Source organism: Crinia signifera, chromosome 19 (genome assembly GCF_055691185.1).
Source record: "Crinia signifera chromosome 19, ASM5569118v1, whole genome shotgun sequence".
NCBI lineage: Eukaryota > Metazoa > Chordata > Amphibia > Anura > Myobatrachidae > Crinia > Crinia signifera.
The window spans coordinates 1,536,707-1,680,885 of NC_139226.1; the positions used below are offsets into that span (position 1 = coordinate 1,536,707).

The 144,179-nt window shown below is 50.2% G+C and overlaps 1 protein-coding gene across 1 annotated transcript; it reads left to right on the forward strand.

Annotated features, from left to right (window-relative positions):
- Positions 1-33,434: 33,434 nt before the first annotated feature.
- LACTBL1 (lactamase beta like 1) lies at positions 33,435-89,699 on the forward strand. Its single transcript, XM_083161425.1, has 7 exons — positions 33,435-33,494; positions 73,422-73,563; positions 78,692-78,801; positions 81,951-82,108; positions 86,729-86,976; positions 87,765-87,870; positions 88,361-89,699. The coding sequence occupies exons 1-7, from the start codon at positions 33,474-33,476 to the stop codon at positions 89,340-89,342; spliced, it is 1,767 nt and encodes a 588-aa protein (XP_083017551.1). The 5' UTR covers positions 33,435-33,473; the 3' UTR covers positions 89,343-89,699.
- The last annotated feature ends 54,480 nt before the right edge of the window (positions 89,700-144,179 follow it).

Consider the following 144,179-nt stretch of genomic DNA (forward strand, 5'->3'; position numbering starts at 1 on the left):
CTATAGCCGTACAGTCCACGTGACCAGAGGGGTGTAACTATAGCCGTACAGTCCGTGTGACCAGAGGGTTGCAACTATAGCCGTACAGTCCGTGTGAGCAGAGGGGTGCAACTATAGCCGTACAGTCCGTGTGAGCAGAGGGGTGCAACTATAGCCGTACAGTCCGTGTGACCAGAGGGGTGCAACTATAGCCGTACAGTCCGTGTGACCAGAGGGGTGCAACTATAGCCGTACAGTCCGTGTGAGCAGAGGGGTGCAACTATAGCCGTACAGTCCATGTGACCAGAGGGGTGCAACTATAGCCGTACAGTCCGTGTGACCAAAGGGGTGCAACTATAGCCGTACAGTCCGTGTGACCAGAGGGTGCAACTATAGCCGTACAGTCCGTGTGAGCAGAGGGTGCGACTATAGCCGTACAGTCAGTGTGACCAGAGGGGTGCAACTATATCCGTACAGTCCGTGTGACCAGAGGGGTGCAACTATAGCCGTACAGTCCGTGTGACTGGGGGTGCAACTATAGCCGTACAGTCCGTGTGAGCAGAGGGTGCAACTATAGCCGTACAGTCCGTGTGACCAGAGGGGTGCAACTATATCCGTACAGTCCGTGTGACCAGAGGGGTGCAACTATATCCGTACAGTCCGTGTGACTGGGGGTGCAACTATAGCCGTACAGTCCGTGTGAGCAGAGGGGTGCAACTATAGCCGTACAGTCCGTGTGACCAGAGGGGTGCAACTATAACCGTACAGTCCGTGTGACCAGAGGGGAGCAACTATAACCGTACAGTCCGTGTGACCAGAGGGGTGCAACTATAGCCGTACAGTCCGTGTGACCAGAGGGGTGCAACTATAGCCGTACAGTCCGTGTGACCAGAGGGGTGCAACTATAGCCATACAGTCCGTGTGACCAGAGGGGTGCAACTATAGCCATACAGTCCGTGTGACCAGAGGGTGCAACTATAACCGTACAGTCCGTGTGAGCAGAGGGTACAGCTATAGCCGTACAGTCCGTGTGACCAGAGGGTGCAACTATAACCGTACAGTCCGTGTGAGCAGAGGGGAGCAACTATAGCCGTACAGTCCTTGTGACCAGAGGGGAGCAACTATAGCCGTACAGTCCGTGTGACCAGAGGGGAGCAACTATATCCATACAGTCCGTGTGACCAGAGGGGTGCAACTATAGCCGTACAGTCCGTGTGACCAGAGGGGTGCAACTATAGCCGTACAGTCCGTGTGACCAGAGGGTGCAACTATAGCCGTACAGTCCATGTGAGCAGAGGGGTGCAACTATAGCCGTACAGTCCGTGTGACCAGAGGGGTGCAACTATAGCCGTACAGTCCGTGTGACCAGAGGGGAGCAACTATAGCCGTACAGTCCGTGTGACCAGAGGGGTGCAACTATAGCCGTACAGTCCGTGTGACCAGAGGAGTGCAACTATAGCCGTACAGTCCCTGTGACCAGAGGGGTGCAACTATATCCGTACAGTCCGTGTGACCAGAGGGGAGCAACTATAGCCGTACAGTCCTTGTGAGCAGAGGGTGCAACTATAGCCGTACAGTCCGTGTGACCAGAGGGGAGCAACTATAGCCATACAGTCCATGTGACCAGAGGGGTGCAACTATAGCCGTACAGTCCGTGTGACCAGAGGGGAGCAACTATAGCCGTACAGTCCGTGTGAGCAGAGGGTACAGCTATAGCCGTACAGTCCGTGTGACCAGAGGGGAGCAACTATAGCCATACAGTCCGTGTGACCAGAGGGGTGCAACTATAACCGTACAGTCCGTGTGACCAGAGGGGAGCAACTATAGCCGTACAGTCCTTGTGAGCAGAGGGTGCAACTATAGCCGTACAGTCCGTGTGACCAGAGGGGAGCAACTATAGCCATACAGTCCGTGTGACCAGAGGGGTGCAACTATAGCCGTACAGTCCGTGTGACCAGAGGGGAGCAACTATAACCGTACAGTCCATGTGAACAATATATACACAATATATACAATACAATAAACAAAACAGTGATAAAGCATGTGAAACAAATACAAGGAAGTGTAAATCTCAGGGATATTAACAGGGGAAGCACAGAATATATACACTAAATGGCACTGCAAATACAAAGAACACAATATCACAAAGATAGGTGAGCGCCCCACACCTCCATACCTCCCAACATGACCCTCTCCAGGAGGGACACAATGCTCTGTTTGTGGACTTCCATCTTAATTTATGATTGTCATCACCTGTTTTAAACAGGGTAATTGATAAGAAAGGTGTTTAAGCACAGGTGATGGTAATCCATAAATAAAGAAGAAAGTCCAGAAACAGAGCAATGTGTCCCTCCCCCCCCCCCCCATTCACGGCAACCCCACGATTAAATGGCACATGCAAAACACTGACACGGCTATGGTCGACAATGAAAAAGGTTGACATGAGTTTTTGAAGATTTATTTTTCACTTTTTCAATGTTTTCATATTCATTCTCATGTGTCGACATGGACACCAATGAAGTGCCACACTTATGTCAACATTTACATGTGTTGACCTTTCTGTGTTGATTTTTTCTTGTGGCGATTCACGGCACCCCCCGCGACCCCCCTCCCGCGATTCACAGCACCCACCCCTGGAGGGAGAATAAATTAGCGTGCCGAGCATTGCGCGCGCCCGCAAGGGGGGGCGATCCACGTCACCCCCTTGTCGGGATTTCGGCGGTCAGGATTTTGAACGCCGGGATTTCATACTGAATCCATATATTGCACACACTGTCAATGGACATGGTATCTGTACTCTAGCACCTTACCTATATATTACATAGGGCCTGTATACGCTGTGTGTATAGGACACCCCCACGCACACACGCACACACACACACACACACACCACCATCACCACTTTCCCACAGTCCCGCTTCCATCTCCCAGATCATTATGACCACTCTGCTTCCCCTGAATGGCTGTGACATCACAGGCTTGGAACCAGATTGGGACGAGGAGGCCATGGCTGAGAGCCGGCTGTGCAGGTGGCTGCATGTCACTGTCCAGGCCCGGCTGATACAAGCAGTTCAGGGTCACGGCTTCTGCAGAGCTGAAAGACCCTCATTGTCTAACGAGCCTCCAATTAACCTCCATCTGCTGCGTGTTTCTCCTTCACACCAACTGTGTGAGATCCGCCCGGGAGCCCCCCATCCCTGCACATTCCACAACACCCTCAAAAATAAAATATAAAATATAGTTGCGGCAATTACCGGTGACCGGCGAGCGGTTTCCTGTTACATTACTGTATCTCGTGATGAGCGCCGCTCGCTTTTCGCCCCCGCGCCTTTTTCCAGAGACACATTTCGGATTACTTACGCCTGGGTGGCCATATTGTCACTGCCCTCGTTCGGCTGACGGATATTATATGTGATGTTTTTCCTTATGTCCCTTTTGTAGCGGAATGTGAGAAAGGGCGATGAACTCTACGTGACTCTCTTGTATAACAACAAGCGGGGGCGGGTGGTGGTTTGGGGGCTCATAGAAAGCTAAATTTGGATGGCTTATTTTCTCGTCATATCGCCTGGGTTCGAAAGTTCAGGATGCGTCAAACTGCAGAGCGCCGCGGGAGATGGGGGCGGGGAGCTGCCATATCCAGCGTGGTGCCTTTCAATCCGAGCCCAGCGATTCTGACGTTTCTCCGAGTGAAAGCGCGAGGTATATAGAAGAACGCCAGCGGAGGATGGTGGGAAGGCAAGATGGGCCCAGGCATGTAGGTTACAGGGTTCTGCGAGAATCCAGGACGCCCCAAGCTCTATCTGGTGACCGTTGAACAACCCCGATCCTTACGTGACCTCGATAGGCACAGCCGCAGACTGGGGTGGGGGGAGGAGGGTCCGTGTTTTAGTTCACCAGACACATGTATGTACAGAATGATACAGGAAGACACCGCCAGGTCAGAGTTTTTGTGGTGTCGCAATGAGGGGAATACAGGGCCCTGTTCTATGTCCTTATATTGACAACGCCACGGAGTTTACAAATCCATTGTTCCCAAATATGGACCCAAGAACGATCTGGACGATATTTGTGTCCTAGTGTATTTTGGTGGACGCAGTAGGATGGATAATACAGGACACATCGCGGTCACACGGGACATGTTTCACCAGGAATTAACAGCACTTACACCAGCACAGCACTGTCCTAGTCAATGGCTCATTCATCTCAATGTTCTACATGCAGAAACTCCATTGAATAGAACAGGCCATTGATATCAATGGGCCAATTAACATCATTGGCGTTACATAACATTCTTCTTTATTACCCTTCTCCTCTATTAACCAAGGTTTAATAACTCTCTACTAAAGTATGATCAAATCAGTGATCCCCACAACTACAGCCAATAACACTGCGGCTAGTGTGACATACGTTGTTAGGGGAGGGAACATCTCCAGGCCCGCCCAGGTCTACGAGTACCTTCTCATTGGCTTCTGATCTTCAGTCACTCATCTTGTAATACGAGGAATGGGCCTCTACAACTGACAGCATCTGGGGGGCTATTCAGTCAGAGCCCCCCAATATTAGCTGGTCCTGCCATACGGTTGTGTGTATAGAATCATATAATGTACACTACAGTGTAACCATGTGTTAACAGATGGAGCCAATATAATATAATATTATACAGTATATACACACACAATACTGTGGACAAGCATTAATGCTGCAGAGTACTAATACTGGTACTTTCCTAGCAGGGCGCCCACTAAGCTATTCTGCATAGTGAAATCGCATCGCACATCGCACATCGCATGGCCCTTTTTTATGGCGTGAGATGTGATCTCAGTAGTTCATATGTTAAAACACCTAAAACACAACCACTCTCCACGTCACCCGAAGGTGACGTGGAGAGTGGTGGTGTTTTACCATATGAACTACTGAGATCGCATCAAACATCTCACATCTCATGCCACAAAAAGCCATGCGATGCGATGTGCGATGCGATTTCACTACGTTAGCGTACGTAGCAAATCTGGGCGCCCTGCTAGGAAACAAGTAGCATAATACTTTCCATAAGAGAAGTATCACCAAACAGGTGATAATGACCATTTTCATAAGCAGACCGGGGTTTCAGGATGTGCTGCTCAAGCCACAAAGTAAGGGGCAACATTGGGGACCATAGACCCAGTGGTCGGACAAGGTAACTTAGTGGATCAGATAAATGGCACACCCTGCTTACTTCCCTTCTGAATCAGAAGATGACCATCACGGCCAACATCTCAGGATGGGCAGACTCCAGGTACTCACATCTAATGCTTGGAGAAGTCTGGCCAGAAGTGGTCTTCATGGATGAATCGTGGCCAGAAGTGGTCTTCATGGATGAATCGTGGCCAAAAGAGTCAGACCTTCCACGTGGAAACAAGGCCAAGCACGCTCTAAACATAGGAACTGGCTACATGGCAGCAGTCTCTGGACTGATGGGACACAATGTAAGATATTTAGCAGCTTGTTCTCCGAAGGGCTGAAACACAATAATGATGTCTGCAGGTAACAGTGACACATGGCGGAGGTTCCTTGTAAATCTGGGTCTTCATTTCAGCAAATGGAGTAGGGATTTGGTCAGGACTAATGTTGTCCTCAATGCTGGGAAACACTGGCAAGTACTTATCCATCATGTGATACCATCATGGAGGCATCTGATTGGCTACACACACAGCCAATGTCTATCCTCAGCGTATTGGAGAACACGGGGTCCTGGAAGTGATGATATGACCCCCGCGGAGCCAGAAGCCTCCTGTTCGCATTAGCGAGACGTCTGAGGACACAGCCTGATGACCATTGGCTGGGATGTGCAATATGTTTGTGGACCAGAAGCTGTAGGATCCAGGGTCCTGTGTACGTAGAAGCAGACTCTGGACCTGACATGCCCCCATTGTTTAGGAATGGTGCTGGGTGCCACAACCTCTAAAATGTCTGACGGGGCCACAAGCGATGCTGCGCGATCGGTTCTGCACATGAGCATTAGGTTTCTGAATAAACAGAACAAACCTGGATTAGGCCCAGAGGTCCCGATCACCGCACTTCTCAGGGATAAGGAATCTCTACCATCACTGAGTCACCAGCACAGGGGCCCCGATGGTGGTCTGTCCAGGAGATCAGGAGGACGTGAAGCCACCATCAGGGGGTGCAGGTCCCCAGCTGACTACAATTGGCGCATAGGCAGGAGGCCATACAAAACATATTGACAGCATTTTTAAATTGACACTAACCATAAGCCAATCAGAGCTCACAGACCAGCAGCCAATCATGAGCCTCCACAAGAATGGCCCCTCCTAATATGTCAGTCCTGGCCTCTGATGGCAGCAGTGGTCATATGCAGCCCCCCTACTTCCTGCGTCATCGCCTGTCGGGCATGTGTAAGTGGCATGTACCATCAGTACCCTCCCGGGTGAGAGGGGGGATAGATAAACAGGTGGGGGGGAAACAAGGGAAAGAGATACTAGTGGCGGGGGTGAGATACAGAAAGTGGGTGTGAGAGAGGGGGGTGAATATAATAAGGGTCGGACCAGTGTTCCCTCTAAGCTGTGCGCGCGCACACAACTCGCCGAGCGTGCGCACAGACATTACAACAGAGCGCACAAAGCAGCAGTGGTCCCTTTTTGCAGTTGTGCACTCAATTAATGTGTGTTTCACCCATTAACTACATTGTGTGCTGTGTTTTGATGTTTAAATGTTTAATATCATTTTGAAGTAAAGTTAACACAAATGCTGAACGTCATTTTCCAGTTATATATAAGTGACGCACAAACATTTAAATTTCCTTTCAAAGTTGCACAGCCAAAATCTTTTGCCGCACACAGCCTTCGTAACATTAGAGGGAACATTGGGTCGGACTGAGAGGGGGTGTACTGGAGGTATGGGGTAAGAGGGAGGAAAGATATACTGGGAGCGGAAATTATGGGGAGTAGGGGCAAGAGTGGGAGACAGAGATGTTGGGGTGGGAGAGGGATATTGACACAGAGTGAGGGTAGGAAGGGGCATAGATATACCAGGGGTGGGGGGTGATGGGGGGATAGATATACCAGGGGTGGGGGTGATAGGAGGGGATAGATATACCAGGGGTGGGGGGTGATGGGGGGGATAGATATACCAGGGGTGGGGGTGATAGGAGGGGATAGATATACCAGGGTTGGGGGTGATAGGAGGGGATAGATATACCAGGGGTGGAGGTGATAGGGGGGGATAGATATACCAGGGGTGGGGGTGATAGGAGGGGATAGATATACCAGGGGTGGGGGGTGATGGGGGGGATAGATATACCAGGGGTGGGGGTGATAGGAGGGGATAGATATACCAGGGGTGGGGGGTGATGGGGGGGGGATAGATATACCAGGGGTCGGGGGGATAGATATACCAGGGGTGGAGGTGATAGGGGGGGATAGATATACCAGGCATGGGGATGATTGGGGGGGATGCCTGGTATATTACATGGAGGCTGTAATCTTCCTCCCCATGTGACTGCTGGTAGGGGAGTGCCACCTGCTGGCACCACCTGGTACTGGTGTATATAGAGGAAGCGTTGCCCATGGCGAACGCAGTGACATCATTCTGCACCATCATGCCAAACACAAACCTACACGTATGACTCATGCATATGCGCGGTGTGTGCGGTTTGGCGGAGGAGGATCCGGCACAGAATGTAACGACGCCATCCCGACACACCGTTAAGCTTTCCTCTCTCTGGGGCCTATTTACTAATGATCTGCAATGGGACAATACTGGGAATGCTTCGCATCCCCCAGGGAAACTGATCGGAGGTATCGGAGATTGCTGCTGCGGGGATAGCCAATATCTGCTTGATAAATAGGCCCCGAATACATTCTTCTCTCCCATAACCGCACACACAGACTACCATACCTCCCAACTGTCACGATTTTAGAGGGACAGTCCCGATTTTCGGGTCCTGTCCCTCTGTCCCACCCGCGGCAGGCATTGTCCCGCTGCGGGGGGTGGCAGTTGGGAGACCCCCCAATCTAGTAGAATAGACGCTGTGCGCATGCGCACAGCGTCTATTCTCGTATGAAAATGAGGTTGCGGCTAATTAGCATAAGCCGCGCCCTCATTTGCATACATCCCGCCCCCTTTTCGGCCGCGCGAGTATCCCTATTTCTTCAAGCCAAAAGTTGGGAGGTATGGACTACGCGGAGAACCAACAGGACGCAGGACGAATTCTAGCCCTTCCTCACATTCTATAGCAGACCCCAGAGTCAGGAGTCACCATAGCTGGATAACTAGGCCAATGTGGCGCCCCCATAAACCGTCTCTGTACAGTACACCTGCCTCTGACACCAATGATCACACAGCGGTGACTGTGGCTCTGTAGCGCCATCTGCTGGGGAAGGTTGGGATTCTGGCACCTCTGACACCAATGATCACACAGCGGTGACTGTGGCTCTGTAGCACCATCTGCTGGGGAAAGTTGGGATTCTGACACCAATGATCACACAGCGGTGACTGTGGCTCTGTAGCGCCATCTGCTGGGGAAGGTTGGGATTCTGGCACCAATGATCACACAGCGGTGACTGTGGCTCTGTAGCGCCATCTGCTGGGGAAGGTTGGGATTCTGGCACCTCTGACACCAATGATCACACAGCGGTGACTGTGGCTCTGTAGCGCCATCTGCTGGGGAAGGTTGGGATTCTGACACCAATGATCACACAGCGGTGACTGTGGCTCTGTAGCACCATCTGCTGGGGAAGGTTGGGATTCTGGCACCTCTGACACCAATGATCACACAGCGGTGACTGTGGCTCTGTAGCACCATCTGCTGGGGAAGGTTGGGATTCTGGTACCTCTGACACCAATGATCACACAGCGGTGACTGTGGCTCTGTAGCGCCATCTGCTGGGGAAGGTTGGGATTCTGGCACCTCTGACACCAATGATCACACAGCGGTGACTGTGGCTCTGTAGCACCATCTGCTGGGGAAGGTTGGGATTCTGACACCAATGATCACACAGCGGTGACTGTGGCTCTGTAGCGCCATCTGCTGGGGAAGGTTGGGATTCTGACACCAATGATCACACAGCGGTGACTGTGGCTCTGTAGCACCATCTGCTGGGGAAAGTTGGGATTCTGGTACCTCTGACACCAATGATCACACAGCGGTGACTGTGGCTCTGTAGCACCATCTGCTGGGGAAGGTTGGGATTCTGACACCAATGATCACACAGCGGTGACTGTGGCTCTGTAGCTCCATCTGCTGGGGAAGGTTGGGATTCTGGCACCTCTGACACCAATGATCACACAGCGGTGACTGTGGCTCTGTAGCACCATCTGCTGGGGAAGGTTGGGATTCTGGCACCTCTGACACCAATGATCACACAGCGGTGACTGTGGCTCTGTAGCGCCATCTGCTGGGGAAGGTTGGGATTCTGGCACCTCTGACACCAATGATCACACAGCGGTGACTGTAGCTCTGTAGCACCATCTGCTGGGGAAAGTTGGGATTCTGGCACCTCTGACACCAATGATCACACAGCGGTGACTGTGGCTCTGTAGCTCCATCTGCTGGGGAAGGTTGGGATTCTGACACCAATGATCACACAGCGGTGACTGTGGCTCTGTAGCGCCATCTGCTGGGGAAGGTTGGGATTCTGACACCAATGATCACACAGCGGTGACTGTGGCTCTGTAGCGCCATCTGCTGGGGAAGGTTGGGATTCTGACACCAATGATCACACAGCGGTGACTGTGGCTCTGTAGCGCCATCTGCTGGGGAAAGTTGGGATTCTGGCACCAATGATCACACAGCGGTGACTGTGGCTCTGTAGCGCCATCTGCTGGGGAAAGTTGGGATTCTGGCACCAGAAAGAAAGGTTTTCCCATTTTCTATTTGGAGGAATAAAACTCCGTCCGTCCCATGTTGTGAGGCAGGTGCGAATGGTGCCATGAATAATGGAAGCCATCGCTCCTCGCGTCACATCCATGGTGCCAGTGTGGAGAGCAGAGAATAGAGGACGAGAGTGACAGGCGCTGGTGCCAGCGGTGATAACCCAGGACCAGGAGGCCTACAGCACTGAGCATACTATGGGGCGCATCCATGTCTGCGCCTTTATAATAATGAGGCTACAGAGTGGTCCCCTGGGGTACAGCCACGTGTCCAAACATGCCGCCCACCATCAGCATCCACTGAAATACCCCCTGGTGCCTCCTCCGCCCACGCACCAAGCTCACCCATCACAGTCCTACCAGCGCCCTAGTGACTGGCACTGGGGGCACCTGTGTATAACATGTCGGCAGCAGAGTGGTGAGACTGGTATCTCGCACAGCTCCAGGATCCACACGTGTTGTATGACACAAGTCCGGGGACAGGTAACGTGCCTGTGTGATGTGTGTGCGTTGCCGGAGCGCAGCACAGAGTATCACCAGGGTAAAGGCTCTGCAGATGTGGGTCCAGCACATTGGGGTTTCCTTCAGCCAATTAAAACAGCGCCTGACCCATCTCTGACCTCTGGGCCACGCATCAATGAGTACGACATGTCCAATGCAGTAACCCGGCCTTATCCTGATGCAGGGTCTGCTGGGCTATGGACAGGGGGTCCGCTGAGGCCTTGTGGTTAGAGACCCCCTTCCCCTCTCACGGCAGCTGGCATATAGCATAATACACTATGATGGAGATAATCGTGCAAGTCATAAAACATTCCCGGGAATTTTGCTCGGTGTCACCGAGCATATGGCTAATGGGGGACCCTGTACGGCTAATGGGGGACCCTGTACGGCTAATGGGGACCCTGTACGGCTAATGGGGGACCCTGTACGGCTAATGGGGGACCCTGTACGGGTAATGGGGATCCTGTGCGGCTAATGGGGGACCCTGTACGGGTAATGGGGACCCTGTGCGGCTAATGGGGGACCCTGTACGGCTAATGGGGACCCTGTACGGCTAATGGGGATCCTGTACGGCTAATGGGGGACCCTGTGCGGCTAATGGGGACCCTGTGCGGCTAATGGGGACCCTGTGCGGCTAATGGGGGACCCTGTACGGGTAATGGGGATCCTGTGCGGCTAATGGGGGACCCTGTACAGGTAATGAGGACCCTGTACGGGTAATGAGGACCCTGTACGGGTAATGGGGATCCTGTGCGGCTAATGGGGGACCCTGTGCGGCTAATGGGGACCCTGTGCGGCTAATGGGGACCCTGTACGGCTAATGGGGGACCCTGTGCGGCTAATGGGGGACCCTGTGCGGCTAATGGGGGACCCTGTGCGGCTAATGGGGACCCTGTATGGCTAATTGGGACCCTGTACGGCTAATGGGGGACCCTGTACGGCTAATGAGGACCCTGTACGGGTAATGGGGACCCTGTATGGCTAATGGGGACCCTGTATGGCTAATGGGGACCCTGTACGGCTAATGGGGGACCCTGTACGGCTAATGGGGACCCTGTGCGGCTAATGGGGACCCTGTGCGGCTAATGCGGGACCCTGTGCGGCTAATGGGGACCCTGTGCGGCTAATGGGGGACCCTGTACGGGTAATGGGGGACCCTGTACGGCTAATGGGGGACCCTGTATGGCTAATGGGGACCCTGTACGGCTAATGGGGGACCCTGTACGGGTAATGGGGACCCTGTGCGGCTAATGGGGGACCCTGTACGGGTAATGGGGACCCTGTATGGGTAATGGGGACCCTGTATGGCTAATGGGGATCCTGTACGGCTAATGGGGACCCAGTACGGCTAATGGGGACCCTGTATGACTAATGGGGATCCTGTATGGCTAATGGGGACCCTGTACGGGTAATGGGGACTCTGTGAGGCTAATGGGGACCCTCTACTTCTAAAGGGGACCCTGTACGGATAATGGGGGACTCTGTACAGATAATGGGGGACCCTGTACGGATAATGGGGACCCTGTACGGATAATGGGGACCCTGTACAGATAATGGGGGACCCTGTACGGATAATGGGGGACCCTGTACGGGTAATGGGGAACCTGTACGGCTAATGGGGATCCTGTACGGCTAATGGGGATCCTGTACGGCTAATGAGGATCCTGTACGGGTAATGGGGACCGTGTACTTCTAAAGGGGACCCTGTATGGATAATGGGGGACCCTGTACGGATAATGGGGACCTTGTACGGATAATGGGGGACCCTGTACGGTTGAGGGACCCTGTACGGCTAATGGGGGACCCTGTATGAATAATGGGGGACCCTGTACAGAAAACGGGGGACCCTGTGCGGCTAATGGGGGACCCTGTGCGGCTAATGGGGGACCCTGTGCGGCTAATGGGGGACCCTGTGCGGCTAATGGGGGACTCTGTACAGATAATGGGGGACCCTGTACGGCTAATGAGGGACCCTGTGCGGATAATGGGGGACCCTGTACGGATAATGAGGGACCCTGTACGGGTAATGGGGGACTCTGTACAGATAATGGGGGACCCTGTACGGCTAATGAGGGACCCTGTGCGGATAATGGGGGACCCTGTACGGATAATGAGGGACCCTGTACGGCTAATGGGGGACTCTGTACAGATAATGGGGGACCCTGTACGGCTAATGAGGGACCCTGTGCGGATAATGGGGGACCCTGTGCGGCTAATGGGGATCCTGTACGGCTAATGGGGGACCCTGTGCGGCTAATGGGGATCCTGTACGGCTAATGGGGGACCCTGTGCGGCTAATGGGGATCCTGTGCGGCTAATGGGGGACCCTGTGCGGCTAATGGGGGACCCTGTGCGGCTAATGGGGACCCTGTATGGCTAATGGGGACCCTGTGCGGCTAATGGGGGACCCTGTATGGCTAATGGGGACCCTGTATGGCTAATGGGGACCCTGTACGGGTAATGGGGACCCAGTACGGCTAATGGGGACCCTGTACGACTAATGGGGATCCTGTATGGCTAATGGGGACCCTCTACTTCTAAAGGGGACCCTGTACGGATAATGGGGGACTCTGTACAGATAATGGGGGACCCTGTACGGATAATGGGGGACCCTGTACGGATAATGGGGGACCCTGTACGGATAATGGGGGACCCTGTACGGATAATGGGGGACTCTGTACGGATAATGGGGGACCCTGTACGGATAATGGGGGACCCTGTACGGATAATGGGGACCCTGTACAGATAATGGGGGACCCTGTACGGATAATGGGGACCCTGTACGGGTAATGGGGAACCTGTACGGCTAATGAGGATCCTGTACGGGTAATGGGGACCGTGTACTTCTAAAGGGGACCCTGTACGGATAATGGGGACCTTGTACGGATAATGGGGGACCCTGTACGGCTAATGGGGGACCCTGTATGAATAATGGGGGACCCTGTACAGAAAACGGGGGACCCTGTACGGATAATGGGGGACCCTGTACGGATAATGGGGGACCCTGTACGGATAATGGGGGACCCTGTATGGATAATGAGGACCCTGTACAGATAATGGGGACCCTGTAAGGATAATGTGGGACCTTGTACTGTTATTGTGGCCCTGTACGGATAATGGGGACCCGGTAGGGCTAATGGGGATCCTGTACGGCTAATGGGGGACCCTGTATGGATAATGGGGACCCTGTACAGAAAACGGGGGACCCTGTACGGTTAATGGGGGACCCTGTACGGATAATGGGGGACCCTGTATGGATAATGAGGACCCTGTACAGATAATGGGGACCCTGTAAGGATAATGGGGGACCCTGTATGGCTGAGGGACCCTGTACGGATAATGGGGGACCCTGTAGGGCTAATGGGGACCCTGTACGGCTAATGGGGACATGGCTTAGAGGTCAGACTGCAGCTATGACCTACATACAGCGCCTCATTGCTGACACAGTTGGCATTTTCACGTTCACAGATCCCATGTCATTAGGACAGAAGCTGTTGACGCTCACCGACGCGTTCTGCTATACTGAGAATAAATGCGCAGCGCGGACAGATAGAAACGTATTCCTCATTTAAAATCTGGTCTGACTGGAAGAAGAAGGATTCTCTGCCTGGGCTGGAATAGAAGAGGTCTGACCCCAGGAGGAGAAGGGAGTCTGGTATAAGGGTTGTAGCGGCCCCCTCTCTGCTGCATGAATACAGGACAGGAGGGATTACTGACTGGGAAATCTCTTCTCATTCTGTGTGTGACCTCAATAATGACAATTCTGTGCAATCACTTCCCTGCTGTCCGAGGCCGGTGTAATGGCAAGAGAGTCCTCTAGGGGGCCCATACCTCCCGACTGTCCCGTTTTTCACGGGACCATCCCAATTTTGGGGATGGTCCCGCCCTCCGCTCGGGGCCGGTGGTGGTGGGGGAAGTTGGGAGTCCCTGCAGCCTGGAGGTAATATAAGTCTATTCAGAGACACAGAGGATGGAAAACGGAGGCGTAGCCGGCAGTGCCCTCATTTGCATAGGCCCCACCCCCTTTTTGGGGCACCCAACCACCCATTGGGGATGCAGGGCATCTGTAGGGTATACTGGTGGAAGGAAACACCCCCTTCTGCCCTCCCATAGGGGACACGGGGCATCTGTAGGGTATACTGGTGTAAGGTAACACCCCCTACCCGAGAGCCCTCCCATCGGAGACACGGGGCATCTGTAGGGTATACTTGTGGAAGGTAACACCCCCTTCCCGAGAGCCCTCCCATCAGAGACACGGGCATCTGTAGGGTATACTTGTGGAAGGTAACACCCCCTTCCCGAGAGCCCTCCCATCAGAGACACGGGCATCTGTAGGGTATACTGGTGGAAGGTAACACCCCCTTCCCGAGAGCCCTCCCATCAGAGACACGGGCATCTGTAGGGTATACTGGTGGAAGGTAATACCCCCTTCCCGAGAGCCCTCCCATCAGAGACACGGGGCATCTGTAGGGTATACTTGTGGAAGGTAACACCCCCTTCCCGAGAGCCCTCCCATCAGAGACACGGGGCATCTGTAGGGTATACTGGTGGAAGGAAACACACCCTTCTGCCCTCCCATAGGGGACACGGGGCATCTGTAGGGTATACTGGTGGAAGGTAACACCATCTTTCCGAGAGCCTTCCCATCGGAGACACGGGGCATCTGTAGGGTATACTGGTGGAAAGTAACACCCCCTTCCCGAGAGCCCTCCCATCGGAGACACGGGGCATCTGTAGGGTATACTGGTGTAAGGTAACACACCCTTCTGCCCTCCCATAGGGGACACGGGGCATCTGTAGGGTATACAGGTGGAAAGTAACACCCCCTTCCCGAGAGCCTTCCCATCAGAGACACGGGGCATCTGTAGGGTATACTGGTGGAAGGTAACACCCCCTTCCCGAGAGCCCTCCCATCAGAGACACGGGGCATCTGTAGGGTATACTGGTGGAAGGTAACACCCCCTTCCCGAGAGCCCTCCCATCAGAGACACGGGCATCTGTAGTGTATACTTGTGGAAGGTAACACCCCCTTCCCGAGAGCCCTCCCATCAGAGACACGGGGCATCTGTAGTGTATACTTGTGGAAGGTAACACCCCCTTCCCGAGAGCCTTCCCATCAGAGACACGGGGCATCTGTAGTGTATACTTGTGGAAGGTAACACCCCCTTCCCGAGAGCCTTCCCATCAGAGACACGGGGCATCTGTAGGGTATACTGGTGGAAGGTAACACCCCCTTCCCGAGAGCCCTCCCATCAGAGACACGGGCATCTGTAGTGTATACTTGTGGAAGGTAACACCCCCTTCCCGAGAGCCCTCCCATCAGAGACACGGGGCATCTGTAGTGTATACTTGTGGAAGGTAACACCCCCTTCCCGAGAGCCCTCCCATCAGAGACACGGGGCATCTGTAGGGTATACTTGTGGAAGGTAACACCCCCTTCCCGAGAGCCCTCCCATCAGAGACACGGGGCATCTGTAGGGTATACTGGTGGAAGGTAACACCCCCTTCCCGAGAACCCTCCCATCAGAGACACGGGGCATCTGTAGGGTATACTGGTGGAAGGTAACACCCCCTTCCCGAGAGCCCTCCCATCAGAGACACGGGGCATCTGTAGGGTATACTGGTGGAAGGTAACACCCCCTTCCCGAGAGCCCTCCCATCAGAGACACAGGCATCTGTAGTGTATACTGGTGGAAGGTAACACCCCCTTCCCGAGAGCCCTCCCATCAGAGACACAGGCATCTGTAGTGTATACTGGTGGAAGGTCACACCTACTTCCCGAGAGCCTTCGCATCAGAGACACGGGGCATCTGTAGGGTATGCTGGTGGAAGGTAACACCCCCTTCCCGAGAGCCTTCCCATCGGAGACACGGGGCATCTGTAGGGTATGCTGGTGGAAGTTAACACCCCCTTCCCGAGAGCCTTCCCATCAGAGACACGGGGCATCTGTAGGGTATACTGGTGGAAGGTAACACCCCCTTCCCGAGAGCCTTCCCATCAGAGACACGGGGCATCTGTAGGGTATACTGGTGGAAGGTAACACCCCCTTCCCGAGAGCCCTCCCATCAGAGACACGGGGCATCTGTAGGGTATGCTGGTGGAAGGTAACACCCCTTTCCCGAGAGCCCTCCCATCAGAGACACTGGCATCTGTAGTGTATACTTGTGGAAGGTAACACCCCCTTCCCGAGAGCCCTCCCATCAGAGACACGGGGCATCTGTAGGGTATACTGGTGGAAGGTAACACCCCCTTCCCGAGAGCCTTCCCATCAGAGACACGGGGCATCTGTAGGGTATGCTGGTGGAAGGTAACACCCCCTTCCCGAGAGCCTTCCCATCAGAGACACGGGGCATCTGTAGGGTATACTGGTGGAAGGTAACACCCCCTTCCCGAGAGCCCTCCCATCAGAGACACGGGGCATCTGTAGGGTATACTGGTGGAAGGTAACACCCCTTTCCCGAGAGCCCTCCCATCAGAGACACGGGGCATCTGTAGGGTATACTGGTGGAAGGTAACACCCCCTTCCCGAGAGCCCTCCCATCAGAGACACGGGGCATCTGTAGGGTATGCTGGTGGAAGGTAACACCCCTTTCCCGAGAGCCCTCCCATCAGAGACACTGGCATCTGTAGTGTATACTTGTGGAAGGTAACACCCCCTTCCCGAGAGCCCTCCCATCAGAGACACGGGGCATCTGTAGGGTATACTGGTGGAAGGTAACACCCCCTTCCCGAGAGCCTTCCCATCAGAGACACGGGGCATCTGTAGGGTATGCTGGTGGAAGGTAACACCCCCTTCCCGAGAGCCTTCCCATCAGAGACACGGGGCATCTGTAGGGTATACTGGTGGAAGGTAACACCCCCTTCCCGAGAGCCCTCCCATCAGAGACACGGGGCATCTGTAGGGTATACTGGTGGAAGGTAACACCCCTTTCCCGAGAGCCCTCCCATCAGAGACACGGGCATCTGTAGTGTATACTTGTGGAAGGTAACACCCCCTTCCCGAGAGACCTCCCATCAGAGACACGGGGCATCTGTAGGGTATGCTGGTGGAAGGTAACACCCCCTTCCCGAGAGCCTTCCCATCAGAGACACGGGGCATCTGTAGGGTATACTGGTGGAAGGTAACACCCCCTTCCCGAGAGCCCTCCCATCAGAGACACAGGCATCTGTAGTGTATACTGGTGGAAGGTAACACCCCCTTCCCGAGAGCCCTCCCATCAGAGACACAGGCATCTGTAGTGTATACTGGTGGAAGGTCACACCTACTTCCCGAGAGCCTTCGCATCAGAGACACGGGGCATCTGTAGGGTATGCTGGTGGAAGGTAACACCCCCTTCCCGAGAGCCTTCCCATCGGAGACACGGGGCATCTGTAGGGTATGCTGGTGGAAGGTAACACCCCCTTCCCGAGAGCCTTCCCATCAGAGACACGGGGCATCTGTAGGGTATACTGGTGGAAGGTAACACCCCCTTCCCGAGAGCCTTCCCATCAGAGACACGGGGCATCTGTAGGGTATACTGGTGGAAGGTAACACCCCCTTCCCGAGAGCCCTCCCATCAGAGACACGGGGCATCTGTAGGGTATGCTGGTGGAAGGTAACACCCCTTTCCCGAGAGCCCTCCCATCAGAGACACGGGCATCTGTAGTGTATACTTGTGGAAGGTAACACCCCCTTCCCGAGAGCCCTCCCATCAGAGACACGGGGCATCTGTAGGGTATACTGGTGGAAGGTAACACCCCCTTCCCGAGAGCCTTCCCATCAGAGACACGGGGCATCTGTAGGGTATGCTGGTGGAAGGTAACACCCCCTTCCCGAGAGCCTTCCCATCAGAGACACGGGGCATCTGTAGGGTATACTGGTGGAAGGTAACACCCCCTTCCCGAGAGCCCTCCCATCAGAGACACGGGGCATCTGTAGGGTATACTGGTGGAAGGTAACACCCCTTTCCCGAGAGCCCTCCCATCAGAGACACGGGCATCTGTAGTGTATACTTGTGGAAGGTAACACCCCCTTCCCGAGAGACCTCCCATCAGAGACACGGGGCATCTGTAGGGTATGCTGGTGGAAGGTAACACCCCCTTCCCGAGAGCCTTCCCATCAGAGACACGGGGCATCTGTAGGGTATACTGGTGGAAGGTAACACCCCCTTCCCGAGAGCCCTCCCATCAGAGACACGGGGCATCTGTAGGGTATACTGGTGGAAGGTAACACCCCTTTCCCGAGAGCCCTCCCATCAGAGACACGGGCATCTGTAGTGTATACTTGTGGAAGGTAACACCCCCTTCCCGAGAGACCTCCCATCAGAGACACGGGCATCTGTAGGGTATACTGGTGGAAGGTAACACCCCCTTCCCGAGAGCCCTCCCATCAGAGACACGGGGCATCTGTAGGGTATACTGGTGGAAGGTAACAATCCCTTCCCGAGAGCCTTCCCATCAGAGACACGGGGCATCTGTAGTGTATACTGGTGGAAGGTAACACCCCTTTCTTGAGAGCCCTCCCATCGGAGACACGGGGCATCTGTAGGGTATACTGGTGGAAGGTAACACCCCCTTCCCGAGAGCCTTCACATCAGAGACACGGGGCATCTGTAGTGTATACTTGTGGAAGGTAACACCCCCTTCCCGAGAGCCTTCCCATCAGAGACACAGGGCATCTGTAGGGTATACTGGTGGAAGGTAACACCCCCTTCCCGAGAGCCCTCCCATCAGAGACACGGGCATCTGTAGGGTATACTGGTGGAAGGTAACACCCCCTACCCGAGAGCCCTCCCATCAGAGACACGGGCATCTGTAGGGTATACTGGTGGAAGGTAACACCCCCTTCCCGAGAGCCCTCCCATCAGAGACACGGGGCATCTGTAGGGTATACTGGTGGAAGGTAACACCCCCTTCCCGAGAGCCTTCCCATCAGAGACACGGGGCATCTGTAGGGTATACTGGTGGAAGGTAACACCCACAAATGCTTAGGTCCATTACAAACAAATAGCTCTCCCCCGGCCCAACTCATCCCAATGAGCAGTACTCACCACTGTGCAACCTTCATCTTTATAAAACTGTGGCAACAGCAATACATGTAGGTGGTATGCTAAGTGTGGTGAATGTGCCCAGCAGCACCCTGATAAGAACTTTGGGGAAAAAGTGCCAGATCCAGCCCCAAATATTGGAATACAGCAGGATCTCACTTTGGTTCTTCATTCTCAAGGGACCTCACCTTGTATGGCCTATTCATCTAGGGAGGAACCTTTACTGTATATTTGGATTGACCACCCGCTTATCTTTGCTGCTGCTTGGCGGAGAAGCTCATACTGAGTGCCAAACTAGTTATCTTCTTTGCTGCTGTGCAACCTTCTGCATGTGTAAATATGACGCACACTTCCACAGCCGGCGGCTAGTGCATGCAGCAGTCCTCTACCTGGCGGCTAGTGCATGCAGCAGTCCTCTACCTGGCGGCTAGTGCATGCAGCAGTCCTCTACCTGGCGGCTAGTGCATGCAGCAGTCCTCTACCTGGCGGCTAGTGCATGCAGCAGTCCTCTAGCTGGCGGCTAGTGCATGCAGCAGTCCTCTAGCTGGCGGCTAGTGCATGCAGCAGTCCTCTAGCTGGCGGCTAGTGCATGCAGCAGTCCTCTACCTGGTGGCTAGTGCATGCAGCAGTCCTCTACCTGGCGGCTAGTGCATGCAGCAGTCCTCTACCTGGCGGCTAGTGCATGCAGCAGTCCTCTACCTGGCGGCTAGTGCATGCAGCAGTCCTCTACCTGGCGGCTAGTGCATGCAGCAGTCCTCTACCTGGCGGCTAGTGCATGCAGCAGTCCTCTACCTGGCGGCTAGTGCATGCAGCAGTCCTCTACCTGGCGGCTAGTGCATGCAGCAGTCCTCTACCTGGTGGCTAGTGCATGCAGCAGTCCTCTACCTGGTGGCTAGTGCATGCAGCAGTCCTCATACCCGGCAGCTAGTGTGTTCAGCAGACCTCTATATCTGAATGATTAGTGTGTACAGCAGTCCTCCATGTCTGGCGCCTCTTATATAATCCAGACCAATATATTGGGTGGTTAGTGTATACGGCAGACCTCTGTATCCGGTGGTTAGTGTATGCGGCAGACATCTGTATCTGGTGGTTAGTGTATACGGCAGACCTCTGTATCCGGTGGTTAGTGTATACGGCAGACCTCTGTATCCGGTGGTTAGTGTATACGGCAGACCTCTGTATCCGGTGGTTAGTGTATACGGCAGACCTCTGTATCCGGTGGTTAGTGTATACGGCAGACCTCTGTATCCGGTGGTTAGTGTATACGGCAGACCTCTGTATCCGGTGGTAAGTGTATGCGGCAGACATCTGTATCTGGTGGTTAGTGTATACGGCAGACCTCTGTATCCGGTGGTTAGTGTATACGGCAGACCTCTGTATCCGGTGGTTAGTGTATACGGCAGACCTCTGTATCCGGTGGTAAGTGTATGCGGCAGACATCTGTATCTGGTGGTTAGTGTATGCGGCAGACCTCTGTATCTGGTGGTTAGTGTATACGGCAGACCTCTGTATCTGGTGGTTAGTGTATGCGGCAGACCTCTGTATCTGGTGGTTAGTGTATGCGGCAGACCTCTGTATCCGGTGGTTAGTGTATACGGCAGACCTCTGTATCCGGTGGTTAGTGTATACGGCAGACCTCTGTATCCGGTGGTTAGTGTATACGGCAGACCTCTGTATCCGGTGGTTAGTGTATGCGGCAGACCTCTGTATCCGGTGGTTAGTGTATACGGCAGACCTCTGTATCCGGTGGTTAGTGTATACGGCAGACCTCTGTATCCGGTGGTTAGTGTATACGGCAGACCTCTGTATCCGGTGGTTAGTGTATACGGCAGACCTCTGTATCCGGTGGTTAGTGTATACGGCAGACCTCTGTATCTGGTGGTTAGTGTATACGGCAGACCTCTGTATCCGGTGGTTAGTGTATGCGGCAGACCTCTGTATCCGGTGGTTAGTGTATACGGCAGACCTCTGTATCCGGTGGTTAGTGTATACAGCAGACCTCTATATCTGGTGGTTAGTGTATACGGCAGACCTCTGTATCCGGTGGTTAGTGTATACGGCAGACCTCTGTATCCGGTGGTTAGTGTATACGGCAGACCTCTGTATCCGGTGGTTAGTGTATACGGCAGACCTCTGTATCCGGTGGTTAGTGTATACGGCAGACCTCTGTATCCGGTGGTTAGTGTATACGGCAGACCTCTGTATCTGGTGGTTAGGGTATACGGCAGACCTCTGTATCTGGTGGTTAGGGTATACGGCAGACCTCTGTATCTGGTGGTTAGGGTATACGGCAGACCTCTGTATCTGGTGGTTAGTGTATACAGCAGACCTCTATCTGGTGGTTAGTGTATACAGCAGATCTCTATATCTGGTGGTTAGTGTATACAGCAGACCTCTGTATCTGGTGGTTAGTGTATACAGCAGACCTCTGTATCTGGTGGTTAGTGTATACGGCAGACCTCTGTATCTGGTGGTTAGTGTATACGGCAGACCTCTGTATCCGGTGGTTAGTGTATACAGCAGACCTCTGTATCCGGTGGTTAGTGTATACAGCAGACCTCTATCTGGTGGTTAGTGTATACAGCAGATCTCTATATCTGGTGGTTAGTGCATGCAGCAGTCCTCTGTATCCGGTGGTTAATATCCTGAAATCCCAAGGCATTCCCTTCTGATTGTTACAAGAGGTTGTGAGCGAATCAGCACTTTTACAACTGAGTGCAGGGTTCCCAGTGGCTGCAGGCTTTACACGCGTACTCCTGTTTTAAGTCACTACAAGGGTCCTGGAGAGGGAGAGTGCCTCTGGAAACGTATCTGCACTTCCTCGCCTCCGACTCGGTAACAGGGCATTGTGGGGGTTTGGTTAATTGCACCCCGCCTGGTGCTCCTGTGTATCATGAAGTGAGATGTTATGCAAGGGAAACCCCAGTTACCTCTCCCACACAAAGCAAGTGCATGAACCCACAGCCAGGGAAGCCTTCTCAGCACCCTATCCACCTTTCAGCAGCTTCCCTTTTATTATAACATAGGAAGAGGGACCATTCACCATTTACATTTGTATATATAATATACAGTATGAGGTTCTCGGCATAGTATTGGCCAATAGTAGGAGCCTGCCCACCACTTGTCAAGGTGGCCACGTCGGACAGATCCCTAACATTGTGGGGGTTCACCCCCAAACCACCCCATCCAGACCACCCCAGGGCACCACACAAATAAAAAGATAAAGTGGAGTATCAGAGTGTAAAGGGTGAGCTCTCAGAGTGTTGTTATAAAAAAGAGAAGTGAAGAAGTGCAGTATCAGTGCTAAGAAAGTGAAAAAATGTAAATAAATGGCTGTGTCCCGGACCCACCGGTCACTCCTCCAGGTACGTCAATCTGAGCAGCACCAGCCGTGACTGGGGTTTACTTTAGACACACGGGTCCTCTATATACGGTCACAGCCACCAATGCACATTTTGAAAGAGCGCTTACATACGCCTGGATACACAATACAAAGAGGCTTCTAGCGAAAAGCCGCCCTCTAAGAAACACAAAGTCAGAACCGGAAATATGAATTATTTATTCTAAGAATACTTCAGAGCTTAGTTATAAAAATGGTTACAAAGATTTCTAAAGTATACACAGTATGAAACATGGGAAAAGATCCACAAAGCCTTATACCTAAGATAGGTTGAGTAAGTGTATTTCTGTCTGTAGGAGACCATCACAGAGGTATGTCAGTACAATAGTGAGATATCAGAGTGTCAGTACAATAGTGAGGTACCAGAGTGTCAGTATAATAGTGAGGTACCAGAGTGTCAGTATAATAAGGAGGCACCAGAGTGTCAGTATAATAAGGAGGCACCAGAGCGTCAGTATAATAATGTCAGTATCAGTGTCGGAACTTACAAGTGGTTGGCCCAGGTGCAAAACTAAATTTTTGGGCCCTCCTCTTCCACTACAAACCAAGTTCACAATATGCCACATAGTAGTGGGTGGCAGAAGTGGGCCCCTTAGTCTTTAGGGGCCCCGGTGCAATGCACCTGCTGCACCAATGGTAGTTCTGCCTCTGGTCAGTATAATAGTGTCAGTATAATAGTGAGGTATCAGAGTGTCAGTATAATAGTGTCAGTATAATAGTGAGGTACCAGAGTGTCAGTATAATAGTGTCAGTATAATAGTGAGGTACCAGAGTATCAGTATAATAGTGTCAGTATAATAGTGAGGTATCAGAGTGTTAGTATAATAAGGAGGTATGAGAGTGTTTGATACCTCACTATTATACTAACAGTCTGATACCTCACTATTATACTGAGTGTCGGTATAATAGCGAGGTATCAGAGAGTCAGTATAATAGTGATATATCAGCTTGTCAGTATAATAGTGTCAGTATAATAGTGAGGTATCAGAGAGTCAGTGTAAGAGATATCAGTGTCAGTATAATAGTGAGGTATCAGAGTGTCAGTATAATAGTGAGGTATCAGAGTGTCAGTATAATAGTGTCAGTATAATAGTGAGGTATCAGTGTCAGTATAATAGTGTCAGTATAATAGTGAGGTATCAGAGTGTCAGTAGAATAGTGAGGTATCAGAGTGTCAGTATAATAGTGAGATATCAGAGTGTCAGTATAATAGTGAGATATCAGAGTGTCAGTATAATAGTGAGATATCAGAGTGTCAGTATAATAGTGAGGTATCAGAGTGTCAGTAGAATAGTGAGGTATCAGAGTGTCAGTAGAATAGTGAGGTATCCGAGTGTCAGTAGAATAGTGAGGTATCAGAGTGTCAGTATAATAGTGATATATCAGCTTGTCAGTATAATAGTGTCAGTATAATAGTGAGGTATCAGAGAGTCAGTGTAAGAGATATCAGTGTCAGTATAATAGTGAGGTATCAGAGTGTCAGTATAATAGTGAGGTATCAGAGTGTCAGTATAATAGAGTCAGTATAATAGTGAGGTATCAGAGTGTCAGTAAAATAGTGAGATATCACAGTGTCAGTATAATAGTGTCAGTATAATAGTGAGGTATCAGAGAGTCAGTGTAAGAGATATCAGTGTCAGTATAATAGTGAGATATCAGAGTGTCTGTATAATAGTGAGATATCAGTGTCAGTATAATAGTGAGGTATCAGAGTGTCAGTATAATAGTGAGGTATCAGAGTGTCAGTATAATAGTGAGGTATCAGAGTGTCAGTATAATAGTGAGGTATCAGAGTGTCAGTATAATAGTGAGGTATCAGAGTGTCAGTATAATAGTGAGATATCAGAGTGTCAGTATAATAGTGAGATATCAGAGTGTCAGTATAATAGTGAGATATCAGAGTGTCAGTATAATAGTGAGATATCAGAGTGTCAGTATAATAATGAGATATCAGAGTGTCAGTATAAAAGTGAGATTCAGAGTGTCAGTATAATAGTGAGATATCAGAGTGTCAGTATAGTAGTGAGGTATCAGTGTCAGTATAATAGTGAGATATCAGAGTGTCAGTATAATAGTGAGGTATCAGAGTGTCAGTATAATAGTGAGGTATCAGAGTGTCAGTATAATAGTGAGGTATCAGAGTGTCAGTATAATAGTGAGGTATCAGAGTGTCAGTATAATAGTGAGGTATCAGAGTTTCAGTATAATAGTGAGGTATCAGAGTGTCAGTATAATAGTGAGGTATCAGAGTGTCAGTATAATAGTGAGGTATCAGAGTGTCAGTATAATAGTGAGATATCAGAGTGTCAGTATAATAGTGAGATATCAGAGTGTCAGTATAATAGTGAGATATCAGAGTGTCAGTATAATTTATATCAGTGTCAGTATAATAGTGAGATATCAGAGTGTCAGTATAATAGTGAGGTATCAGTGTCAGTATAATAGTGAGGTATCAGAGTGTCAGTATAATAGAGTCAGTATAATAGTGAGGTATCAGTGTCAGTATAATAGTGTCAGTATAATAGTGAGATATCAGAGTGTCAGTATAATAATGAGATATCAGAGTGTCAGTATAATAGTGAGATATCAGAGTGTCAGTATAAGAATGAGATATCAGAGTGTCAGTATAAAAGTGAGATATCAGTGTCAGTATAACAGTGAGATATCAGAGTGTCAGTATAACAGTGAGATATCAGAGTGTCAGTATAATAGTGAGGTATCAGAGTGTCAGTATAATAGTGAGGTATCAGAGTGTCAGTATAATAGTGAGATATCAGAGTGTCAGTATAATAGTGAGATATCAGAGTGTCAGTATAATAGTGAGATATCAGAGTGTCAGTATAATTTATATCAGTGTCAGTATAATAGTGAGATATCAGAGTGTCAGTATAATAGTGAGATATCAGAGTGTCAGTATAATAGTGAGATATCAGAGTGTCAGTATAATAGTGAGGTATCAGAGTGTCAGTATAATAGTGAGATATCAGAGTGTCAGTATAGTAGTGAGGTATCAGTGTCAGTATAATAGTGAGATATCAGAGTGTCAGTATAATAGTGAGGTATCAGAGTGTCAGTATAATAGTGAGATATCAGTGTCAGTATAATAGTGAGGTATCAGAGTGTCAGTATAATAGTGAGGTATCAGAGTGTCAGTATAACAGTGAGGTATCAGAGTGTCAGTATAACAGTGAGTTATCAGAGTGTCAGTATAACAGTGAGATATCAGAGTGTCAGTATAACAGTGAGATATCAGAGTGTCAGTATAACAGTGAGATATCAGAGTGTCAGTATAATAGTGAGGTATCAGAGTGTCAGTATAATAGTGAGGTATCAGAGTGTCAGTTTAATAGTGAGATATCAGAGTGTCAGTATAACAGTGAGGTATCAGAGTGTCAGTATAACAGTGAGGTATCAGAGTGTCAGTATAACAGTGAGGTATCAGAGTGTCAGTATAACAGTGAGATATCAGAGTGTCAGTATAACAGTGAGATATCAGAGTGTCAGTATAACAGTGAGATATCAGAGTGTCAGTATAACAGTGAGATATCAGAGTGTCAGTATAACAGTGAGGTATCAGAGTGTCAGTATAACAGTGAGATATCAGAGTGTCAGTATAATAGTGAGATATCAGAGTGTCAGTATAATAGTGAGGTATCAGAGTGTCAGTATAATAGTGAGGTATCAGAGTGTCAGTATAATAGTGAGATATCAGAGTGTCAGTATAATAGTGAGGTATCAGAGTGTCAGTATAATAGTGAGATATCAGAGTGTCAGTATAATAGTGAGGTATCAGAGTGTCAGTACAACAGTGAGGTATCAGAGTGTCAGTATAACAGTGAGATATCAGAGTGTCAGTAAATAGTGAGGTATCAGAGTGTCAGTATAATAGTGAGATATCAGAGTGTCAGTAAATAGTGAGGTATCAGAGTGTCAGTATAACAGTGAGATATCAGAGTGTCAGTATAACAGTAAGATATCAGAGTGTCAGTACAATAGTGAGATATCAGAGTGTCAGTACAATAGTGAGATATCAGAGTGTCAGTATAACAGTGAGGTATCAGAGTGTCAGTATAACAGTGAGGTATCAGAGTGTCAGTATAATAGTGAGATATCAGAGTGTCAGTATAACAGTGAGGTATCAGAGTGTCAGTATAATAGTGAGGTATCAGAGTGTCAGTATAATAGTGAGGTATCAGAGTGTCAGTATAATAGTGAGGTATCAGATTGTCAGTATAATAGTGAGGTATCAGAGTGTCAGTAGAATAGTGAGATATCAGAGTGTCAGTATAATAGTGAGGTATCAGAGTGTCAGTATAATAGTGAGATATCAGAGTGTCAGTATAATAGTGAGATATCAGAGTGTCAGTATAATAGTGAGATATCAGAGTGTCAGTATAACGGTGAGGTATCAGAGTGTCAGTATAATAGTGAGATATCAGAGTGTCAGTATAATAGTGAGGTATCAGAGTGTCAGTATAACAGTGAGATATCAGAGTGTCAGTACAATAGTGAGGTATCAGAGTGTCAGTAAATAGTGAGGTATCAGAGTGTCAGTAAATAGTGAGGTATCAGAGTGTCAGTATAATAGTGAGATATCAGAGTGTCAGTAAATAGTGAGGTATCAGAGTGTCAGTATAACAGTGAGATATCAGAGTGTCAGTATAACAGTAAGATATCAGAGTGTCAGTACAATAGTGAGATATCAGAGTGTCAGTACAATAGTGAGATATCAGAGTGTCAGTATAACAGTAAGATATCAGAGTGTCAGTACAATAGTGAGATATCAGAGTGTCAGTACAATAGTGAGATATCAGAGTGTCAGTATAACAGTGAGGTATCAGAGTGTCAGTATAATAGTGAGATATCAGAGTGTCAGTATAATAGTGAGGTATCAGAGTGTCAGTATAATAGTGAGGTATCAGAGTGTCAGTATAATAGTGAGGTATCAGAGTGTCAGTATAATAGTGAGGTATCAGATTGTCAGTAGAATAGTGAGATATCAGAGTGTCAGTATAATAGTGAGATATCAGAGTGTCAGTATAATAGTGAGGTATCAGAGTGTCAGTATAATAGTGAGGTATCAGAGTGTCAGTATAATAGTGAGATATCAGAGTGTCAGTATAATAGTGTGAGTTATCAGATCTCATTTACACTAATTACAATAACTATGTAACACAGTGTGGATCTCAGGATTGGCGGGTACACATGATAGTGTGGACTCGGCGCCCTGACATAAGCACTTTTAAATTCATCATAAATTGTTTAAGTAACAGTATAGACACCAATTATAGAGTACAGAGCACAAGTTATTTTAAAGCTAGTTCAAGTATTGTACGTTATATGTAGTCGAGAATACAAGATCTGACAGTGTATGAGATTATCATCCAGCTCACAGGAGATTGATAGTACTGTCAGCGCCACCTAGTGATCACTGGTTAAATACTAGCCGAGCAGGCTAGACACATTGAATAAATAAGCACATCATCACGTTTTTTAGAATAATAATCATCAGAAGATATCATAAGCACTGTTTTTAGATATAAATGTTGATGTGTGGAGATTTCCGAACTAATGTTATGTATACACGTTTTTTGCAGTGTTGTCAGTCAAAGCATCGTGACCCCGGACGGTGCCGCGTCACCTCCGGTGGGAGGATCCGGAAGGGAGACAGAGAGCACGCCGGTGGGCGGATGTGAGAGCAGACAGCACCGGGATGGGTAAGTTGCATACCTCCCAACTTCCGTCCGGAGGAAATAGGGACACTCGCGCGGCTTTGCCGCTCGAGCGCCCGAAAAGGGGGTGGGGCATATGCAAATGAGGGCGCGGCTTATGCTAATTAGCCGCAACCTCATTTTCATACGAGAATAGACGCTGTGCGCATGCGCACAGCGTCTATTCTACTAGATTGGGGGGTCTCCCAACTGCCACCCCCCGCAGCGGGACAATGCCTGCCGCGGGTGGGACGTCGGGACAGGACCCGAAAATCGGGACTGTCCCGACGGAATCGTGACAGTTGGGAGGTATGAAGTTGCATTTATGTATAAATATGTCACATATTGTATATGTGAACTGATTATGTCCTGAAGACGGGCTAGGCCCGAAACGCCGTAGGCATAAGTAAACGACCTGGAGTGACATCGTTTCTTACATTGTATGCAAGTGGAACCGCTTTCACCCTCGATGGGCACCCGGGCCAGCTGATTACTGCAAAAGGAGAGGGGCAGTGCCGGACTTGATAAGCAGTATATATATATTTACCTCTGCTGCTGCATCCCATTGTCCCAAGTGCCAGTCCCGTGCTCGCTATATATATATATATATATATATATATATATATATATATATATATATATATATATATATATATATATATATATATATATATATATATATATATATATATATATATATATATACAAAGAATTATGTAATGTTAAATGGGTGAACCCCCAAAATGTGAGTAAGCCCACACACTGTATTGGGTAACAGGTCTGTAAGGCTCAGCCCTGCTATCTGTGTTCGGTACTTGTTTAGTTTCACGGCGGCAGTATGGCCGTATGCAGTATGGCGGCAGTATGGCCGTATGCAGTATGGCGGCAGTATGGCCGTATGCAGTATGGCGGCAGTATGGCCGTATGCAGTATGGCGGCAGTATGGCCGTATGCAGTATGGCGGCAGTATGGCCGCCGTGAACTTCCGGCTGCTGCGCTTACTAAACTATCAAAAATAAGGTAAATGAACTCTATGCCAATGAAGATAGTTCATACCCCTACTATCCACGTTGGCATAGAGTTAATTTTCGATAGCGCGGCGAACGTAGCGAGCCAACGAGCCCGCAGCGTGGGCGAGCGAAGCGCAAGGGGACTCAGACGCACGGCTGCTGCCGCCGTGTAAATAAACAAGTACCGTGTGTACTATAGTTATGGTCTGTGGATGACAATTCCACTACATAGATTTGTGCATCTGGGAAAGTTCCAGGGTGATCTCCTATGTACTATTGTCAGTGGCGGGTTTTACCTATGGGCTGCATCCCCCCCCCCCCAGGTAAAATCTGCCACTGTAGTGAAGCCAGATGCAGTCTGTGAGACTGTGACTGGCAGTGACCTCCAATTGGAAGTCCGACCTGCCAGTCACCGAGGCAGGCCCATTGGGAGGTGTTCCCTCCCTCCGGGACGCATTTCTGCGGCTGCTGGGCAAACTCAGTAATTGCGCATGTTCACTACCTACATCTGTACTGCGCACACGCTGTCTCCCGGTGCCTGTAACTTACATTGTACAGGGGCCGGGACCAAGATTGCTTCTATGGGCTGTTGCCGAAGCTGGCTGCATGCACAGTACAGATGTTTGTACTGCGCATACAACAGTCCCGGCGCCCGCAATCGTTGGACAGGTGCCGGGGATGGGAGGAGAGTGGCGGCAACAGGGGGAGGGGGGTTCCTGCAGCCATAGGCAGCCCCCCTCCCCCAAAAAGGTAGGAGCCGCCACTGACTATTGTGTGTAACTGTAGGTTCAATCCATGAACCTTATAGATCACGTTATAATATAGAATATAGATGAATGCAGCACACAGACAGAGCATGCTGAGCTTTGTGGTGCATATTCTGTGTAACATCAGGGCATAGTACCAGCCGAGACCAGAGACATTATTCCTCAGTATTCCTCTGCACAGCATCTGGCCGCTGGGATCAACAGGACTCTATTAACTATTTCATGTCAGGGTTAATCCCCTTCACTTAAATCCTCTGTTACCCCTGCCAGGGAGAGGATCACAGTATATTTACATCTCTCATTTCCTAAAGTGAATCATCATCACGGAGTATATAGGGTATATCGAGTATATAGGGAACGGGAATCTGGGGAATACAACCTTTGTGATGATTATACTGGGATTCTCATCTGATGTTACTGGTGTGCAAATCCCTGCACTGGCCAATGGAGGGGGCCGAGGAGAGCAATAATCTGCAGTCAGAAGTTAGGAATTAAGCCGAACGCTTCCATTCAGATCAACATGTAGATGGCACAGGAAGATCTCCATCATTCACCATAGAGGACCACACACATCCAAACATAGAAAGGTAAGTCCGCTGGTCTAGGTATCGGAGGGTGGCAGCTACATCACACCCAGGGTATCCGCTGGTCTAGGTGACGGGGGGGGGGGGGGGGCAGGTACATCACACCCAGGGTATCCGCTGGTCTAGGTGTCGGGGGAGCAGGTACGTCACAGCCAGGGTATCCGCTGGTCTAGGTGTCGGAGGGTGGCAGCTACATCACAGCCAGGGTATCCACTGGTCTAGGTGTCGGAGGGTGGCAGCTACGTCACAGCCAGGGTATCCGCTGGTCTAGGTGTCGGAGGGTGGCAGGTACATCACAGCCAGGGTATCCGGTGGTCTAGGTGTCGGAGGGTGGCAGCTACATCACAGCCAGGGTATCCGCTGGTCTAGGTGTCAGAGGGTGGCAGGTACATCACAGCCAGGGTATCCGGTGGTCTAGGTGACGGGGGAGCAGGTACGTCACAGCCAGGGTATCCGGTGGTCTAGGTGTCGGAGGGTGGCAGGTACATCACAGCCAGGGTATCCGCTGGTCTAGGTGTCAGAGGGTGGCAGCTACGTCACAGCCAGGGTATCCGCTGGTCTAGGTGTCGGAGGGTGGCAGGTACATCACAGCCAGGGTATCCGGTGGTCTAGGTGTCGGAGGGTGGCAGCTACATCACAGCCAGGGTATCCGCTGGTCTAGGTGTCAGAGGGTGGCAGGTACATCACAGCCAGGGTATCCGGTGGTCTAGGTGACGGGGGAGCAGGTACGTCACAGCCAGGGTATCCGGTGGTCTAGGTGTCGGAGGGTGGCAGGTACATCACAGCCAGGGTATCCGGTGGTCTAGGTGACGGGGGGGCGGGGAGCAGGTACATTACAGCCAGGGTATCCGGTGGTCTAGGTGACGGGGGGGGGGCAGGTACATCACAGCCAGGGTATCCGCAGGTCTAGGTGTCGGAGGGTGGCAGCTACGTCACAGCCAGGGTATCCGGTGGTCTAGGTGACGGGGAGTGGGTACATCACAGCCAGGGTATCCGGTGGTCTAGGTGACGGGGGGAGCAGGTACATCACAGCCAGGGTATCCACTGGTCTAGGTGTCGGAGGGTGGCAGGTACATCACAGCCAGGGTATCCGGTGGTCTAGGTGTCAGAGGGTGGCAGGTACATCACAGCCAGGGTATCCGGTGGTCTAGGTGACGGGGGAGGGGGGGAGCAGGTACGTCACAGCCAGGGTATCCGGTGGTCTAGGTGACGGGGGAGCAGGTACGTCACAGCCAGGGTATCCGGTGGTCTAGGTGACGGGGGGAGCAGATACATCACAGCCATGGTATCCGGTGGTCTAGGTGACGGGGGGAGCGGATACATCACAGCCAGGGTATCCGGTGGTCTAGGTGACTGGGGGAGCAGGTATATCATAGCCTGGGTATCCGGTGGTCTAGGCGACGGACTTACGGAAGAGGAGCAGTCACTTTAAAGCCAGGGTATCCGCTGGTCTTGGTGACGGGGGGGGGGGGGAGCAGGTACATTACAGCCAGGGTATCCACTGGTCTAGGTGACGGGGGGGAGCAGGTACATCACAGCCAGGGTATCCACTGGTCTAGGTGACGGGGGGAGCAGGTACGTTACAGCCAGGGTATCCGGTGGTCTAGGTGACGGGGGGGGGGGAGCAGGTACATCACAGCCAGGGTATCCGGTGGTCTTGGTGATGGGGGGGCAGGTACGTCACAGCCAGGGTATCCGGTGGTCTAGGTGACGGGGGGAGCAGGTACGTCACAGCCAGGGTATCCACTGGTCTAGGTGACGGGGGAGCAGGTACGTTACAGCCAGGGTATCCGGTGGTCTAGGTGACGGGGGGGGGGAGCAGGTACATCACAGCCAGGGTATCCGGTGGTCTTGGTGATGGGGGGGCAGGTACGTCACAGCCAGGGTATCCGGTGGTCTAGGTGACGGGGGGGGGGGGGGGGGGGAGCAGGTACATCACAGCCAGGGTATCCGGTGGTCTAGGGGACCGGGGGGGGGGAGCAGGTACATCACAGCCAGGGTATCCGGTGGTCTTGGTGATGGGGGGGGGGGCAGGTACGTCACAGCCAGGGTATCCGGTGGTCTAGGTGACGGGGGGGGGGATCAGGTACATCACAGCCAGGGTATCCGGTGGTCTAGGTGACGGAGGGAGCAGGTACATTACAGCCAGGGTATCCACTGGTCTAGGTGACGGGGGGAGCAGGTACGTTACAGCCAGGGTATCCGGTGGTCTAGGGGACCGGGGTGGGGGGAGCAGGTACATCACAGCCAGGGTATCCGGTGGTCTAGGTGACGGGGGGGGGGGGGGGAGCAGGTACGTCACAGCGAGGGTATCCGGTGGTCTAGGTGACGGGGGAGCAGGTACGTCACAGCCAGGGTATCCGGTGGTCTACCATGGTACCATGCGAGGGGATGTGGTACACGGTAACCTATGTCAATATAGACACCAAAAATCAACATATGTCGACAATTTTAAATGTCAGCATTTTGACCATTTCGGGAAATCCTACTGAAGCCGATATATGATCACATCGGACTGGTTGGGTAATGTGTCTCTGGAGCGCTGTCATGGTACAGTCCGGCCTCACCGTGTAATACGTTCCTCTCTCTAGGACCTGGAGGAATGCTGATCTGTAGCCGCTAGCCAGGATGGATGGATTGCCGATCCAGGTGAGTCGCTGTTACTATACTCCATACTAGCAGACATGTGTACACCTGATCACTAGCAGATATCCCCACCCTCACTGCATGATCATATAGATTGCAAGCCCTTTGCTCGAGTAACTGTGTGCGGGTAGTGCTGTATTTATATATAACCAGGCAAATCATGTTCCCTGATACGAGTATGTTTGTTTGCGCGCTCCCGTTTTTAGCCCCCTTATGATCTCCTGCGACCAGCTGACTCCCCCGGCAGCTCCCCCGGCAGAGGTTCCCTTTCATCAGCAACATCTCTGCAGCAATATATCGCCCCGTGTGTACACAGCTTCATAGAGGAAATGTAAAACATGGGAAGAACGTACAAACTCCATACAGTGCTTCTCTGAAACGTACATGGAGGCAGAAATGTCAAACACTGTGCCAGCCCCATGCATATGCCGCTAACCACTGCATCAGCCCCATGCATGAACTGCTAACCACTGCACCAGCCCCACGCATGCACTACTAACCACTGCGCCAGCCCCACGCATGCACTACTAACCACTGCGCCAGCCCCACGCATGCACTGCTAACCACTACGAGTCCCACGCATGTGCTGCTAACCACTGCACCAGCCCCACGCATGCACTGCTAACCACTGCACCAGCCCCACGCATGCACTGCTAACCACTGCGCCAGCCCCACGCATGCACTGCTAACCACTACGAGTCCCACGCATGTGCTGCTAACCACTGCACCAGCCCCACGCATGCACTGCTAACCACTGCACCAGCCCCACACATGTGCTGCTAACCACTACCAGTCCCATGCATGCACTGCTAACCACTACCAGCCCCACGCATGCACTGTGAAACACTGCAACAGTCCCACGTATGCACTACTAACCACTGCGCCAGCCCCACGCATGCACTGCTAACCACTGCGCCAGCCCCACGCATGCACTACTAACCACTACCAGTCCCACGCATGCACTGCTAACCACTACTAGCCCCACGCATGCACTGCTAACCACTGCACCAGCCCCACGCATGCACTGTGAAACACTGCAACAGTCCCACGCATGCACTGCTAACCACTGCGCCAGCCCCACGCATGCACTGCTAACCACTGCGCCAGCCCCACGCATGCACTGCTAACCACTGCGCCAGCCCCACGCATGCACTGCTAACCACTGCGCCAGCCCCACGCATGCACTGCTAACCACTGTGCCAGCCCCACACAAGCACTGCTAACCACTGCCAGCCCCATGCAAGCACTGCTAACCCCTACCAGCCCCACGCAAGCACTGCTAACCCCTGCAAGCACTGCTAACCAGTTCCAGACCCACGCAAGCACTACTAACCACTGAACTAGCCCCAGGCATGCACTGCTAACCACTGCGCCAGCCCCACGCATGCACTGCTAACCACTTAGCCAGCCCCACGCATTGGCTGAAATCCACAACGCTACCCTACAAGAGATGTAAGATCTGTTCTACGTCCTCCAGGCTTCCTGCAGTGTTAGGGTTAATCTGCCGCGAGCTGCTCAGCCTGGTAAATCCACGGAGTGAATGAGGTCTGAGGATTAGGGATTACACTGAGCAAATCCCTGCAGTGGGCACAGGAAAGTGGTGTGTGAGCGGCTGCAGTCACCAGAAGGACCCACACTACAGCTGGGAGGAGCCAATCAGACGCTGGCCCTGTGCTCGTACCCATTATACTGCCCTGGGAGTCACTGTATCAGCGCTATAATGAGGGAGACCAGTAGCGCACGCAGGGGGGGTTTCTGGGTACCCAGAAACCCCCCCAGGAGTCTAAGGGCCCTAGACTGAAAGCTGAGGGTCCCCTCTTTCCATGGGTATAAGAATTTTAAAAATCGGCCCTTGGGAACTGGAGATATCTGACTTCAAAGCAGTGGTCCCCATCCAAGCCTGTTAATTGCTCTTCCCAGTCAGATATTTCAGGTTCTGTCTGACTTAGAGTTTTTCTGAGGGTATATTCTAAAAGCTGGGACTCTCCCCCATTGGTGGACACTAGTAGCTTGTCTCTACTATTCCCAGAACCAGAGATATCAGCCTTCCAGCAGCTGGTTACTGCTCCAGCTCCACACACCTGGTATGTAGTTTTATATCCTCGTTGGCAGATTGCTCTGCCTCCTGAACTCTGATCCCCTAGTCCCCAATACCATTTGGTAGGTGGGATTCTCTAGTTTTTAATTCCATTAAGAGCTAAGAAATCTAGTTCCGGGAACTGGAGATATCAGCAGTCAAGCAAGCTGTCCTCCCACCAGAAAATTATGAATAATAAGCCCACTCCACTATACACCCCTCCTCTGCGTATTAAACATCCTCTATCACCCTGGAAGTTATGTATCAGGGCCCCTTCATTCAGCCCAATGCCCCCTTCTCCCACCATCTGTGCAGTAAAGGGGTAATTAATGGAAATTACTGATCCAGGCCCTACATGCTGAGCGGGTGATATAATACCCCCTACCACCCGCGGGGACATCAAAGCTTCCCCCACCCCTACCGCTGGAGGATCAGTAGTGGCCCCAATACATTGCTATGCCCAGGGGTCTACACTGCTGTTGACGCCCCTATATATGTATGTATATATATATATATATATATATATATATATATATATATATATATATATATATATATATATATATATATATATATATATATATATATATGTCTTCAGGAAAGAAGAGACTGGCACTCGAGGGTCTTTGTAAAACAGCAGTGTATTCACAGGAAAAACATCCAATGTTTCGGGGCTACGCCCCTTTGTCAAGGTGTGTGTGGTAACAACACACACCTTGACAAAGGGGCGTAGCCCCTGAAACGTTGGATGTTTTTCCTGTGAATACACTGCTGTTTTACAAAGACCCTCGAGTGCCAGTCTCTTCTTTCCTGTATCCCATTGTTTGTATGGGCACCGGGGCAGCTGACTATTCGGAGTGAGTGCCGGACCGTATCACCCTATATATTGGTCTATCTATAATACTTTAATTGACCCGGCATATACTGGGTCACCTAAGTGTCCATCTCTGTGCTTTGCTCCGCCCCTCTGGAAACCCCCTTCTGAAAATCCTGCGTTTGCCACTGGAGACATATGTATTACACAGGTTCCGGGGCTGTCTGGCTGGATCAGGGTGTAATGCAGGCGCTGGCCCTGTGCTCGTACTCAGTACACATACCCCATTATACTGCCCCAGCCATCGCCCCCTGGGAGTCACTGTAACAGCGCTATAATGAGGGAGACATATGTATTATACAGGTTCCGGGGCTGTCTGGCTGGGTCAGGGTGTAATGCAGGCGCTGGCCCTGTGCTCGTACTCAGTACACATACCCCATTATACTGCCCCAGCCATCGCCCCCTGGGAGTCACTGTAACAACGCTATAATGAGGGAGACATATGTATTACACAGGTTCCGGGGCTGTATGACTGGGTCAGGGTGTAATGCAGGCACTGGCCCTGTGCTCGTACCCAGTACACATAGCCCATTATACTGCCCCAGCCATCGCCCCCTGGGAGTCACTGTAACAGCGCTATAATGAGGGAGACATATGTATTACACAGGTTCCGGGACTGTCTGGCTGGATCAGGGGGTAATGCAGGCGCTGGCCCTGTGCTCGTACCCAGTACACATAACCCATTATACTGCCCCAGCCATCACCCCCTGGGAGTCACTGTAACAACGCTATAATGAGGGAGACATATGTATTACACAGGTTCCGGGGCTGTATGACTGGGTCAGGGTGTAATGCAGGTGCTGGCCCTGTGCCCGTACCCAGTACACATAGCCCATTATACTGCCCCAGCCATCACCCCCTGGGAGTCACTGTAACAGCGCTATAATGAGGGAGACATATGTATTACACAGGTTCCGGGACTGTCTGGCTGGATCAGGGTGTAATGCAGGCACTGGCCCTGTGCTCGTACCCAGTACACATACCCCATTATACTGCCCCAGCCATCGCCCCCTGGGAGTCACTGTAACAGCACTATAATGAGGGAGACATATGTATTACACAGGTTCCGGGACTGTCTGGCTGGATCAGGGTGTAATGCAGGCACTGGCCCTGTGCTCGTACCCAGTACACATAGCCCATTATACTGCCCCAGCCATCACCCCCTGGGAGTCACTGTAACAGCACTATAATGAGGGAGACATATGTATTACACAGGTTCCGGGGCTTCCTGGCTGGATCAGGGTGTAATGCAGGCACTGGCCCTGTGCTCGTACCCAGTACACATACCCCATTATACTGCCCCAGCCATCGCCCCCTGGGAGTCACTGTAACAATGCTATAATGAGGGAGACATATGTATTACACAGGTTCCAGGGCTGTCTGGCTGGGTCAGGGTGTAATGCAGGCACTGGCCCTGTGCTCGTACCCAGTACACATACCCCATTATACTGCCCCAGCCATCGCCCCCTGGGAGTCACTGTAACAACGCTATAATGAGGGAGACATATGAATTACACAGGTTCCGGGGCTATCTGGCTTGGTCAGGGTGTAATGCAGGCACTGGCCCTGTGCTCGTACCCAGTACACATACCCCATTATACTGCCCCAGCCATCGCCCCCTGGGAGTCACTGTAACAATGCTATAATGAGGGAGACATATGTATTACACAGGTTCCAGGGCTGTATGACTGGGTCAGGGTGTAATGCAGGCGCTGGCCCTGTGCTCGTACCCAGTACACATTGCCCATTATACTGCCCCAGCCATCACCCCCTGGGAGTCACTGTAACAGCGCTATAATGAGGGAGACATATGCATTACACAGGTTCCGGGGCTGTCTGGCTGGATCAGGGTGTAATGCAGGTGCTGGCCCTGTGCTCGTACCCAGTACACATACCCCATTATACTGCCCCAGCCATCACCCCCTGGGAGTCACTGTAACAGCGCTATAATGAGGGAGACATATGAATTACACAGGTTCCGGGGCTATCTGGCTGGGTCAGGGTGTAATGCAGGCACTGGCCCTGTGCTCGTACCCAGTACACATACCCCATTATACTGCCCCAGCCATCGCCCCCTGGGAGTCACTGTAACAGCGCTATAATGAGGGAGACATATGAATTACACAGGTTCCGGGGCTATCTGGCTTGGTCAGGGTGTAATGCAGGCACTGGCCCTGTGCTCGTACCCAGTACACATAGCCCATTATACTGCCCCAGCCATCGCCCCCTGGGAGTCACTGTAACAGCACTATAATGAGGGAGACATATTAATTACACAGGTTCCGGGGCTGACTGGGTCAGGGTGTAATACAGGCACTGGCCCTGTGCTCGTACCCAGTACACATAGCCCATTATACTGCCCCAGCCATCGCCCCCTGGGAGTCACTGTAACAACGCTATAATGAGGGAGACATATGTATTACACAGGTTCCGGGGCTGGCTGGCTGGATCAGGGTGTAATGCAGGCGCTGGCCCTGTGCTCGTACCCACTACACATAGCCCATTATACTGCCCCAGCCATCACCCCCTGGGAGTCACTGTAACAACGCTATAATGAGGGAGACATATGTATTACACAGGTTCCGGGGCTGTCTGGCTGGATCAGGGGGTAATGCAGGCGCTGGCCCTGTGCTCGTACCCAGTACACATAGCCCATTATACTGCCCCAGCCATCGCCCCCTGGGAGTCACTGTAACAGCGCTATAATGAGGGAGACATATGTATTACACAGGTTCCGGGGCTGTATGACTGGGTCAGGGTGTAATGCAGGCACTGGCCCTGTGCTCGTACCCAGTACACATACCCCATTATACTGCCCCAGCCATCGCCCCCTGGGAGTCACTGTAACAACGCTATAATGAGGGAGACATATGAATTACACAGGTTCCGGGGCTGTCTGGCTGGATCAGGGTGTAATGCAGGCGCTGGCCCTGTGCTCGTACCCAGTACACATAGCCCATTATACTGCCCCAGCCATCGCCCCCTGGGAGTCACTGTAACAGCACTATAATGAGAGAGACATATGTATTACACAGGTTCCGGGGCTGCCTGGCTGGATCAGGGGGTAATGCAGGCACTGGCCCTGTGCTCGTACCCAGTACACATAGCCCATTATACTGCCCCAGCCGTCACTGTAACAGCACTATAATGAGGGAGACATATGTATTACACAGGTTCCGGGGCTGTCTGGCTGGATTAGGATGTAATGCAGGCACTGGCCCTGTGCTCGTACCCAGTACACATAGCCCATTATACTGCCCCAGCCATCACCCCCTGGGAGTCTCTGTACCAGCGCTATAATGAGGGAGACATATGTATTACACAGGTTCCGGGGCTGTCTGGCTGGATCAGGGTGTAATGCAGGCACTGGCCCTGTGCTCGTACCCAGTACACATAGCCCATTATACTGCCCCTGCCATCACCCCCTGGGAGTCACTGTAACAGCACTATAATGAGGGAGACATATGTATTACACAGGTTCCGGGGCTGTCTGGCTGGATCAGGGTGTAATACAGGCGCTGGCCCTGTGCTCGTACCCAGTACACATAGCCCATTATACTGCCCCAGCCATCGCCCCCTGGGAGTCACTGTAACAGCACTATAATGAGGGAGACATATGTATTACACAGGTTCCGGGACTGTCTGGCTGGATCAGGGTGTAATGCAGGCACTGGCCCTGTGCTCGTACCCAGTACACATACCCCATTATACTGCCCCAGCCATCGCCCCCTGGGAGTCACTGTAACAACGCTATAATGAGGGAGACATATGAATTACACAGGTTCCGGGGCTGTCTGGCTGGATCAGGGTGTAATGCAGGCACTGGCCCTGTGCTCGTACACACTACACATAGCCCATTATACTGCCCCAGCCATCACCCCCTGGGAGTCACTGTAACAACGCTATAATGAGGGAGACATACGTATTACACAGGTTCCGGGGCTGTCTGGCTGGATCAGGGGGTAATGCAGGCGCTGGCCCTGTGCTCGTACCCAGTACACATTGCCCATTATACTGCCCCAGCCATCACCCCCTGGGAGTCACTGTAACAGCACTATAATGAGGGAGACATATGTATTACACAGGTTCCGGGGCTGTCTGGCTGGGTCAGGGTGTAATACAGGCGCTGGCCCTGTGCTCGTACCCAGTACACATACCCCATTATACTGCCCCAGCCATCGCCCCCTGGGAGTCACTGTAACAGCGCTATAATGAGGGAGACATATGTATTACACAGGTTCCGGGGCTGTCTGGCTGGATCAGGGTGTAATACAGGTGCTGGCCCTGTGCTCGTACCCAGTACACATAGCCCATTATACTGCCCCAGCCATCGCCCCCTGGGAGTCACTGGAACAGCACTATAATGAGGGAGACATATGAATTACACAGGTTCCGGGGCTATCTGGCTTGGTCAGGGTGTAATGCAGGCACTGGCCCTGTGCTCGTACCCAGTACACATAGCCCATTATACTGCCCCAGCCATCGCCCCCTGGGAGTCACTGTAACAGCGCTATAATGAGGGAGACATATGTATTACACAGGTTCCGGGGCTGTCTGGCTGGATCAGGGTGTAATACAGGTGCTGGCCCTGTGCTCGTACCCAGTACACATAGCCCATTATACTGCCCCAGCCATCGCCCCCTGGGAGTCACTGGAACAGCACTATAATGAGGGAGACATATGAATTACACAGGTTCCGGGGCTGTCTGGCTGGGTCAGGGTGTAATACAGGCGCTGGCCCTGTGCTCGTACCCAGTACACATACCCCATTATACTGCCCCAGCCATCGCCCCCTGGGAGTCACTGTAACAGCGCTATAATGAGGGAGACATATGTATTACACAGGTTCCGGGGCTGTCTGGCTGGATCAGGGTGTAATACAGGTGCTGGCCCTGTGCTCGTACCCAGTACACATAGCCCATTATACTGCCCCAGCCATCGCCCCCTGGGAGTCACTGGAACAGCACTATAATGAGGGAGAAATATGAATTACACAGGTTCCGGGGCTATCTGGCTTGGTCAGGGTGTAATGCAGGCACTGGCCCTGTGCTCGTACCCAGTACACATAGCCCATTATACTGCCCCAGCCATCGCCCCCTGGGAGTCACTGTAACAGCGCTATAATGAGGGAGACATATGTATTACACAGGTTCCGGGGCTGTCTGGCTGTATCAGGGTGTAATGCAGGCACTGGCCCTGTGCTCGTACCCAGTACACATAGCCCATTATACTGCCCCAGTCATCACCCCCTGGGAGTCACTGTTACAGCGCTATAATGAGGGAGACATATGTATTACACAGGTTCCGGGGCTGTATGACTGGGTCAGGGTGTAATGCAGGTGCTGGCCCTGTGCCCGTACCCAGTACACATAGCCCATTATACTGCCCCAGCCATCACCCCCTGGGAGTCACTGTAACAGCGCTATAATGAGGGAGACATATGTATTACACAGGTTCCGGGGCTGTCTGGCTGGATCAGGGTGTAATACAGGTGCTGGCCCTGTGCTCGTACCCAGTACACATACCCCATTATACTGCCCCAGCCATCGCCCCCTGGGAGTCACTGTAACAGCGCTATAATGAGGGAGACATATGTATTACACAGGTTCCGGGGCTGTCTGGCTGGATCAGGGTGTAATACAGGTGCTGGCCCTGTGCTCGTACCCAGTACACATAGCCCATTATACTGCCCCAGCCATCGCCCCCTGGGAGTCACTGGAACAGCACTATAATGAGGGAGACATATGAATTACACAGGTTCCGGGGCTATCTGGCTTGGTCAGGGTGTAATGCAGGCACTGGCCCTGTGCTCGTACCCAGTACACATAGCCCATTATACTGCCCCAGCCATCGCCCCCTGGGAGTCACTGTAACAGCGCTATAATGAGGGAGACATATGTATTACACAGGTTCCGGGGCTGTCTGGCAGGATCAGGGTGTAATGCAGGCACTGGCCCTGTGCTCGTACCCAGTACACATAGCCCATTATACTGCCCCAGCCATCGCCCCCTGGGAGTCACTGTAACAGCGCTATAATGAGGGAGACATATGTATTACACAGGTTCCGGGGCTGTCTGGCTGGGTCAGGGTGTAATGCAGGCGCTGGCCCTGTGCTCGTACCCAGTACACATAGCCCATTATACTGCCCCAGTCATCACCCCCTGGGAGTCACTGTTACAGCGCTATAATGAGGGAGACATATGTATTACACAGGTTCCGGGGCTGTATGACTGGGTCAGGGTGTAATGCAGGTGCTGGCCCTGTGCCCGTCCCCAGTACACATAGCCAATTATACTGCCCCAGCCATCACCCCCTGGGAGTCACTGTAACAGCGCTATAATGAGGGAGACATATGTATTACACAGGTTCCGGGGCTGTCTGGCTGGATCAGGGTGTAATACAGGTGCTGGCCCTGTGCTCGTACCCAGTACACATAGCCCATTATACTGCCCCAGCCATCGCCCCCTGGGAGTCACTAACAGCGCTATAATGAGGGAGACATATGTATTACACAGGTTCCGGGGCTGTCTGGCTGGATCAGGGTGTAATGCAGGCACTGACCCTGTGCTCGTACCCAGTACACATAGCCCATTATACTGCCCCAGTCATCACCCCCTGGGAGTCACTGTTACAGCGCTATAATGAGGGAGACATATGTATTACACAGGTTCCGGGGCTGTATGACTGGGTCAGGGTGTAATGCAGGTGCTGGCCCTGTGCCCGTACCCAGTACACATAGCCCATTATACTGCCCCAGCCATCACCCCCTGGGAGTCACTGTAACAGCGCTATAATGAGGGAGACATATGTATTACACAGGTTCCGGGGCTGTATGACTGGGTCAGGGTGTAATGCAGGTGCTGGCCCTGTGCTCGTACCCAGTACACATACCCCATTATACTGCCCCAGCCGTCACTGTAACAGCACTATAATGAGGGAGACATATGAATTACACAGGTTCCGGGGCTGTCTTGCTGGGTCAGGGTGTAATGCAGGCACTGGCCCTGTGCTCGTACCCAGTACACATAGCCCATTATACTGCCCCAGCCGTCACTGTAACAGCACTATAATGAGGGAGACATATGAATTACACAGGTTCCGGGGCTGTCTGGCTGGATTAGGATGTAATGCAGGCACTGGCCCTGTGCTCGTACCCAGTACACATAGCCCATTATACTGCCCCAGCCATCGCCCCCTGGGAGTCACTGTAACAGCGCTATAATGAGGGAGACATATGTATTACACAGGTTCCGGGGCTGTCTGGCTGGGTCAGGGTATAATGCAGGCGCTGGCCCTGTGCTCGTACCCAGTACACATAGCCCATTATACCGCCCCAGCCATCACCCCCTGGGAGTCACTGTAACAGCACTATAATGAGGGAGACATATGAATTACACAGGTTCCGGGGCTGTCTGGCTGGATCACGGTGTAATACAGGCGCTGGCCCTGTGCTCGTACCCAGTACACATAGCCCATTATACTGCCCCAGCCATCACCCCCTGGGAGTCACTGTAACAGCGTTATAATGAGGGAGACATATGTATTACACAGGTTCCGGGGCTGTCTGGCTGGGTCAGGGGGTAATGCAGGCACTGGCCCTGTGCTCGTACCCACTACACATAGCCCATTATACTGCCCCAGCCATCACCCCCTGGGAGTCACTGTAACAGCGTTATAATGAGGGAGACATATGTATTACACAGGTTGCGGGGCTGTCTGGCTGGGTCAGGGTGTAATGCAGGCACTGGCCCTGTGCTCGTACCCACTACACATACCCCATTATACTGCCCCAGCCATCGCCCCCTGGGAGTCACTGTAACAGCGCTATAATGAGGGAGACATATGAATTACACAGGTTCCGGGGCTGCCTGGCTGGGTCAGGGGGTAATGCAGGCACTGGCTCTGTGCTCGTACCCAGTACACATAGCCCATTATACTGCCCCAGCCATCACCCCCTGGGAGTCACTGTAACAGAGCTATAATGAGGGAGACATATGTATTACACAGGTTCCGGGGCTGTCTGGCTGGGTCAGGGTGTAATGCAGGCGCTGGCCCTGTGCTCGTACCCAGTACACATAACCCATTATACTGCCCCAGCCATCGCCCCCTGGGAGTCACTGTAACAGCGCTATAATGAGGGAGACATATGTATTACACAGGTTCCGGGGCTGTATGACTGGGTCAGGATGTAATGCAGGTGCTGGCCCTGTGCTCGTACCCAGTACACATACCCCATTATACTGCCCCAGCCATCTCCCCCTGGGAGTCACTGTAACAGCACTATAATGAGGGAGACATATGTATTACACAGGTTCCGGGGCTGTCTGGCTGGATCAGGGTGTAATGCAGGCACTGGTCCTGTGCTCGTACCCAGTACACATACCCCATTATACTGCCCCAGCCATCACCCCCTGGGAGTCACTGTAACAGCGCTATAATGAGGGAGACATATGTATTACACAGGTTCCGGGGCTGTATGACTGGGTCAGGATGTAATGCAGGTGCTGGCCCTGTGCTCGTACCCAGTACACATACCCCATTATACTGCCCCAGCCATCACCCCCTGGGAGTCACTGTAACAGCACTATAATGAGGGAGACATATGAATTACACAGGTTCCGGGGCTGTCTGGCTGGGTCAGGGTGTAATGCAGGCGCTGGCCCTGTGCTCGTACCCAGTACACATACCCCATTATACTGCCCCAGCCATCGCCCCCTGGGAGTCACTGTAACAGCACTATAATGGAGACATATGTATTATACAGGTTCCGGGGCTGTCTGGCTGGGTCAGGGTGTAATGCAGGCACTGGCCCTGTGCTCGTACCCAGTACACATAGCCCATTATACTGCCCCAGCCATCACCCCCTGGGAGTCACTGTAAAAACGCTATAATGAGGGAGACATATGTATTACACAGGTTCCGGGGCTGTATGACTGGATCAGGGTGTAATGCAGGCACTGGCCCTGTGCTCGTACCCAGTACACATAGCCCATTATACTGCCCCAGCGCTATAATGAGGGAGACATATGAATTACACAGGTTCCGGGGCTGTCTGGCTGGATCAGGGGGTAATGCAGGCACTGGCCCTGTGCTCGTACCCAGTACACATAGCCCATTATACTGCCCCAGCCATCACCCCCTGGGAGTCACTGTAACAACGCTATAATGAGGGAGACATATGTATTACACAGGTTCCGGGGCTGTCTGGCTGGATCAGGGTGTAATACAGGCGCTGGCCCTGTGCTCGTACCCAGTACACATAGCCCATTATACTGCCCCAGCCATCACCCCCTGGGAGTCACTGTAACAACGCTATAATGAGGGAGACATATGAATTACACAGGTTCCGGGGCTGTCTGGCTGGATCAGGGTGTAATGCAGGCACTGGCCCTGTGCTCGTACACACTACACATAGCCCATTATACTGCCCCAGCCATCACCCCCTGGGAGTCACTGTAACAACGCTATAATGAGGGAGACATATGTATTACACAGGTTCCGGGGCTGTCTGGCTGGGTCAGGGTGTAATGCAGGCACTGGCCCTGTGCTCGTACCCAGTACACATAGCCCATTATACTGCCCCAGCCATCACCCCCTGGGAGTCACTGTAACAGCGCTACAATGAGGGAGACATATGTATTACACAGGTTCCGGGGCTGTCTGGCTGGATCAGGGTGTAATACAGGCGCTGGCCCTGTGCTCGTACCCAGTACACATAGCCCATTATACTGCCCCAGCCATCACCCCCTGGGAGTCACTGTAACAGCGCTATAATGAGGGAGACATATGTATTACACAGGTTCCGGGGCTGTATGACTGGGTCAGGGTGTAATGCAGGTGCTGGCCCTGTGCTCGTACCCAGTACACATACCCCATTATACTGCCCCAGCCGTCACTGTAACAGCACTATAATGAGGGAGACATATGAATTACACAGGTTCCGGGGCTGTCTTGCTGGGTCAGGGTGTAATGCAGGCACTGGCCCTGTGCTCGTACCCAGTACACATAGCCCATTATACTGCCCCAGCCGTCACTGTAACAGCACTATAATGAGGGAGACATATGAATTACACAGGTTCCGGGGCTGTCTGGCTGGATTAGGATGTAATGCAGGCACTGGCCCTGTGCTCGTACCCAGTACACATAGCCCATTATACTGCCCCAGCCATCGCCCCCTGGGAGTCACTGTAACAGCGCTATAATGAGGGAGACATATGTATTACACAGGTTCCGGGGCTGTCTGGCTGGGTCAGGGTATAATGCAGGCGCTGGCCCTGTGCTCGTACCCAGTACACATAGCCCATTATACCGCCCCAGCCATCACCCCCTGGGAGTCACTGTAACAGCACTATAATGAGGGAGACATATGTATTACACAGGTTCTGGGGCTGTCTGGCTGGATCAGGGTGTAATACAGGCGCTGGCCCTGTGCTCGTACCCAGTACACATACCCCATTATACTGCCCCAGCCATCACCCCCTGGGAGTCACTGTAACAGCACTATAATGAGGGAGACATATGTATTACACAGGTTCCGGGGCTGTCTGGCTGGATCAGGGTGTAATGCAGGCGCTGGCCCTGTGCTTGTACCCACTACACATAGCCCATTATACCGCCCCAGCCATCACCTCCTGGGAGTCACTGTAACAGCACTATAATGAGGGAGACATATGTATTACACAGGTTCCGGGGCTGTCTGGCTGGATCAGGGTGTAATGCAGGCACTGGCCCTGTGCTCGTACCCAGTACACATAGCCCATTATACTGCCCCTGCCATCACCCCCTGGGAGTCACTGTAACAGCACTATAATGAGGGAGACATATGTATTACACAGGTTCCGGGGCTGTCTGGCTGGATCAGGGTGTAATACAGGCGCTGGCCCTGTGCTCGTACCCAGTACACATAGCCCATTATACTGCCCCAGCCATCACCCCCTGGGAGTCTCTGTAACAGCGCTATAATGAGGGAGACTTATGTATTACACAGGTTCCGGGGCTGTCTGGCTGGGTCAGGGTGTAATGCAGGTGCTGGCCCTGTGCTCGTACCCAGTACACATAGCCCATTATACTGCCCCAGCAATCACCCCCTGGGAGTCACTGTAACAGCGCTATAATGAGGGAGACTTATGTATTACACAGGTTCCGGGGCTGTCTGGCTGGATCAGGGTGTAATGCAGGTGCTGGCCCTGTGCTCGTACCCAGTACACATAGCCCATTATACTGCCCCAGCCATCACCCCCTGGGAGTCACTGTAAAAACGCTATAATGAGGGAGACATATGTATTACACAGGTTCCGGGGCTGTATGACTGGATCAGGGTGTAATGCAGGCACTGGCCCTGTGCTCGTACCCAGTACACATAGCCCATTATACTGCCCCAGCCATCACCCCCTGGGAGTCACTGTAACAGCGCTATAATGAGGGAGACATATGTATTACACAGGTTCCGGGGCTGTCTGGCTGGATCAGGGTGTAATGCAGGTGCTGGCCCTGTGCTCATACCCGGTACACATTGCCCATTATACTGCCCCAGCCATCACCCCCTGGGAGTCACTGTAACAGCGCTATAATGAGGGAGACATATGTATTACACAGGTTCCGGGGCTGTCTGGCTGGATCAGGGTGTAATGCAGGCACTGGCCCTGTGCTCGTACCCACTACACATAGCCCATTATACTGCCCCAGCCATCACCCCCTAGGAGTCACTGTAAAAACGCTATAATGAGGGAGACATATGTATTACACAGGTTCCGGGGCTGTATGACTGAATCAGGGTGTAATGCAGGCACTGGCCCTGTGCTCGTACCCAGTACACATAGCCCATTATACTGCCCCAGCCGTCACTGTAACAGCACTATAATAAGGGAGACATATGTATTACACAGGTTCCGGGGCTGTCTGGCTGGGTCAGGGTGTAATGCAGGCACTGGCCCTGTGCTCGTACCCAGTACACATACCCCATTATACTGCCCCAGCCATCGCCCCCTGGGAGTCACTGTAACAACGCTATAATGAGGGAGACGTATGTATTACACAGGTTCCGGGGCTGTCTGGCTTGGTCAGGGTGTAATGCAGGCACTGGCCCTGTGCTCGTACCCAGTACACATAGCCCATTATACTGCCCCAGCCATCACCCCCTGGGAGTCTCTGTAACAGCGCTATAATGAGGGAGACTTATGTATTACACAGGTTCCGGGGCTGTCTGGCTGGGTCAGGGTGTAATGCAGGTGCTGGCCCTGTGCTCGTACCCAGTACACATAGCCCATTATACTGCCCCAGCAATCACCCCCTGGGAGTCACTGTAACAGCGCTATAATGAGGGAGACTTATGTATTACACAGGTTCCGGGGCTGTCTGGCTGGATCAGGGTGTAATGCAGGTGCTGGCCCTGTGCTCGTACCCAGTACACATACCCCATTATACTGCCCCAGCCATCACCCCCTGGGAGTCACTGTAACAGCACTATAATGAGGGAGACATATGTATTACACAGGTTCCGGGGCTGTCTGGCTGGATCAGGGTGTAATGCAGGCGCTGGCCCTGTGCTTGTACCCACTACACATAGCCCATTATACCGCCCCAGCCATCACCTCCTGGGAGTCACTGTAACAGCACTATAATGAGGGAGACATATGTATTACACAGGTTCCGGGGCTGTCTGGCTGGATCAGGGTGTAATGCAGGCACTGGCCCTGTGCTCGTACCCAGTACACATAGCCCATTATACTGCCCCAGCCATCACCCCCTGGGAGTCTCTGTAACAGCGCTATAATGAGGGAGACTTATGTATTACACAGGTTCCGGGGCTGTCTGGCTGGGTCAGGGTGTAATGCAGGTGCTGGCCCTGTGCTCGTACCCAGTACACATAGCCCATTATACTGCCCCAGCAATCACCCCCTGGGAGTCACTGTAACAGCGCTATAATGAGGGAGACTTATGTATTACACAGGTTCCGGGGCTGTCTGGCTGGATCAGGGTGTAATGCAGGTGCTGGCCCTGTGCTCGTACCCAGTACACATAGCCCATTATACTGCCCCAGCCATCACCCCCTGGGAGTCACTGTAAAAACGCTATAATGAGGGAGACATATGTATTACACAGGTTCCGGGGCTGTATGACTGGATCAGGGTGTAATGCAGGCACTGGCCCTGTGCTCGTACCCAGTACACATAGCCCATTATACTGCCCCAGCCATCACCCCCTGGGAGTCACTGTAACAGCGCTATAATGAGGGAGACATATGTATTACACAGGTTCCGGGGCTGTCTGGCTGGATCAGGGTGTAATGCAGGTGCTGGCCCTGTGCTCATACCCGGTACACATTGCCCATTATACTGCCCCAGCCATCACCCCCTGGGAGTCACTGTAACAGCGCTATAATGAGGGAGACATATGTATTACACAGGTTCCGGGGCTGTCTGGCTGGATCAGGGTGTAATGCAGGCACTGGCCCTGTGCTCGTACCCACTACACATAGCCCATTATACTGCCCCAGCCATCACCCCCTAGGAGTCACTGTAAAAACGCTATAATGAGGGAGACATATGTATTACACAGGTTCCGGGGCTGTATGACTGGATCAGGGTGTAATGCAGGCACTGGCCCTGTGCTCGTACCCAGTACACATAGCCCATTATACTGCCCCAGCCGTCACTGTAACAGCACTATAATGAGGGAGACATATGTATTACACAGGTTCCGGGGCTGTCTGGCTGGGTCAGGGTGTAATGCAGGCACTGGCCCTGTGCTCGTACCCAGTACACATACCCCATTATACTGCCCCAGCCATCGCCCCCTGGGAGTCACTGTAACAACGCTATAATGAGGGAGACGTATGTATTACACAGGTTCCGGGGCTGTCTGGCTTGGTCAGGGTGTAATGCAGGCACTGGCCCTGTGCTCGTACCCACTACACATTGCCCATTATACTGCCCCAGCCATCACCCCCTGGGAGTCACTGTAACAACGCTATAATGAGGGAGACATATGTATTACACAGGTTCCGGGGCTGTCTGGCTGGATCAGGGTGTAATGCAGGCACTGGCCCTGTGCTCGTACCCACTACACATAGCCCATTATACTGCCCCAGCCATCACCCCCTGGGAGTCACTGTAACAGCGCTATAATGAGGGAGACATATGTATTACACAGGTTCCGGGGCTGTCTGGCTGGATCAGGGTGTAATGCAGGCACTGGCCCTGTGCTCGTACCCACTACACATACCCCATTATACTGCCCCAGCCATCACCCCCTGGGAGTCACTGTAACAGCACTATAATGAGGGAGACATATGTATAACACAGGTTCCGGGGCTGTCTGGCTGGATCAGGGTGTAATACAGGTGCTGGCCCTGTGCTCGTACACACTACACATAGCCCATTATACTGCCCCAGCCATCGCCCCCTGGGAGTCACTGTAACAGCACTATAATGAGGGAGACATATGTATTACACAGGTTCCGGGGCTGCCTGGCTGGGTCAGGGGGTAATGCAGGCACTGGCCCTGTGCTCGTACCCAGTACACATAGCCCATTATACCGCCCCAGCCATCACCCCCTGGGAGTCACTGTAACACAGCTATAATGAGGGAGACATATGTATTACACAGGTTCCGGGGCTGTCTGGCTGGATCAGGATGTAATGCAGGCACTGGCCCTGTGCTCATACCCAGTACACATACCCCATTATACTGCCCCAGCCATCACCCCCTGGGAGTCACTGTAACAGCACTATAATGAGGGAGACATATGTATAACACAGGTTCCGGGGCTGTCTGGCTGGATCAGGGTGTAATACAAGTGCTGGCCCTGTGCTCGTACCCAGTACACATACCCCATTATACTGCCCCAGCCATCACCCCCTGGGAGTCACTGTAACAGCGCTATAATGAGGGAGACATATGTATTACACAGGTTCCGGGGCTGTCTGGCTGGGTCAGGGTGTAATGCAGGCGCTGGCCCTGTGCTCGTACCCAGTACACATAGCCCATTATACTGCCCCAGCCATCGCCCCCTGGGTGTCACTGTAACAGCACTATAATGAGGGAGACATATGTATTACACAGGTTCCGGGTCTGTATGACTGGGTCAGGATGTAATGCAGGTGCTGGCCCTGTGCTCGTACCCAGTACACATAGCCCATTATACTGCCCCAGCCATCTCCCCCTGGGAGTCACTGTAACAGCACTATAATGAGGGAGACATATGTATTACACAGGTTCCGGGGCTGTCTGGCTGGATCAGGGTGTAATGCAGGCACTGGTCCTGTGCTCGTACCCAGTACACATACCCCATTATACTGCCCCAGCCATCACCCCCTGGGAGTCACTGTAACAGCGCTATAATGAGGGAGACATATGTATTACACAGGTTCCGGGGCTGTATGACTGGGTCAGGATGTAATGCAGGTGCTGGCCCTGTGCTCGTACCCAGTACACATACCCCATTATACTGCCCCAGCCATCACCCCCTGGGAGTCACTGTAACAGCACTATAATGAGGGAGACATATGAATTACACAGGTTCCGGGGCTGTCTGGCTGGGTCAGAGTGTAATGCAGGCGCTGGCCCTGTGCTCGTACCCAGTACACATACCCCATTATACTGCCCCAGCCATCGCCCCCTGGGAGTCACTGTAACAGCACTATAATGGAGACATATGTATTATACAGGTTCCGGGGCTGTCTGGCTGGGTCAGGGTGTAATGCAGGCACTGGCCCTGTGCTCGTACCCAGTACACATAGCCCATTATACTGCCCCAGCCATCACCCCCTGGGAGTCACTGTAAAAACGCTATAATGAGGGAGACATATGTATTACACAGGTTCCGGGGCTGTATGACTGGATCAGGGTGTAATGCAGGCACTGGCCCTGTGCTCGTACCCAGTACACATAGCCCATTATACTGCCCCAGCCATCGCCCCCTGGGAGTCACTGTACCAGCGCTATAATGAGGGAGACATATGAATTACACAGGTTCCGGGGCTGTCTGGCTGGATCAGGGGGTAATGCAGGCACTGGCCCTGTGCTCGTACCCAGTACACATAGCCCATTATACTGCCCCAGCCATCACCCCCTGGGAGTCACTGTAACAACGCTATAATGAGGGAGACATATGTATTACACAGGTTCCGGGGCTGTCTGGCTGGATCAGGGTGTAATACAGGCGCTGGCCCTGTGCTCGTACCCAGTACACATAGCCCATTATACTGCCCCAGCCATCACCCCCTGGGAGTCACTGTAACAACGCTATAATGAGGGAGACATATGAATTACACAGGTTCCGGGGCTGTCTGGCTGGATCAGGGTGTAATGCAGGCACTGGCCCTGTGCTCGTACACACTACACATAGCCCATTATACTGCCCCAGCCATCACCCCCTGGGAGTCACTGTAACAACGCTATAATGAGGGAGACATATGTATTACACAGGTTCCGGGGCTGTCTGGCTGGGTCAGGGTGTAATGCAGGCACTGGCCCTGTGCTCGTACCCAGTACACATAGCCCATTATACTGCCCCAGCCATCACCCCCTGGGAGTCACTGTAACAGCGCTACAATGAGGGAGACATATGTATTACACAGGTTCCGGGGCTGTCTGGCTGGATCAGGGTGTAATACAGGCGCTGGCCCTGTGCTCGTACCCAGTACACATAGCCCATTATACTGCCCCAGCCATCACCCCCTGGGAGTCACTGTAACAGCACTATAATGAGGGAGACATATGTATTACACAGGTTCTGGGGCTGTCTGGCTGGATCAGGGTGTAATACAGGCGCTGGCCCTGTGCTCGTACCCAGTACACATACCCCATTATACTGCCCCAGCCATCACCCCCTGGGAGTCACTGTAACAGCACTATAATGAGGGAGACATATGTATTACACAGGTTCCGGGGCTGTCTGGCTGGATCAGGGTGTAATGCAGGCGCTGGCCCTGTGCTTGTACCCACTACACATAGCCCATTATACCGCCCCAGCCATCACCTCCTGGGAGTCACTGTAACAGCACTATAATGAGGGAGACATATGTATTACACAGGTTCCGGGGCTGTCTGGCTGGATCAGGGTGTAATGCAGGCACTGGCCCTGTGCTCGTACCCAGTACACATAGCCCATTATACTGCCCCTGCCATCACCCCCTGGGAGTCACTGTAACAGCACTATAATGAGGGAGACATATGTATTACACAGGTTCCGGGGCTGTCTGGCTGGATCAGGGTGTAATACAGGCGCTGGCCCTGTGCTCGTACCCAGTACACATAGCCCATTATACTGCCCCAGCCATCACCCCCTGGGAGTCTCTGTAACAGCGCTATAATGAGGGAGACTTATGTATTACACAGGTTCCGGGGCTGTCTGGCTGGGTCAGGGTGTAATGCAGGTGCTGGCCCTGTGCTCGTACCCAGTACACATAGCCCATTATACTGCCCCAGCAATCACCCCCTGGGAGTCACTGTAACAGCGCTATAATGAGGGAGACTTATGTATTACACAGGTTCCGGGGCTGTCTGGCTGGATCAGGGTGTAATGCAGGTGCTGGCCCTGTGCTCGTACCCAGTACACATAGCCCATTATACTGCCCCAGCCATCACCCCCTGGGAGTCACTGTAAAAACGCTATAATGAGGGAGACATATGTATTACACAGGTTCCGGGGCTGTATGACTGGATCAGGATGTAATGCAGGCACTGGCCCTGTGCTCGTACCCAGTACACATAGCCCATTATACTGCCCCAGCCATCACCCCCTGGGAGTCACTGTAACAGCGCTATAATGAGGGAGACATATGTATTACACAGGTTCCGGGGCTGTCTGGCTGGATCAGGGTGTAATGCAGGTGCTGGCCCTGTGCTCATACCCGGTACACATTGCCCATTATACTGCCCCAGCCATCACCCCCTGGGAGTCACTGTAACAGCGCTATAATGAGGGAGACATATGTATTACACAGGTTCCGGGGCTGTCTGGCTGGATCAGGGTGTAATGCAGGCACTGGCCCTGTGCTCGTACCCACTACACATAGCCCATTATACTGCCCCAGCCATCACCCCCTAGGAGTCACTGTAAAAACGCTATAATGAGGGAGACATATGTATTACACAGGTTCCGGGGCTGTATGACTGGATCAGGGTGTAATGCAGGCACTGGCCCTGTGCTCGTACCCAGTACACATAGCCCATTATACTGCCCCAGCCGTCACTGTAACAGCACTATAATGAGGGAGACATATGTATTACACAGGTTCCGGGGCTGTCTGGCTGGGTCAGGGTGTAATGCAGGCACTGGCCCTGTGCTCGTACCCAGTACACATACCCCATTATACTGCCCCAGCCATCGCCCCCTGGGAGTCACTGTAACAACGCTATAATGAGGGAGACGTATGTATTACACAGGTTCCGGGGCTGTCTGGCTTGGTCAGGGTGTAATGCAGGCACTGGCCCTGTGCTCGTACCCACTACACATTGCCCATTATACTGCCCCAGCCATCACCCCCTGGGAGTCACTGTAACAACGCTATAATGAGGGAGACATATGTATTACACAGGTTCCGGGGCTGTCTGGCTGGATCAGGGTGTAATGCAGGCACTGGCCCTGTGCTCGTACCCACTACACATAGCCCATTATACTGCCCCAGCCATCACCCCCTGGGAGTCACTGTAACAGCGCTATAATGAGGGAGACATATGTATTACACAGGTTCCGGGGCTGTCTGGCTGGATCAGGGTGTAATGCAGGCACTGGCCCTGTGCTCGTACCCACTACACATACCCCATTATACTGCCCCAGCCATCACCCCCTGGGAGTCACTGTAACAGCACTATAATGAGGGAGACATATGTATTACACAGGTTCTGGGGCTGTCTGGCTGGGTCAGGGGGTAATGCAGGCACTGGCCCTGTGCTCGTACCCAGTACACATACCCCATTATACTGCCCCAGCCATCACCCCCTGGGAGTCACTGTAACAGCGCTATAATGAGGGAGACATATGTATAACACAGGTTCCGGGGCTGTCTGGCTGGATCAGGGTGTAATACAGGTGCTGGCCCTGTGCTCGTACACACTACACATAGCCCATTATACTGCCCCAGCCATCGCCCCCTGGGAGTCACTGTAACAGCACTATAATGAGGGAGACATATGTATTACACAGGTTCCGGGGCTGCCTGGCTGGGTCAGGGGGTAATGCAGGCACTGGCCCTGTGCTCGTACCCAGTACACATAGCCCATTATACCGCCCCAGCCATCACCCCCTGGGAGTCACTGTAACACAGCTATAATGAGGGAGACATATGTATTACACAGGTTCCGGGGCTGTCTGGCTGGATCAGGATGTAATGCAGGCACTGGCCCTGTGCTCATACCCAGTACACATACCCCATTATACTGCCCCAGCCATCACCCCCTGGGAGTCACTGTAACAGCACTATAATGAGGGAGACATATGTATAACACAGGTTCCGGGGCTGTCTGGCTGGATCAGGGTGTAATACAAGTGCTGGCCCTGTGCTCGTACCCAGTACACATACCCCATTATACTGCCCCAGCCATCACCCCCTGGGAGTCACTGTAACAGCGCTATAATGAGGGAGACATATGTATTACACAGGTTCCGGGGCTGTCTGGCTGGGTCAGGGTGTAATGCAGGCGCTGGCCCTGTGCTCGTACCCAGTACACATAGCCCATTATACTGCCCCAGCCATCGCCCCCTGGGAGTCACTGTAACAGCACTATAATGAGGGAGACATATGTATTACACAGGTTCCGGGGCTGTCTGGCTGGATCAGGGTGTAATGCAGGTGCTGGCCCTGTGCTCGTACCCAGTACACATAGCCCATTATACTGCCCCAGCCATCACCCCCTGGGAGTCACTGTAACAGCGCTATAATGAGGGAGACATATGTATTACACAGGTTCCGGGGCTGTCTGGCTGGGTCAGGGTGTAATGCAGGCGCTGGCCCTGTGCTCGTACACACTACACATAGCCCATTATACCGCCCCAGCCATCACCCCCTGGGAGTCACTGTAACAGCGCTATAATGAGGGAGACATATGTATTACACAGGTTCCGGGGCTGTCTGGCTGGATCAGGGTGTAATGCAGGCGCTGGCCCTGTGCTCGTACCCACTACACATAGCCCATTATACTGCCCCAGCCATCACCCCCTGGGAGTCACTGTAACAGCACTATAATGAGGGAGACATATGTATAACACAGGTTCCGGGGCTGTCTGGCTGGATCAGGGTGTAATACAGGTGCTGGCCCTGTGCTCGTACACACTACACATAGCCCATTATACTGCCCCAGCCATCACCCCCTGGGAGTCACTGTAACAGCACTATAATGAGGGAGACATATGTATTACACAGGCAGGGGCGGATCCAGGATAAAATGACAGGGGGGGCACCATGATAAAAGAGGGTTTAGGTGGGGGAGGGGCGGTGTTAGTGGTGCCAGTGTACATGCTAAGAGAGCGGCAGAGAGAGGGTGGGAATGGGATTAAAAATAGGCCCTGGCATTTAAAGTACGCAGGCCCACCATGGTGACAAAAGTGAAGGATGTAGTTGTGCGCGCGCCAAAGGCGCGCTCCAGAAAATGGGGTGTGGCCACTCAACAGGGGGCGTGTCCTTGAGTGTATTGTACAACACCATATACAACTTATACACATTATGCAACAAAATACTAGACCCCATTATTATGATGCCAAATGGAATGAGCCAAAATTCACATAATGCCACACGGATTGAGCCAAAATTCAAATAGTGCCACATGGATTGTGTCAAAATTCACATAATGCCACACGGATTGAGCCAAAGTTTACATAATAACACACGGATTGAGCCAAAATTCACATAATGCCAAATGGATTGAGCCAAAATTCAAATAGTGCCACATGGATTGTGTCAAAATTCACATAATGCCACACGGATTGAGCCAAAGTTTACATAATAACACACGGATTGAGCCAAAATTCACATAATGCCAAATGGATTGAGCCAAAATAAACATAATGCCATATGGATTGTGTCAAAATTCACATAATGCCACATGGATTGAGCCAAAATTCACATAATGCCACACGGATTGAGACAAAATTCACATAATGCCACACATATTGAGCCAAAATTCACATAATGCCACACGGATTGTGACAAAATTCACATAATGCCACATGGATTGAGCCAAAATTCACATAATGCCACACGGATTGAGCCAGAATTCACATAATGCCACACAGATTAAGCCAAAATTCACAATACGTTTCATAAACAGGAACATTGTCCACCAAAGGTGCGCATTAAACATTTACACCATAATGTCCATTACACGTTAAGTTACACGCCATTATGTCCATTATGTATTATGTCAAACACCATAATGCCTATTAAAAATTATGCTACATAAGTGCTGCTTATCTACATGCTCATTGCCAAGGGTTCCATGCTCATTGCCAGAGGTTCCATGCTCATTGCCATGTGGGATTGTGGGAAATGACAGTGGGGGCACGTGCCCGGGTGCCCCCCCCCTGAATCCGCCACTGTACACAGGTTCCGGGGCTGCCTGGCTGGGTCAGGGGGTAATGCAGGCACTGGCCCTGTGCTCGTACCCAGTACACATAGCCCATTATACTGCCCCAGCCATCGCCCCCTGGGAGTCACTGTAACAGCGCTATAATGAGGGAGACATATGAATTACACAGGTTCCGGGGCTGTCTGGCTGGATCAGGGTGTAATGCAGGCACTGGCCCTGTGCTCGTACACACTACACATAGCCCATTATACTGCCCCAGCCATCACCCCCTGGGAGTCACTGTAACAGCACTATAATGAGGGAGACATATGTATTACACAGGTTCCGGGGCTGTCTGGCTGGGTCAGGGTATAATGCAGGCGCTGGCCCTGTGCTCGTACCCAGTACACATAGCCCATTATACCGCCCCAGCCATCACCCCCTGGGAGTCACTGTAACAGCACTATAATGAGGGAGACATATGAATTACACAGGTTCCGGGGCTGTCTGGCTGGATCACGGTGTAATACAGGCGCTGGCCCTGTGCTCGTACCCAGTACACATAGCCCATTATACTGCCCCAGCCATCGCCCCCTGGGAGTCACTGTAACACAGCTATAATGAGGGAGACATATGTATTACACAGGTTCCGGGGCTGTATGACTGGGTCAGGATGTAATGCAGGTGCTGGCCCTGTGCTCGTACCCAGTACACATAGCCCATTATACTGCCCCAGCCATCACCCCCTGGGAGTCACTGTAACAGCGCTATAATGAGGGAGACATATGTATAACACAGGTTCCGGGGCTGTCTGGCTGGATCAGGGTGTAATACAGGTGCTGGCCCTGTGCTCGTACACACTACACATAGCCCATTATACTGCCCCAGCCATCGCCCCCTGGGAGTCACTGTAACAGCACTATAATGAGGGAGACATATGTATTACACAGGTTCCGGGGCTGTCTGGCTGGATCAGGGTGTAATGCAGGCACTGGCTCTGTGCTCGTACCCAGTACACATACCCCATTATACTGCCCCAGCCATCACCCCCTGGGAGTCACTGTAACAACGCTATAATGAGGGAGACATATGTATTACACAGGTTCCGGGGCTGTCTGGCTGGATATGGGTGTAATGCAGGCGCTGGCCCTGTGCTCGTACCCACTACACATAGCCCATTATACCGCCCCAGCCATCGCCCCCTGGGAGTCACTGTAACAGCGCTATAATGAGGGAGACATATGAATTACACAGGTTCCGGGGCTATCTGGCTTGGTCAGGGTGTAATGCAGGCACTGGCCCTGTGCTCGTACCCAGTACACATAGCCCATTATACTGCCCCAGCCATCACCCCCTGGGAGTCACTGTAACAACGCTATAATGAGGGAGACATATGAATTACACAGGTTCCGGGGCTGTCTGGCTGGATCAGGGTGTAATGCAGGCACTGGCCCTGTGCTCGTACCCAGTACACATAGCCCATTATACTGCCCCAGCCATCGCCCCCTGGGAGTCACTGTAACAGCACTATAATGAGGGAGACATATGTATTACACAGGTTCCGGGGCTGTCTGGCTGGATCAGGGTGTAATGCAGGCACTGGCCCTGTGCTCGTACCCAGTACACATAGCCCATTATACTGCCCCAGCCATCGCCCCCTGGGAGTCACTGTAACAGCACTATAATGAGGGAGACATATAAATTACACAGGTTCCGGGGCTATCTGGCTGGGTCAGGGTGTAATGCAGGCACTGGCCCTGTGCTCGTACCCAGTACACATAGCCCATTATACTGCCCCAGCCATCACCCCCTGGGAGTCACTGTAACAGCACTATAATGAGGGAGACATATGAATTACACAGGTTCCGGGGCTGTCTGGCTGGGTCAGGGTGTAATGCAGGCGCTGGCCCTGTGCTCGTACCCAGTACACATACCCCATTATACTGCCCCAGCCATCGCCCCCTGGGAGTCACTGTAACAGCACTATAATGGAGACATATGTATTATACAGGTTCCGGGGCTGTCTGGCTGGGTCAGGGTGTAATGCAGGCACTGGCCCTGTGCTCGTACCCAGTACACATAGCCCATTATACTGCCCCAGCCATCACCCCCTGGGAGTCACTGTAAAAACGCTATAATGAGGGAGACATATGTATTACACAGGTTCCGGGGCTGTATGACTGGATCAGGGTGTAATGCAGGCACTGGCCCTGTGCTCGTACCCAGTACACATAGCCCATTATACTGCCCCAGCCATCGCCCCCTGGGAGTCACTGTACCAGCGCTATAATGAGGGAGACATATGAATTACACAGGTTCCGGGGCTGTCTGGCTGGATCAGGGGGTAATGCAGGCACTGGCCCTGTGCTCGTACCCAGTACACATAGCCCATTATACTGCCCCAGCCATCACCCCCTGGGAGTCACTGTAACAACGCTATAATGAGGGAGACATATGTATTACACAGGTTCCGGGGCTGTCTGGCTGGATCAGGGTGTAATACAGGCGCTGGCCCTGTGCTCGTACCCAGTACACATAGCCCATTATACTGCCCCAGCCATCACCCCCTGGGAGTCACTGTAACAACGCTATAATGAGGGAGACATATGAATTACACAGGTTCCGGGGCTGTCTGGCTGGATCAGGGTGTAATGCAGGCACTGGCCCTGTGCTCGTACACACTACACATAGCCCATTATACTGCCCCAGCCATCACCCCCTGGGAGTCACTGTAACAACGCTATAATGAGGGAGACATATGTATTACACAGGTTCCGGGGCTGTCTGGCTGGGTCAGGGTGTAATGCAGGCACTGGCCCTGTGCTCGTACCCAGTACACATAGCCCATTATACTGCCCCAGCCATCACCCCCTGGGAGTCACTGTAACAGCGCTACAATGAGGGAGACATATGTATTACACAGGTTCCGGGGCTGTCTGGCTGGATCAGGGTGTAATACAGGCGCTGGCCCTGTGCTCGTACCCAGTACACATAGCCCATTATACTGCCCCAGCCATCACCCCCTGGGAGTCACTGTAACAGCACTATAATGAGGGAGACATATGTATTACACAGGTTCTGGGGCTGTCTGGCTGGATCAGGGTGTAATACAGGCGCTGGCCCTGTGCTCGTACCCAGTACACATACCCCATTATACTGCCCCAGCCATCACCCCCTGGGAGTCACTGTAACAGCACTATAATGAGGGAGACATATGTATTACACAGGTTCCGGGGCTGTCTGGCTGGATCAGGGTGTAATGCAGGCGCTGGCCCTGTGCTTGTACCCACTACACATAGCCCATTATACCGCCCCAGCCATCACCTCCTGGGAGTCACTGTAACAGCACTATAATGAGGGAGACATATGTATTACACAGGTTCCGGGGCTGTCTTGCTGGATCAGGGTGTAATGCAGGCACTGGCCCTGTGCTCGTACCCAGTACACATAGCCCATTATACTGCCCCTGCCATCACCCCCTGGGAGTCACTGTAACAGCACTATAATGAGGGAGACATATGTATTACACAGGTTCCGGGGCTGTCTGGCTGGATCAGGGTGTAATACAGGCGCTGGCCCTGTGCTCGTACCCAGTACACATAGCCCATTATACTGCCCCAGCCATCACCCCCTGGGAGTCTCTGTAACAGCGCTATAATGAGGGAGACTTATGTATTACACAGGTTCCGGGGCTGTCTGGCTGGGTCAGGGTGTAATGCAGGTGCTGGCCCTGTGCTCGTACCCAGTACACATAGCCCATTATACTGCCCCAGCAATCACCCCCTGGGAGTCACTGTAACAGCGCTATAATGAGGGAGACTTATGTATTACACAGGTTCCGGGGCTGTCTGGCTGGATCAGGGTGTAATGCAGGTGCTGGCCCTGTGCTCGTACCCAGTACACATAGCCCATTATACTGCCCCAGCCATCACCCCCTGGGAGTCACTGTAAAAACGCTATAATGAGGGAGACATATGTATTACACAGGTTCCGGGGCTGTATGACTGGATCAGGGTGTAATGCAGGCACTGGCCCTGTGCTCATACCCAGTACACATAGCCCATTATACTGCCCCAGCCATCACCCCCTGGGAGTCACTGTAACAGCGCTATAATGAGGGAGACATATGTATTACACAGGTTCCGGGGCTGTCTGGCTGGATCAGGGTGTAATGCAGGTGCTGGCCCTGTGCTCATACCCGGTACACATTGCCCATTATACTGCCCCAGCCATCGCCCCCTGGGAGTCACTGTAACAGCACTATAATGAGGGAGACATATGTATTACACAGGTTCCGGGGCTGCCTGGCTGGGTCAGGGTGTAATGCAGGCACTGGCCCTGTGCTCGTACCCACTACACATAGCCCATTATACTGCCCCAGCCATCGCCCCCTGGGAGTCACTGTAAAAACGCTATAATGAGGGAGACATATGTATTACACAGGTTCCGGGGCTGTATGACTGGATCAGGGTGTAATGCAGGCACTGGCCCTGTGGTCGTACCCAGTACACATAGCCCATTATACTGCCCCAGCCGTCACTGTAACAGCACTATAATGAGGGAGACATATGTATTACACAGGTTCCGGGGCTGTCTGGCTGGGTCAGGGTGTAATGCAGGCACTGGCCCTGTGCTCGTACCCAGTACACATACCCCATTATACTGCCCCAGCCATCGCCCCCTGGGAGTCACTGTAACAACGCTATAATGAGGGAGACGTATGTATTACACAGGTTCCGGGGCTGTCTGGCTTGGTCAGGGTGTAATGCAGGCACTGGCCCTGTGCTCGTACCCACTACACATTGCCCATTATACTGCCCCAGCCATCACCCCCTGGGAGTCACTGTAACAACGCTATAATGAGGGAGACATATGTATTACACAGGTTCCGGGGCTGTCTGGCTGGATCAGGGTGTAATGCAGGCACTGGCCCTGTGCTCGTACCCACTACACATAGCCCATTATACTGCCCCAGCCATCACCCCCTGGGAGTCACTGTAACAGCGCTATAATGAGGGAGACATATGTATTACACAGGTTCCGGGGCTGTCTGGCTGGATCAGGGTGTAATGCAGGCACTGGCCCTGTGCTCGTACCCACTACACATACCCCATTATACTGCCCCAGCCATCACCCCCTGGGAGTCACTGTAACAGCACTATAATGAGGGAGACATATGTATAACACAGGTTCCGGGGCTGTCTGGCTGGATCAGGGTGTAATACAGGTGCTGGCCCTGTGCTCGTACACACTACACATAGCCCATTATACTGCCCCAGCCATCGCCCCCTGGGAGTCACTGTAACAGCACTATAATGAGGGAGACATATGTATTACACAGGTTCCGGGGCTGGCTGGCTGGATCAGGGTGTAATGCAGGCGCTGGCCCTGTGCTCGTACCCAGTACACATAGCCCATTATACTGCCCCAGCCATCACCCCCTGGGAGTCACTGTAACAGCACTATAATGAGGGAGACATATGTATTACACAGGTTCCGGGGCTGTCTGGCTGGATCAGGGTGTAATGCAGGCACTGGCCCTGTGCTCGTACCCAGTACACATAGCCCATTATACCGCCCCAGCCATCACCCCCTGGGAGTCACTGTAACACAGCTATAATGAGGGAGACATATGTATTACACAGGTTCCGGGGCTGTCTGGCTGGATCAGGATGTAATGCAGGCACTGGCCCTGTGCTCATACCCAGTACACATACCCCATTATACTGCCCCAGCCATCACCCCCTGGGAGTCACTGTAACAGCACTATAATGAGGGAGACATATGTATAACACAGGTTCCGGGGCTGTCTGGCTGGATCAGGGTGTAATACAAGTGCTGGCCCTGTGCTCGTACCCAGTACACATAGCCCATTATACTGCCCCAGCCATCACCCCCTGGGAGTCACTGTAACAGCGCTATAATGAGGGAGACATATGTATTACACAGGTTCCGGGGCTGTCTGGCTGGATCAGGGTGTAATGCAGGCACTGGCTCTGTGCTCGTACACACTACACATAGCCCATTATACCGCCCCAGCCATCACCCCCTGGGAGTCACTGTAACAGCACTATAATGAGGGAGACATATGTATAACACAGGTTCCGGGGCTGTCTGGCTGGATCAGGGTGTAATACAGGTGCTGGCCCTGTGCTCGTACACACTACACATAGCCCATTATACTGCCCCAGCCATCACCCCCTGGGAGTCACTGTAACAGCGCTATAATGAGGGAGACATATGTATTACACAGGTTCCGGGGCTGTCTGGCTGGGTCAGGGTGTAATACAGGTGCTGGCCCTGTGCTCGTACACACTACACATAGCCCATTATACTGCCCCAGCCATCACCCCCTGGGAGTCACTGTAACAGCACTATAATGAGGGAGACATATGTATTACACAGGCAGGGGCGGATCCAGGATAAAATGACAGGGGGGGCACCATGATAAAAGAGGGTTTAGGTGGGGGAGGGGCGGTGTTAGTGGTGCCAGTGTACATGCTAAGAGAGCGGCAGAGAGAGGGTGGGAATGGGATTAAAAATAGGCCCTGGCATTTAAAGTACGCAGGCCCACCATGGTGACAAAAGTGAAGGATGTAGTTGTGCGCGCGCCAAAGGCGCGCTCCAGAAAATGGGGTGTGGCCACTCAACAGGGGGCGTGTCCTTGAGTGTATTGTACAACACCATATACAACTTATACACATTATGCAACAAAATACTAGACCCCATTATTATGATGCCAAATGGAATGAGCCAAAATTCACATAATGCCACACGGATTGAGCCAAAATTCAAATAGTGCCACATGGATTGTGTCAAAATTCACATAATGCCACACGGATTGAGCCAAAGTTTACATAATAACACACGGATTGAGCCAAAATTCACATAATGCCAAATGGATTGAGCCAAAATTCAAATAGTGCCACATGGATTGTGTCAAAATTCACATAATGCCACACGGATTGAGCCAAAGTTTACATAATAACACACGGATTGAGCCAAAATTCACATAATGCCAAATGGATTGAGCCAAAATAAACATAATGCCATATGGATTGTGTCAAAATTCACATAATGCCACATGGATTGAGCCAAAATTCACATAATGCCACACGGATTGAGACAAAATTCACATAATGCCACACATATTGAGCCAAAATTCACATAATGCCACACGGATTGTGACAAAATTCACATAATGCCACATGGATTGAGCCAAAATTCACATAATGCCACACGGATTGAGCCAGAATTCACATAATGCCACACAGATTAAGCCAAAATTCACAATACGTTTCATAAACAGGAACATTGTCCACCAAAGGTGCGCATTAAACATTTACACCATAATGTACATTACACGTTAAGTTACACGCCATTATGTCCATTATGTATTATGTCAAACACCATAATGCCTATTAAAAATTATGCTACATAAGTGCTGCTTATCTACATGCTCATTGCCAAGGGTTCCATGCTCATTGCCAGAGGTTCCATGCTCATTGCCATGTGGGATTACATGCTCATTGCCAAGGGGAATACATGCTTGCGGTAAATGGGGGACAGCCGCCAGGCAGAAGTGATAGCCACTGACAGTGGCAGAGCCTGGCTGTATTGAGAGCACTGCAGGTCCCGGCTATTTGAAATAATACCCCTTTCACACCAGAAAATGCATTTCCAGGTTGGCCCCTTTTACACCAGCCTAGTCCCTGCATTTTCTGGTGTGAGGGGGAGAGAACCCCCCCCCCCCCTTTAACCAGTTATCTTATTTAACCGGCTATATCTTCGGAACCAACTGATCCATTTACATGAGACAAGTATCATATTGAAGAACTTTTGAGTGGGCTTTGAATGATTTTGGTCCAGTGAAACTGGAACATTTGGTTCCAGAGTAATCTGCCCTCAAAGAACAAGAACAGCCATGAAATTACATTTCAAAAATAAAAAAATTAGTTTACACTTAATATCTCTGGAACCGATTGACCGATATGGACCAGTCTGGAATCATATTGAAGGCCCAGCGATTTGGAATTGAATGAGATCAACCACAAGCTTCTGTGATGCCAGGGGGGGAACTGGCAGCCGTCGGAACCGGGTGGGGGTCGGAATTGCTGGTCCCATATTATCCTATGGGGAAAAAACGTTACAGCTTTGCCAGGCGATATCTCTGGTTCCCGGGGGGCTAGAGACACGGGGCTGGGCTCGTTGGAAAGCCCTGGTCCTCAGCTACAAAAGGAAATGACAGTGGGGGCACGTGCCCGGGTGCCCCCCCCCTGAATCCGCCACTGTACACAGGTTCCGGGGCTGCCTGGCTGGGTCAGGGTGTAATACAGGCGCTGGCCCTGTGCTCGTACCCAGTACACATAGCCCATTATACTGCCCCAGCCATCACCCCCTGGGAGTCACTGTAACAGCACTATAATGAGGGAGACATATGAATTACACAGGTTCCGGGGCTGTCTGGCTGGATCAGGGTGTAATGCAGGCGCTGGCCCTGTGCTCGTACCCAGTACACATAGCCCATTATACTGCCCCAGCCATCACCCCCTGGGAGTCACTGTAACAGCGCTATAATGAGGGAGACATATGTATTACACAGGTTCCGGGGCTGTCTGGCTGGATCAGGGTGTAATGCAGGCACTGGCCCTGTGCTCGTACCCACTACACATAGCCCATTATACTGCCCCAGCCATCACCCCCTGGGAGTCACTGTAACAGCGCTATAATGAGGGAGAGATATGTATTACACAGGTTCCGGGGCTGTCTGGCTGGATCAGGGTGTAATGCAGGCGCTGACCCTGTGCTCGTACCCAGTACACATAGCCCATTATACTGCCCCAGCCATCACCCCCTGGGAGTCACTGTAATAGCGCTATAATGAGGGAGACATATGTATTACACAGGTTCCGGGGCTGTCTGGCTGGCTCAGGGTGTAATGCAGGCACTGGCTCTGTGCTCGTACCCAGTACACATAGCCCATTATACTGCCCCAGCCATCGCCCCCTGGGAGTCACTGTAACACAGCTATAATGAGGGAGACATATGTATTACACAGGTTCGGGGCTGTCTGGCTGGATATGGGTGTAATGCAGGCGCTGGCTCTGTGCTCGTACCCAGTACACATAGCCCATTATACTGCCCCAGCCATCGCCCCCTGGGAGTCACTGTAACAGCACTATAATGAGGGAGACATATGTATTACACAGGTTCCGGGGCTGTCTGGCTGGATCAGGGTGTAATGCAGGCACTGGCCCTGTGCTCGTACCCAGTACACATAGCCCATTATACTGCCCCAGCCATCGCCCCCTGGGAGTCACTGTAACAACGCTATAATGAGGGAGACATATGTATTACACAGGTTCCGGGGCTGCCTGGCTGGGTCAGGGTGTAATGCAGGCACTGGCCCTGTGCTCGTACCCAGTACACATAGCCCATTATACCGCCCAGGCCATCACCCCCTGGGAGTCACTGTAACAGCGCTATAATGAGGGAGACATATGTATTACACAGGTTCCGGGGCTGTCTGGCTGGATCAGGGTGTAATGCAGGCACTGGCCCTGTGCTCGTACTCAGTACACATAGCCCATTATACTGCCCCAGCCATCGCCCCCTGGGAGTCACTGTAACAACGCTATAATGAGGGAGACATATGAATTACACAGGTTCCGGGGCTGTCTGGCTGGGTCAGGGTGTAATACAGGCGCTGGCCCTGTGCTCGTACCCAGTACACATAGCCCATTATACTGCCCCAGCCATCACCCCCTGGGAGTCTCTGTACCAGCGCTATAATGAGGGAGACATATGTATTATACAGGTTCCGGGGCTGTCTGGCTGGATCAGGGTGTAATGCAGGCGCTGGCCCTGTGCTCGTACCCAGTACACATAGCCCATTATACTGCCCCAGCCATCGCCCCCTGGGAGTCACTGGAACAGCACTATAATGAGGGAGACATATGAATTACACATGTTCCGGGGCTGTCTGGCTGGGTCAGGGTGTAATGCAGGCGCTGGCCCTGTGCTCGTACTCACTACACATAGCCAATTATACTGCCCCAGCCATCACCCCCTGGGAGTCACTGTAACAGCGCTATTATTAGGGAGACATATGTATTACACAGGTTCCGGGGCTGTCTGGCTGGGTCAGGGTGTAATGCAGGCACTGGCCCTGTGCTCGTACCCACTACACATAGCCCATTATACTGCCCCAGCCATCACCCCCTGGGAGTCACTGTAACAGCACTATAATGAGGTGATACAGACATATGTATTACACAGGTTCCAGGGCTGTCTGGCTGGATCAGGGGGTAATGCAGGCGCTGGCCCTGTGCTCGTACCCAGTACACATAGCCCATTATACTGCCCCAGCCATCGCCCCTGGGAGTCACTGGAACAGCACTATAATGAGGGAGACATATGAATTACACAGGTTCCGGGGCTGTCTGGCTGGGTCAGGGTGTAATGCAGGCGCTGGCCCTGTGCTCGTACTCACTACACATAGCCCATTATACTGCCCCAGCCATCACCCCCTGGGAGTCACTGTAACAGCACTATAATGAGGGAGACAGACATATGTATTACACAGGTTCCGGGGCTGGCTGGCTGGGTCAGGGGGTAATGCTGTCTGGCTGGGTCAGGGGGTAATGCAGGCGATGAGGCATTAGTAAGTCTTACCCCACCTCTAACACAACCACCGCTTTTGTTACACACATCTGCTGTAGCACTACACACTGCTGTTGCACTACACATCTGCTGTAGCACTACACACTATACATATATACGCATACACGATTCATACATAAAGCGCATTTGAATTATATTATTAATTATATAATAAACTGTTTATATTAAACTTTTTATTTATTGAGATGCCAGATGCCTGCAAGTTTCTAGGTGCGTTGCGGGTGTGGAGTTATTCCCCACATCAATCAAACCAGAGTACTGGAGGTTCTATTAAAGAGAACTTGATACAAGTGATAGAAGATGAATATAATAATGTCTTCCAAGTAGTACACATCCCTACAGCACTGTACCACTCCAATAACACAGTGACCGTGCCAAACCTTTTGTAGAGCCAAGTAAGCATGCACCTGCAGTCAGACCCTTTAAGTCTTTGACTCCGATGCTATTGTGGCTGATGATTCTTGCACAATAACACATTTAGTTAATTATATATCATCATCCAGTACATTATACCTACAGTATCCTATATATAAGTCTAATAGCACCTCACCTCGCTGTGGGAGTAAACACAATAGTGCCTTGTATATTGGGAAGTCTAGAACACATAGTGAGCAGATCCCCATCCATCACCCAATATACAAAATGCTCATTGTGCGACACCTATTAGTTATTTACAGTTCCTTATATAGCGCACACATATTCTACAGCGCTGTACAGAGACTATTATTACCAGTTATTATATAGCGCACACATATTCCGCAGTGCTGTACAGAGATTACCAGTTATTATATAGCGCACACATATTCCGCAGCGCTGTACAGAGACTATTATTACCAGTTATTATATAGCGCACACATATTCTGCACCACTGTACAGAGAATATTATTACCAGTTATTATATAGCGCACACATATTCCACAGCGCTGTACAGAGATTATTATTACCAGTTATTTATATAGCGCACACATATTCCACAGCGCTGTACAGAGAATATTATTACCAGTTATTATATAGCGCACACATATTCCACAGCGCTGTACAGAGAATATTATTACCAGTTATTATATAGCGCACACATATTCCGCAGCGCTGTACAGAGAATATTATTACCAGTTATTTATATAGCGCACACATATTCCGCAGCGCTTTACAGAGACTATTATTACCAGTTATTATATAGCGCATACATATTCCGCAGCGCTGTACAGAGACTATTATTACCAGTTATTATATAGCGCACACATATTCCGCAGCGCTGTACATAGAATATTATTACCAGTTATTATATAGCGCACACATATTCCACAGCGCTGTACAGAGACTATTATTACCAGTTATTATATAGCGCACACATATTCCGCAGTGCTGTACAGAGACTATTATTACCAGTTATTATATAGCGCACACATATTCCGCAGCGCTGTACAGAGACTATTATTACCAGTTATTATATAGCGCACACATATTCCACAGCGCTGTACAGAGATTATTATTACCAGTTATTATATAGCGCACACATATTCCACAGCGCTGTACAGAGACTATTATTACCTGTTATTATATAGCGCACACATATTCCACAGCGCTGTACAGAGACTATTATTACCTGTTATTATATAGCGCACACATATTCCACAGCGCTGTACAGAGACTATTATTACCAGTTATTATATAGCGCACACATATTCCACAGCGCTGTACAGAGACTATTATTACCAGTTATTATATAGCGCACACATATTCCACAGCGCTGTACAGAGATTATTATTACCAGTTATTATATAGCGCACACATATTCCACAGTGCTGTACAGAGACTATTATTACCAGTTATTATATAGCGCACACATATTCCACAGCGCTGTACAGAGACTATTATTACCAGTTATTATATAGTGCACACATATTCCACAGCGCTGTACAGAGACTATTATTACCAGTTATTATATAGCGCACACATATTCCGCAGCGCTGTACAGAGACTATTATTACCAGTTATTATATAGTGCACACATATTCCGCAGCGCTGTACAGAGACTATTATTACCAGTTATTATATAGCGCACACATATTCCGCAGCACTGTACAGAGAATATTATTACCAGTTATTTATATAGCGCACACATATTCCGCAGCACTGTACAGAGATTATTATTACCAGTTATTATATAACACACATATTCCGCAGCACTGTACAGAGACTATTATTACCAGTTATTATATAGCGCACACATATTCCGCAGCGCTGTACAGAGACTATTATTACCAGTTATTATATAGCGCACACATATTCCGCAGCGCTGTACAGAGACTATTATTACCAGTTATTATATAGCGCACACATATTCCACAGCGCTGTACAGAGACTATTATTACCAGTTATTATATAGCGCACACATATTCCACAGCGCTGTACAGAGAATATTATTACCAGTTATTATATAGCGCACACATATTCCGCAGTGCTGTACAGAGAATATTATTACCAGTTATTATATAGCGCACACATATTCCGCAGCGCTGTACAGAGAATGCTATTACCAGTTATTATATAGCGCACACATATTCCGCAGCGCTGTACAGAGAATATTATTACCAGTTATTATATAGCTCACACATATTCCGCAGCGCTGTACAGAGACTATTATTACCAGTTATTATATAGCGCACACATATTCCGCAGCGCTGTACAGAGATTATTAACAGTTATTATATAGCACACACATATTCCACAGCGCTGTACAGAGAATATTATTACCAGTTATTATATAGCGCACACATTCCGCAGCGCTGTACAGAGGCTATTATTACCAGTTATTATATAGCACACACATATTCCGCAGCGCTGTACAGAGAATATTACCAGTTATTATATAGCGCACACATATTCCGCATCGCTGTACAGAGATTATTATTACCAGTTATTATATAGCGCACACATATTCCACAGCGCTGTACAGAGATTATTATTACCAGTTATTCTATATGTCGGGATTTTGACCTTGTCGGGATTTTAAATGTCGGGATTTTGACTGCATCCCGAGTGAAAGCACCGCCAACTTTCAAAAGTGACCGAAACCTCAGCCAGAAAGCACAGGAGCTGAGAAGTGATCTGTGGTCACCACCTGCAGAACATCTTCTGTATTGGGGGTGTCCAGCTAATTGCCTATAATTTCCACCAGTTGTCTTTTCCATTTGCACAACATCATGTGAAGTTGATTGTCAGTCAGTGTTGCTTCCTAAGTGGACAGTTTGATTCCACAGAAGTGTGATTGACATGGAGTTACATTGTGTTGTTTAAGTGTTCCCTTCATATTTTTTTTTGGGGGGGGGGCCACGGCTGCACCCCCCCACCCCCGCAGCAGGGATGGGGGAGGGATGAGGTGGTGCAGACCGGCTGATGGGGGGGTTGCGGGCAGACACGCTCGTGGGGGGGGGGGGGGGGTGAGTGATTTGCGGGCAGACCCTTGCAGGGAGGGTGTTTGCGGGTGGGTGGTGCATCAAACCCGAGGGGGGTGCATACAGACCCGCTCGCGTGAAGGGGGGGGGGTGGTGCATCAAACCCACTCGCGCGGGGGGGGTGCGGGGGCAGAACCGCTCGCGGGAGGGGAGGTGCTCACCTGGTGGCTGTGGAGTAATGCTGGATGATGGGTGTGTATTGTAGCCCTTGCTGAGCGGGGGGAGTTGATGTAAAGGGGGTGGGGATGTGTATGATGCTGGTCTTTTCCCTAGGGGGGGTGGGTTGTGTATAACACTGGGCGGGGGGGGGGGGGGGTCTTTAGGCAGAAACTATGTGTGTATAACACTGTCAATCACTCTTGTATTGTCCTTAAATGCAAAAAAACTTCAAAGTAACGGTGTCAGCTCACCCTAAGATAGAGCCTTGGTAGAAGGCCAGATTAAGAATGTAAATAAGGAGAGAAAGGGTTTCGACAACTATATTTGCTAAAAATAGGACAATATAATATATTAAAAATAGGATTTTTATTTATACATTAAAAGATGAAAAAATAGGGATGGGGGATATATGACATGATAGTGGGATACATATAATACAACACGAGTAAAACGACACTATAGATTTCTACCAAAAAATTGGCAGAGTTTGACATAAAAAAATTAAATGAGCTTAACTTGTTTTTAGGAGGTCAGAGCTAAATCAGGCAGAGCACAACGCGTTTCGTCCTAAGGACTTATATATCACAGGGTTGCCGACATTAATATTCTCCTCTCCAGGAGAAGCCCGGAGAGGAGAGTTTCAGCAGCTGCTCGTGAGGCGGGGCTTGAGCGTGACATCACTAAGCCCCGCCCCATGATGGTAAACCGGTGAATTTGCGTATCTCCATGGAGGGGGCGTGGCTAAAATGATGCGATTTTGCCATTTTAGCTCCGCCCCCTCCTCAGACCCGCGGATTGCGGCATTTAAATGCCGCAATCGGGGGCGCAGCGGGGGTCACCCCTGAATGCAGGAGGGTTGCCAACCCTTCCGGGGGGCCGGGAGATGACCAGATTTTTGGGAACCCTGATATATCGCTAAATCCAAGACACAATAACTATCCTATAAACATGTATACCAATCCTCCAGTGCCCCCAACAGGTCATGTCTTCAGGATTTCTTTAATCATACAAGGCAATTTCTTCTGTTATTTTTGTTTCGCAATTATTTGTACAAACAGAAATCCAGAAAACATGACCTGTTGGCAGCACCGGAGAATTGGAGCGATGACCCCTTGATGTAGCCCAATCTCTGGTGACACATACCTGTAATAACAGCCTGGTCTCTCCAGCAGCCGTCCCGAAGGCGAGGTGTCAGCAGGGCCTCCCGCATCGCATTCACCTGGACTCACCTGGGAATGGCGCTTCTCCTCCTGCTCTGCATGTCTATGACCGGCCTCTTCGTCTGGCAATATAAACTCCCCAAGATGGAGGCCGGTAAGTGCCTGGGGGGGCTCGGGGGGTGGACGGCGGAATCTAGAATAAGAGGAACATTGTGGTAACTCACATTATACAAGTATATAGTGCACACATATTCCGCAGCGCTGTACAGAGACTATTATTACCAGTTATTATATAGCGCACACATATTCCGCAGCGCTGTACAGAGATTATTATTACCAGTTATTTATATAGCGCACACATATTCCGCAGCGCTGTACAGAGAATATTATTACCAGTTATTTATATAGCCCACACATATTCCGCAGCGCTGTACAGAGAATGTTATTACCAGTTATTATATAGCGCACACATATTCCGCAGCACTGTACAGAGATTATTATTACCAGTTATTATATAGCGCACACATATTCCACAGCGCTGTACAGAGACTATTATTACCAGTTATTATATAGCGCACACATATTCCGCAGCGCTGTACAGAGAATGTTATTACCAGTTATTATATAGCGCACACATATTCCGCAGCACTGTACAGAGATTATTATTACCAGTTATTATATAGCGCACACATATTCCACAGCGCTGTACAGAGACTATTATTACCAGTTATTATATAGCACACACATATTCCGCAGCGCTGTACAGAGAATATTATTACCAGTTATTATATAGCGCACACATATTCCGCAGCGCTGTACAGAGACTATTATTACCAGTTATTATATAGCGCACGCATATTCCGCAGTGCTGTACAGAGATTATTATTACCAGTTATTTATATAGCGCACACATATTCCGCAGCGCTGTACAGAGAATATTATTACCAGTTATTATATAGCGCACACATATTCCGCAGCAATGTACAGAGATTATTATTACCAGTTATTATATAGTGCACACATATTCCACAGCGCTGTACAGAGAATATTATTACCAGTTATTATATACCGCACACATATTCCGCAGCGCTGTACAGAGACTATTATTACCAGTTATTATATAGCGCACACATATTCCACAGCGCTGTACAGAGACTATTATTACCAGTTATTATATAGCGCACACATATTCCCGAGCGCTGTACAGAGAATATTATTACCAGTTATTATATAGCGCACACATATTCCACAGCGCTGTACAGACTATTATTACCAGTTATTATATAGCGCACACATATTCCGCAGCGCTGTACAGGGAATATTATTACCAGTTATTATATAGCGCACACATATTCCACAGCGCTGTACCGAGACTATTATTACCAGTTATTATATAGCGCACACATATTCCGCAGCGCTGTACAGGGAATATTATTACCAGTTATTATATAGTGCACACATATTCCGCAGCGCTGTACAGAGACTATTATTACCAGTTATTATATAGCGCACACATATTCCGCAGCGCTGTACAGGGAATATTATTACCAGTTATTATATAGTGCACACATATTCCGCAGCGCTGTACAGAGACTATTATTACCAGTTATTATATAGCGCACACATATTCCACAGCGCTGTACCGAGACTATTATTACCAGTTATTTATATAGCGCACACATATTCCGCAGCGCTGTACCGAGACTATTATTACCAGTTATTTATATAGCGCACACATATTCCGCAGCGCTGTACAGAGGATATTATTACCAGTTATTATATAGCGCACATATATTCCGCAGTGCTGTACAGAGATTATTATTACCAGTTATTATATAGCGCACACATATTCCACAGCGCTGTACAGAGATTATTATTACCAGTTATTATATAGCGCACATATATTCCGCAGTGCTGTACAGAGATTTTTATTACTAGTTATTATATAGCGCACACATATTCCACAGCGCTGTACAGAGAATATTATTACCAGTTATTTATATATAGCGCACACATATACCGCAGCGCTGTACAGAGAATATTATTACCAGTTATTATATAGTGCACACATATTCCGCAGCGCTGTACAGAGACTATTATTACCAGTTATTTATATATAGCGCACACATATTCCGCAGCGCTGTACAGAGAATATTATTACCAGTTATTTATATATAGCGCACATATATTCCACAGCGCTGTACAGACTATTATTACCAGTTATTATATAGCGCACACATATTCCGCATCGCTGTACAGAGATTATTATTACCAGTTATTATATAGCGCACACATATTCTGCAGCGCTGTACAGAGACTATTATTACCAGTTATTATATAGCGCACACATATTCCGTAGCGCTGTACAGAGGATATTAATACCAGTTATTATATAGCGCACACATATTCCGCAGCACTGTACAGAGAATATTACCAGTTATTATATAGCGCAAATATATTCCGCAGTGCTGTACAGAGATTATTATTACCAGTTATTATATAGCGCACACATATTCCGCAGCGCTGTACAGAGACTATTACCAGTTATTATATAGCACACACATATTCCACAGCGCTGTACAGAGATTATTATTACCAGTTATTATATAGCGCACATATTCCGCAGTGCTGTACAGAGATTATTATTACTAGTTATTATATAGCGCACACATATTCCACAGCGCTGTACAGAGAATATTATTACCAGTTATTTATATATAGCGCACACATATACCGCAGCGCTGTACAGAGAATATTATTACCAGTTATTATATAGTGCACACATATTCCGCAGCGCTGTACAGAGACTATTATTACCAGTTATTTATATATAGCGCACACATATTCCGCAGCGCTGTACAGAGAATATTATTACCAGTTATTTATATATAGCGCACATATATTCCACAGCGCTGTACAGACTATTATTACCAGTTATTATATAGCGCACACATATTCCACAGCGCTGTACAGAGAATATTATTACCAGTTATTATATAGTGCACACATATTCCACAGCGCTGTACAGAGAATATTATTACCAGTTATTATATAGCGCACACATATTCCACAGCGCTGTACAGAGAATATTATTACCAGTTATTATATAGCGCACACATATTCCGCAGCGCTGTACAGAGACTATTATTACCAGTTATTATATAGCGCACACATATTCCGCAGCGCTGTACAGAGAATATTATTACCAGTTATTATATAGCGCACACATATTCCGCAGCGCTGTACAGAGATTATTATTACCAGTTATTATATAGCGCACACATATTCCACAGCGCTGTAAAGAGAATATTATTACCAGTTATTTATATATAGCGCACACATATTCCGCAGCGCTGTACAGAGAATATTATTACCAGTTATTATATAGCGCACACATATTCCACAGCGCTGTACAGAGATTATTATTACCAGTTATTATATACCGCACACATATTCCGCAGCGCTGTACAGAGACTATTATTACCAGTTATTATATAGCGCACACATATTCCGCAGCGCTGTACAGAGACTATTATTACCAGTTATTATATAGCGCACACATATTCCCCAGCACTGTACAGAGACTATTATTACCAGTTATTATATAGCGCACACATATTCCACAGCGCTGTACAGAGAATATTATTACCAGTTATTATATAGCGCACACATATTCCACAGCGCTGTACAGAGATTATTATTACCAGTTATTATATAGCGCGCACATATACCGCAGCGCTGTACAGAGACTATTATTACCAGTTATTATATAGCGCACACATATTCCACAGCGCTGTACAGAGAATATTATTACCAGTTATTATATAGCGCACACATATTCCCCAGCACTGTACAGAGACTATTATTACCAGTTATTATATACCGCACACATATTCCGCAGCGCTGTACAGAGACTATTATTACCAGTTATTATATACCGCACACATATTCCGCAGCGCTGTACAGAGACTATTACCAGTTATTATATAGCACACACATATTCCGCAGTGCTGTACAGAGAATATTATCACCAGTTATTATATAGTGCACACATATTCCGCAGCGCTGTACAGAGACTATTATTATCAGTTATTATATAGCGCACACATATTCCATAGCGCACACATGTTCCGCAGCGCTGTACAGAGACTATTATTACCAGTTATTTATATAGTGCACACATATTCCGCAGCGCTGTACAGAGACTATTATTATCAGTTATTATATAGCGCACACATATTCCACAGCGCTGTACAGAGATTATTATTACTAGTTATTATATAGCGCACACATATTCCGCAGCGCTGTACAGAGAATATTACCAGTTATTATATAGCGCACACATATTCCGCAGCGCTGTACAGAGACTTATTACCAGTTATTATATAGCGCACACATATTCCACAGAGCTGTACAGAGAATATTATTACCAGTTATTTATATAGCGCACACATATTCCGCAGTGCTGTACAGAGACTATTATTACCAGTTATTATATAGCGCACACATATTCCGCAGCGCTGTACAGAGATTATTATTACCAGTTATTATATAGCGCACACATATTCCGCAGCGCTGTACAGAGATTATTATTACCAGTTATTATATAGTGCACACATATTCCACAGCGCTGTACAGAGATTATTATTACCAGTTATTATATAGTGCACACATATTCCGCAGCGCTGTACAGAGATTATTATTACCAGTTATTATAAAGCGCACACATATTCCACAGCGCTGTACAGAGACTATTATTACCAGTTATTATATAGCGCACACATATTCCACAGCGCTGTACAGAGATTATTATTACCAGTTATTATAAAGCGCACACATATTCCGCAGTGCTGTACAGAGACTATTATTACCAGTTATTATATAGCGCACACATATTCCACAGCGCTGTACAGAGATTATTATTACCAGTTATTATAAAGCGCACACATATTCCACAGCGCTGTACAGAGACTATTATTACCAGTTATTATATAGCGCACACATATTCCACAGCGCTGTACAGAGATTATTATTACCAGTTATTATATAGCGCACACATATTCCGCAGCGCTGTACAGAGATTATTATTACCAGTTATTATATAGTGCACACATATTCCACAGCGCTGTACAGAGATTATTATTACCAGTTATTATATAGCGCACACATATTCCACAGTGCTGTACAGAGACTATTATTACCAGTTATTTATGGCAGTGCCCTCATGGTGTTATGTTTAGTGGGCATTGTATCATGCTATAATATATGTTTCTGAATTTCAGCTCCGGCAGTAAAGGCGACTGCTCCAGCTGCAGTCCTGATGTGCCCCAGATACCCTCAGCCGGTGCCTTTAGACCACCCAATACCCATCCTGAAAGATGCGCTGGACAAGGTCAGTGATGTTCGGATGTTTTGTGGAGGGTGATCAGATCCTCGACAGTCCAGCTCTGATCTGCTGGAGCTCCTCCATCCCATGCTGGACAGGAGCAGAAGGATCATTGCACATAGGGACATTTATCTTGGGTTCTCTACAATTTGGGGCTTGACCCTTTTTCTCCACCTCTAAGCATTGTGCTCAGGCTGTGGAGATTGTCTGTCTGCAGCAGCTAGATCTTAGTGATGTCTACGCTGGACCCTTCTCACCTCAGTCTTGTCCTGCTAACTTCCTTTCATAGAGATTCACAGTGTGATTGGGAGATCGCGCCAGGTTCTGCAATTAATGTTAGTAGAGGAACCACCTGGGGGACCCTTAAGTTTCAATTAGAAATCTCACAGAGGACCCCAACCTTAGTCAAGAACTTTATGGTGTCCTCAAGACGGGCCAATGTATCAAGCTTCAAAAAGTGATAAAATGGAGAGTGATAAACAGCCATCCAAACAGCTCCGAACTGCCATGTTACAGGCTGGGTTTGAAAAATGACAGGTAGGAGCTGATTGGCTGGTTGTTTATGACTGTCCACTTAATCAATTTTTGAAGCTTGATACATCTTGTCCACGGTCAGGAACCTCATGATGGCCCCCAAGCCTCGGTCAGGAACTTCATGGTGTCCCCCCAAGCCTTGGTCAGGAACCTCATGGTATCCTCGGTCAGGAACCTCATGGTGTCCCCCCAAGCCTCATGAACCCTCATGGTGACCCCCAAGCCTCAGTCAGGAACCTCATGGTGTCCCCCCAAGCCTCGGTCAGGAACCTCATGGTGTCCCCCCAAGCCTCGGTCAGGAACCTCATGGTGTCCCCCCCAAGCCTCGGTCAGGAACCTCATGGTGTCCCCCCAAGCCTCCGTCAGGAACCTCATGGTGTCCCCCAAGCCTCCGTCAGGAACCTCATGGTGTCCCCCCAAGCCTCGGTCAGGAACCTCATGGTGTCCCCCCAAGCCTCGGTCAGGAACCTCATGGTGTCCCCCCAAGCCTCAGTCAGGAACCTCATGGTGTCCCCCCAAGCCTCAGTCAGGAACCTCATGGTGTCCCCCCAAGCCTCAGTCAGGAGCCTAAGTGGGCCTGATATTGTTAAAGCATTTAGAAGTGTCTTTATTAGTGAACTGCAGCGGTATTCCCATACAGATGTCCGTCCCGTTCTCCATCGCAGGTCATGTATATGTAATGTGCCACATATAAGCTGTGTCGGTTCGGGCAGTGGAAGTCTGTCCGTTCTCCATCCCTCCCAAGTCGTGTATATGTAATGTGCCACATAGAAGCGGTGCCGGTTCCGGCCAGTGGAAGTCCGTCCCATTCTATCTATCCCAGGTCCTGTATATGTAATGTGCCACATATAAGCGGTGCCGGTTCCGGGCAGTGGAAGTCCGTCCCATTCTCCATCCCAGGTCGTGTATATGTAATGTGCCACATATAAGCGGTACCGGTTCCGGGCAGTGGAAGTTCGTCCCATTCTCCATCCCAGGTCGTGTATATGTAATGTGCCACATATAAGCTGTGTCGGTTCCGGGCAGTGGAAGTCCGTCCGTTCTCCATCCCTCCCAAGTCGTGTATATGTAATGTGCCACATATAAGCGGTGTCGGTTCCGGCCAGTGGAAGTCCGTCCCATTCTCCATCCCAGGTCGTGTATATGTAATGTGCCACATATAAGCTGTGCCGGTTCCGGGCAGTGGAAGTCCGTCCGTTCTCCATCCCTCCCAGGTCGTGTATATGCAATGTGCCACATATAAGCGGTGCCGGTTCCAGGCAGTGGAAGTCTGTCCGTTCTCCATCCCTCCCAGGTCGTGTATATGTAATGTGCCACATATAAGCTGTGTCGGTTCCGGGCAGTGGAAGTCCGTCCGTTCTCCATCCCTCCCAAGTCGTGTATATGTAATGTGCCACATATAAGCTGTGCCGGTTCCGGGCAGTGGAAGTCCGTCCCATTCTCCATCCCATGTCGTGTATATGTAATGTGCCACATATAAGCGGTACCGGTTCCGGGCAGTGGAAGTCCATCCTTTCTCCATCCCTCCCAAGTCGTGTATATGTAATGTGCCGCATATAAGCTGTGCCGGTTCTGGGCAGTGGAAGTCTGTCCTTTCTCCATCCCTCCCAGGTCGTGTATATGTAATGTGCCACATATAAGCGGTGCCGGTTCCGGGCAGTGGAAGTCCGTCCCATTCTCCATCCCAGGTCCTGTATATGTAATGTGCCACATAGAAGAGGTGCTGGTTCCGGGCAGTAGAAGTCCGTCCGTTCTCCATCCCTCCCAAGTCGTGTATATGTAATGTGCCACATGTAAGCTGTGCCGGTTCCGGGCAGTGGAAGTCCGTCCGTTCTCCATCCCTCCCAAGTCGTGTATATGTAATGTGCCACATATAAGCTGTGTCGGTTCCGGGCAGTGGAAGTCCATCCGTTCTCCATCCCTCCCAAGTCGTGTATATGTAATGTGCCACATATAAGCTGTGCCGGTTCCGGGCAGTGGAAGTCCGTCCGTTCTCCATCCCAGGTCGTGTATATGTAACGTGCCACATATAAGCGGTGTCGGTTCCGGGCAGTGGAAGTCCGTCCGTTCTCCATCCCTCCCAAGTCGTGTATATGTAATGTGCCACATATAAGCTGTGTCGGTTCCGGGCAGTGGAAGTCCGTCCCATTCTCCATCCCAGGTCGTGTATATGTAATGTGCCACATATAAGCTGTGCCGGTTCCGGGCAGTGGAAGTCCGTCCTTTCTCCATCCCAGGTCGTGTATATGTAATGTGCCGCATATAAGCGGTGCCGGTATCGGGCAGTGGAAGTCCGTCCGTTCTCCATCCCAGGTCGTGTATATGTAATGTGCCACATATAAGCTGTGCCGGTTCCGGGCAGTGGAAGTCCGTCCTTTCTCCATCCCAGGTCGTGTATATGTAATGTGCCACATATAAGCGGTGCCGGTTCCGGGTAGTGGAAGTCCGTCCCATTCTCCATCCCAGGTCGTGTATATGTAATGTGCCACATATAAGCTGTGTCGGTTCCGGGCAGTGGAAGTCCGTCCTTTCTCCATCCCAGGTCGTGTATATGTAATGTATATAAGCGGTGCTGATATAAAAGGACTGATATAGGGATCACTTTTCTGGACTCTTCACAGGTGGACAAGTTTCTGAGAAGTAAAATCCGCACCCCCGGTCTACCCTCCATGTCAGCGATAGTTACCTATAATGACACAGTGCTCTGGACAGGGAACTTTGGTAAAAAGAACGGATCTGACCCATTCTCGGCTGCTCCCAATGAGTACACAATTTATCGGTGAGTGTCACTTAAAGTGAAGCTCAGGCTACAGAGTGTTACACCAAGGGTACCACTGATGTGATCCTGCAGGGGTACACAGGTTACCACTGATGTGATCCTGCAGGGGTACACAGGTTACCACTGATGTGAGCCCGCTGGGGTACACAGGGTACCACTGATGTGAGCCCGCTGGGGTACACAGGGTACCACTGATGTGAGCCCGCGTGGGTACACAGGGTACCACAGATGTGAGCCCACGTGGGTACACAGGGTACCATGGATGTAAGCCTGCGTGGATAATGACGGTTTAGCAGTTGCATACCCTCTGCCCAAACTCCCACATTCAGTATAGAGCACATTGTGCTCAGCGCTGTGCAGTACAGAGTACATTGTGCTCGGTGCTGTGCAGTACAGAGCACATTCGGCCTTATTCTAGTTCACTCTTTCTGACAAAATCCTTCTTAGATGGACAAAACCATGTGCACTGCAGGTGGGGCAGATGTAAAATGTGCAGAGAGAATTAGATTTGGGTGAGTCATTTTGTTTCTGTGCAGGGTAAATACTGGCTGTTTTATTTTTACACTGTAATATAGATCTCACTGAAGTAAAACCCCACCCAAATCTAATTCTCTCTGCACATGTTACATCTGCCCCCTGCAGTGCACATGGTTTTGTCCATCTAAGAAGGATTTTGTCAGAAAGAGTGAACTAGAATAAGGCCCATTGTGCTCGGCGCTGTGCAGTACAGAGTACATTGTGCTCGGCGCTGTGCAGTACAGAGTACATTGTGCTCGGCGCTGTGCAGTACAGAGTACATTGTGCTCAGTGCTGTGCAGTACAGAGTACATTGTGCTCAGTGCTGTGCAGTATAGAGTACATTGTGCTCAGTGCTGTGCAGTATAGAGTACATTGTGCTCGGTGCTGTGCAGTATAGAGTACATTGAGCTCGGTGCTGTGCAGTATAGAGTACATTGTGCTCGGTGCTGTGCAGTATAGAGTACATTGTGCTCGGTGCTGTGCAGTATAGAGTACATTGTGCTCGGTGCTGTGCAGTATAGAGTACATTGTGCTCGGTGCTGTGCAGTATAGAGTACATTGTGCTCAGTGCTGTGCAGTATAGAGTACATTGTGCTCGGTGCTGTGCAGTATAGAGTACATTGTGCTCGGTGCTGTGCAGTATAGAGTACATTGTGCTCGGTGCTGTGCAGTATAGAGTACATTGTGCTCGGTGCTGTGCAGTATAGAGTACATTGTGCTCGGTGCTGTGCAGTATAGAGTACATTGTGCTCGGTGCTGTGCAGTATAGAGTACATTGTGCTCGGTGCTGTGCAGTATAGAGTACATTGTGCTCGGTGCTGTGCAGTATAGAGTACATTGTGCTCGGTGCTGTGCAGTATAGAGTACATTGTGCTCGGTGCTGTGCAGTATAGAGTACATTGTGCTCGGTGCTGTGCAGTATAGAGTACATTGTGCTCGGTGCTGTGCAGTATAGAGTACATTGTGCTCGGTGCTGTGCAGTATAGAGTACATTGTGCTCAGTGCTGTGCAGTATAGAGTACATTGTGCTCAGTGCTGTGCAGTATAGAGTACATTGTGCTCGGTGCTGTGCAGTATAGAGTACATTGTGGCCGACTTGTTTCACTACATTAGTAGTTCCTAAATTCCATCCTCAAAGCAAGAGCACAGACGTTAACTGAAGTTGACTAAGGTACTGATAAATGCCAACGGTGCTTAAGCAGGATATTCTTAAAACCTGAACTGTTAAAAGGTGCCTTGAGAGCAGTGCTATTGATAAGCAGTGATTCTCTGCTCTGATTTTTCTACCACAGTCTGGTCTGTATTTAGATACAGACCAGACTGTGACAGAAAACCACAGCAGATAGGTGAGTGCAGGGTGATAGAACACACACACGACAGGGGTTCCCAATCTTTTTTGAATCACGACACCCCATAGGCCAAAAAAATAACTATTAGATTGGGTTTATATTAGAGATGGGCGCCGGGGCCGAAGATTTGGATTCGTCGCCGAGATGTGGATTTGGCTTTGTCAAGAGGCGGTGAAAGGCTTTGGACTTGTTTTTTTGTTTTTAAATGGGCAAAAAACGCCCAACTTGCATAATTTTTGCATTTTCTGGCCCTAGAGTAATAATAATCTCAATAACATTAATTTCCGGACAATTCTGTCCACTTTACAGCTCAATGTTGTTTTCATTCAATTTAGGCCAAGGTCTGCAGCAAGCTGGCTGGTCATTAACACACAGAACCTCTGACAGGATCAGTATGGTGTATTGGGGTGCAGGACACAGAACGGTACTTGTTTCCTATCTGGGCGCCCATCGCGTGTACATCGCATGCCATTATAATGACATGCGATGCGACCGACGCGATTACCGCGATTTTACATAGGGAACAATGTTAAATGTCCCAATTGACCCGATTTCACATAGGGAACAATGTTAAATGCCCCCCCCCCCCCCAATTGTTAACGCCACTCCACGATCAACGTCAACCCGAAGCGTGGCGAGCGCAGTGAGCCCGCAAGGGGCGGCGGTACGCGTCCTCCGACCTTTTCATACCCCTACTATCCACGTCGGCGTGGAGTTGAGAATAGAATAGTGTGGCGAGCGCAGCGAGCCACAAGCGTGGCGAGCGCAGCGAGCCCCGCGAGGGGACGCGGATACCGTCACAGGTATCCACATCCCCTTGCGGGCTTCACAGGTGTCCGCGTCCGCTCGCCACGCTTCGGGCTCGGTGGCTCGCTGCGCTCGCCACACTATTCTATTCTCACTCCACGCCCTAGTGGATAGTAGGGGTATGAAAAGGTCGGAGGACGTGTACCGCTGCCCCTCGTGGGCACGCTTCAGGTTGACGTTGATCGTGGGGTGGCGTTAACAATTGGGGGGGGCATTTCACACTTCAGGGTGGGTATTTGGGGTCTGTGGGCCATTTAACATTGTTCCCTATGTAAAATCGCGGTAATCGCGTCGGTCGCATCGCATGCGTTTTTTTGTCAGCACGCGACGCGACCGACGCAATTTTTTTGCTTGCGATGCCTACGATCAAAATCGTGGGCGCCCAGATAGGAAACAAGTACCCACAGAATCTCTGACAGTATCAGTATGGTTTATTGGGGTGCAGGACACAGAACCTCTGACAGTATCAGTATGGTGTATTGGGGTGCAGGACACACAGAACCTCTGACAGTATCGGTATGGTGTATTGGGGTGCAGGACACAGAACCTCTGACAGGATCAGTATGGTGTATTGGGGTGCAGGACACACAGAACCTCTGACAGGATCAGTATGGTGTATTGGGGTGCAGGACACACAGAACCTCTGACAGTATCAGTATGGTGTATTGGGGTGCAGGACACAGAACCTCTGACAGTATCAGTATGGTGTATTGGGGTCCTGCACCCCTATACAACATAGTGATACTGTCAGAGGTTCTGTGACCCCCCCATGGTAACGGCATGTGACCCCCCCCCCATGGTAACGCCATGTGACCCCCCCCCATGGTAACGCCATGTGACCCCCCCCCCATGGTAACGCCATGTGACCCCCCCCATGGTAACGCCATGTGACCCCCCCCCATGGTAACGCCATGTGACCCCCCCCCATGGTAACGCCATGTGACCCCCCCCATGGTAACGCCATGTGACCCCCCCATGGTAACGCCATGTGACCCCCCCATGGTAACCCCATGTGACCCCCCCCATGGTAACGCCATGTGACCCCCCCCCATGGTAACGCCATGTGACCCCCCCCATGGTAACGCCATGTGACCCCCCCCTGGTAACGCCATGTGACCCCCCCCCATGGTAACGCCATGTGACCCCCCCATGGTAACGCCATGTGACCCCCCCCATGGTAACCCCATGTGACCCCCCCCCATGGTAACCCCATGTGACCCCCCCCATAGTAACGCCATGTGACCCCCCCCATGGTAACGCCATGTGACCCCCCCCCCATGGTAACGCCATGTGACCCCCCCCCCCCATGGTAACGCCATGTGACCCCCCCATGGTAACGCCATGTGACCCCCCCATGGTAACGCCATGTGACCCCCCCCCCATGGTAACCCCATGTGACCCCCCCCATAGTAACGCCATGTGACCCCCCCCATGGTAACGCCATGTGACCCCCCCCCCATGGTAACGCCATGTGACCCCCCCCCCCATGGTAACGCCATGTGACCCCCCCCCCCATGGTAACGCCATGTGACCCCCCCCCATGGTAACGCCATGTGACCCCCCCCCCATGGTAACGCCATGTGACACCCCCCCCCATGGTAACGCCATGTGACCCCCCCATGGTAACGCCATGTGACCCCCCCATGGTAACGCCATGTGACCCCCCATGGTAACGCCATGTGACCCCCCCATGGTAACGAGATGTGACCCCCCCATGGTAACGCCATGTGACCCCCCCCCCCATGGTAACGCCATGTGACCCCCCCCCCATGGTAACGCCATGTGACCCCCCCCCCCCATGGTAACGCCATGTGACCCCCCCCATGGTAACGCCATGTGACCCCCCCCCATGGTAACGCCATGTGACCCCCCCCCCATGGTAACGCCATGTGACCCCCCCATGGTTCCGCCTGGTGAGAGTGTAACATGCTCTATCATTACACAGGATCGCCAGCATCTCCAAGCTCTTCCCGGCGCTCATGCTGTACAAGTTATGGGAAGAAGGAGAAGTGAACTCTTTGGATGACCCACTGGAGCGATACGCCGCCAATTTCTCCATCAAAAACCCCCTGGGCCGACTCCGCCAACCTGACCAGAAATACATGGCGGATGGACGTGTGTTTATGGAGAAAGGCACGCAACCTGTCAAACCGACATCGGTGACACTGCGCAGGATGGCCGGCCAGCTCTCAGGTATCACTCGTTGGTGCTAATTGTCCATACGGATATCTGGTATATACGAGACCCTGCTGGAATCACTCTACCGAACGACCCCGTCATTTCCCCTGTAGGACAGGAATAGAATCCAGCATGTTATATAGAAGCTTCTTGTACCAGCGTCCCTCATCTTCAGAGAGCGGAGACATGTCTACCCTGTATACCAACATGTGACAATAGCTAATAGATGCAGATCTTCCGTCCATAGGTTTGGGCAAATGGCAGATAGATGTGCATCTTTCATCCAGGGCTGCCGACAGGGGGGTGCTGTGGGTAAAGCTGTCCCAGGCCCCGGCCTCTGGAGGGGCCTGGGCAGCTGCTCAGAGCAACAGTGACCCCACACCGCCTCCCCCACCCGGCACCCCCCCAGCTAGGCACGCACAATACACAGTGCAACCTGCAGAGTGCCGAGCCTAGGACACAGAGGGGCTTGGTGCTTTACAGGCTGCACTGTGCAGTGTGGGCTCCCGAGCAGATGTGCCGCCACAGCTAGGCAAGTAATGGTACCGGGGGGGGGGGGGGGGTGTTTATGTGTTGCAGATGGCCGTAATGGTATGGGGGGGGGGGGGGGTGGACTGAAGGTCAGTCTTAAGCCCCGCGATTCCTAGTGGCAGCCCTGCTTCCATGCGTAGGTTTGGGACAAATGGCAGATGGCATGCGAATGGCCAATGGGCGCACACGGTCTATAATTTTGTATGTTCTTTGGCTATAAATATGAGATCTTATGTTCGCTTCTGAGTCTCTTCTGGTTATTTCTCTTCTAGGTCTCCCACGGAGGCTGAGATCCACCAATCTCCTGTGGAAAGGGAATACTCAGGAGGCAATTGAACTCCTCCGAGACGATGTATTGGTGGCCGACCCTGGTACGAGGTATGTTCCATAGGAGCAGGTGCACTGCCGCTATATCGATGTACAGTATACATTACATTATCATACAAGAGGTTGTTAGCATATATGTGCCCAAAGATCTGAACCTGCCCACCAACGAAGAGGTTACCTCTGTTGTGCAGGTCCCTGGGGTTCATGTCAGCGGCAAAGGGCACCCCCAAACCAGTCAAGCCATTAGAGCGAGGGTGAATAAAATCTATGGTGGGCTGACACAGTAATCTCTCGCTCCGAGGAACACAAAGTGTAAATAGGTCACAATGGCTTAATGGGGGATCGTCTTGGGGCACAAAGTTGGACAATATGCATCATTTACTGAAAGAGGTTAATGTAATACTATGTAATATGACTGTACAGCCATATCCATGGTAATAATGGGGGAGATGTACCGACCTATCAGCTTCGGTCAGTTTATTGGTTGGTATGTCCCCTGTTGTATCACTAGATGTCATTGTTCCTTCTCTGTGCCTTCCAGGTGCCATTACAGCAATCTGGCCTATGCTATGCTGGCTCACGTCCTGGCTGAACACACATCCGAAGGGGATTACCAGCGCTGGGTGGCAGATAACATCTTAGATCGCATTGGCATGGAAGACACCGGTTTTGACCTTACCCCACCAATCATTTCTCAGATGGCCGTTGGCTTCTACGGCAGTGGGCAGGTGGCCCCGCTGTACGATCTAGGCTGGTACCGCCCATCAGGTCAGATGTATTCTACAGCAGCAGACATGGCCAAGCTGGCGATGGTGCTCCTGGGAACCTACCACCGCCGGATCTTAGAGCCAGACACATTAAAGACCATGTTGACTCCTCTCTTCAAGTGCTCCAGCGACTACTTTGCCAATAAAACCGGGACCCCCTGGGAGGTGAATGAGCAGAACGGTTATGACATCATCCGCAAAGACGGAGATTTAGATGGCTACTCCGCCACCTTCTCCATGGTCCCCAACCTCCGCATTAGCTTTATCGTTCTCATGACTGGAACAAGACCTCAAGAAGAAGACATTGTGTCAAAGACATACAGTTACTTGATTCCGGCGCTGGAAAAAGCTTTTAGGGAGGCGGAGAAGAGACTGAAGCCAGCCCCCAACCCTGTCCCATACGTGGGCTACTACACTTATGCCAATCTGACGTTTTATGAGATCAAGGTTGGGACAAATGGGGTTCTAGCGATGCAGCAATTTGGGCCTCACGTTGAGGACCTGATCCCGGAAAGTTACAGGACGATCCGGCTGCATTACGTAGAGGAGCGGGTTCTGCAGGTGGTGTTTGAGAAAGAGTTTCCTTGTGTCCTGCAACTTGGTTCCGCGTCGGTCTCACTGGAGACCCAAGACCGACAGCTCTTCAACTTCTACCCTTTTAATGCGCAGGGAGTGTCTCCTGGATTTGATGCTCCTGGTCTGAATACGTACAGTGTCCTGCGCATACAACACAAGCCAGTGTTCCACAATGACTGAGGACCAAGAATGGAAAGAAGTCACAGACATTGTGTTTGGGTCTGGTGGATACACTGTGTAGAGCGCTGCCCCAACCATCCGATTTCCCAATCATCTGGGCAAAGGGAACAACCAGCGGTGGGAACCGTCCTAGAGTCTCCCACCGCGGAGCTGGGATTTGGGCCAGCGGCTGTATACAAGGATAGCACCCCGATATGTGACAGTCGGGGACTAGAACACAGCTGGGGCTCAGATATAATGCTCTATAAGTGTATAAAAAAGCTTGGAAATTACATTTGTATCCATCATTTTATTAGGGTAGAATATAATATTATACCAATCATTAGGGGGTTAGGGTTTCTAGGTCGACAGTGTCTAGATGGACAGTCAAAAGGTCGACCACTATTAGTTGACATATCGAAAAAGGTTGAGAGGTTTTTTTTTTTTTTGAAAATTTGGGTCGACGTAGGTTGGACACTGTATACGTGTAGCGTGGCCCTCACGCGGCTCACAATGATATTCCCATGTCTGCTTGGATGGTAAACTCATGTCGAAGCTTTTTAGGTGTCGATCCTTTTGACGGTCTACCAATAGTGGAGAACCCTTGTGACTGTCGACCTAATGAGGGCATCCCATATAAGGGCACAGACACAGCTGCGCAGGATCACGGATGCGCACATACATGTCCCTCTTACATCACCTGGTCTGCAGCTGCTCCCGCCTCTTCTCTGCCCGGTGCAGTGTAGCTCCGCCCACTGCCCTCACTCCACCCCTTCTCATTTTCCATTTCAGCAGTTCCCAGTGTACTTTCGCACTGCTGGTATAATCAAAGTTAGGGGGCCCCAAGAGAGGGAGGGCCACAGGTTACTTGCCCCCACCCATACTCTAGCTCTGATGGAATTGTACACTTGGATATGGAGTGTGTGCAGTGTGCGTGTAACTCTGCATCAACCCTATTGTGCATCATAGAAACCTGCGCCGGAGAGCTTACAATCTGCTGTGAAACGTTCTGGTGCATGGCCACAGCTAGGGCTATATACATATACATCAGATGAGTCTCAGAGATGGCGGAAAACCTGAGCATTATTATTATTGGATGAGTGCACATGCGCCAAGATGCCGGAATTATCCGCAAAGTGATTGACAGTCAGAGAACATTGGAGGGGGAGGGGGGGCAGCTTTAACAATAACCTAGTGGGACCAGACCGTTCTCCTGATGGGTCCCATATACTGTTATGATCATCAATAATTGGGACCCGTCACCCACAGGTCACACGTAGGTCATCGTCACTGTGATGGGTCACACTCCCTCATCTGCCCAGGGTGTAGGGCTGCTACCAGAATATTACACACACACACACACACACACACACACACACACACACACACACACTACCACTGTGACAAGGAGAGGAGGATGGAGGGGTGCTGTATGGATGCAGTCTGTATACACTGTATGTCCTGTGCAGACATTATACATACTGTAGGTACTCCCTCATCTGCCCAGGGTGTAGGGCTGCTACCAGAATATTACACACACACACACACACACACACACACACACACACACACACACACACACAACCACTCAGTGTCGGACTGGGGCACGAAGGGCCCACCAGGGAAATGCATTCACAGGGGCCCACCAAGGGGGCGTGGTCTTTTTGAAGGGGTGTGGCCATCTGACCAGAGAGGAGTGGCTATACACTAGAGAATTTTGGGCCAATTTCATCCGATTTCTGCACTTTGAGCCGATAATCGGGCAAAATTGGCCCAAAATCATAGGTGTGTGACATTTGATCCATAAATCCCCCACGTTGATAATAAAGCACATAGGTCCCATAGATAATACAGCAAATACCACCCCCCCCCCCAGATATTACAACACATAGGTCCTCCACACACAGATAATAGTACAGCACGTAGGTCCCCCCACACATAATACAGCACATAGGTCCTCCACACACAGATAATAGTACAGCACATGGGGCGCAGGCCCCCCCCCCCCCATAGGTGAATGTAGAAATATGGTAATGGCTGTTCCCAAATCCAAACTCACAAGCAAGGGGGACCTTTGCGCGGCGTAGCGAAAATGGGGCGTGGCCTCATGGGACGGAGGCGTGGCATCACAAAATTGTGCATGGTATTACACTTTAGACCACAACGTAATGCCCATTGGGGGAGGGAATTGCTCGTTGCCAAGGTGGGGAGGAAATTGCTACTTGCCAAGGAGGATGTCATACTACTGGATGCACCTAAAGAAATGACAGCCGGCTGTTTAGTCTAAGGAATTGCTTGTTGCCAAGGGGGATGTCTCACGCTGCTGGACTCACCTAATTGAAATAAATGACAGCCGGGAAGAGAGCGCTGTGCGCTGCCCGGCTGTAGTCTAAGCAGTAACATCGATATTTTCAGTTCTTGCACTGAGGTCCGGCAGCCAATCAGGAGCAGCTACCAATGCCGCTCCTGATTGGCTGCCGGCGGTCCAGAGGGAAAACTGAAAATATCGATGCCATTGCTTAGACTACAGCCGGGCAGCGCACAGCGCTCTCTGCCCGGCTGTCATTTATTTCAATTAGGTGGGTTCAGCGGTGTGAGACATCCTCCTTGGCAACAAGCAATTCCTTATGGTGTGTACCCACGGGGGCGATATGGATTCCGATGTTCCCGATTTAGTGAACATCGGAAGCCATATAGCATGTTGATTGGTGGCTTTTTAGGGCTAATGAGCCTGATGCGCTGCCGATGTGCGCTCCCAAGTGAGCACAAATCTGCAGCGATATAGTGAGGGCAGGCAGATCTGCACTATATAGTCTAAATTGTGCCCCTGCCGCATGCCGTGCGATGCGAGTCCGGATACCAGCTGATCGTATCGGGACTCACATAGCACGGCATATCTGCCGTCTGTACACACCTTAAGACTAGGTCGTCCGGTGCACCCCTTAGATTCGCCTTTGCCCTCCCATATAATACATTACATAGGTCCCCCCACTCAGATAATAGTACAGCACATAGGCCCCCCCCTATAGTACATTACATAGGTCCCCCCACTCAGATAATAGTACAGCACATAGGCCCCCCATATAGTACATTACATAGGTCCCCCACTCAGATAATAGTACAGCACATAGGCCCCCAATAAAATACATTACATAGGTCCCCCACTCAGATAATAGTACAGCACAAAGGTCCCCCCATATAGTACATTACATAGGTCCCCCACCCAGACAATAGTACAGCACATAGGCCCCAATAAAATACATTACATAGGTCCCCCCACTCAGATAATAGTACAGCACATAGCCCCCCCCCCCCATATAGTACATTACATAGGTCCCCCCACTCAGATAATAGTACAGCACATAGGCCCCCCATATAGTACATTACATAGGTCCCCCCACTCAGATAATAGTACAGCACATAGGCCCCCAATAAAATACATTACATAGGTCCCCCCACTCAGATAATAGTACAGCACATAGGCCCCCCATATAGTACATTACATAGGTCCCCCACCCAGACAATAGTACAGCACATAGGCCCCAATAAAATACATTACATACAGTAGGTCCCCCCACTCAGATAATGTACAGCACATAGGCCCCCCATATAGTACATTACATAGGTCCCCCCACTCAGATAATAGTACAGCACATAGGCCCCCACATATAGTACATTACATAGGTCACCCCCACTCAAATAGTACAGCACATTGGCCCCCCATATAGTACATTACATAGGTCCCCCACTCAGATAATAGTACAGCACATAGGCCCCCACATATAGTACATTACATAGGTCCCCCACTCAAATAGTACAGCACATAGGCCCCCACATATAGTACATTACATAGGTCCCCCACTCAGATAATAGTACAGCACATAGGTCCCCCCATATAGTACATTACATAGGTCACCCCCCACTCAAATAGTACAGCACATAGGCCCCCCATATCAGCGGCGTAACAAGTTTTTCGGCGCCCCCCTGCCGACAAGTCAGGAGGCGCCGCCCTGTAAAAAAAAACGGAGCGGAGGGGAGCCGTGGTACGGCGGTCGGGAGGGGGGGGTTGTGTTTCTGTGTGTGTGTTTGTATGTATGTGTAACGTGTTTGTGTGTGTGTTTGTGTGTGTGCGCGTGTGTGCGTTACCTCTGGCCGGCTGGCCGCATCCGTCTGCGCCGGGTCCCGGGCGGCTCTCCCGTTACTGCTGCTAATGTAAAAGTGACACTTGGAAAATGGCTGCCCCCATACTGCAGACGAAAAATTGTCTGCGGTATGGGAGCAGCCATTTTCCAAGTGTCACCTTTTTGTACTAGAACAGCGCTGCGGCTGCCGGGACTCGGGAGAGCTGGGACCCGGTGGTGCACGGTACGGCGGCAGAAGGCAACTATCATCCCGCAGCCCCCCCGGCGCCCACATACCCTCAGCGCCTCCCCGCCACCGCGGGGGCTGCGGGACGATAGTTACGCCACTGCCCCATATAGTACATTACATAGGTCCCCCCACTCAGAGAATAGTACAGCACATAGGTCCCCCCATATAGTACATTACATAGGTCACCCCCACTCAAATAGTACAGCACATTGGCCCCCCATATAGTACATTACATAGGTCCCCCACTCAGATAATAGTACAGCACATAGGTCCCCCATATAGTACATTACATAGGTCCCCCACTCAGATAATAGTACAGCACATAGGCCCCCCATATAGTACATTACATAGGTCCCCCACTCAGATAATAGTACAGCACATAGGTCCCCCATATAGTACATTACATAGGTCCCCCACTCAGATAATAGTACAGCACATAGGCCCCCCATATAGTACATTACATAGGTCCCCCCACTCAGATAATAGTACAGCACATAGGTCCCCCATATAGTACATTACATAGGTCCCCCACTCAGATAATAGTACAGCACATAGGCCCCCCATATAGTACATTACATAGGTCCCCCACTCAGATAATAGTACAGCACATAGGCCCCCCATATAGTACATTACATAGGTCCCCCCACTCAGGCCCCCCATATAGTACATTACATAGGTCCCCCCACTCAGATAATAGTACAGCACATAGGTCCCCCATATAGTACATTACATAGGTCCCCCACTCAGATAATAGTACAGCACATAGGTCCCCCATATAGTACATTACATAGGTCCCCCACTCAGATAATAGTACAGCACATAGGCCCCCCATATAGTACATTACATAGGTCCCCCCACTCAGATAATAGTACAGCACATAGGTCCCCCATATAGTACATTACATAGGTCCCCCACTCAGATAATAGTACAGGACATAGGTCCCCCATATAATACATTACATAGGTCTCCCCACTCAGATAATAGTACAGCACATGGGTCCCCCCATATAGTACATTACATAGGTCCCCCACTCAGACAATAGTACAGCACATAGGCCCCCCATATAGTACATTACATAGGTCCCCCACTCAGATAATAGTACAGCACATAGGCCCCCCATATAGTACATTACATAGGTCCCCCACTCAGATAATAGTACAGCACATAGGCCCCCCATATAGTACATTACATAGGTCCCCCACTCAGATAATAGTACAGCACATAGGTCCCCCCATATAGTACATTACATAGGTCCCCCCACTCAGTCCCCCCATATAGTACATTACATAGGTCCCCCCACTCAGATAATAGTACAGCACATAGCGCCCCCCCCCCTCCCCCCCCATATAGTACATTACATAGGTCCCCCCACTCAGATAATAGTACAGCACATAGGCCCCCCATATAGTACATTACATAGGTCCCCCACTCAGATAATAGTACAGCACATAGGCCCCCCATATAGTACATTACATAGGTCTCTCACTCAGATAATAGTACAGCGCATAGGCCCCCCATATAGTACATTACATAGGTCCCCCACTCAGATAATAGTACAGCACATAGGCCCCCCATATAGTACATTACATAGGTCCCCCACTCAGATAATAGTACAGCACATAGGCCCCCCATATAGTACATTACATAGGTCCCCCACTCAGATAATAGTACAGCACATAGGTCCCCCCATATAGTACATTACATAGGTCCCCCCACTCAGTCCCCCCATATAGTACATTACATAGGTCCCCCCACTCAGATAATAGTACAGCACATAGGCCCCCCATATAGTACATTACATAGGTCCCCCACTCAGATAATAGTACAGCACATAGGCCCCCCATATAGTACATTACATAGGTCCCCCACTCAGATAATAGTACAGCACATAGGCCCCCCATATAGTACATTACATAGGTCCCCCACTCAGATAATAGTACAGCACATAGGTCCCCCCATATAGTACATTACATAGGTCACCCCCCCACTCAAATAGTACAGCACATAGGCCCCCCATATAGTACATTACATAGGTCCCCCACTCAGATAATAGTACAGCACATAGGTCCCCCCATATAGTACATTACATAGGTCACCCCCCACTCAAATAGTACAGCACATAGGCCCCACATATAGTACATTACATAGGTCCCCCCACTCAGATAATAGTACAGCGCATAGGCCCCCCATATAGTACATTACATAGGTCCCCCCACTCAGATAATAGTACAGCGCATAGGCCCCCCATATAGTACATTACATAGGTCACCCCCCACTCAAATAGTACAGCACATAGGCCCCCCATATAGTACATTACATAGGTCCCCCCACTCAGATAATAGTACAGCGCATAGGCCCCCCATATAGTACATTACATAGGTCCCCCACTCAGATAATAGTACAGCACATAGGCCCCCCATATAGTACATTACATAGGTCCCCCCACTCAGATAATAGTACAGCGCATAGGCCCCCCATATAGTACATTACATAGGTCACCCCCCACTCAAATAGTACAGCACATAGCCCCCCCCCCCCATATAGTACATTACATAGGTCCCCCACTCAGATAATAGTACAGCACATAGGTCCCCCCATATAGTACATTACATAGGTCTCCCACTCAGATAATAGTACAGCACATAGGCCCCCCCATATAGTACATTACATAGGTCCCCCACTCAGATAATAGTACAGCACTTAGGCCCCCCATATAGTACATTACATAGGTCTCCCCACTCAGATAATAGTACAGCACATAGGTCCCCCCATATAGTACATTACATAGGTCCCCCCACTCAGATAATAGTACAGCACATAGGCCCCCCCATATAGTACATTACATATGTCTCCCCACTCAGATAATAGTACAGCACATAGGCCCCCCATATAGTACATTACATAGGTCCCCCACTCAGATAATAGTACAGCACATAGGCCCCCCATATAGTACATTACATAGGTCCCCCACTCAGATAATAGTACAGCACATAGGCCCCCCCATATAGTACATTACATAGGTCTCCCACTCAGATAATAGTACAGCACATAGGTCCTCCATATAGTACATTACATAGGTCCCCCACTCAGATAATAGTACAGCACATGGGCCCCCATATAGTACATTACATAGGTCCCCCACTCAGATAATAGTACAGCACATAGGCCCCCCATATAGTACATTACATAGGTCCCCCACTCAGATAATAGTACAGCACATAGGCCCCCCCATATAGTACATTACATAGGTCCCCCACTCAGATAATAGTACAGCACATAGGCCCCCCATATAGTACATTACATAGGTCCCCCACTCAGATAATAGTACAGCACATAGGTCCCCCCATATAGTACATTACATAGGTCCCCCCACTCAGATAATAGTACAGCACATAGGCCCCCACATATAGTACATTACATAGGTCCCCCACTCAGATAATAGTACAGCACATAGACCCCCCATATAGTACATTACATAGGTCCCCCACTCAGATAATAGTACAGCACATAGGCCCCCCATATAGTACATTACATAGGTCCCCCACTCAGATAATAGTACAGCACATAGGTCCCCCCATATAGTACATTACATAGGTCCCCCCACTCAGATAATAGTACAGCACATAGCCCCCCCCCCCCCATATAGTACATTACATAGGTCCCCCACTCAGATAATAGTACAGCACATAGGCCCCCCATATAGTACATTACATAGGTCCCCCACTCAGATAATAGTACAGCACATAGGCCCCCCATATAGTACATTACATAGGTCCCCCACTCAGATAATAGTACAGCACATAGGTCCCCCATATAGTACATTACATAGGTCCCCCCACTCAGATAATAGTACAGTACATAGCCCCCCCCCATATTATACATTACATAGGTCCCCCACTCAGATAATAGTACAGCACATAGGTCCCCCATATAGTACATTACATAGGTCCCCCACTCAGATAATAGTACAGCACATAGGCCCCACATATTATACATTACATAGGTCCCCCACTCAGATAATAGTACAGCACATAGGCCCCCCATATAGTACATTACATAGGTCCCCCACTCAGATAATAGTACAGCACATAGGTCCCCCATATAGTACATTACATAGGTCCCCCACTCAGATAATAGTACAGCACATAGGCCCCCCATATAGTACAGCACATAGGTCCCCCACTCAGATAATAGTACAGCACATAGGCCCCACATATTATACATTACATAGGTCCCCCACTCAGATAATAGTACAGCACATAGGCCCCCCATATTGTACATTACATAGGTCCCCCACTCAAATAATAGTACAGTACATAGCCCCCCCCCCCCATATTATACATTACATAGGTCCCCCACTCAGCCCCCCCCCCCCCCATATTATACATTACATAGGTCCCCCACTCAGATAATAGTACAGCACATAGGCCACCCATATAGTACATTACATAGGTCCCCCCATTTAGACAATAGTACAGCACATAGGCCCCCCCCCTATAGTACAAAACATAGGTCCCCCCCACTCAGATAATAGTACAGCACATAGGCCCCCACATATAGTACATTACATAGGTCCCCCACTCAGATAATAGTACAGCACATAGGCCCCCCATATAGTACATTACATAGGTCCCCCACTCAGACAATAGTACAGCACATAGGCCCCCCATATAGTACATTACATAGGTCCCCCCCACTCAGATAATAGTACAGCACATAGGCCCCCACATATAGTACATTACATAGGTCCCCCCACTCAGACAATAGTACAGCACATAGGCCCCCCCCTATAGTACATTACATAGGTCCCCCCACTCAGATAATAGTACAGCACATAGGCCCCCACATATAGTACATTACATAGGTCCCCCACTCAGATAATAGTACAGCACATAGGCCCCCCCATATAGTACATTACATAGGTCCCCCCACTCAGACAATAGTACAGCACATAGGCCCCCCATATAGTACATTACATAGGTCCCCCACTCAGATAATAGTACAGCACATAGCCCCCCCCCCATATAGTACATTACATAGGTTCCCCACTCAGATAATAGTACAGCACATGGGTCCCCCCATATAATACATTACATAGGTCCCCCCACTCAGATAATAGTACAGCACATAGCCCCCCCCCCCCATATAGTACATTACATAGGTCCCCCACTCAGATAATAGTACAGCACATAGGCCCCCCATATAGTACATTACATAGGTCCCCCACTCAGATAATAGTACAGCACATAGGTCCCCCCATATAGTACATTACATAGGTCTGACACTCAGATAATAGTACAGCACATAGGTCCCCCCATATAGTACATTACATAGGTCCCCCACTCAGATAATCGTACAGCACATAGGCCCTCCATATAGTACATTACATAGGTCCCCCACTCAGATAATAGTACAGCACATAGGCCCCCCATGTAGTACATTACATAGGTCTCCCCACTCAGATAATAGTACAGCACATAGGCCCACACATATAGTACATTACATAGGTCACCCCCACTCAGATAATAGTACAGCACATAGCCCCCCCCCCCATATAATACATTACATAGGTCCCCCCACTCAGATAATAGTACAGCACATAGGCCCCCACATATAGTACATTACATAGGTCCCCCCACTCAGATAATAGTACAGCACATAGGCCCCCAATACATTACATAGGTCCCCCACTCAGATAATAGTACAGCACATTGCCACATATAGTACATTACATAGGTCCCCCCACTCAGATAATAGTACAGCGCATAGGCCCCCCATATAGTACATTACATAGGTCCCCCCACTCAGATAATAGTACAGCACATAGGTCCTCCATATAGTACATTACATAGGTCCCCCACTCAGATAATAGTACAGCACATAGGCCCCCACATATAATACATTACATAGGTCCCCCACTCAGATAATAGTACAGCACATAGGTCCCCCCATATAGTACATTACATAGGTCCCCCACTCAGATAATAGTACAGCACATAGGCCCCCACATATAATACATTACATAGGTCCCCCCACTCAGATAATAGTACAGCACATAGGCCCCCACATATAATACATTACATAGGTCCCCCCACTCAGATAATAGTACAGCACATAGGCCCCCAATACATTACATAGGTCCCCCACTCAGATAATAGTACAGCACATAGGCCCCCCATATAGTACATTACATAGGTCCCCCCACTCAGATAATAGTACAGCACATAGGCCCCCAATACATTACATAGGTCCCCCACTCAGATAATAGTACAGCACATAGGCCCCCAATACATTACATAGGTCCCCCACTCAGATAATAGTACAGCACATTGCCACATATAGTACATTACATAGGTTCCCCACTCAGATAATAGTACAGCGCATAGGCCCCCCATATAGTACATTACATAGGTCCCCCCACTCAGATAATAGTACAGCACATAGGCCCCCACATATAATACATTACATAGGTCCCCCCACTCAGATAATAGTACAGCACATAGGCCCCCCCATATAGTACATTACATAGGTCCCCCCACTCAGATAATAGTACAGCACATAGGCCCCCCCATATAGTACATTACATAGGTCACCCCCCACTCAGATAATAGTACAGCACATAGGCGGCTAATATAAAATAAAATAAAACCCAAGCCAAAGAATAAAGAAAAAAACAACACACCTACAATATTGTCAAAATATCAGCAGACAGATCAGATGGTAAAAAGCAGCCAGCCAGTGACTGCCATTCACGCACGCTTACCTGAAGCTGAAGCCTAGGTCACACAGTGCTATCCGTCCAGGCAGGCAGTGCGGGCAGGAGCCTGGTATAGGGCATCCAGGACCAGATTCCAGAGGTGGCTCCAGCAGAGCGCGGGAAGGGTGTGACACAGCACCAGTTACAAACTTCCCCCCCAGACAGTAAAGCGCGGGCAGGTCCTGGAAGGATCACCTGACAGACAGTCGTCATGTGCGTCGTGTCAGGTGACGTCAGCCCGCCCCACAGCCGCAGCCGCCTGAAATGACGCCAGCCCAGCACAGCAGCGGCCGGCAGCTGTCAATCAGACAGCCAGCAGCGCCAGCGTGAGTCTCTCACGTAATTGCCGTCCCACCCGCATCCACCGCCGGGGTCAGTCATTCACAGCGGATGACACTGACTACCCGGCGGCGTCATTGTCAGGTAGCAGCCACAGCAGGCCCCTCCCCCTTTAAAAGTGGGAGGAGTTTAGAGTGCATGGGGCCCACCGGGGAATCTCCCGGTTCCCCACCAGGCCAGTCCGAGCCTGCTACCACTGTGACAAGGAGAGGAGGATGGAGGGGTGCTGGCAGGGACACCTTTCTTATCAGTTACCTAGCTCCCCACAGGTGCTGGCAATCCTACATTATCCATACCTCCCAGCATGCCCCTCTCCAGGGGGACACAATGCTCTGTTCCTGGTCTTCCCTGGTAATGTAGGATTGCCAGCACCTGTGGTGACACCTTTCTTATCAGTTACCCAGCTCCCCACAGGTGCTGGCAATCATACATTATCCATACCTCCCAGCATGCCCCTCTCCAGGAGGACACAATGCTCTGCTCCTGGGCTTCCCTGGTAATGTAGGATTGCCAGCACCTGTGGTGACACCTTTCTTATCAGTTACCTAGCTCCCCACAGGTGCTGGCAATCATACATTATCCATACCTCCCAGCATGCCCCTATCCAGGAGGACACAGTGCTCTGTCCCTGGGCTTCCCTGGTAATGTATGATTGCCAGCACCTGTGGTGACACCTTTCTTATCAGTTACCTAGCTCCCCACAGGTGCTGCAATCATACATTATCCATACCTCCCAGCATGCCCCTCTCCAGGAGGACACAATGCTCTGTTCCTGGGCTTCCCTGGTAATGTATGACTGCCAGCACCTGTGGTGACACCTTTCTTATCAGTTACCCAGCTCCCCACAGGTGCTGGCAATCATACATTATCCATACCTCCCAGCATGCCCCTCTCCAGGAGGACACAATGCTCTGCTCCTGGGCTTCCCTGGTAATGTAGGATTGCCAGCACCTGTGGTGACACCTTTCTTATCCGTTACCTAGCTCCCCACAGGTGCTGGCAATCCTACATTATCCATACCTCCCAGCATGCCCCTCTCCAGGAGGACACAGTGCTCTGTTCCTGGGCTTCCCTGGTAATGTATGATTGCCAGCACCTGTGGTGACACCTTTCTTATCAGTTACCTAGCTCCCCACAGGTGCTGGTAATCATACATTATCCATACCTCCCAGCATGCCCCTCTCCAGGAGGACACAATGCTCTGTTCCTGGGCTTCCCTGGTAATGTAGGATTGCCAGCACCTGTGGTGACACCTTTCTTATCAGTTACCTAGCTCCCCACAGGTGCTGGGAATCATACATTATCCATACCTCCCAGCATGCCCCTCTCCAGGAGGACACAATGCTCTGTTCCTGGGCTTCCCTGGTAATGTATGATTGCCAGCACCTGTGGTGACACCTTTCTTATCAGTTACCTAGCTCCCCACAGGTGCTGGTAATCATACATTATCCATACCTCCCAGCATGCCCCTCTCCAGGAGGACACAATGCTCTGCTCCTGGGCTTCCCTGGTAATGTATGATTGCCAGCACCTGTGGTGACACCTTTCTTATCAGTTACCTAGCTCCCCACAGGTGCTGGCAATCATACATTATCCATACCTCCCAGCATGCCCCTCTCCAGGAGGACACAATGCTCTGTTCCTGGGCTTCCCTGGTAATGTATGACTGCCAGCACCTGTGGTGACACCTTTCTTATCAGTTACCCAGCTCCCCACAGGTGCTGGCAATCATACATTATCCATACCTCCCAGCATGCCCCTCTCCAGGAGGACACAATGCTCTGCTCCTGGGCTTCCCTGGTAATGTAGGATTGCCAGCACCTGTGGTTACACCTTTCTTATCAGTTACCCAGCTCCCCACAGGTGCTGGCAATCATACATTATCCATACCTCCCAGCATGCCCCTCTCCAGGAGGACACAATGCTCTGCTCCTGGGCTTCCCTGGTAATGTAGGATTGCCAGCACCTGTGGTGACACCTTTCTTATCAGTTACCTAGCTCCCCACAGGTGCTGGCAATCATACATTATCCATACCTCCCAGCATGCCCCTCTCCAGGAGGACACAATGCTCTCCTGGGCTTCCCTGGTAATGTAGGATTGCCAGCACCTGTGGTGACACCTTTCTTATCAGTTACCTGTTCTACACAGGTGATGGCAATCATGCATTAAGAAGAAAGTCCAGGAGCAGAGCATTGTGTCCTCCTGGAGAGGGTCACGTTGGGAGGTTTGTGTATGTGTGCAGCCTGTGTACAGGAGAGTGACTACACGGTATATACAGCAATGGCACTCACCTGTGTACATATATGTATGTGTGCAGCCTGTGTACACGCTTTAGGAGTCACACATATGTACATGGGGCAGCTATACAGAACATACGATCAAGGTCAGCACATGTACAGAAGAGTGACTACATGGTATATAATATACAACAATGGCACTTACCTGTGTACAGCCAGGACCAGCTCAGTGCTCGGTGCTGTGCAGTTATACACCTGGACACATGAGCAGGGAACATCATTATTCAGATGCTTAACCCTTCATTGCCCAGGCCACAGTCTGCCTGGAACATGATACATCCATGTAATGTCTGATCTGAGCTCTCCCAACTTGACCATCTGCAGGAGGACATAGCCCCGCCCCTCTTCCTGCAGGATTGCCCTCACCTGTCTCATCAGTTACCTGCAGCACACAGGTGAGGGCAATCCTGCGGGAGGACACAACCCCGCCCCTCTTAGTGCAGGATTGCTCTCACCTGTGCTCACACACCTGTCTCATCAGTTACCTGCAGCACACAGGCGAGGGCAATCCTGCATGAGGACACAGCTCCGCCCCTCTTCCAGCAAGACTGCCTTCACCTGTGCTCATCAGTTACCTGCAGCACACAGGTGAGTGCAATCCTGCAGGAGGACACAACCCAGCCCCTTTTATTGCAGGATTACCCTCAGCTGTGCTCACACACCTGTCTCATCAGTTACCTGCAGCACACAGGTGAGGGCAATCCTGCAGGAGGACCCACCCCACCCCTCTTACTGCTGGATTGCCCTCACCTGTGCTCACACACCTGTCTCATCGGTTACCTGCAGCACACAGGTGAGGGCAATCCTGCAGGAGGACACAACCCCGCCCCTTTTATTGCAGGATTGCCCTCAGCTGTGCTCACACACCTGTCTCATCAGATACCTGCAGCACACAGGTGAGGACAATCCTGCAGGAGAACACAACCCGCCCCTCTTACTACAGGATAGCCCTAACCTGTGCTCACACACCTGTCTCATCAGTTACCTGGAGCACACAGGTGAGGGCAATCCTGCAGGAGGACACAACACCGCCCCTCTTACAGCAGGATTGTCCTCACCTGTGCTCACACACCTGTCTCATCAGTTACCTGCAGCACACAGGTGAGGGCATCCTGCAGGAGAACACAACCCGCCCCTCTTACTACAGGATAGCCCTCACCTGTGCTCACACACCTGCCTCATCAGTTACCTGGAGCACACAGGTGAGGACAATCCTGCAGGAGAACACAACCCGCCCCTCTTACTACAGGATAGCCCTCACCTGTGCTCACACACCTGTCTCATCAGATATTTGCAGCACACATGGGTACTTGTTTCCTAGCACGGCCACACCGATTCTAATCTGGGGCATCGCAGGTGAAAAAATCTCATCGGTCGCATCGCATGCGTGCTAAAAAATCGCATGCGATGGTCCCGACGCGATGCCCCCGATTTCCCATAGGCAACAATGTTAAATGCCTCAATTTACCCAAATCAACAGGGAACAATGTTAAATGGTCCAGAAACCCCCCAAAACACCCCAGAACAGTGAAATGGCCCCCCAAAATTAGTTAACGCCACCCCACGATCAACGTGAACCCGAAGCGTGGCGAGCGCAGCGTGCCCGCGAGGGGCGGCGGTACGCGTCCTCCGACCTTTTCATACCCCCACTATCCACGTCGGCGTGGAGTTGAGAATAGAATAGTGTGGCGAGCGCACGCGGATACCTTCACAGTTATACGCGTCCCCTCGCGGGCTTCACAGGTGTCCGTGGCGACGCGGACACCTGTGAAGCCCGCGAGGGGACGCGTTTACCTGTGAAGGTATCCGACGATTTTTTAACTTTTCAATGGGAAATCGGGTCCATCGCGTCGGGGGCCATCGCATACCACTATTAAGGGCACAAGATCAATGCGATTGTGGCCGTGCTAGGAAACAAGTACCCACACATGTGAAGGCAATCCTGCAGGAGGACACAACCCGCCCCTCTTACTACAGGATAGCCCTCACCTGTGCTCACACACCTGCCTCATCAGTTACCTGGAGCACACAGGTGAGGACAATCCTGCAGGAGAACACAACCCGCCCCTCTTACTGCAGAATTGTCCTCACCTGTGCTCACACACCTGTCTCATCAGTTACCTGCAGCACACAGGTGAGGGCAATCCTGCAGGAGGACACAACCCCGCCCCTATTACTACAGGATAGCCCTCACCTGTGCTCACACACCTGCCTCATCAGTTACCTGGAGCACACAGGTGAGGGCAATCCTGCAGGAGGACATAACCCCGCCCCTCTTACAGCAAGATTGCCCTCACCTATGCTCACACACCTGTCTCATTAGTTACCTGCAGCATGTAATGTAGATAAAGTCTTAATTAGGCCTATATTCAGTGTATTCGCCATGCTGGGAGCTGTAGTCCTCCAGCGTACTCTGTGTATAATATATGCTTCCCTATGCCCCAATCTGATCTCACATAGGGGCGTACGTATCAATCATTACCAGCAAATGTATCCAATGTCACATCCAGGATGACGGCCATTACCTGCAGGGCTTCACTCCTGGGCTACAGCGGCCAGCACCCTAAACCTGACAGCGATGCAGTAACCAGCCTATGGGGGCTGGAGCTGTGTGAAATGGGGGGATAGATACATAATAATTGCAGGTGCCCCCAAAGTATTTATTTTCCAGAGGATACCACACAGAAATGATTGGGCAATTATGCCCCATAATGTCACATACAGGGCATCCTGGGATCAACAGTGCCACATGTAACCTATCACTGACGTTTGTCGCAACCTCATTGTACCTGACATGACACACTGTGGCCACAAGATGGTGCTGTTGTGTCTCGTACACACACAGTAGCCGACACTCTGCTTTCCCTGGTCTCTCATTAGGTAATCGGTTGATAAGTCTAGGTAGATAGTCAATAGATTGACACCAAAATGTTGACACGCAAAAGGTCCACATTGACTAAATGGCTCCGGGGTCTCCTAGTGGCAGAAGTCCCCGGGGGACTGGCAGTTGGGGAAAAGGTGTCCATGTAAATAGATGAGTTCCTTTCAGTCCATAAAATTACAGAACTCTGATATTTGTTATTTTTAACCTCTTGGAGCATAATTGGACCAAAGAGGATCGAACTACACTGGATTAGGTGAGTATTTATTAGTTATAGGTATCCTTACGGATTCTACTGCACAAGAGGACCAAAGGGTGATGTGGGATTATAGGCATGTATGTATGTATGTATGTATGTATGTATGTGTGTAGGCATGTGTGTGTATGTATGTATGTATTTATGTGTGTATGTATATATATGTATGTATGTATGTATGTGTATATGTATGTAGGTATGTGTGTGTATGTATGTATGTATGTTTGTATGTATGTGTGTAGGTATGTATGTGTATGTATGTATGTGTGTAGGTATCTGTGTGTATGTATGTATGTGTGTAGGTATGTGTGTAAGTATGTATGTATGTAGATATGGGTGTATGTAGGTATGTGTGTGTACAGTATTTTTAATTTATTTACAGTTTCTTATATAGTGCACCAGATTCCGTTACAGCGTCTTATATAGTGCAGCAGATTCCGTTACAGCGTCTTATATAGCGGCAGATTCCGTCACAGCGTCTTATATAGCACAGCAGATTCCGTTACAGCGTCTTATATAGCGCAGCAGATTCCGTTACAGTGTCTTATATAGCGCAGCAGATTCCGTTACAGTGTCTTATATTGCGCAGCAGATCCCGTTATAGTGTCTCATATAGCGCAGCAGATTCAGTTACAGAGTCTTATATAGCGCAGCAGACTCCGTTACAGCGTCTTATATAGCGCAGCAGATTCTGTTACAGCGTCTTATATAGCGCAGCAGATTCCGTTACAGCGTCTTATATAGCGCAGCAGATTCCGTTACAGCGTCTTATATAGCGCAGCAGATTCCGTTACAGCATCTTATATAGCGCAGCAGATTCCGTTACAGCGTCTTATATAGGGCAGCAGATTCCGTTACAGCGTCTTATATAGCGCAGCAGATTCCGTTACAGTGTCTTATATAGCGCAGCAGATTCCGTTACAGTGTCTTATATTGCGCAGCAGATCCCGTTATAGTGTCTCATATAGCGCAGCAGATTCAGTTACAGAGTCTTATATAGCGCAGCAGACTCCGTTACAGCGTCTTATATAGCGCAGCAGATTCCGTTACAGCGTCTTATATAGCGCAGCAGATTCCGTTACAGCGTCTTATATAGCGCAGCAGATTCCGTTACAGCGTCTTATATAGCGCAGCAGATTCCGTTACAGCGTCTTATATAGCGCAGCAGATTCCGTTACAGCGTCTTATATAGGGCAGCAGATTCCGTTACAGCGTCTTATATAGCGCAGCAGATTCCGTTACAGCGTCTTATATAGCGCAGCAGATTCTGTTACAGTTTCTTATATAGAGCAGCAGGTTACGTTACAGTGTCATATATAGCACAGCAGATTCCGTTAGTGTGTTATATAGCGCAGCAGATTCCGTTACAGTGTCTTATATAGCGCAGCAGATTCCGTTACATCGTCTTATATAGCGCAGCAGATTCCGTTACAGCGTCTTATATAGCGCAGCAGATTCCGTTACAGTGTCTTATATAGCGCAGCAGATTCCGTTACAGCGTCTTATATAGCGCAGCAGATTCTGTTACAGTTTCTTATATAGAGCAGCAGGTTCCGTTACAGTGTCATATATAGCACAGCAGATTCCGTTAGTGTGTTATATAGCGCAGCAGATTCCGTTACAGTGTCTTATATAGCGCAGCATATTCCGTTACAGTGTCTTATATAGCGCAGCAGATTCCGTTACAGTGTCTTATATAGCGCAGCAGGTTCCGTTACAGTGTCTTATATAGTGTAGCAGATTCCGTTACAGCGTCTTATATAGTGCAGCAGATTCTGTTACAGTGTCTTATATAGCACAGCATATTCCGTTACAGTGTCTTATATAGCGCAGCAGATTCCGTTACAGTGTCTTATATAGCGCAGCAGGTTCCGTTACAGTTTCTTATATAGTGTAGCAGATTCCGTTACAGCGTCTTATATAGCGCAGCAGATTCCGTTACAGTGTCTTATATAGCGCAGCAGATTCCGTTACAGTGTCTTATATAGCGCAGCAGGTTCCGTTACAGTGTCTTATATAGTGTAGCAGATTCCGTTACAGCGTCTTATATAGCGATATAGCGCAGCAGATTCCGTTACAGCGTCTTATATAGTGCAGCAGATTCCGTTACAGTGTCTTATATAGCGCAGCAGATTCCGTTACAGCGTCTTATATAGCGCAGCAGATTCCGTTACAGCGTCTTATATAGCGCAGCAGATTCCGTTACAGCGTCTTATATAGCGCAGCAGATTCCGTTACAGCGTCTTATATAGAGCAGCAGATTCCGTTACAGCGTCTTATATAGAGCAGCAGATTCCGTTACAGCGTCTTATATAGCGCAGCAGATTCTGTTACAGTGTCTTATATAGCGCAGCAGATTCCGTTACAGCGTCTTATATAGCGCAGCAGATTCCGTTACAGTGTCTTATATAGCGCAGCAGATTCCGTTACAGTGTCTTATATAGCGGAGCAGATTCCGTTACAGGGTCTTATATAGCGCAGCAGATTCCGTTACAGTGTCTTATATAGCGCAGCAGATTCCGTTACAGCGTCTTATATAGCGAAGCATATTACGTTACAGTGATTTATATAGCGCAGCAGATTCCGTTACAGGGTCTTATATAGTGCAGCAGATTCCGTTACAGCGTCTTATATAGCGCAGCAGATTCCGTTACAGTGTCTTATATAGCGCAGCATATTTCGTTAGTGTCTTATATAGCGCAGCAGATTCTGTTACAGTGTCTTATATATCGCAGCAGATTCCGTTACAGTGTCTTATATAGCGCAGCAGATTCCGTTACAGGGTCTTATATAGCGCAGCAGATTCCGTTACAGCGTCTTATATAGCGCAGCAGATTCCGTTACAGCGTCTTATATAGCGCAGCAGGTTCCGTTACAGCGTCTTATATAGCGCAGCAGGTTCCGTTACAGTGTCTTATATAGGGCAGCAGATTCCGTTACAGTGTCTTATATAGGGCAGCAGATTCCGTTACAGTGTCTTATATAGCGCAGCAGATTCCGTTACAGCGTCTTATATAGCGCAGCAGATTCCGTTGCAGCGTCTTATATAGCGCAGCAGATTCCGTTAGAGTGTCTTATATAGCGCAGCAGATTCCGTTACAGTGTCTTATATAGCGCAGCAGATTCCGTTACAGTGTCTTATATAGCGCAGCAGATTCTGTTACAGCGTCTTATATAGCGAAGCATATTACGTTACAGTGATTTATATAGCGCAGCAGATTCCGTTACAGCGTCTTATATAGCGCAGCAGGTTCCGTTACAGCGTCTTATATAGCGCAGCAGATTCCGTTACAGCGTCTTATATAGCGCAGCAGATCCCGTTACAGTGTCTTATATAGCGCAGCAGATTCCGTTACAGTGTCTTATATAGCACCAGCAGATTCTGTTACAGTGTCTTATATAGCGCAGCAGATTCCGTTACAGTGTCTTATATAGCGCAGCAGATTCCGTTACAGCGTCTTATATAGCGCAGCAGGTTCCGTTACAGTGTCTTATGTAGCGCGGCAGATTCCGTTACAGTGTCTTATATAGCGCAGCAGATTCCGTTACAGTGTCTTATATAGCGCAGCAGATTCCGTTACAGTGTCTTATATAGCGCAGCAGATTCCGTTAGTGTCTTATATAGCGCAGCAGATTCCGTTACAGTGTCTTATATAGCGCAGCAGGTTCAGTTACAGTGTCTTATATAGTGTAGCAGATTCCGTTACAGCGTCTTATATAGCGATATAGCGCAGCAGATTCCGTTACAGCGTCTTATATAGTGCAGCAGATTCCGTTACAGTGTCTTATATAGCGCAGCAGATTCCGTTACAGCGTCTTATATAGCGCAGCAGATTCCGTTACAGTGTCTTATATAGCGCAGCAGATTCTGTTACAGCGTCTTATATAGTGCAGCAGATTCCGTTACAGCGTCTTATATAGCGCAGCAGATTCCGTTACAGTGTCTTATATAGCGCAGCAGATTCCGATACAGCGGCTTATATAGCGCAGCAGATTCCGTTACAGTGTCTTATATAGCGTAGCAGATTCCGTTACAGCGTCTTATATAGCGCAGCAGATTCCGTTACAATGTCTTATATAGCGCAGCAGATTCCGTTACAATGTCTTATATAGCGCAGCAGATTCCGTTACAATGTCTTATATAGCGCAGCAGGTTCCGTTACAGTGTCTTATATAGTGTAGCAGATTCCGTTACAGCGTCTTATATAGCGCAGCAGATTCCGTTACAGTGTCTTATATAGCGCAGCAGATTCTGTTACAGCGTCTTATATAGTGCAGCAGATTCCGTTACAGCGTCTTATATAGCGCAGCAGGTTCCGTTACAGTGTCTTATGTAGCGCGGCAGATTCCGTTACAGTGTCTTATATAGCGCAGCAGATTCCGTTACAGTGTCTTATATAGCGCAGCAGATTCCGTTACAGTGTCTTATATAGCGCAGCAGATTCCGTTAGTGTCTTATATAGCGCAGCAGATTCCGTTACAGTGTCTTATATAGCGCAGCAGATTCCGTTACAGTGTCTTATATAGCGCGGCAGATTCCGTTACAGCGTCTTATATAGCGCGGCAGATTCCGTTACAGTGTCTTATATAGCGCAGCAGATTCTGTTACAGCGTCTTATATAGCGCAGCAGATTCCGTTACAGCGTCTTATATAGCGCAGCAGATTCCGTTACAGCGGCTTATATAGCGCAGCAGATTCCGTTACAGTGTCTTATATAGCGTAGCAGATTCCGTTACAGCGTCTTATATAGCGCAGCAGATTCCGTTAGAGTGTCTTATATAGCGCAGCAGATTCCGTTACAATGTCTTATATAGCGCAGCAGGTTCCGTTACAGTGTCTTATATAGCGCAGCAGATTCAGTTACAGTGTCTTATATAGCGGAGCAGATTCCGTTACAGCGTCTTATATAGCGCAGCAGATTCCGTTACAGCGTCTTATATAGCGCAGCAGATTCCGTTACAGTGTCTTATATAGCGTAGCAGATTCCGTTACAGCGTCTTATATAGCGCAGCAGATTCCGTTACAATGTCTTATATAGCGCAGCAGATTCCGTTACAATGTCTTATATAGCGCAGCAGATTCCGTTACAATGTCTTATATAGCGCAGCAGGTTCCGTTACAGTGTCTTATATAGTGTAGCAGATTCCGTTACAGCGTCTTATATAGCGCAGCAGATTCCGTTACAGTGTCTTATATAGCGCAGCAGATTCTGTTACAGCGTCTTATATAGTGCAGCAGATTCCGTTACAGCGTCTTATATAGCGCAGCAGGTTCCGTTACAGTGTCTTATGTAGCGCGGCAGATTCCGTTACAGTGTCTTATATAGCGCAGCAGATTCCGTTACAGTGTCTTATATAGCGCAGCAGATTCCGTTACAGTGTCTTATATAGCGCAGCAGATTCCGTTAGTGTCTTATATAGCGCAGCAGATTCCGTTACAGTGTCTTATATAGCGCAGCAGATTCCGTTACAGTGTCTTATATAGCGCGGCAGATTCCGTTACAGCGTCTTATATAGCGCGGCAGATTCCGTTACAGTGTCTTATATAGCGCAGCAGATTCTGTTACAGCGTCTTATATAGCGCAGCAGATTCCGTTACAGTGTCTTATATAGCGCAGCAGATTCCGTTACAGCGGCTTATATAGCGCAGCAGATTCCGTTACAGTGTCTTATATAGCGTAGCAGATTCCGTTACAGCGTCTTATATAGCGCAGCAGATTCCGTTAGAGTGTCTTATATAGCGCAGCAGATTCCGTTACAATGTCTTATATAGCGCAGCAGGTTCCGTTACAGTGTCTTATATAGCGCAGCAGATTCAGTTACAGTGTCTTATATAGCGGAGCAGATTCCGTTACAGCGTCTTATATAGCGCAGCAGATTCCGTTACAGCGTCTTATATAGCGCAGCAGATTCCGTTACAGCGTCTTATATAGCGCAGCAGATTCCGTTACAGCGTCTTATATAGCGCAGCAGATTCCGTTACAGCGTCTTATATAGCGCAGCAGATTGCGTTACAGCGTCTTATATAGCGCAGCAGATTCCGTTACAGTGTCTTATATAGCGGAGCAGATTCCGTTACAATGTCTTATATAGCGCAGCAGGTTCCGTTACAGTGTCTTATATAGCGCAGCAGATTCCGTTACAGCGTCTTATATAGCGCAGCAGATTCCGTTACAGCGTCTTATATAGCGCAGCAGATTCCGTTACAGCGTCTTATATAGCGCAGCAGATTCCGTTACAGTGTCTTATTTAGCGCAGCAGATTCCGTTACAGCGTCTTATATAGCGCAGCAGATTCCGTTACAGCGTCTTATATAGCGCAGCAGATTCCGTTATAGTGTCTTATATAGCGGCAGATTCCGTTACAGCGTCTTATATAGCGCAGCAGATTCCGTTACAGTGTCTTATATGGAGCAGCAGATTCTGTAACAGCGTCTTTTATAGCGCAGCAGATTCTGTTACAGCGTCTTATATAGCGCAGCAGATTCCGTTACAATTTCTTATATAGCGCAGCAGATTCCGTTACAGTGTCTAATATAGCGCAGCAGATTCCGTTACAGCGTCTTATATAGCGCAGCAGATTCCGTTACAGTGTCTTATATAGCGCAGCAGATTCCGTTACAGCGTCTTATATAGCGCAGCAGATTCCGTTACAGCGTCTTATATAGCGCAGCAGATTCCGTTACAGCGTCTTATATAGCGCAGCAGATTCCGTTACAGTGTCTTATATAGCGCAGCAGATTCCGTTACAGCGTCTTATATAGCGCAGCAGATTCCGTTACAGCGTCTTATATAGCGCAGCAGATTCCGTTATAGTGTCTTATATAGCGGCAGATTCCGTTACAGCGTCTTATATAGCGCAGCAGATTCAGTTACAGTGTCTTATATAGCGCAGCAGATTCCGTTACAGTGTCCAATATAGTGCAGATTCCGTTACAGCGTCTTATATGGAGCAGCAGATTCTGTAACAGCGTCTTATATAGCGCAGCAGATTCCGTTATAGTGTCTTATATAGCGGCAGATTCCGTTACAGCGTCTTATATAGCGCAGCAGATTCCGTTACAGTGTCTTATATGGAGCAGCAGATTCTGTAACAGCGTCTTATATAGCGCAGCAGATTCTGTTACAGCGTCTTATATAGCGCAGTAGATTCCGTTACAATTTCTTATATAGCGCAGCAGATTCCGTTACAGTGTCTAATATAGCGCAGCAGATTCCGTTACAGCGTCTTATATAGCGCAGCAGATTCCGTTACAGTGTCTTATATAGCGCAGCAGATTCCGTTACAGCGTCTTATATAGCGCAGCAGATTCCGTTACAGCGTCTTATATAGCGCAGCAGATTCCGTTACAGCGTCTTATATAGCGCAGCAGATTCCGTTACAGTGTCTTATATAGCGCAGCAGATTCCGTTACAGCGTCTTATATAGCGCAGCAGATTCCGTTACAGCGTCTTATATAGCGCAGCAGATTCCGTTATAGTGTCTTATATAGCGGCAGATTCCGTTACAGCGTCTTATATAGCGCAGCAGATTCAGTTACAGTGTCTTATATAGCGCAGCAGATTCCGTTACAGTGTCCAATATAGTGCAGATTCCGTTACAGCGTCTTATATGGAGCAGCAGATTCTGTAACAGCGTCTTATATAGCGCAGCAGATTCCGTTGCGCTTTACAATTGTCTAATAAACATTCACATCACATTGTGCGTGTACAGTCTTTATTGTAATATTTGTTTTGCAGGTGGAACTACAGGCATCACATGCTGGTACTTGTGGTTCTCTATATACCATCATGAGGGGTAGGCTTGATAGGACCTGTAATAGAAAAAAACATATAATTTATTATTTTTTGCACTTAATTGTTATCAACGAGGCCTTGTTAGGGGCGTGGTGCTGCTGCTGCTGCCGGGACGCGGCTCCATCGCACGGGGACGCTGCTGCCCGAGACGCCACACTGTCTAGGCGAGCATCTGAGCGGTTGCTAGGCAGCCAGCAGAGTTTGTCTCTCCCCGCTGCGGTGAGCTGCCTGCAGTCACAGGTGGTTGGGGGGAGCCCCAGGTGGTTGCCTGGACAACAAGGACGCTGTGTAAATTAATGAACACTATATAAAATGAACTCCATGCCGACGTGGATAGTGGGGGCATGAGCGTAGTAACCATAGGGGTGGGGTATAACACACTGACAGTCATTACTCAGACCTCGGAATCCCGACTGCACAGCGGGGGGAGCGCAATGAAGCCCCTTGCGGGCTCACTGCTCTTGCCACACTGCGGGCACAGTGGCGAGCTGGGCTCACCACCTATTTTATTCTCCCTCTATGGGGGTCCTGGACCCCCACGAGGGAGCAGTCGGGAGTAATGACTGTCGGTGAGATGTCCAGCACCCAACTATAGTGGGCGCCCAACTAACACATTACACTGTTACATTTTTGGGGAAAAAAGTAATGAGAGACAGATACATTTACATTGAATCATCAGCACCATTTCCCAGCACGTTACCAAGTACAGTAGCTCTTACTAACTGCTTTGGGCTCATCTACTGTATATTTGGATATAAGTAAGTGTAAAAGGTTCCTCTCAGATGTAGCAGTGCCCACCCACGCTTCTAGGTGCCACGTTCACAACCTCTCCATATACCCTTTGGGTGGAGCATGACACGCCCCCTTAATGTAGCATGGTGCAAAATTCTACTAACAACTATAATCTCCCTGAAACTGGTTTTCAAAAGTAGGCAAGTATGATATTAAGACCTGGGGACATTGGAGTACTGGAAGGATCTAATTCTCCTGGGAAAGGCGGCTGCTATAGGTGAAGATTTTGGGTGCAGGAGGCTTTAGGATTGCTGGGCATTGGGCAAGCACAACTGTGTTTCCGGAGCCTCTAATCATAACAGGAACTTTTCACCCAGAGGTGCCATGGATAGCGCCAGGCTTCAGCTCAGGTCCTTGGGTGCCCTGTATTGGGGAACCTTTTATTGGGGGTGTTTCCACTCCCGCAGAGATGCTGGTCAGGGCTTACTAGTTGAGGGGGGTTAATGCCACAACCATAGGGCCTTAAAATAAAAGAGTACCCAGCTGTAACACTACCATACTGACAAGGGGAGCCCGGTGCTGGTGGCAAAATTACAGGAGCTATGCTAGGTCCCGGCTCTGGGCAGTGGGTGATTACAGGAGCTGTGCTGGTTCCTGGCTCTGGGCAGTGGGTGATTACAGGAGCAGTGCTGGTTCCTGGCTCTGGGCAGCGGGTGATTGCAGGAGCTGTGCTGGTTCCTGACTCTGGGCAGTTGGTAATTACAGGAGCTGTGCTGGTTCCTTGCTCTGGGCAGTGGGGGATTACAGGCAATGTGCTGGTTCCTGACTCTGGGCAGTGGGTGATTACAGGCACTGTGCTGGTTCCTGGCTCTGGGCAGCGGGTGATTACAGGAGCTGTGCTGGTTCCTGGATCTGGGCAGTGGGTGATTACAGGTGCAGTGCTGGTTCCTGGCTCTGGGCAGCAGGTGATTACAGGCGCTGTGCTGGTTCCTGGCTCTGGGCAGTGGGTGATTAGAGGAGCTGTGCTGGTTCCTGGCTCTGGGCAGCGGGTGATTACAGGCACTGTGCTTGTACCTGGCTCTGGGCAGTGGGTGAATACAGGTGTTGTGCTGGTTCCTGGCTCTGGGCAGCAGGTGATCACAGGCGCTGTGCTGGTTCCTGGCTCTGGGCAGTGGGTGATTACAGGCACTGTGCTAGTTCCTGGCTCTGGGCAGTGGGTGATTACAGGCACTGTGCTGGTTCCTGACTCTGGGCAGTGGGTGATTACAGGAGCTGTGCTGGTTCCTGCCTCTGGGCAGTGTGTGATTACAGGCACTGTGCTGGCTCCTGACTCTGGGCAGTGGGTGATTACAGGAGCTGTGCTGGTTACTGGCTCTGGGCAGTGGGTGATTACAGACGCTCTGCTGGATCCTGGCTCTGGGCAGCGGGTGATTACAGGTGCTGTGCTGGTTCCTGGCTCTGGGCAGTGGGTGATTACAGGAGCTGTGCTGGTTCCTGGCTCTGGGCAGTGGGTGATTACAGGCGCTGTGCTGGTTCCTGGCTCTGGGCAGTGGGAGATTACAGGCACTGTGCTGGTTCCTGACTCTGGGCAGTTGGTGATTACAGGAGCTGTGCTGGTTCCTTGCTCTGGGCAGTGGGGGATTACAGGCAATGTGCTGGTTCCTGACTCTGGGCAGTGGGTGATTACAGGCACTGTGCTGGTTCCTGGCTCTGGGCAGCAGGTGATTACAGGAGCTGTGCTGGTTCCTGGATCTGGGCAGTGGGTGATTACAGGTGCAGTGCTGGTTCCTGGCTCTGGGCAGCAGGTGATTACAGGCGCTGTGCTGGTTCCTGGCTCTGGGCAGTGGGTGATTAGAGGAGCTGTGCTGGTTCCTGGCTCTGGGCAGCGGGTGATTACAGGCACTGTGCTTGTTCCTGGCTCTGGGCAGTGGGTGAATACAGGTGTTGTGCTGGTTCCTGGCTCTGGGCAGCAGGTGATCACAGGCGCTGTGCTGGTTCCTGGCTCTGGGCAGTGGGTGATTACAGGCACTGTGCTAGTTCCTGGCTCTGGGCAGTGGGTGATTACAGGAGCTGTGCTGGTTCCTGCCTCTGGGCAGTGTGTGATTACAGGCACTGTGCTGGTTCCTGACTCTGGGCAGTGGGTGATTACAGGAGCTGTGCTGGTTACTGGCTCTGGGCAGTGGGTGATTACAGACGCTCTGCTGGATCCTGGCTCTGGGCAGTGGGTGATTACAGACGCTCTGCTGGATCCTGGCTCTGGGCAGTTCCTGACATATATAATAATGTCATATATATATTCTCTGTTACTATGGTGACATGGTCTATGGTTGTGTCCTGCCACACACAGCTGCTATATACTATATTATTATCAGATACAGTCATCATTGTGTATAATATGCACCATGTAGCAGACCGCAGGTTGCATTATCTGCAGTTATAAATGATTAAATATTGTATAATGCTCATAAACTGGGAAATAAGCTCAGCAGATGGCAGCCTGAAGATGTAGAGACACACCCAGTTCCACCCTGTGTCTTCCTGTAAGGAGAACAGCAGCCGCTGGTCACGGGATGTCAGAGCCCATAAAGACTTCCAAAATGTATCAAATTTGTGTAATATAATACATGCAGCATTATTATTATCCTTTATTTTTATGGCGCCACAAGGGATATGCAGCGCCTAATTACAGAGTACATTAACAAATAAGCAGGAAGCAGTGAATTACAGCAGAAGACAATTATTACAGTCCAGTGACATCACTGAGAGTGCAGCTTATCCAGGCACTAGGAGCCAGTGACATCACTGAGAGTGCAGCTTATCCAAGCACTAGGAGCCAGTAACATCACTGAGAGTGCAGCTTATCCAAGCACTAGGAGCCAGTGACATCACTGAGAGTGCAGCCTATCCAGTCACTAGGAGCCAGTGACATCACTGAGAGTGCAGCCTATCCAGTCACTAGGAGCCAGTGACATCACTGAGAGTGCTGCTTATCCAGGCACTCGGTGGCAGTGACATCAGTGAGAGTGCAACCTATCCAGTCACTAGGAACCAGTGACATCACTGAGAGTGCTGCTTATCCAGTCACTAGGAGCCAGTGACATCACTGAGAGTGCAACCTATCCAGTCACTAGGAACCAGTGACATCACTGAGAGTGCAGCCTATCCAGTCACTAGGAGCCAGTGATATCACTGAGAGTGCAGCCTATCTAGTCACTAGGAGCCAATGACATCACTGAGAGTGCAGCCTATCCAGTCACTAGGAACCAGTGATATCACTGAGAGTGCAGCCTATCCAGTCACTAGGAGCCAGTTATATCACTGAGAGTGCAGCCTATCCAGTCACTAGGAGCCAGTGACATCACTGAGAGTGCAGCTTTTCCAGGCACTAGGAGCCAGTGATATCACTGAGAGTGCAGCCTATCCAGTCACTAGGAGCCAGTGACATCACTGAGAGTGCAACCTATCCAGTCACTAGGAACCAGTGACATCACTGAGAGCGCAGCTTATCCAGGCACTAGGAGCCAGTGACATCACTGAGAGTGCAGCTTATCCAAGCACTAGGAGCCAGTGACATCACCGAGAGTGCAGCTTATCCAAGCACTAGGAGCCAGTGACATCACTGATAGTGCTGCTTATCCAGTCACTAGGAGCCAGTAACATCACTGAGAGTGCAACCTATCCAGTCACTAAGAACCAGTGACATCACTGAGAGTGCAGCTTATCCAGGCACTAGGAACCAGTGACATCACTTAGAGCATGTTGACCTTTTTACTGTCGACCTAGACCCATGTCGACATAGACCCACGTCGACCTTGCTGCCTGTCGACCTAGTTATTGCAGACCAAACCATCCACACCCGATGTAACACGTGCAGAGAGAATTAGATTTGGGGTGGGGGGGGGGGGGTGTTCTTCAAACTGATCTCTATATTGCAGTGTAAAAATAAAGCAATCAGTATTTTCCCTGCACAGAAACAAAATAACTCACCGAAATGTAATTCTCTCTGTACATGTCACATCTGCCCCACCTGCAGTGCACATGGTTTTGTTCATTAAAGAGAATTTGCTTTTGCGATTGAACCAGAATCAGGACCACAATCCATTGACTGTTTGTGCTTTGCTGATTAAGATTTATTGAAAGGACTATTATAGGGAAAAAACGATAATCATTAGGTGTTATTTGTGCCAGCCTGTGGGGTTATAATGTGTGCCAGCCTGTGGGGTTATAATGTGTGCCAGTCTGTGGGGTTATAATGTGTGCCAGCCTGTGGGGTTATAATGTGTGCCAGCCGGTGGGGTTATAATGTGTGCCAGCCTGCGGGGTTATAATGTGTGCCAGCCGGCGGGGTTATAATGTGTGCCAGCCGGGGGTTATAATGTGTGCCAGCCGGTGGGGTTATAATGTGTGCCAGCCGGTGGGGTTATAATGTGTGCCAGTCGGTGAGGTTATAATATAATGTGTGCCAGCCGGTGAGGTTATAATGTGTGCCAGTCGGTGAGGTTATAATATAATGTGTGCCAGCCTGTGGGGTTATAATGTGTGCCAGCCCGGGGGTTATAATTTGTGCCAGCCCGGGGGTTATAATGTGTGCCAGTCGGAAAACAGTGACCCCTTTTCTGATAATACCAGACCTAGTGTCTTTGATTCACCATTGTCAAACACCTGTATCCGAACATTCCAAAGAATGGTTGCAGGGGATATGGCGGAAGTGGACAACTGCAAACAATACAGTAAATTGTCTACTGGACAACGGGAATCTCCACCCTGAGAGCGGATACAAGTTTAATTATTCGATCAGCAGATAAGAGAGGGGGGATCGTGTAGCAGAATCTGAGTGATTACACCACCTATGAACACTGTAACACCAATCCGACCCCTAGAATCAAGAGAAGAGTAGAGATAATGGGGGAAATTTACTAAAGGAAATTTGTACAAAAAATAGGTGTATTTGTATCCAGAAATACACTTATTTTTGACATTTACTATCCCGAAAATACGGCAATTCGTAGTTGTATTGATGTGCTATCAATGCGAATACGAATTGCCGTATTTTCGGGATAGTAAATGTCAAAAATAAGTGTATTTCTGGATACAAATACACCTATTTTTTACAAATTTCCTTTAGTAAGTTTCCCCCACAGTATCTATCTCTAGGGAGTTACAGGCCAAATATCTCTATAAACTTCCAAAGCTGTATAAAAGCTTGGGCAACCCCCATCTCGGCGAAGGGATCCCTGGTACAATCCTTGGCAGTGTTTTTAGATATTTTTTTTTAAAAGGAGCTCATGGTCTTGATTCCCATTTACATTAAGGACACAGGGGATTTTTTGGGAAAAGCTGGCAGGCACCAAAGAGCTGGGAACAGACATCTTTCTGGCCACTCTGGATGTGTGCTCGCTTTACACCATAATCCCCCATGAGCTTGGGTGTCATGTAGGGTGCGATCTGTTACAGTCCCCCAGCTGAATTTATTATAGAACTATTAGAATTGATATTGTCTAACAATCATTTCATGTACAACAATGAGTTCTACATTCAGCTGATGGGGACCGCGATGGGCTCCAATGTCACGCTCTCATATGCAAATATTTTCTTGCATAATTATGATGTACAGCATAATTTCCTGAATTATGGCAAATCCATCAGATATTACAAATGTTTTATCGATTACTTTTTTTACTGTGGAGTGGCACAAAGGCGGAATTTGAGCGTATGCTTGTGGAGTTGTACAGTCTGGGGAGCACGGTCCGGTTTACAGTATAAATTGAAATGGATACAATCCATTTTTTAACGTGACCCTTTTCAAGGAACAGGATACGATGGGAAGCACTATGTACCGTAAAGAAACAGATTATAACTCTATCCTCTTTGCAACCAGCAATCATCCAACCAATTTAAAGGACAGTTTGCCTATCTTGCAATCCATGCGGCAAATGCCTGCACTGGTTGAGAGGTGCTCCATCTGTGCGCTGTATTTACATACATACTGTACATACATACATACCTACCTACCTTCCTTACCTCCCCCACACACATACATACATACCTTCCTTACCTCCCCCACACACGTACATACATACATACTGTACATACTGTACATACATACCTACCTGCCTAACTTCCTTACCTACCCCACACACATACATACATACCTTCCTTACCTCCCCCACATACATACATACATACATACATACATACATACATAATATAAAGCCTCTTGCAAGTGCCTCTAGGCAGTGGGCAGAGGCAGCTCCACCTTCCATGGAGCGAGGAAAGACAGAGCCATGCAGGAATCAAAGCATCAGCTATTCACCGGTGTTCGGAAAAGGGGCAGGGCTATTTTCCAGGGGGCAGGGCAATGGGATTAAAACCTTTTTTTGTCTCTCAGGTTCTGTTTTTCTGTTTCTAGGCACCCAGAACCCCCCCCCCCTGTGTGCACCACTGTATTCTGAGTATTCCTAGTCAGCTGCGCAATGGTAATACGGTGCTGCAGCTGTTGCAGAACTCGGGATGGCTGGACTGCTCCTGTCCCTAGATCTGCAGTGTGTTATGTCATGCTGCATTAATAATACCGTAGCTTTCTGTACACCGCTTCACTCACTGTACCTGCCATATACCACAGGTATGCGACTACAGCAGAGGTAAATATTTATACCCACTTTTGACCTTTTCCCTGTTAACAAACCCTCTCATTGCTAATTAACCAATATGACCAGATTTCAGATGCTTCCGTTAATTAGTAACTTTAATGGCAGATATAGTAAAGTGTTTATGATTTGCCCAATATTTCAATGTTTACCTTTCCATTTAAAGGGGAATTGCTGTAATTCTCATCAGCTGCTGCCTGTCCCGATTCTTTGTGATGATCACAATACGCAATATTAGGACGGTGCTGGCAGTGGGATGAGGGACACGGTCTGCCGATGTGCCTGTGCATTCCTGAGTGTGAGCTGGCGTCTGGGCAGTTATTGTGAGCGTTACACTGTGACTCAGACACACACACAGCTGTGTGATCAGCTTTGTTTGTGATGGGACCGGCCAGTGTGATCAGCTGTGTGTGTCTGATGGGCCCGGCCAGTGTGATCAGCTGTGTGTGTCTGATGGGCCCAGCCAGTGTGATCAGCTGTATATCCCTGATGGGCCCGGCCAGTGTGATCAGCTGTGTGTGTCTGATGGGCCCGGCCAGTGTGATCAGCTGTGTGTGTCTAATGGGCCCAGCCAGTGTGATCAGCTGTATATCCCCAATGGGCCCGGCCAGTGTGATCAGCTGTATATCCCTGATGGGCCCGGCCAGTGTGATCAGCTGTGTGTGTCTGATGGGCCCAGCCAGTGTGATCAGCTGTGTGTGTCTAATAGGCCCAGCAAGTGTGATCAGCTGTATATCCCCAATGGGCCCAGCCAGTGTGATCAGCTGTATATCCCTGATGGACCCGGCCAGTGTGATCAGCTGTGTGTGTCTGATGGGCCCAGCCAGTGTGATCAGCTGTGTGTGTCTGATGGGCCCAGCCAGTGTGATCAGCTGTATATCCCTGATGGGCCCGGCCAGTGTGATCAGCTGTGTGTGTCTAATGGGCCCAGCCAGTGTGATCAGCTGTGTGTGTCCAATGGGCCCAGCCAGTGTGATCAGCTGTATATCCCTGATGGGCCCGGCCAGTGTGATCAGCTGTATATCCCTGATGGGCCCAGCCAGTGTGATCAGCTGTATATCCCTGATGGGCCCAGCCAGTGTGATCAGCTGTATATCCCTGATGGGCCCGGCCAGTGTGATCAGCTGTGTGTGTCTGATGGGCCCGGCCAGTGTGATCAGCTGTATATCCCCGATGGGCCGGGTCCATCAGACACACACACAGCTGTGTGATCAGCTTTGTTTGTGATGGGACCGGCCAGTGTGATCAGCTGTGTGTGTCTAATGGGCCCGGCCAGTGTGATCAGCTGTGTGTGTGTGTGATGGACCTGGCTAGTGTGATCAGCTGTGTGTATGATGGACCCGGCCAGTGAGATCAGCTGTATGTGTGTGATGGACCTGGCTAGTGTGATCAGCTGTGTGAGTCTGATGGACCTGGCCATTGTGATCAGCTGTGTGTGTCCGATGGACCTGGCTAGTGTGATCAGCTGTGTGTGTCTGATGGACCCGGCCATTGTGATCAGCTGTGTGTGTCCGATAAGCTCGGCCGTGTGATCAGCTGTGTGTGTCTGATGGGCCCGGCCAGTGTGATCAGCTGTGTGTGTCCGATGGGTCCGGGCAGTGTGATCAGCTGTGTGTGTACGATGGACCCGGCCAGTGTGATCAGCTGTGTGTGTACGATGGACCCGGCCAGTGTGATCAGCTGTGTGTGCGTCTGATGGACCCGACCAGTGTGATCAGCTGTGTGTGTCCGATGGACCCGGCCAGTGTGATCAGCTGTGTGTGTCTGATGGACCCAGACAGTGTGATCAGCTGTGTGTGTGTGTGTGTGTGTGTGTGTGATGGTCCCAGCCAGTGTGATCAGCTCTGTGTGTCCGATGGACCCGGCCAGTGTGATCAGCTATGTGTCTGATGGACCGACCGGTGTGATCAGCTGTGTGTGTCTGATGGACCCGGCCAGTGTGATCAGCTGTGTGTGTCTGATGGACCCGGCCAGTGTGATCAGCTGTGTGTGTCCGAGGGACCCAGCCAGTGTGATCAGCTGCGTGTGTCCGAGGGACCCGGCCGGTGTGATCAGCTGTGTGTGTCCGAGGGACCCGTCCAGTGTGATCAGCTGTGTGTCCCCGATGGAGTCGACCAGTGTGATCAGCTGTGTGTGTCCGAGGGACCCGTCCGGTGTGATCAGCTGTGTGTGTCCGAGGGACCCGTCCAGTGTGATCAGCTGTGTGTGTCTGATGGACCCGGCCAGTGTGATCAGCTGTATGTGTCCGATGGACCCGGCCGGTGTGATCAGCTGTGTGTGTCCGATGGACCCGGCCGGTGTGATCAGCTGTGTGTGTCCGAGGGACCCGGCCAGTGTGATCAGCTGTGTGTGTCCGATGGACCCGGCCAGTGTGATCAGCTGTATGTGTCCGATGGACCCGGCCGGTGTGATCAGCTGTGTGTGTCCGATGGACCCGGCCGGTGTGATCAGCTGTATGTGTGTCTGAGGGACCCGGCCAGTGTGATCAGCTGTGTGTGTCCGATGGAGTCGACCAGTGTGATCAGCTGTATGTGTCCGATGGACCCGGCCAGTGTGATCAGCTGTGTGTGTCTGATGGATCCGGCCAGTGTGATCAGCTGTGTGCATCTGATGGACCCGTCCAGTGTGATCAGCTGTGTGTGTCCGATGGACCCGGCCGGTGTGATCAGCTGTGTGTGTCCGAGGGACCCGGCCGGTGTGATCAGCTGTGTGTGTCCGAGGGACCCGTCCAGTGTGATCAGCTGTGTGTCCCCGATGGAGTCGACCAGTGTGATCAGCTGTGTGTGTCCGAGGGACCCGTCCGGTGTGATCAGCTGTGTGTGTCCGAGGGACCCGTCCAGTGTGATCAGCTGTGTGTGTCTGATGGACCCGGCCAGTGTGATCAGCTGTATGTGTCCGATGGACCCGGCCAGTGTGATCAGCTGTGTGTGTCCGATGGACCCGGCCGGTGTGATCAGCTGTGTGTGTCCGAGGGACCCGGCCAGTGTGATCAGCTGTGTGTGTCCGATGGACCCGGCCAGTGTGATCAGCTGTATGTGTCCGATGGACCCGGCCGGTGTGATCAGCTGTGTGTGTCCGATGGACCCGGCCGGTGTGATCAGCTGTATTTGTGTCTGAGGGACCCGGCCAGTGTGATCAGCTGTGTGTGTCCGAGGGACCCGTCCGGTGTGATCAGCTGTGTGTGTCCGAGGGACCCGGCCAGTGTGATCAGCTGTGTGTGTCTGATGGACCCGGCCGGTGTGATCAGCTGTGTGTGTCCGATGGAGTCGACCAGTGTGAAGAAGACCTACCAGCCCTCACAGCACATTGCAGGGACAGACACATATCTCTGTGGGATTGGTATGTAATCCCGACTGCCGAAATCCCAACAAAGGGGGATGTGGATGCCCCTCCCCCCCCTTGCGGCCTCGCTACACTCGCCACACTAATTTATTCTCCCTCTATGGGTGTCGTGGACACCCACAGAGGGACAAAGCGCCAGGATTTTGGTGGTCGGGATTGTGACTGCATCCCTTCTCTGTGGGTGCAATGTAAATACAGTCAGGAACAAGGATTGCATGGTGCTAATATTGTGCCCAGGTCACATGTGTTACTGGGACCATGCCCAGGTGTCTGCCAGTATCACGCTGCTTGCGCTGTTCTCCTGAAGTCATTATGGACTTGGCTGAAGTCAGGTTGCAGCACATGAAAGGCTACAGATTATTATATGGCAAATAAAGGTTTATTACAGCCAATAAAACACATCAAAGGCATAATGAGCTATTAAAGGTTATTAGGTCAATCCCTGCCTTACATGGAATGCAGCACCGATGTATAAACAGAAGGGACTTAGAGGGACCCCTAGGGGAACTTCGGGGCTCAGGTGATATATACACCTGCAGTGGCTGCCTGGGGTGTTCCCGTCTCTCTGCCAATTATCAGCCATTGTCCAAGAATTCCGGAACCATAGTTCTGATTTTACTCTAATTCCTCCTGTGTGTTATGGGAGATACCGGTGGTAGCTGGATAAGGTGAACAAACCCCCACGATACGCATTGAGGAATGATTGGGTGAAGGGGAATTTATAGCAGTTAGAATTTGGAGAAATTAAGAGCTAATTAGATGAACATACCAATGTAATTCAGTGCAGATAATAAAAGTAACAAATAATAATCTAAATGATAGAAAAGAATAGTAAACGTTAACTTCTGTGGCCAATAGTGAGGGGCCTGACGCGTTTCACCACTTCCGCAGGGGTTCTGTGATATTCAACCATCTCATTTAACTGTTCATCAGGATTCAGTTACTAGATATATCACCCCCTCTCTCTAGTCATTTCCCCTGCTCTTTACGTACCTGTAATCCTTAATTCAGGGTATCATAGCTTCTATCTTTGTCTAGAATCTCCACAATTCCTCCTTTTGATGCCCCCCTTTTCCTTTCTGTCCAGTGGTGTAAGCTCGTCCCAGTTGCCCGGAGGCAGGATACATTTTGGTACCCATCCCTACACACACACACACACACACACACACACACACACAGAGTACTTTATGTAAATATATGTATGTATATTATGTTTAAAATAATGAGACTGGGGCGTCTAAGCTCCTGCTAGGAGGGGGAGTCAGCCACAGAAGCGATATTGACAGCTTTCAATGAAAGAGGTGCCCCCTTGTGAGCAGGAGACTGGTGGCAGATGACTCGGTTGCCTCCCAGAGTTGTGTAATGGAGATGAGCAGATCTGCATGGCGGTCACCCACTGGATATCGGTACAGTACTGTAGTAGACGTACATTGGTGTCACCTGAGGGAGGCCATATCTGTAGTGTTACGGAGATGAGCAGATCTGCATGGCGGTCACCCACTGGCTATAGGGGCAGTACTGTAGGAGACGTACAATGGAGTCACCTGAGGGAGGCCTTATCTGTAGTGTAAGGGAGATGAGCAGAGCTGCATGGCGGTCACCCACTGGATATGGGAACAGTACTTTAGGAGAGGTACAATGGTGTCACCTAAGGGAGGCCATATCTCTAGTGTAACAGAGATGAGCAGATCTGCATGGCAGTCACACACTGGCTATGGGGACAGTACTGTAGGAGACGTACAATGGTGTCACCTGAGTGAAGCCATATCTGTAGTGTAACGGAGATGAGCAGATCTGCATGGCGGTCACCTACTGGCTATTGGGACAGTACTGAAGGAGATATACAATGGTGTCACCTGAGTGAGGCCATATCTGTAGTGTAACGGAGATGAGCAGATCTGCATGGTGGAAACCCACTGGATATGGGAACAGTACTGTAGGAGACGTACAATGGTGTCACCTGAGTGAGGCCATATCTGTAGTGTAACGGAGATGAGCAGATCTGCATGGTGGAAACCCACTGGATATGGGAACAGTACTGTAGGAGACGTACAATGGTGTCACCTGAGTAAGGCCATATCTGTAGTGTAACGGAGATGAGCAGATCTGCATGGTGGAAACCCACTGGATATGGGGACAGTACTGTAGTAGACGTACAATGGTGTCACCTGAGGGAGGCCATATCTGTAGTGTAACGGAGATGAGCAGATCTGCATGGTGGAAACCCACTGGCTATGGGGACAGTACTGTAGGAGACGTACAATGGTGTCACCTGAGTAAGGCCATATCTGTAGTGTAACGGAGATGAGCAGATCTGCATGGCGGTCACCCACTGGCTATGGGGACAGTACTGTAGGAGATGTACAATGGTGTCACCTGAGTGAGGCCATATCTGTAGTGTAACGGAGATGAGCAGATCTGCATGGTGGAAACCCACTGGCTATGTGGACAGTACTGTAGGAGACATACAATGGTGTCACCTGAGTGAGGCCATATCTGTAGTGTAACGGAGATGAGCACATCTGCATGGCGGTCACCCACTGGCTATGGGGACAGTACTGTAGGAGACGTACAATGGTGTCACCTGAGTAAGGCCATATCTGTAGTGTAACGGAGATGAGCAGATCTGCATGGCGGTCACCCACTGGCTATGGGGACAGTACTGTAGGAGATGTACAATGGTGTCACCTGAGGGAGGCCATATCTGTAGTGTAACGGAGATGAGCAGATCTGCATGGTGGAAACCCACTGGATATGGGAACAGTACTGTAGGAGACGTACAATGGTGTCACCTGAGTGAGGCCACATCTGTAGTGTAACGGAGATGAGCACATCTGCATGGCGGTCACCCACTGGCTATGGGGACAGTACTGTAGGAGACGTACAATGGTGTCACCTGAGGGAGGCCATATCTCTAGTGTAACAGAGATGAGCAGATCTGCATGGTGGTCACCCACTGGATATGGGAACAGTACTTTAGGAGAGGTACAATGGTGTCACCTAAGGGAGGCCATATCTCTAGTGTAACAGAGATGAGCAGATCTGCATGGCAGTCACACACTGGCTATGGGGACAGTACTGTAGGAGATGTACAATGGTGTCACCTGAGTGAGGCCATATCTGTAGTGTAACGGAGATGAACAGATCTGCATGGTGGTCACCCACTGGCTATTGGGACAGTACTGTAGTAGACGTACATTGGTGTCACCTGAGGGAGGCCATATCTGTAGTGTAACGGAGATGAGCACATCTGCATGGCAGTCACACACTGGCTATGGGGACAGTACTGTAGGAGACGTACAATGGTGTCACCTGAGGGAGGCCATATCTCTAGTGTAAGGGAGATGAGCAGATCTGCATGGCGGTCACCCACTGGCTATGGGGACAGTACTGTAGGAGACATACAATGGTGTCACCTGAGGGAGGCCATATCTCTAGTGTAAGGGAGATGAGCAGATCTGCATGGTGGTCACCCACTGGATATGGGGACAGTACTGTAGGAGACGTACAATGGTGTCACCTAAGTGAAGCCATATCTGTAGTGTAATTGAGATGAGCAGATCTGCATGGCGGTCACCCACTGGCTATGGGGACAGTACTGTAGGAGACGTACAATGGTGTCACCTGAGTGAGGCCATATCTGTAGTGTAACGGAGATGAGCAGATCTGCATGGTGGAAACCCACTGGCTATGTGGACAGTACTGTAGGAGACATACAATGGTGTCACCTGAGTGAGGCCATATCTGTAGTGTAACGGAGATGAGCACATCTGCATGGCGGTCACCCACTGGCTATGGGGACAGTACTGTAGGAGACGTACAATGGTGTCACCTGAGTAAGGCCATATCTGTAGTGTAACGGAGATGAGCAGATCTGCATGGCGGTCACCCACTGGCTATGGGGACAGTACTGTAGGAGATGTACAATGGTGTCACCTGAGGGAGGCCATATCTGTAGTGTAACGGAGATGAGCAGATCTGCATGGTGGAAACCCACTGGATATGGGAACAGTACTGTAGGAGACGTACAATGGTGTCACCTGAGTGAGGCCACATCTGTAGTGTAACGGAGATGAGCACATCTGCATGGCGGTCACCCACTGGCTATGGGGACAGTACTGTAGGAGACGTACAATGGTGTCACCTGAGGGAGGCCATATCTCTAGTGTAACAGAGATGAGCAGATCTGCATGGTGGTCACCCACTGGATATGGGAACAGTACTTTAGGAGAGGTACAATGGTGTCACCTAAGGGAGGCCATATCTCTAGTGTAACAGAGATGAGCAGATCTGCATGGCAGTCACACACTGGCTATGGGGACAGTACTGTAGGAGATGTACAATGGTGTCACCTGAGTGAGGCCATATCTGTAGTGTAACGGAGATGAACAGATCTGCATGGTGGTCACCCACTGGCTATTGGGACAGTACTGTAGTAGACGTACATTGGTGTCACCTGAGGGAGGCCATATCTGTAGTGTAACGGAGATGAGCACATCTGCATGGCAGTCACACACTGGCTATGGGGACAGTACTGTAGTAGACGTACATTGGTGTCACCTGAGGGAGGCCATATCTGTAGTGTAAGGGAGATGAGCAGATCTGCATGGCGGTCACCCACTGGCTATGGGGACAGTACTGTAGGAGACATACAATGGTGTCACCTGAGGGAGGCCATATCTCTAGTGTAAGGGAGATGAGCAGATCTGCATGGTGGTCACCCACTGGATATGGGGACAGTACTGTAGGAGACGTACAATGGTGTCACCTAAGTGAAGCCATATCTGTAGTGTAATTGAGATGAGCAGATCTGCATGGCGGTCACCCACTGGCTATGGGGACAGTACTGTAGGAGACGTACAATGGTGTCACCTGAGTGAGGCCATATCTGTAGTGTAACGGAGATGAGCAGATCTGCATGGTGGAAACCCACTGGATATGGGAACAGTACTTTAGGAGATGTACAATGGTGTCACCTGAGTGAAGCCATAGCTCTAGTGTAACAGAGATGAGCAGATCTGCATGGCAGTCACACACTGGCTATGGGGACAGTACTGTAGTAGACATACAATGGTGTCACCTGAGGGAGGCCATATCTCTAGTGTAACGGAGATGAGCAGATCTGCATGGCGGTCACCCACTGGCTATGGGGACAGTACTGTAGTAGACATACAATGGTGTCACCTGAGGGAAGCCATATCTCTAGTGTAACGGAGATGAGCAGATTTGCGTGGCAGTCACACACTGGCTATGGGGACAGTACTGTAGTAGACATACAATGGTGTCACCTGAGGGAGGCCATATCTCTAGTGTAACGGAGATGAGCAGATCTGCATGGCAGTCACCCACTGGCTATGGGGACAGTACTGTAGTAGACATACAATGGTGTCACCTGAGGGAGGCCATATCTCTAGTGTAACGGAGATGAGCAGATCTGCGTGGCAGTCACACACTGGCTATGGGGACAGTACTGTAGTAGACATACAATGGTGTCACCTGAGGGAGGCCATATCTGTAGTGTAACGGAGATGAGCAGATCTGCATGACGGTCACCCACTGGCTATGGGGACAGTACTGTAGTAGACGTACATTGGTGTCACCTGAGGGAGGCCATATCTGTAGTGTAATGGAGATGAGCAGATCTGCATGGCGGTCACCCACTGGCTATGGGGACAGTACTGTAGTAGACGTACAATGGTGTCACCTGAGGGAGGCCTTATCTGTAGTGTAATGGAGATGAGCAGATCTGCATGGTGGTCACCCACTGGCTATGGGGACAGTACTGTAGGAGACGTACAATGGTGTCACCTGAGGGAGGCCATAGCTCTAGTGTAACAGAGATGAGCAGATCTGCATGGTGGTCACCCACTGGATATGGGAACAGCACTTTAGGAGAGGTACAATGGTGTCACCTAAGGGAGGCCATATCTCTAGTGTAACAGAGATGAGCAGATCTGCATGGCAGTCACACACTGGCTATGGGGACAGTACTGTAGGAGATGTACAATGGTGTCACCTGAGTGAGGCCATATCTGTAGTGTAACGGAGATGAACAGATCTGCATGGTGGTCACCCACTGGCTATTGGGACAGTACTGTAGTAGACGTACATTGGTGTCACCTGAGGGAGGCCATATCTGTAGTGTAACGGAGATGAGCACATCTGCATGGCAGTCACACACTGGCTATGGGGACAGTACTGTAGGAGACGTACAATGGTGTCACCTGAGGGAGGCCATATCTCTAGTGTAAGGGAGATGAGCAGATCTGCATGGCGGTCACCCACTGGCTATGGGGACAGTACTGTAGGAGACATACAATGGTGTCACCTGAGGGAGGCCATATCTCTAGTGTAAGGGAGATGAGCAGATCTGCATGGTGGTCACCCACTGGATATGGGGACAGTACTGTAGGAGACGTACAATGGTGTCACCTAAGTGAAGCCATATCTGTAGTGTAATTGAGATGAGCAGATCTGCATGGCGGTCACCCACTGGCTATGGGGACAGTACTGTAGGAGACGTACAATGGTGTCACCTGAGTGAGGCCATATCTGTAGTGTAACGGAGATGAGCAGATCTGCATGGCGGTCACCCACTGGCTATGGGGACAGTACTGTAGTAGACATACAATGGTGTCACCTGAGTGAAGCCATAGCTCTAGTGTAACAGAGATGAGCAGATCTGCATGGCAGTCACACACTGGCTATGGGGACAGTACTGTAGTAGACATACAATGGTGTCACCTGAGGGAGGCCATATCTCTAGTGTAACGGAGATGAGCAGATCTGCATGGCGGTCACCCACTGGCTATGGGGACAGTACTGTAGTAGACATACAATGGTGTCACCTGAGGGAAGCCATAACTCTAGTGTAACGGAGATGAGCAGATCTGCGTGGCAGTCACACACTGGCTATGGGGACAGTACTGTAGTAGACATACAATGGTGTCACCTGAGGGAGGCCATATCTCTAGTGTAACGGAGATGAGCAGATCTGCATGGCAGTCACCCACTGGCTATGGGGACAGTACTGTAGTAGACATACAATGGTGTCACCTGAGGGAGGCCATATCTCTAGTGTAACGGAGATGAGCAGATCTGCGTGGCAGTCACACACTGGCTATGAGGACAGTACTGTAGTAGACATACAATGGTGTCACCTGAGGGAGGCCATATCTGTAGTGTAACGGAGATGAGCAGATCTGCATGACGGTCACCCACTGGCTATGGGGACAGTACTGTAGTAGACGTACATTGGTGTCACCTGAGGGAGGCCATATCTGTAGTGTAATGGAGATGAGCAGATCTGCATGGCGGTCACCCACTGGCTATGGGGACAGTACTGTAGTAGACGTACAATGGTGTCACCTGAGGGAGGCCTTATCTGTAGTGTAATGGAGATGAGCAGATCTGCATGGTGGTCACCCACTGGCTATGGGGACAGTACTGTAGGAGACGTACAATGGTGTCACCTGAGGGAGGCCATATCTGTAGTGTAACGGAGATGAGCAGATCTGCATGGTGGTCACCCACTGGCTATGGGGACAGTACTGTAGGAGACGTACAATGGTGTCACCTGAGGGAGGCCATATCTGTAGTGTAACGGAGATGAGCAGATCTGCATGGTGGTCACCCACTGGCTATGGGGACAGTACTGTAGGAGACGTACAATGGTGTCACCTGAGTGAGGCCATATCTGTAGTGTAACGGAGATGAGCAGATCTGCATGGCAGTCACACACTGGCTATGGGGACAGTACTGTAGTAGACATACAATGATGTCACCTGAGAGAGGCCATATCTGTAGTGTAACGGAGATGAGCAGATCTGCATGGTGGTCACCCACTGGCTATTGGGACAGTACTGTAGGAGACGTACAATGGTGTCACCTGAGTGAGGCCATATCTGTAGTGTAACGGAGATGAGCAGATCTGCATGGTGGTCACCCACTGGCTATTGGGACAGTACTGTAGGAGACGTACAATGGTGTCACCTGAGTGAAGCCATATCTGTAGTGTAATGGAGATGAGCAGATCTGCATGGTGGTCACCTACTGGCTATGGGGACAGTACTGAAGGAGATATACAATGGTGTCACCTGAGGGAGGCCATATCTGTAGTGTAATTGAGATGAGCAGATCTGCATGGCGGTCACCCACTGGCTATGGGGACAGTACTGTAGGAGACGTACAATGGTGTCACCTGAGGGAGGCCATATCTGTAGTGTAACGGAGATGAGCAGATCTGCATGGTGGTCACCCACTGGCTATTGGGACAGTACTGTAGGAGACATACAATGGTGTCACCTGAGTGAGGCCATATCTGTAGTGTAATGGAGATGAGCAGATCTGCATGGCGGTCACCCACTGGCTATGGGGACAGTACTGTAGGAGATATACAATGGTGTCACCTGAGGGAGGCCATATCTGTAGTGTAACGGAGATGAGCAGATCTGCATGGCGGTCACCCACTGGCTATGGGGACAGTACTGTAGGAGACGTACAATGGTGTCACCTGAGGGAGGCCATATCTGTAGTGTAACGGAGATGAGCAGATCTGCATGGTGGTCACCCACTGGCTATTGGGACAGTACTGTAGGAGACATACAATGGTGTCACCTGAGTGAGGCCATATCTGTAGTGTAATGGAGATGAGCAGATCTGCATGGCGGTCACCCACTGGCTATGGGGACAGTACTGTAGGAGATATACAATGGTGTCACCTGAGGGAGGCCATATCTGTAGTGTAATGGAGATGAGCAGATCTGCATGGCGGTCACCCACTGGCTATGGGGACAGTACTGTAGGAGACGTACAATGGTGTCACCTGAGTGAGGCCATATCTGTAGTGTAACGGAGATGAGCAGATCTGCATGGCGGTCACCCACTGGCTATGGGGACAGTACTGTAGGAGACGTACAATGGTGTCACCTGAGTGAGGCCTTATCTGTAGTGTAATGGAGATGAGCAGATCTGCATGGCGGTCACCTACTGGCTATGGGGACAGTACTGTAGGAGACGTACAATGGTGTCACCTGAGTGAAGCCATAATTGTAGTGTAACGGAGATGAGCAGATCTGCATGGCGGAAACCCACTGGCTATGGGGACAGTACTGTAGGTGTCAGTGGAGGATATTTCAACCTGATCTGCAGAAAATTTGACCATACCACGGTTCTCTCACGTTTTATTTCTCCTGAATCTGCCAAGAAGAGGCCAATAAAACATCAGGTGATTTCTTATAGTCAATAAAGGTTTATAGTGATGCCAAGTCCCAACCCAGCCGGCAGGATGTGGTCATATTACTAAATAACCAGGCACAAAGCATATTAACCCGATAGCAGAAGACGAAGGTAGGACAAACCTGAAGAAGACTTCAACATGTGGACCAAGGTTCTGTGTCTCCTTCTCCTCCTCCACTTAGGCGGCAGCATTATGGTCAAGGTAAGAGGCATCAGGACCATCTATGATTCTGGGAGGTTCTCCGACAAATGGGCCTCCACCCCCTGTGCCACCTGTTCTGTGCCCACTGCTAGTCCCTCCGTCCAGGCACTTACTCAGATATTTCAGACCAGCTTCATGTACACGGATAGATAGATAGATAGATAGATAGATAGATAGATAGATAGATAGATAGATAGATAGAAAAATAGTACCTTTAATAAATAAAACTTTATCCACAGGTGTATGAGCCGTGTGTGCAGGAGCTCTGGGGTAGGAGGGGAAGATAGAGATCCACAGGGATCTCGGGGGAAGGAGGGGGAGAACATGAGGATGGTGGCCATTGTCTCCACCCTTTGATGGAACTGGCAGCTTGCATCACATTTAGACACTTGCCAGAAATTGTAACTTTGCATCTGAGCTTTTTGATTAATTGTGGAGAATGCACTTCTGTCCCCTGCAAGCACATTTATTCGCTGCACGCTCCTTATAGAAAATACCTCAAACATCCGTGGTCCAGTATAATAGCAGATTAAGCTGTCCTGGTTACATAGCCTCGTTCAGAGTAAGGGGCAAATAGCAACGTGCACAGTGATGTTGTACTGCGGGGGGGGGGGGGGGGGGGGGGCAGAAGTCAGGTGTGCAGAGGGATTTACAGTTATACTTATTTCTACATTGCAGTGTGAGAATAAAGCTGCCCAGCATGTGTGGGCTACATACAGAAGCAGCCAGTAACTGAACACCTGGGTGACCCCATACTGCGCTGCAGGGGCAGATGTAACATGTGCAGATCCATAGTTGCCTACCCTCCTGCATTCTACAGGAGACTCCCTGACATACAGTAGCAGCAATCTCCCTCTCTCTCTTATTAGTCTAGCAATCTCCCTCATGTCACCTAGCCCACATTACACTGTTACGTCATAGTTACCTCCCCTGCTGCATTCTGCAGGAGACTCCCTGACATAGCAGCAATCTCCCTCTCTCCCTCATTAGTCTAGCAATCTCCCTCATGTCACCTAGCCCACATTACACTGTTACATCATAGTTACCTCCCCTCCTGCATTCTGCAGGAGACTCCCTGACATAGCAGCAATCTCCCTCTCTCCTTCATTAGACTAGCAATCTCCCTCATGTCACCTAGCCCACATTACACTGTTACATCATAGTTACCTCCCCTCCTGCATTCTGCAGGAGACTCCCTGACATAGCAGTAATCTACCTCTCTCCCTCATAAGTCTAGCAATCTCCCTCATGTCACCTAGCCCACATTACACTGTTACATCATAGTTACCTCCCCTCCTGCATTCTGCAGGAGACTCCATGACATAGCAGCAATCTCCATCTCTCCCTCATTAGTCTAGCAATCTCCCTCATGTCACTTAGCCCACATTACACTGTTACATCATAGTTACCTCCCCTCCTGCATTCTGCAGGAGACTCCCTGACATAGCAGCAATCTCCCTCTCTCCCTCATTAGTCTAGCAATCTCCATCATGTCACCTAGCCCACATTACAATGTTACATCATAGTTACCTCCCCTGCTGCATTCTGCAGGAGACTCCCTGACATAGCAGCAATCTCCCTCTCTCCTTCATTAGACTAGCAATCTCCCTCATGTCACCTAGCCCACATTACACTGTTACATCATAGTTACCTCCCCTCCTGCATTCTGCAGGAGACTCCCTGACATAGCAGTAATCTACCTCTCTCCCTCATTTGTCTAGCAATCTCCCTCATGTCACCTAGCCCACATTACACTGTTACATCATAGTTACCTCCCCTCCTGCATTCTGCAGGAGACTCCATGACATAGCAGCAATCTCCATCTCTCCCTCATTAGTCTAGCAATCTCCCTCATGTCACCTAGCCCACATTACACTGTTACATCATAGTTACCTCCCCTCCTGCATTCTGCAGGAGACTCCATGACATAGCAGCAATCTCCCTCTCTCCCTCATTAGTCTAACAATCTCCCTCATGTCACCTAGCCCACATTACACTGTTACATCATAGTTACCTCGCCTCCTGCATTCTGCAGGAGACTCCCTGACATAGCAGCAATCTCCCTCTCTCCCTCATTAGTCTAGCAATCTCCCTCATGTCACCTAGCCCACATTACACTGTTACATCATAGTTACCTCCCCTCCTGCATTCTGCAGAAGACTCCCTGACATAGCAGCAATCTCCCTCTCTCCCTCATTAGACTAGCAATCTCCCTCATGTCACCTAGCCCACATTACACTGTTACATCATAGTTACCTCCCCTCCTGCATTCTGCAGGAGACTCCCTGACATAGCAGCAATCTCCCTCTCTCCCTCATTAGTCTAGCAATCTCCCTCATGTCACCTAGCCCACATTACACTGTTACATCATAGTTACCTCCCCTCCTGCATTCTGCAGGAGACTCCCTGACATAGCAGCAATCTCCCTCTCTCCCTCATTAGTCTAGCAATCTCCCACATGTCACCTAGCCCACATTACACTGTTACATCATAGTTACCTCCCCTCCTGCATTCTGCAGGAGACTCCCTGACATAGCAGTAATCTACCTCTCTCCCTCATTTGTCTAGCAATCTCCCTCATGTCACCTAGCCCACATTACACTGTTACATCATAGTTACCTCCCCTCCTGCATTCTGCAGGAGACTCCCTGACATAGCAGCAATCTCCCTCATTAGTCTAGCAATCTCCCTCATGTCACCTAGCCCACATTACACTGTTACATCATAGTTACCTCCCCACCTGCATTCTGCAGGAGACCCCCTGACATAGCAGCAATCTCCCTCTCTCCCTCATTAGTCTAGCAATCTCCCCCATGTCACCTAGCCCACATTACACTGTTACATCATAGTTACCTCCCCTCCTGCATTCTGCAGGAGACTCCCTGACATAGCAGCAATCTCCCTCTCTCCCTCATTAGTCTAGCAATCTCCCTCATGTCACCTAGCCCACATTACACTGTTACATCATAGTTACCTCCCCTCCTGCATTCTGCAGGAGACTCCCTGACATAGCAGCAATCTCCCTCATTAGTATAGCAATCTCCCTCATGTCACCTAGCCCACATTACACTGTTACATCATAGTTACCTCCCCTCCTGCATTCTGCAGGAGACTCCCTGACATAGCAGCAATCTCCCTCTCTCCCTCATTAGTCTAGCAATCCCCCGCATGTCACCTAGCCCACATTACACTGTTACATCATAGTTACCTCCCCACCTGCATTCTGCAGGAGACCCCCTGACATAGCAGCAATCTCCCTCTCTCCCTCATTAGTCTAGCAATCTCCCCCATGTCACCTAGCCCACATTACACTGTTACATCATAGTTACCTCCCCTCCTGCATTCTGCAGGAGACTCCCTGACATAGCAGCAATCTCCCTCTCTCCCTCATTAGTCTAGCAATCTCCCTCATGTCACCTAGCCCACATTACACTGTTACACCATAGTTACCTCCCCTCCTGCATTCTGCAGGAAACTCCCTGACATAGCAGCAATCTCCCTCTATCCCTCATTAGTCCAGCAATCTCCCTCATGTCACCTAGCACACATTACACTGTTACATCAGTTACTTCCCCTCCTGCACTCTGCAGGAGACTCCCTGACATAGGAGCAATCTCCCTCTCTCCCTCATTAGTCTAGCAATCTCCCTCATGTCACCTAGCCCACATTACACTGTTACATCATAGTTACCTCCCCTCCTGCATTCTGCAGGAGACTCCCTGACATAGCAGCAATCTCCCTCTCTCCCTCATTAGTCTAGCAATCTCCCTCATGTCACCTAGCCCACATTACACTGTTACACCATAGTTACCTCCCACACTGCATTCTGCAGGAGACTCCCTGAAATAGCAGCAATCTCCCTCTCTCCCTCATTAGTCTAGCAATCTCCCTCATGTCACCTAGCCCACATTACACTGTTAAATCATAGTTACCTCCCCTCCTGCATTCTGCAGGAGACTTCCTGACATAGGAGCAATCTCCCTCTCTCCCTCATTAGTCTAGCAATCTCCCTCATGTCACCTAGCCCACATTACACTGTTACATCATAGTTACCTCCCCTCCTGCATTCTGCAGACTTTCTGACATAGCAGCAATCTCCCTCTCTCCCTCACTCTCTCCCTCATTAGTCTAGCAATCTCCCTCGTGTCACCTAGCCCACATTACACTGTTACATTTTGGGGGGAAAAGGAATGAGAGACAGATACATTTACAGTACATTGAATCCTCAGCACCATTTCCCAGCACTTTACCAAGTATAGTAGCTCTTACTAACTGCTGTGGGGATCATCTACATTTGGATATAAGTCATTTTAAAAGATTCCTCTCAGATGTAGCAGTAGATCCCCACGCTTCTAGGTGCCACGTTCACAATCTCTTTTCACAATCTCTCCATATATGGAACTAGAAACGCCCTTTGGGAGGAGCATGACACTTTTGCATATTTCTACTAACAACTATAATCTCCCTGAAACTATTTTTCAAAAGTAGGCAAGTATGAGAGAGTTAGGTGTGGCAGGGGCATGTCCTAGCTCAGAGCTACATTGCAGGGTGAGAATAAAGCTGCCCAGCATGTGTGGGCTACATGCAGAAACAGCCAGTGACTGAGCAACTGGGTAACACCATGCTGCACTGCAGGGGGCAGATGTACCGTGTGCAGAGAGGTAGGTGTGCAGCAGAGAGATTGCTCCATAGCGAGCTACCAGGAGACAGATTGCTCCATAGCGAGCTACCGGGAGACAGATTGCTCCATAGCGAGCTACCAGGAGAGAGATTGCTCCATAGCGAGCTACCAGGAGAGAGATTGCTCCATAGCGAGCTACCGGGAGAGAGATTGCTCCATAGCGAGCTACCAGGAGAGAGATTGCTCCATAGCGAGCTACCGGGAGACAGATTGCTCCATAGCGAGCTACCAGGAGAGAAATTGCTCCATAGCGAGCTACCGGGAGAGACACTGCTCCATAGCGAGCTACCAGGAGAGAGATTGCTCCATAGCGAGCTACCGGGAGAGAGATTGCTCCATAGCGAGCTACCGGGAGACAGATTACTCCATAGCGAGCTACCAGGAGAGAGATTGCTCCATAGCGAGCTACCTGGAGACAGACTGCTCCATAGCGAGCTACCAGGAGACAGATTGCTCCATAGCGAGCTACCAGGAGACAGATTGCTCCATAGCAAGCTACCAGGAGAGAGATTGCTCCATAGCCAACAACCAGGAGACAGATTGCTCCATAGCCAGCTACCAAGAGACAGATTGCTCCATAGCGAGGTACCGGGAGAGAGATTGCTCCATAGCGAGCTACCAGGAGAGAGATTGCTCCATAGCCAACAACCAGGAGACAGATTGCTTCATAGCCAGCTACCAAGAGACAGATTGCTCCATAGCGAGGTACCGGGAGAGAGATTGCTCCATAGCGAGCTACCAGTAGAGAGATTGCACCATAGGGAGCTACCGGGAGACAGATTGCTCCATAGCGAGCTACGAGGAGAGAGATTGCTCCATAGCGAGCTACCAGGAGAGAGATTGCTCCATAGACAGCTACCGGGAGACAGATTGCTCCATAGCCAGCTACCAGGAGAGAGATTGCTCCATAGCGAGCTACCGGGAGAGAGATTGCTCCATAGCGAGCTACCGGGAGAGACACTGCTCCATAGCGAGCTACCAGGAGAGAGATTGCTCCATAGCGAGCTACCGGGAGAGAGATTGCTCCATAGCGAGCTACCGGGAGAGAGATTGCTCCATAGCGAGCTACCAGGAGAGAGATTGCTCCATAGCGAGCTACCGGGAGAGAGATTGCTCCATAGCGAGCTACCGGGAGAGAGATTGCTCCATAGCGAGCTACCGGGAGACAGATTGCTCGATAGCGAGCTACCGGGAGACAGATTGCTCCATAGCGAGCTACCGGGAGAGAGATTGCTCCATAGCGAGCTACCGGGAGACAGATTGCTCCATAGGGAGCTACCTGGAGAGAGATTGCTCCATAGCGAGCTACCGGGACAGAGATTGCTCCATAGAGAGCTACCGGGAGACAGATTGCTCCATAGCGAGTTACTAGGAGAGAGATTGCTCCATAGTGAGCTAGCGGGAGAGGGATTGCTCCATAGCGAGTTACTAGGAGAGAGATTGCTCCATAGCGAGCTACCGGGAGAGAGATTGCTCCATAGCGAGTTACTAGGAGAGAGATTGCTCCATAGCGAGCTACCGGGAGAGAGATTGCTCCATAGCGAGCTACCGGGAGAGAGATTGCTCCATAGCGAGTTACTAGGAGAGAGAATGCTCCATAGCGAGCTAGCGGGAGAGTGATTGCTCCATAGCGAGCTACCGGGAGACAGATTGCTCCATAGCGAGCTACCTGGAGACAAATTGCTCCATAGCCAGCTACCTGGAGACAGATTGCTCTGTAGAAAGCTACCGGGAGAGAGATTGCTCCATAGCGAGCTACCAGGAGAGAGATTGCACCATAGGGAGCTACCGGGAGACAGATTGCTCCATAGTGAGCTACCAGGAGAGAGATTGCTCCATAGCGAGCTACCAGGAGAGAGATTGCTCCATATCCAGCTACCAGGAGAGAGATTGCACCATAGAGAGCTACCGGGAGACAGATTGCTCCATAGCGAGTTACTAGGAGAGAGATTGCTCCATAGTGAGCTAGCGGGAGAGAGATTGCTCCATAATTGAGTTACTAGGAGAGAGATTGCTCCATAGCGAGCTACCGGGAGAGAGATTGCTCCATAGGGAGCTACCGGGAGAGAGATTGCTCCATAGCGAGCTACCGGGAGACAGATTGCTCCATAGCGAGTTACTAGGAGAGAGATTGCTCCATAGTGAGCTACCGGGAGAGAGATTGCTCCATAGCGAGTTACTAGGAGAGAGAATGCTCCATAGTGAGCTAGCGGGAGAGAGATTGCTCCATAGCGAGCTAGCGGGAGAGAGATTGCTCCGTAGCGAGCTACCGGGAGACAGATTGCACCATAGGGAGCTACCGGGAGAGAGATTGCTCCATAGCGAGCTACCGGGAGAGAGATTGCTCCATAGCGAGCTACCGGGAGACAGATTGCTCCATATCGAGCTACCGGGAGACTGATTGCTCCATATCGAGCTACCGGGAGACTGATTGCACCATAGCGAGCTACCTGGAGAGAGATTGCTCCATAGCGAGCTACTAGGTGAGAGATTGCTCCATAGCGAGCTACCGGGAGACAGATTGCTCCATATCGAGCTACCGGGAGACTGATTGCACCATAGCGAGCTACCTGGAGAGAGATTGCTCCATAGCGAGCTACTAGGTGAGAGATTGCTCCATAGCGAGCTACCGGGATAGAGATTGCTCCATAGCGAGCTACCGGGAGACAGATTGCTCCATAGCGAGCTACCTGGAGACAAATTGCTCCATAGCCAGCTACCTGGAGACAGATTGCTCCGTAGAAAGCTACCGGGAGAGAGATTGCTCCATAGCGAGCTACCGGGATAGAGATTGCTCCATAACGAGCTACCGGGAGACAGATTGCTCCATAGCGAGCTACCAGGAGACAGATTTCTCCATAGCGAGCTACCAGGAGAGATATTGCTCTGTAGAAAGCTACCGGGAGAGAGATTGCTCCATAGCGAGCTACCGGGAGAGAGATTGCTCCATAGCAAGCTACCTGGAGACAGATTGCTCCATAGCGAGCTACCTGGAGAGAGATTGCTCCATAGCGAGCTACCTGGAGAGAGATTGCTCCATAGCGAGCTACCTGGAGAGAGATTGCTCCATAGCGAGCTACTAGGTGAGAGATTGCTCCATAGCGAGCTACCAGGAGACAGATTGCTCCATAGCGAGTTACCGGGAGAGATATTGCTCCATTGCGAGCTACCTGGAGACGGATTGCTCCATAGCGAGCTACCAGGAGACAGATTGCTCCATAGCGAGCTACCAGGAGACAGATTGCTCCATAGCGAGCTACCGGGAGACTGATTGCTCCATATCGAGCTACCGGGAGACTGATTGCACCATAGCGAGCTACCTGGAGAGAGATTGCTCCATAGCGAGCTATTAGGTGAGAGATTGCTCCATAGCGAGCTACCGGGAGACAGATTGCTCCATATCGAGCTACCGGGAGACTGATTGCACCATAGCGAGCTACCTGGAGAGAGATTGCTCCATAGCGAGCTACTAGGTGAGAGATTGCTCCATAGCGAGCTACCGGGATAGAGATTGCTCCATAGCGAGCTACCGGGAGACAGATTGCTCCATAGCGAGCTACCTGGAGACAAATTGCTCCATAGCCAGCTACCTGGAGACAGATTGCTCCGTAGAAAGCTACCGGGAGAGAGATTGCTCCATAGCGAGCTACCGGGATAGAGATTGCTCCATAGCGAGCTACCGGGAGACAGATTGCTCCATAGCGAGCTACCAGGAGACAGATTTCTCCATAGCGAGCTACCAGGAGAGATATTGCTCCGTAGAAAGCTACCGGGAGAGAGATTGCTCCATAGCGAGCTACCGGGAGAGAGATTGCTCCATAGCAAGCTACCTGGAGACAGATTGCTCCATAGCGAGCTACCTGGAGAGAGATTGCTCCATAGCGAGCTACCTGGAGAGAGATTGCTCCATAGCGAGCTACTAGGTGAGAGATTGCTCCATAGCGAGCTACCAGGAGACAGATTGCTCCATAGCGAGTTACCGGGAGAGATATTGCTCCATTGCGAGCTACCTAGAGACAGATTGCTCCATAGCGAGCTACCAGGAGACAGATTGCTCCATAGCGAGTTACCGGGAGAGATATTGCTCCATTGCGAGCTACCTGGAGACAGATTGCTCCATAGCGAGCTACCAGGAGACAGATTGCTCCATAGCGAGCTACCTGGAGACAGATTGCTCCATAGCGAGCTACCAGGAGAGATATTGCTCCATAGCGAGCTACCGGGAGAGAGATTGCTCCATAGCGAGCTACCTGGAGACAGATTGCTCCATAGCGAGCTACCGGGAGACAGATTGCTCCATGGCGTGCTACCGTGAGAGAGTCACATCTCTTCCCTTATGCAATGACTGGACCAGCAAATAGCTTTGGCCTAAATTTGACCCTATTCATTAATTCAAAGAGACATTGAAGTGGAGGAGACATATAAACCACTGATGTGGTCGCCTAAGATGTCTTCCAGCTATCTCTGATAGTCCACTGACAAAGATCTGGGGCATGAAGCTTCATCCTCTCCCGTTGTAGGAGTCCATGGCCAGTGTGTATAGAAAGCGGAATGTAGTTATGGTACTGGACCATACTCACTAGGGAAGGGCTGGATTAAGGGCCTAGTGGGCCTGGAGCTGGTGGGCCTATGATGAGAAAGAGGGGAGGTGATGCCATGTTATCGTGTCGGCATGTAGAACCCATACACTTAACTCCCCAGTGTCTCCCTAATTATATAACATAACTGCATGAATGTATAAAATAGGAATGTAAACGTAATACTTATGATTTATGGCCGACTATGTGGCATCTGATGTCTGTCTGGTGATAGTCATGGTGGTGGGCCTATTTATATGTGGAGCTCCATCCGCCACATTGTTAATCTTGCCCTTCACTAAGGCAAATGCAACCATGCAATACTGAGGTTATAAACAAACACAAATGCAACCATGCAATACGGCTGGAATACACAACAATGCAGTATAGATGGTACAAGCAACTGGATGTAAATGCAACAATGCACAAGATGATATAAGCAACAAATACAAAGCTCAAACAGGCAAAAACATCAGGACTTCGCTAGAGCAGGCTGGACAGGAAGAGAACCACCCTCTGGGAAACCGAGACTGAGGGTAACATTTAATGAGATGCGATTTTTAGTAAGGTTTGGAAATCGCATTTTCCGAAATCACAAATTTTTCGAAGAAATCGACAATTTAATGGGATGAGAATTTGCGGTGAAAAGTGCGATTTTTAGTCATGAAAATATGCAAATTTGAGGACATTGCTATTTTGGAGACCTGGTAATGTGCGTTTTTGTGTAAAAAAAAACAGCGCG

Bases quoted from the DNA above. Each gene is read 5' to 3' on its own strand.
- LACTBL1 (XM_083161425.1), top strand. From the start codon at position 33,474: ATGGATGGATTGCCGATCCAG. The intron at 78,802-81,950 runs GTCAGTGATGTT...GACTCTTCACAG, and splicing joins TGAAAGATGCGCTGGACAAG to GTGGACAAGTTTCTGAGAAG. The intron at 87,871-88,360 runs GTATGTTCCATA...TGTGCCTTCCAG, and splicing joins GTGGCCGACCCTGGTACGAG to GTGCCATTACAGCAATCTGG.